Here is a 144,179-nt window from a genome sequence, read left to right on the forward strand (position 1 = left end):
CAAAATAGACCCTCATAAGAGGGATTACTAGGAAGAGGAGGAGGAGACGGAGACACTGTAGGACAGTAAATTTTGTGGGTAAAGTCAGTTGACATCTGTTACCCATATTGTCTGCTACTGAAATGGGCCAGCCCACTGGAAAAACAAATGTTACAGATGGAGAGGTGGCTTGTGACACCACAGTGCACACTCAGTTGAGGTGACTGAGGAGAAAGATGTTAAAACCAGGTACCAAAAGGTGAAGGCTAGCTGTGCCTCTGTTTACCTTAGTGACACAGAGATAGATGTTATGGATACTGTGTCATGAACTGCTGTTTGATCATCTGCTGGGAGGCCTGGATGAAAAAAAAACAACATGGCCACAGGCACATGAACTCGGGGACTGATGAGAAGGATGTAAATAGTTATACAGAAGAGTAGCTTGGGATGCAGTCATCTTACAGTGATGACAGGTATCCTCTGATCTAAGTTGGAAGAGGTGGAATTCCTTCACTTTTGTCTGCTGTCACTGGTGTTAGGGAAGAATCCTTGAAGAAAAGGTCTTTTAGGTGTTGGAAAGTTCTCTCTCCCTAGCTGCTGACACTGGCTGTCCTCTTGAAGTTTCCCTGTGGTTCCCAGATTTGTATCACTTATGATGGGTCTGTACTAATGGGTGGCTACTGACAGAGTCCAGCATATGCTTTAAATGGAGGTCTGTCTTGTGCCAATAGTCCTCTAACAGGAATTTGAATATCCTTGGGACATCAGTTTGCCCTTTCTTGGGTGGAATAACCTGGATTTACAAACCTGAGTAGGAAAGCACTTTCAACTACAGGGCAAGCTTAAATCTGTATTGTTAGAATATGTGTCTCACCTAACACTGTGGATGAGAGGGTTCAGAACTGGCATTCATATTTCACACTGGTGAAAGCTGCTGTTAATGCTGTTAATTGTGGGATTCTCAGTCACTGTGAAGTGTTGAGAGAACAAGTCATCTTCATGTATCAAGGAAAGTTCCCCATCTTTCTCTCAGCATGTCACGTATTGGAAAAGGATGAATCATGGGAAAGGACCTTGTGAGAAATGAGTTCATAAACTGGAAGCAGAGCTGCACTTGGACACACAAAAATGGTGGCTCAAAAAGAGCCTGTGATCTTTCTTTTAGTCATTGCTGTGTAGGTGGGAACAAGGAGGGGAAAAAGACCATCTCTAAGTGGCTCAGTCTTCCACTGTGAAGAGAAATGAGCAGATGAACATTTGAAGGTGCTCATGTGTGACTGTGAACAAGAGGGTATAAGAATCCCTCTCTTGTCAAGTGTAACTTTGTATACTTGAAACCCCTGTGGTATTTGCAGCTTATTAAAGGTAGGTGAGCACACAGAAAGTTAAGCCTATGATTGTGAAAGCAAATACAAACTTAGGAATTAGAAGACCAGAGCAGGTCAGCAGGTCAGCAGCTCCTGAAGAATCACAGTTGACTGCGTTGATGCATTCCCAGTACTTGAAAAGGATTTCAGGTTCCTCAGCACAGGTTATTAGAAACCTAATGCCTTTTAAAAACAAACTTAGTGGGAACCATACAGAATTGCTCTGTAGTAGGGTTGAAATATGGAAATCTTTCCACTGTTTGCATTTCAGACAGCCACATCAGGAGATTGTGCAACTTTTGGACCACCTTTCCCATTAACAGGGAAAAGGCAAAATATTTATTGTAATTTAATTTGATAAAATAAATGAAAAAAAAATAGATTGGATGTTTCCATAAGATTAGACTAAAATCTAGGTATTTCAGTGTTGCTGATCCTCATGTTGATCTTCTAGGGCTCTAACCTGTAGTGGAAGAGGACAGAAAATTAGTATGAATGGAAAGAAGAAAAAATGGGAAGAAATCCCAGCTCCACCTTTGTACAGATGTTGAACCAAACCCAGTAATTATGTCCAGATTCTTTGCAAGTGTTGTGTGAGCACTGTGATTGCTACAGACTGGCTTCACATTTGGCCTTTTGCTGTTGGAAGGGAATAACAACATGAGACGGAATTCTTACATGGGCTTCAGGTAGATTAGGAGTTTGTTTTTGTTGCACAAATTGAACAGTATAAAAATCATAACCACACATTCAGGATAGACAGCCTGCTTAGGAATACTGAAGACTTTCACGTGCAGCTTCCTGTGCAGTATTTAATTCCGAGTATGTTAAGAGAATATTTTTGAAATGTTTTAAATATTAATGTGAAATAACTAAGAAAATATAATGAGATAGGACTAAATTTGGTCAGGTGATGCTTGATCAGTGATTTTTACTTGTTGGTCTCTGCAAGAAGGTGTGGCAAATTTGTGATCAAGTTTAATATTGCAGGGAAGTTTCTAGGTCTCAGTAGAGAGAATCGCTGAATCTGGTGACAGTCACCTGGGAAAGGTGATGGAAACTTAGAAAGTTCTCATGGTGTCTCTGCAGTGACTTGGCTGTTTCTGTTCTGAATGGCTGAACAAGACTATTTAACCAGTTACAGGATTTAACCTAGAAGTGTCAGTGTTCCATGTTTTGTGAGACTAAACCAACCAATCCAGAGTTCCTTGACAAGTCTAAGATGGATATTGTTTTGAGTCCAGGAGACTTTGAGGGGAGGAATGTTCAAAGAGGCATTAGGTACAGTTTGGGTAGAATGGCATAGCTGCAGCCAGCTTCAGTAGGAATTTTCAATCAATTCACAAAAGGACACGGTCAGAAGAGAAGGGAGGTTTGGCTGTGGTGACAGCAGCTATTATTAGCTGGATTAGACATGTGGGAGGAGAATACTGGGTAGTTAACTTCTCTCCCTTTGCCCTTGTCATGGAAGATGACCCTGATCAGAATTTCTCTTGGGACTGGGGGTGTTTCACTTAAATGTGAACTGACTGGGTGAGTATTTCTCTTCTGTTACAACACAAAGTGGGATAAGTTTGTCTGAATTGTCTTCATGATGAGCTCCAGGTAGTAAATCCCTGAGGTGGAAGGCATTAAACTGGTTGTTTTTCTAGACTGTAACTGTGTGTTACTCTGGGGTTAAAATTCCACACTGGAAAAGGTGAGGAGATATTTAAACAGGAAAATAAGCTGTAGTTGATGTATACTGGGCAGTCCTAGAGCAGATGCAACAGAGTCACATGTTTGTGAAGTTTTTGAGAACTGACTGATGTGGTCTAGAGGAGAGGAAATGACATACAGCTGGAATTTCTTTGCTGATGGGTTAGATTACATGGCAGGCTTACAGATGCTTAAGTTGAAAGAAAAATATGATGTCAATGTTACACATATGAAGCAAACAGGGACTTTGAGCAAAGGAGAGACATCCATAGGGTTTCTGTTTATAAATTGTCACCATCAATTGTATTGTAGAGTGCCTGAGTTCATGGGGGTGAGGTGAACACCAGCCTAATATTAAACATGTTGGCTGGTGCTTAGTGAGACATGCCCAATATTTCTTGTTGTCAGGGAAGACTTAACCATTCTAAGACACTTTTAGAAAGCATCCAAAGGAGAGTTACAAGGATGGTGAAGGACCTTGAGGGGAAGGCTTGTGAGGAGTGGCTAAAGTCACTTGGTCAATTCAGCCTAGAGCAGACTGAGGGGAGACCTCCTTGCAGTCTTCAACATCTTCAGGAGGGGAAGAGGAGGGGCCGGTACTGATCTCTCTGCTGACCAGTGACAAGACCCAAGGCAATGGCCTGAAGCTGTGTTAGGGAAGAGTTAGGAGGGATATCAGGAAAGGGTTCTTCACCCAGAGGATGGTTGGGCAGTGGAACAGGCTCCCTATGGTAGTAGTCAGATCACCAAGCCTGAAAGAGTTTAGGAAGTGTTTGAACAACTCTCAGGCACACCGTGTGACTCTTGGGATATTTTGTGCAGGGCCAGGAGCTGGACGTGATCCTTGCGAATCTCTTCCAATTCAGGATATTCTGTGATTCTTCATACAGACTGATTCTGTAAGGCTACAGAAACGTGCTGTGTGTGCAGAGGGTGGTGTGTATTTGAACTTGTCACATTGAGGCTGCCCTGTCTGTAAGACTCCTATCCCTTATTAGACTTGCTGTCAGTGTCAACAGGTCACCAGTAAGACTTGGTTTTAGAAAGTGAAAAGTGTTGAAGAGAGGCTGATTTATTAAGGCTTAACTGTCGTAAATCCAGCTGCCAGGAGGCTCAAGGACTTGTTTAATGTGGAGAGAGTAAGTGAAGGATTTGGGACAGGATTGAGGAGGCTCTGCTGTGAGTGCCTCTGCCGAGCTGAGCAGTCGTTATAACCTGCAGTTCCCTTGTAGTGAGTACTTTGGTTAATCTCATCCAGTGTTTCCCTTCTCTTGTCACAGTTACCAAGTCATTGTGATAGGTGCATCATTTGCATGAGCTTTGTTCAGGATGCTGCTGATGAAGTGAAGAGTAGGTAAAACAACTGCACTTTTAATTTACAGCTGGTGTCACTGCCTCCCGTACTCACGCTAACTGCAAGGCTTTCGTGGGAGCATAATCCGTAACCGTGGCTTAGGACTTGTAGGAACTGCCTGAACTGCTGCTGCCATCCCTCCCTGGGGGTATCCTTCTGGGCGGCACTCATAAACGTCACTGGATAACACAGGTGGAATACCATGTTAAGGATCTAAGGTACCTTTAAGTAAAATAATGTGTGGAGGTAGGAATGAATTCTGGAAGAAAGGTTGTAAAACACCTTGAATCCGGACTAGTGCTTTCAACTCAAAGATTAAAGGAATGGGTAAAATATGGGAGAAGGGCACATGTTTTGGAGGCTGGTCTACAACTGTGTCTGAGGACTGCAGGAGTGGGAACAGAGTAACAGCTGGTTTTGCTGCTATGCCACTAGTTCTGTCTAGCTCAGCTCTGCGATTATAGGCATGAAAGGTTTCTTTGGGTCAATGTAAAGTAAATTTGGGGAGTTTCAACATCCCATCCAGGGCATATAAAGCCTCAGAGGAGTTGCTGTTAGCTATTACTCTGGTCAGACTCAGAGAATCCTGAAGTTCTTTCTTTGGTAAGGGTGGTCCTTACTGTGAATGAAGTTTCTGGCATGTTCGGATGTAGCTTGCCTTGTTATTTCTTTTATAGGTTTCCAGAGGACTCCTTCTCCCAGACTTCTAAGTGTAAATTTGATTAAATGTCAAGTGGAACTTCACCTGGAGCACAAGGGAAATAGCAATAATAGCTATTGACTTGGCTCTTTTCTTTTACTGTACTGCTGTCATCAGTTAAACAACTGAAAAGCCCACTGAACCCACACAGGCTCATTTCTGACAGCATTCATGTGCTTCTGTGCTTGCATCTTTGCTGCTGCAGGGATTTTCCCATTCGTCTGTTTAGTATCAGGACAATACATCATTTTGTTGTTCATGAGGTCGTACCACCAGATGCTACTACAGATTCAAAAATGTAATGAAGTATTTTCATGAGGGGTGGTGGGAAAGAGTTCCTATTATTTTAATTCATTTTTAAAAGCAACATCTTTCTGAGTTGCTGTTCTTCCTTTCCTTGCTTCTCAGACCATGTTATTCTGATGTAAAATGTGTTTGGCATCAGAATCTTAAATTGCTCATTAGTTGTGCTTTTGAAAACACCCATTTGTGTATTTCTGAAAAGGACAATAAAGCTTGCTACTGCAACAGCCTGCACTGGAAACAATGCTTGAGGCTCCCAATAGGAAGATGATCCCCAAGGTTGATGCTATGAGGTGCATGTGAGAAATAAGACAACAAAGGATATTTGCTTTCACAGGCAAGAGAAGAGTTTCAGTTTCTGTTAATATTTCAATATTATGGGAAACTTCTTCAAGGCCACCAGTGTCTTTCCCTCCAATTAGCATGGCAAAAATCTCTATCTCCAGTTCAATCTGCAAGCCCGCTGCCACCTAGGAGACACAGAGAATGACTCACAGGTAAGGTGCAAATTTCATACATGGTCCCCTCCAGCAGTCCTTGGAGCTGGTGGTTGATGCCGCAAGCCTGTCAGTGTTAGAGGCATTTGTTGGACAGCATCCTTAATACTATGTTTTAACTTCTGGCTAGCCCTGAAGTGGTCAAGCAGTTGGACTAGAGGGCCATTGCATGTCCCTTCCAAATGAAATAAAATATTCTGTTCTAAAAAGAACATAAAGGTAGGAGGAGGTGCAAAAGGGGCAGATGTGAGGAGAAAATAAGAGAATGGAAATTATTCTGGCTGTCTAGATGGATTTCTGCAGGGCCTTTGACACAGTCCCCTACACCATCCTTCTCTCTCAACTGGGGCCTTTAAAGATTTCTTCTGACACACACTATACTATGATTTTTAAGTACTGAGTTGTGGCTAAGGCTCTGTACCAGCACTATTTATTCAGAGATAACATGCAGGTGAAAAGAGAGGCTGAACAAAGGCAGAAAGCATAAAAGCTTCCTACTTAATGGGATAATTTAATGTGCTTTGCTAGCTAAAAACTTTTGGGTGGAAAACAGAAGGAGGAGAAGAAAGGATTGAGGCAATAGTTTACTTAAATTTCAGATCCTGAAGGTATCAGGGCAGGAAGTTAAGTCTAGGCATAAGACAGAGCATATAGAACAATCACCCTAAGCAGAAGGGAAAACTCAGAGGCAGTGGTAGAGTAATCCTGTTTGCTTTGAAAAAGCTCTCTGACTCACTGCTTGACCTGCTGCATTCCACTGAACTTTAGTTTATCCCTCTGCATTCTGGCACAAACTGAGACTTGAGTCCACGAGGTGCTTAGCCAAAGGTGGAAGACAGCATCACTTCAAATAACTTTAAACAAAACTGTATACCCTGGCAGCTCTATTCCCAGACAGCTGCTGTCCCAGAAAGGTGCCCTAGCTAGCCTGAGTGCCAGCTGAATCTAGAAAAAAACCCCAAAAGCTCTCCTGTGTAACCTACAGGTCCTGGTGTGTACATCACTCTCAGTCCTGTGTGTGGAGGTGGCTGCTTCACCCGAAACCTGTCAGAAAGAGAAGAGAATCAGTTTGCCAGAAACTGTTTCAGGCAGGAGAAATCACATCTAGCAGGCTGCCTGCTCTTCCTCTGCTTTTTTAAATGACAGCAGAACTTCTTAGTTCATCCTTTGCATTATAACATCCAAGTTGGATTACAGCAGTATTCCTGGGCTTCTCGCCAAGGCTCAGGTTTCTAACAGAAAAAACTCCAAAGGAGCAGGTGAATGGGCCAAAGTAAGCCTTCAAAGAGCTTGTTAACACAACAGAATGTTAAACAGCAGCATTTTAAACCTGCATGTTCAAAGGAAGCTGAAGTACAAACAGCTTCTTGGCAGACACCTGTGTATTACAGACCCAAAAGTCCATAACAATCTTTATTTAATGTCCTTTGATGTAATTCTATTGCAGAAGGCATGATACTGGTATGGATTTTGAGCAAATAATCTCTAATTAAATGGTACCAACTAAAGCAGAAGTTTTGCTTCCTCGTTTCTTACTGATTGTTTCACATCTGAGATAAAGTCCTTTTGTGAATGCAACTTCATACTGTTCAGATTTTTAAAGATCATTAGACCAGATACGACTTTTACATTACTCTGGAACTGATCCTGTAGATGTCATTCCCCCTGAAGAACAGTTTACCAGCACGGCCTTGCACCAGAAGCTGTTAAAAGCAAGACAGTAGAAGAAGCATTCCTAGGATATGGCTCCATCTTATGGAAAGCTCTGGCAGACTGGCTGTCAGAATTCCTGCACTTTCTCTGGAGTGGTGGCTCCAGAGAAACTGTACTTAATTTTTGTCAGGATCTATTTGGAGATAAAAACCAGGGTACTAAGAATTCAGACTAACCTTGAGAAGTTCACACCAACATTCTTCATGATTACAGTGGTGGCATAGGTACAGCCTTCCTTTAGCACTCCAAATGTCACACTGGGTGGGATGAGATGGAAGCTGTTAAGATCCTGTCTTGTTGCGGGAGAAGATGTGCTGAGCTTTCCTGAGGCAGGATCTTCTATCTTTGCAGGCAAAATATGAGACAAAAATAAAGTTGGTGGCCATTAAGTCAGGTAGAGAATTACTTAACATATATTTGACATCTGTCCACTCACCCCAAAGAATTACAAAATAGACATCCTAATTTGAGTAAAACCTGAAACAGCACTGTCCAAAAAATTACAGTGGTTTGATTTTTCAGATGTATTAAGCCATTGAGGTTTCTCAGGGAAAATGGGGAAAGCTCTGCTCTTTAGAAACACAGCTTTCATATAGGTGCCTGATGCAGAATGAGTTTTTCCTAGCAGTTGAAAGGAAAGGTACTTCTAGAATTGTCAGTAAACATAAATAAAGTGTAACAGCCATGATACAGTAAACAGATTCAAAACACCTTCCAGTATTGCTCCAGCGTGAAGATTTTATGGAAAAGAGATGACTCAGAGGATATGGATATTGACAAGAAAGATTTACCTTTTTATTTGGTATGGTGTTTGGTATTTTTCCCTGAAGGTATAATGGTAATATTACTTTTTCTTTTCTTGACTGTCCTGTAACATCCACCATGAGACTTGGAACTTTATGCTGAAAGGGTGTCTCTTCTGTTCTTGCTGCGGTGTTTAGGTCTGAAAGGGAAAAATTTCCAAAAGCATGAAAAAGTGGCAGGTGGATTAAAATTTGTATTGCAAATGTTGTGTCAAAAGTTTTTAAAAGATACCAAGCTGCTCCAACTACATTCTGGAAGGCCCTGTTGTGCTGTTGTACCTGTTATGCTGCTGGAATCATCATCTTGTTTGGAAGGATCCTGCAGCGGAAGGTCAGATGAAAGTGATGAATCACTTGTAGTATTAAATTCAGCTGCTAAAGGAAAAATAATGGTATACTGAGTCATGTGTTTTTCATGACCACCATCATTTTCATAAACATGTGAAACAAAATCAGTCTTTGGCACTTTAATTTAGACAATCTTGGAAAGCTGTCTATGTAACCATGAGAGGCTGGGAAAATTCTGCATGTGGCATTTTGCTCTACTGGGCTACAGGGATCTCAAAAATGCCTGTTTTTCATTTCTTGTTCTCTGGCTGACTGAACTATAAGCCATAAAGCACTAAAAGACAGTCCAGCACAGGTCTTATGGTCATTGAAAATGAGGATGTATGGGAATTAGTGGGGGTCTGATAAAGCCTCACAGAGGACTGTTTTCCTGATATAAATCTTTGCTGTGTATTACTTTTAATCTTGCTGTATGATCTCAGTAACTTGTCAGGGCTGCTTTTTAAACAGAACTGAAGTATTCCTCTCAGTTCTGAAAAGCTCAAGCCTAAGATAATGATTCCCTCTTTCACTGCTTCCCATCATGGAGTCACTGCTTTCCTTCTATATCCTCCAGTGTATCCTTAGCCTGCATGTTTCCTATTCCATATTGCTTTTGCATCAATTTCAATTCTTTTACCACTGAGTTTCAGAAATCAATCTCCCATATTTTTCCTGCAGTCATAGTAGTTATTTTCTAAACTTAGCCTCCTTGGTTCTTGCTCATCTACCCCTAACTGTAATTTATTTCAAGATTTTCTTGAGCATTTTTCATCTATCCACTCCTCATTCATAGCCTAATTCTTCAGCTTAGCATCCAAAGCTGATGGTTCTTCCACATTCAGTGGTGTCTGCAAGGGCTTCTTCCTCCTGAAGAAGTTACAAACCCAATGCCAGACAGAAGATTACCTCCACTGGCTTCTCTTAACATCCACAGAGGGGAAGTCACGCTTTCTTCTTTTTGAAGTGGAGGAAGTTCCTTAGACATTGCTTCCAAGTCAGGAAACTAGAGAAAAGGAAGAGGTCTTAGGTTTCCCAACTAAACACCTAGGAAAACCAGCCAGCAGACTCCCCTTGCAAAAAAAATAAAGGAAAAAAAAAAAAAAAAGAGGAATGCAAAGGAAACAAATAAGCAGAACCAAAGTAGTGACTATAAAAGAGATACAAATAGTTATATCTGATTGCAATCTACATTCCTGACTAGGCTTTATGCACTTACAGCATTTACCAGGTGAGATTACAGTAGGAAAGTCCCCAAGATCACCTCTAAATAAGGAATGTTTGTTTTACTTATTCTCTTTCTAATAAGCAAGGAGAGGGGTTTGAGGGATAAGTAAAAAACTGAGGTTGAGCTTTGCTCTGAATCAGGCTCTCTCCAGAGTTTATGTAAGGAATTTTATAGAGTTTGCACTCAGTGAATATATACCATCTTCAAGATAGGATTTCCTTTACAAGGGCATATAATTCCCAGTATTAATTCTGCCACAGCTGTCCTTTATAACGGTTTGTTGAGATAGAGGCTGAGATATGAACCCAAAATTGTCTTTGGGAGTATGGGAGATACTAGCTGGCCTAACAAAACTTAAACCAATTTTCAGTTGCATTACCTTTTCTTGGAAAAAGTCCTTGCTGAATTCAGATTCAAAATATGGACCAAATATTCTGTTTTTTATTGCCATAAATGTAGTCTTCTGTTCATCCAATTCTTTCCTAGAGATGTTTTTCACATTGTTGGTAATGAAAAGAAAGAAAAAAACCATTATAACTGAGTTCACCCTGTTTTTCAGTATTATGCATCAAGAAATGGATTTGGTGAAGGCAAGTGGCATTTTTTTCCCTGGTTCATCACATGAAGTAATATTCTTGTAATTGGCAATTTTCTTAGAGGTGGATTAAGAATTGATTGGTCTGATCAGAATGCATGTGGACAATGAATTGCCTGCTATGAAGAGTTCCTCCTCACAATACACTCCATTTCTCTAAACCTCATGAAACATGTCTGAGACTGCCACTGGTGTCTTTCCAACCTTCCAACAAATACTTCAAGCTAAGAATTAGTATTCCAGATGCATTGCTAAAATTTTGAACACTAAACTCATCTACTTTCCCTATTTTACCATAGAAAGACTTTATGGCTCTGTGGATACAGAAGAAGCTGTTCAAACTTCTGAAGGTAAGGTTGACGAGAGTAAAGATCAGTCATGTTTTCAGCTTGATTTAGCCCAGTTTTACACTACTAGAGTTTCACTGATTTGCAGGGTCTAATATCAGCTATGAAATGATCACTCCTAATCATACTGAGAGTTTTAACACTGCTTTCAGAGCCAGAATTGCACATTATGTTCTTGGGTGCTGGCTGCTCAGATTTATATATTTGAAGTACTTTTTAAAATAGGATCCAAAACACTGTGAAATGCTATATTAAAATGTATCTGTGAAACTCTAAAAGGCTTTTTTCTCCCATGGAAGTCAGAATGTAATTAAGAAGCAATATGGAAAGCCTCACAGGAGTGCTGTGTCCACTTTTGAGGGGTCTGGTACACAAAAGGACCACAAAGATGATTAAGGGTTTGGAAGACCTTTCATGTGAGGAGAGGTTGAGAGAGCTGAGACAGTTTTGCCTAGAGAAGCTTTGAAGCACCACCATGTGAGATGTGTCTGGGATTCTATTTGAAAAAGCTTTTATTTGTGCAATACCGGAATCTTAACCTAAAGCATCAGCATTTTCCACACTAGTGGCAGAGCCAGAAATGCAATACAGGGCTTCTGACTTCAGCCTTGTTTTGCAGAGTGTAAGTTAACAGTAATACTGTTAGGTTTTGCAGGAAAAAAACAGAAAGAGACTCAAACCATTTATTCACAATTTCTGTTGAGCAGAAAATACCCATTATTTGCAGGCAAGCCATTGGACTATCACCCAAGACCTGGTGAAATCAATAACATTCTTTACAAAAGAAGATTAAGCTGGCTCATAAAATAACTTGATCCTACTAATATTATTACCTGTTCTGTTCTAGTTTGCTTTGCCACTTGGACGTTACTCCTTCTGGACTGAATCACCCAGAAAAAAAGAAAGAGAATAGTGGGAATGAGAAAACTAGGAGTCTTCTATAAATACTAAAATATTTACAAGATAACCCTGGAAAGAAAATGCTTTTTATTAGAGTATGTTAACACCTCAGGTGACTCCAGACTCAAACTTGTACAGTTTGCACAAAATTGTTTGCTCATATCTGCATTTTTATTAGATCATTCAATCCAAGAAACATCCAAAATCCTTTCCCAACAAGCTTTGAAATATCTTTCAGATAAGGAAAAAGAGGCATCGAGGGACAAAATAATCACAGGACAAGACAGTAAAACACTGCCACATGTATCTAGGGATCTAGGTCTCGGTCCTTAGTTGTAGAGGAGAAAAATTCCACTGCAGATAGCCCTGTGAGGCCCCCTTGGTATTCTCTCTGAGATAAGAAGAACTACTTAACTAGAAATGACTCATGTTAGGAAAAGTTAGGCTTCCTCTTATCTTTTTAGAATATTATTGGTTACATTTGATTCTTTATAATTGGTTGTCCCAAATAAAGAAAGATAATGTAGTTGGTCAAAATGTGTTAACCCCGTATCCTATTGGTTTAATTTTGATTCCCCCCCAAACCCTATAAAAGTAAATGTCGTGCCCTATGTAGATGGAGATTGCTGCCGGACCCCTTCACAGAGAAATAAAGCCTGTGGAAAAAGTCTGAGCTGCTCTCCTGGTCTTTTTATGTCGGCTGAAGAAAGGCCATGTAAGCAAAGAAACTAAATAAACAAAGCAAAGAAACAAAATAAAAACTACAGCAAAGCTGACTGCCTGAAAGGCCAGGGCTTACATGCTTTGTAACTGACCCCTGCCCAAGAAAAGCAGGGCAGGGGGAAGAAAAGTTACACTTAGTGACAGTCAGTAAAGCACAGTGCCTTCCCTCTGTGCTCGGCTTCACCCTTTGTGTTATTAACATTTGCACCAGTCCTCGCTGCTCTGTCCTACCTCTGCTGCTGCTTCTCTTTTTGTGCAGTGCTTGTCTTCTCTGTGTGACCCCGGGCAGGAGGAGCCACTGCCTGCTCATACAGCTCACTCACACGGGCTGCAAGGTGAAGGGTGTTACTGAATGGGCATGCTCTGCTAAGCAGTGCTAGGAGTGATGAAGAAAAAACATCAAAGGATATATTTGCAATGCTTTTTTCTGCCACTTATGGAAACTTAACAGAGTCATTGTTACTGTGAGGGAAAGGGCAGAGAGAACTTAATTCCAAAATCAAGATCAGAACATAAACAGGTAAGAAATGGAATTCAATATTGAATGGACAAAAAATGGATCAAGTGCACACTCCCACCCTGTATTTCCTGATGTATCTTTACATTCTTTCAAGATACAAATACCTGTGAGTAGGAAAAGTTGCTGATATTCAGCCACTTTCTAACTGGGGTGCTCTGAGTTCTCTATCTACAGCTGAAGAAAATAACGTGGGTTTTCAGGGACCCTTATTACATTTAATTTGCTTAAGCTTGCTTGTGCCTAATTGAGGCTGTGAAGCAGCCATAACCAACATTCTCATGGAAGGAACTACTAGTTCAATATGTATAATGGAGAATTGCCAGTCTTTCCACATTTAATATTGTGACCAGCTCTGGAGCTTTACTAAAGAGTTGCACTGTCCTCTGACATATTTTATAAAGTGTGTTGTTTACTTTATACCTTGAAGCTAAATCATGGGTCCAAGGAAATTTCCCTGGCTGAAAACAATTTTCTGTGGCAAAATTAAGGAGATGTGAGTATTTGAGAGATATGATCCTATTAGACTAGGACAATATTTTTTAGTGTTCTGGGAACTACATAAGTTCAAACTTCAAAATGTGGGGTTGTTTTCTTTTGGGTCAGCTTTTATTGCCATAAAATGTGATTTTAGTTTTCAGCATTTTCTATTTTTACCTATTTCAAAGAGCTATTCCTTCTCACAATCTTCTTCATTAGCAATGTTACATTAAAATTGCATCTTCATTTAAAAGGAAACTGTTCAGCAAGCATTTGTTGCAGAAGTTTCAGTTTACTTTGCACTGTATGAGGTTGACATGTAGAAATACTCTTGACAAGATAGGCAGAAAAGTAATACTTTAAAGATGAGCATCACTATGGGATAGAATGTAAAGAATTTTTCTATGGAAAAAGCTTATGGGTTTTTACAAAGAAACAGACATCCTGATTTTAATTTGTACATACTGAAAACATTAATCAATGTTAACATCTTGTGAAAACTTTAACAGAAATTCATGATACATTGCTCTTTTTCCTTAGGTAAGTGAATGTAACCCCAACACACGATGGTGTGAGATTAGATTTTGAAGTGTAATAAACAACCATGATTTACTTAGCTGCTTTGAAAAACTTGTCTGAAAAATTGTTACTTGCATAAAAGTAGCCAAGTATTGTCACAGTTCTTATACCTACTCATTGCATGTGGAAATGTGAGTCAAAATGTCAAATACACATGCATAAAACCAGGAATTATTTTTCAGAGGTGCTGGATCATTGATGCTAACAAGTTCTAATCACCTGTGAAAGTCACACAGAAGATGTACATAGCACATAGGTGAATTCACCTTTATAGTCCCTCTTTAAAAATATTACAATGCTTTTAAACTTATTATGATACTTTAAATTTTAAAAATACAGGTATTCATTTTTTATTACCTCTATCACTGAGCTCTTCAGTTGACTTCTTCCAGTCAGGGAAAGACTGCAATGAAGAAGGAATAACTGTGGCTGTATGAGAAATAAAATTCACAACAACAGCATCTTGTTCAAAGGATTTATATTGTAGACAAGTGCTGTCTTGTTACTCCCATTCTTGTAGTCACATTGTCAGGTATTTCAGTGTGTTAGAAAACATAAGCTGGGAAAAAAACGAAGTACAATTTCCCTGTTCTAAAGAGGTATTTGTTTCCTTCTTGATGACCCACTACACAGATAGCTTTGTATTTTATACGGTCACTTTTTATTAGCTCAACCAAGCTAATTCCTAATCAAACCCAAATCCTTCTGCAAATAAACCTGAACAAGATATACTTATATTGTATTAAACTTATATTCCCAACAAGTCAAATGGGAAATGTATTCAGGAATTTGCAGGCTCTGTTACTGAGATCTCATGTGGCTTACAGTAAAGTGAATGAGGGTTAAGAGGCTCTAAAGTGTTTCCTTTATTCTCATGCTGTCTCTGAAGCAGTTAATTGGAAACCAGAGTTCCTGTGACCAGGCAGTCTGGGTTGTAACAAAGCTATTGGAGACTTGGGAGCAATGTGACACTGATTCCTGGATCACAGCAGGTGCACAATATGAAATCTGTAATTCGAAATGTGCTGACTGTAGCCAGGACGATCAACAATAATTAGTCACTAGACAAGTTCACTGGATCTCAGCAGCATGTGAGATTCAGCACCTGAGTCTCATCAAAGTAAATAAATGTCTACCTAGAGGATAGATGCAGATGGAGTTACTAACAGATAAATTTCTTTGTCCCTCTTTCCAGAAAAAGCTGTGATCCTCTTCCCCCATTTACCCACCTTTCCCATTACCTATTCCTCTCCTTTTTCTTTTTGCGTTCTAATGATCCATGAAAATTTGCAGATTATATAAAAAAAAAAGCTGCTCAGCAGTAATAACAATATTTCTCCAGGCTGTTTTTGTATTATCCCAAAAGCAGGGTTTAAATTCTTACTATGAAGGTGGCTGTGGTTGAAATAAAAGTCTCTCATGTGCAATAACAACAGACTGGAAACCTTTTCATCCTGATGCTGGGGGATATTAAAAAAAGTGAATTACTGGAAAGTAATTTTGGTCTATGTGTTTGGGAACATATCATTCAGTAGAGCCAAACTCTTGAACTGTTTTGAGCATTGCTTCCCCAAATGGCAGCAGTTCCCAGCTGAATTCAGACCAGCTGAAGGCTGAGCGTGGCTCTGCTTTACCATTAATCTACACCAGAATTGGCACTGTGCTACTCTGACATTTGCTGGTTTATTAATGGATAATGTGTTTCAAGGCTCACACTTCCAATGCAATACAAGGATTTTGTTGAAAGAAGTAGTTAAAATTTTGATTTTTCTCACTGTAATCAGTTCAAAGAGACTTGCAGCATTCTCCTTTTCCTCTTCTGTTCTTGGTTCTTTCACATTCATCTCTTCCAGCTCATTTTCCTGCTTTAAGATGTTGTCTATATATTCCTGGTAGAACAATGAAAAAGAACAAGAAAGATGCAGATGTAGGCTTAAAATAGATATTCATATTGACATAATAATACCAGCTGCTACAGAAAAGAACAGTTTTCTTTTCCCACATTTCTTTTAATCAGTTGGATGAAAAAAAGGGTTTTAAACACACCACTGCCAGAAAGCTACCTGCAGTACAGAATTTACTAACACATGTGTTTGCAGAAAAAAATCTGTTTCCAGTGCTAGTTCTTTTTCACCTGTTTATATCTCTTTAATCTTATAGGAGATGGAGAAAGGAAGAATAATATTCTCTTTAGATCATTATTTTGCTCTGACAAAGAGAAGGTGTGGCTAAAGATTTAAGATACTTCATTCTGGAAAAAAATTAATTAACTAAATATGGATTTATGAGCAATGAGGGTATTTTCACTGCACAATTTTGCAATTATTGCAACTGTTTTTTCAGTGCTAATAACTGCAGCTCCTCCTTCCCAATATAATAAACAGCATTCATCTTTCTCTAAAAATCAACAATAGATCTGGGTGAGGGGGAGACTTCCCTTACCATTCTGGTGTAGAACTTTTACAGTGTTGCCTTTGAAAGAACAGTATGCAAATTAAATAATAATTTTTATATATTTATTGACTGAACAACTGTTAACATTTCATACTGATAGACTTGCATATCCCAAACATGTCTGGGCTGGACAGCTGCCAGTGTTTTTCTACTGCAAGCATGTTTTCTTTGAAATGTAATGTAGGGAAAAAATATTTAACTGGCTACAGTATGCTACTACTTTCACAAATTTCACATGCTGTTAACTTTTGAATTCAGTCTGCAATGCCATTATCAAAATAGGTTAAATGAATAAATTAGAGGACACATATATTTTGTTATTCTCTAATGCTTATGTAAAAATGGAGTTTCGACTCTAAAATCTCTTCTGAGAGCATCTTCACAATGTGAATTAAATAAATGAATGTTTTACACCAACATTGACAAGGGCAAAGCTGCCCAGTTTTGGACTCCATCTCAAAACACTGGCACAAGGAGGTCTAGGTTGCTCCCTGCTATGAACCAGTCACTAATGAGGGATGGTCACAAACTTTGTCAGAAGGCTACAGAGCTATTTCCCAGACATGGATAGAGTAACAAAACTCAGACTGGAACCTGGAAATATTCTACACTGATTTATGAAAACAAATACATGACCACGACCAGAGTGTGTTTCAGTGACCAAGTAAACTCTAGAATTATGATAAGCTAGAAATTCTTGTTCAGCTTTACAGATTTAAATTCTTAAGACTTTTTGAAGGAAAACAAATCCTAAGCAAAATAAAAGCCAAGTAACAGGTATCAATATTGACAGCAAAGAAATGTTGTGTTAGAGCACTGTCTGTGATGTATACTGGACTGGATCTCATGCATTTGCTCAGAAAACTCAGGTTTCTCTAAGAGGTAAGTGAAGCAATTGAATTTTTTCAGAAAAACACTAACAGCACCTGTCTATGTATGAAATAATTATTCTTCAAACATAGTAGATTTCTTTTTCTCAGGTATGTACTACACATTTATCAAACCCAATTTGTCTACTTGTCTGTTTTCTATTGCTTACTGGAACGATAAATAAATGTGGTTGAACTACCTTGAGGGAAAGCTGCAGTTTGTCTCTTAGTTCTTCACAGAGTGGCTTATACTGGTATAGCTGGCGGATTTTCAGTTTTTTGGGACATTTTCGCACAGGGCCTGGCATGGACAAATGTGCTGATCCAATGCTGAGACCCTTCCAAACACATCTTCCAGCTGGGGCACCCGTGATCTCCCCCTGGATAGAGAAGAGCAAATAAAAAGAGCAAGAGGCTACTTACATTAATGAAAACTGCAGCTATTGGCAATGTGTCTCAGATGAAAAGCATGTGCTCCCCTTATAGAATCACAGACCTAGACAATAAAGCCAGTAGATCCCTGGGAACAATTTGTCTATCCTAAAAAATCCGGTAAGATGAACTCCCCTTAAAACTGCTATATCCCTTCACTAAGTTTAAAAGAATGGGACCATACATTCCCTGACACAGCCTACATTTTGCCCTGTCTGCTTAATAAACTGAATTTAACATTCACATTGTTTAGAGCTTCATTTCCCCACAGAGACAAACATCTATAGCTTTAACATGAAAGGACTGTTTTGAAACAATTATACCTTAGGAGGATAAGATTCTTCCTGAGTCACTGACTGAAGATATGGAGGAACAATACTCTCTGGTTCTTTCTTCATTACCCAGGGGGATGCTTCAGCCATAGGGTGGAGGATAGTAATACTTAAAATACCTGGTTTAAAGATACATTTTGCTAAGAATTAGTTCAAATTAAAAAGAAAAAATGGACAAATGTCTCAGAACTACAGAAAAAAACCCATTTATATATCTAAAAAAAAATCTAATTACTAACAGATAAAACTCCATGGCTACAGATAATAGCAGATCACTGAGTTGGTTATAGAATAGCTGTATAAATTCAGATTACTCAGCCCATTTTTAACAATGAACTGCTTATGCTACTTGTTTTGATTCTTGGTTAATAGTTCAGTTGTATAGTGTGGGGAGTAGGCCAAACAAGGAAGAGCTTTGACATTGACCCATGTGTCCTGAATACTGATTTCAGAAGTAGTACAACATATGCAGAACGTGCATAATTCTTCACTGTATTTTATACTTCATAACCTGATCACTGGATGGATTCCATTAGAGATGATTTATTTGTATTGTCGGCATAAATTTTAATGTTTTTCATAATATTTTTTTCCAGCCCAACCCAAAACTTAATTACTCTACTATGATCTACCCCACAGGTGACCTTCAAAATGGATATCACCACAGAGGTACTTTGTGACAATGATACAAAATTATGAAGTCTTATTGTCAAGGCAAATAAAGCCAGTATTGTGAAGGGTGGAGCGGGGAGTGTGGAAAATCATATATGCTACTATTACAAATGATTGCTGGTTATAAGTAAGTTTTCTTGAGTGGGATTTTGAGTGGGTATGTATGCTCTCCATCTTTCCGATCTTTTCACCTTCTGCATTTTTCCGGCTCCCTCCATTCCCTTAATTTTTTCTTTTTTCCATGGCAAAATTATTTCCTTTTGTTTCTACAGTGGAGAACCAGTCATTTTTGTGAATACCAGTACATTTAAAAATGTGCAACACCTTGTAGGGGTAGTAAGTGGGGAAGCTGTTTTGTCATATGTTTTTTGACATAACTCTGTGAGAAATATGTCTTAATACTGTATGGCTTGAAGCAAACTTCCCTTATCATCCCTTCACATCCAGGGGAACAATACTTTCCTCTCTTTTAAAGATAATTTTTGTTAGCATCTACCTGTTGAACCACAGTGTCTCTTATAGAAACACAGCATCTCCAACTAGCTTTACAATGACAGCCAACAATTCCAGGACATAACTTCTTGCATTGCTACTGCAAGGTGGTTGGTACCATGTAGTATGGGCAATTCCAGTCATGTTTTTTCAGCATTTTAATGTGTATCCTTTCAAACAGACAGCCTAAGGGTCAACATCAGGGCATCACTGTCCTCATTGCTATATCAGTAATGAAGACGGTGGTACATTCAATTTTTTTATGATAAACACAAAGAATATATTTATTTGGTAATCACTTTTATTTGTATGACTGAGAGTGGATAAAGATATGCCACTGGTTTGTTCACTTATCCCTTAATAGTGTCCTGCAGTTAATTCTCTGCTTCCCAGAGTTTTCCCCCAAACTCCTTCCTTTAACTCCTAGAAGTGTGGAACCTTATTTACAAGGGTAAAAACATTTCCTGCCCAAATAAGAGTTTTGAAACTTTGCAATTTTTCTATTAGTATAGAAAGAATGTCTGTCAGAAAAGAAAAGTTTTCTACCTGGTTGTTCTTGTAGAGGATCCTGCAAGACTACAGTGGCAGGATCACTGCAGGCCTCAGCCACATACTTGCAGACATCCTTTTTCCGCAGGAGCTCCGTTCCAGAACCATCTGCAGAGATGATGAAAAACCTGCACAGCCAAACACACACATGGGGCTGTATCAAGAAAGCAGAACTCCAACGTGATGGTATCAAATGTGCAAATAGAGTACCGAACAAAGGGAGCAAAAATTTATGAACCCGGCACAAATACTGTGTAGTGAAGAAAAGAAAGCATTAACCTATGAATGCAATGCAGTTTACCTGGGGGCATGCTCATCGGAAGTGATAGGTTTGTTAAGCTCATCTGCTGCTGAACTTGTGTCCCCCTTGTCATCACAGCCAATGCTGGGAATGCACACATCTGTGCTGCCATCAGCCAGGACCTACAGCAGAAATTAGATGAAACTACTTGAATTAAAAGATTCTTTTAAAACAGTGATTTGCTGGTGAACTTTAACATGACCTAGCCCAATGAAAGAGACAGAAAAAACCATTTCATGCTGAGCAACTGGAAACTCACAGGAAAAATAAATAAAGAGGAAAACTGAAAAGACAGTAAAACCCCCAAAACATTTCTAGAAAGACATGTTGTATCGTAAGTACTAATATCACATGCTGATATTTAATAAATGCCCAAGGACTGTTACACAAAAATAATCACTCACTGGTCAAGCCAGGTAACTGTATAGTCAAGACAGACACTGATGTGTACCTTCTGAGTGAACTTTTACAGTATTCTCCTTCTTGAAAATACTATGTGTTTATTAAGTAAGTTGATATTAATACATTCGAACAAGATAACTAACAATGACCTAAAAATGAATAATACTTTTCAAGATAAAGTTTAAATAAAGGCGATTCAGGACAGTCCATGAACTGCATCTGACACACACAGTTTTTAATTTTCACTTACAGAGCTGATTTTTTGCTTTAGTACAAATCATGCTAATTAAGGGAACTTTACAGGTGAGCTAAACTCTATGTCATGTGTTCTGCTTCAGTCTCTCTATAAAGGGACAAATATATTAAAAAAAAGGATATCCATCACTTAGTCAAGAAGATAGAGACCTGATTCTGGCTACTATAAATATTACAAGGTTACAATTTGGTTTTGAGAAAAGTTTGTAAGATAAAATTAGAATGCAGAATCTTGTTTTCTTCCATATATTTTACCTTGAAAGTATTTCCTTGAGGATCCATCATCTTACAAATAGTGCTGGAAGTGTGTTTCATAATGTATCTCCCTGCTTTTTTCTCTTCCTCCTTGCTGATGAAATCATAAACTTCATGGCTATAAACTGCTGAGCAATCTTCATCAAAGAAAAGAAAGCCTCCCTTGCTGGATAAAACCTATGACAGCAAAAAGGGAAGAGATTCAATCCTCAAAGGTGAAAACTTTAATTTAAAGGTACCATGAAAAGGAAGAACAGATACAAATTAAGAGGACAGCTTTCAGACATTCAGTACTGAATCATCCAGTTTAGAGGAGTCAAAGTGAGAGAAAGAAGAAAGATGAGGTCCAAGAGGTAGGCTGATCTGAGTCTCTGTAATATTTAACTTCAGAAAATTTAAGACTGATTTAAATATACTGTACATTTGTGAGTAAGTATCTAAACATTGGCAGAGTATGAAAGAGATGGAATAATAGGATTAATGAAGACTATAGAGGAGGGAGGTAATCAAAGTGAGAGCTGCTAATGGCAGGGAAATTGGAACACAAAAATTAAAGGTCACTGTCACAAACTAAAAATAATTCCCACCTGATATGTTCCTTGTGGCTTTGCTAGAATAGAAGTCCCATCTCCAAAGATAGTACAACAGGTACCATCCTCACAATTTGTTATAACAGTAGCAAACTCTGGATTCTCTACTCGTGTACCTTTGAGCTTCTTTGTGGTGGTTTCTGAGGGTTCATCTAAGAATTAGTACAGAACAATGAGACAGGAGCACATGAATAATGGAAATGTTTTAGGATTCAATTTGCTTTTTTTCTCATAGTGCTGGATCTTTATCTCCTTACTACAAGATCTTCAGAAACATCATAACATCCTTTTTCACATGTTTTTATGTTATTTAAACAATACAGAACCTTTGAAGTTCTGGACTGTGAATTCAACATAGGAAAACCCAACAGCAAAAAATATCTGTAACCATCTGTAGCTGGCTGGGAAAGTACACTCTAATGTATCAAATATGGTCCTAAAACCATAATGATCTGGATATTTGTAATATACAAGTTGGATCACTTAAATTCTTTGTGGCTGTAATGCAAGCTCTAAAATGTGAAGAAATTCCTATTCAGCAACACAAACATTGGAAAACAAATGAAACTGGTATGTTAAACTGGTTACTGCCTTTCCATTGAAGAGACAGATCTGTTCAAGGATCTCTTGACTTTTAAAATCCCACAGGAGATGTTCCTGAACATTTTCTGCTCACTCAATAATGGTCTTTTCCTACACTGTGTTTGAACAGTCCAGACACACACAGAGTAAATGTCCCCTTTATTTTAATTAAGGAGGACAGGACTTGTCTTGCAAATGAAGCAGTCATACACAATACAACACCAGCCAGAAGAACGACCTGTAGCCCCACTTATTTCAGGAAAATATTAGTTTCACTTTTATTGGCAGGACATTTTCCACAGCCATATTCAGATATTCAGTATCTCCAAGGTTGGTGAATCCATGGCTTCACTGAGGAATATAAGGATGCCTTGGTCTTTACATACCTCTTCAGTTAAAACTCAAAGCATCTTTCTTGTTATTAGGGCAGGTGGAGAGAGGGCAAAGAACACACTAAAATTCTGGCACTGTGGTATCATGATGAAGGAGGACCATATAGGTATGAAAGAAGGAAATCTAATTACTTGAAACAGTGCCTTTTTTGCACTGAATATACTGCTGAATGAAAGCAAACAAACCAAGCCTAGACTACACTAGTGGATCTGTTATCTAGGATTCTGATATAAGCCACCTTTAGCATATATTTTGACAACTTTCTGCTTCACAAGATATGTCAACTGCAAGAAAAGTAAGTGCTCCACTTTTGATGTTACCTGTTTTCACACTACCCTCTGGTACAGAAAGGTTTTCACATTTTCCATAAAAAGTTGTGATCCTGGTACCATCAGCATGCTCTACTACTCTGTTACCACCCGGCTTCTCAACAATTATAACTTCATCTTCTCGTACAGTCATAATCTGAAAGAATGAAGGACTACTCTTTTATGTTGGCACTGTGATACTTGTGACAGCAGCAACAACAATATAAGGCATCAGGACTGAAGCTCTCAGGAAGCTTGACTACCATATCTTCATCTACTTCAGAGACAGAGGAAGCATATTTTCTTCAAAATCTAAAGTTACTTCATCTCTAACAGTGCAATAACACAACCTGTAGGATGCTTTCAAAGAACAAATCCTACAACATATGTGATGGCAGCCCTGTCTCTTAGTTTACAGATAGTGCTATAGTAACACAAAAGCAGTAATACCGTTCCGTCAGGTGGGTTTGTGGCCTGATACATTAAGAGTGGCTTCAGATCCATTCTTGTTGCACCCTCTGTGCCCACTTGAATGCCTAATGGAGTGGTTGTTATCCAAGTTCCTGCCTTAGGTTGCGTAGAACTGGCCTCTTCAAACTCCTCATCCTTGGGTGAGTATAATGGAATGTTCTTGTCACTGCCTTTTCCTGCAGAAATAAAAATTTCTGTATCAGACTTGATATTCTTTAAGACAAAAGACAAAACTAGTAAAGCACAGAGTTTGTCAGCATTTTTCTTTTGACAGAATAGCAAAATGAACTATTTAACAGGCTAGAAGAAAATTACAGCTCCTTCTACTCAAAGACATGCTCCTGAACTAGTCTTATCTAATGTGCTTCCTTACAGAAAAAGTAAATAGCATGCTAATGCCATCAGTCATATGGTGCATTAGAAGAAAAGGATGAAGATTTCATAATGAAAGGAAGTTGGAGAGATCTTATTAAGAATGTTATAAAGAACTCTTGTCTCCCATATTCAGGAAAAATAACTTAGACTAAGTGTATGCAAAACACGAGAGCATAGTCCAGAGAGTAGGCTGAAAGATTTAGAGCAAATATCTAGCAAAAAAGCACCCCAAAACCAAAAAAGAGCTTAAACTCATCACTAGAAATTTGTCAAGAATAAATAGAGGAGAAGAAAGGTGGGGAAGGTGAAAAAGTGATCATAAATAAAGCACAAGGAATAAAGGACATACACTGGTCACAGATACTGAGAATTCATATTAGAAAATGGTTTGTAAGAGTTGTTCTCAAACATCTTTGCAGTTATCTGAAGGAATATCCTAAGTAAAAGGACTGGGCTTGACTCAAAAAGTCTCTTTTTGAGACACCTTTCTGTTTGGCAGCAATTTTTATTCACCTATTTCCAATAAACTGTATGTCAATATGACAGGTCAGAATTATTCTGTGTACTAAGTAATACTGACAGTGATCTTGGACTACACTCTGAGGTATGAAGCAAATATTACATGGTTAATTTTCAGTAAAAACAAAAATACAATAAGAATGGCTATATTACCACCAACCACAAGTCCATACAACCAATTGATAATGACCAATAGTAGGAGCCTTGGAATACACAGAGTAAGAAAGAAAAATGCATCCTATATGAGAGAAGCATTTCTTAATACAAAGACTACAAGACAAAAGTAAGGATTTAACACTTCTGTAGCTACAAGATTTCTTTTAAAAGACTTCATGTTCACTCTGATACCAATGAAGCTCTTACGCAACTTTTTACTTATTAGAATCCTACCACATTAGAAGAATAAGAAATTTGGCATAGGAGAGAAATTATTTGCTGTGAAGGTAACATAGCAGTGTGCAGCAGCTGAGTACAGATAAAATTGCATTTTCACATTGTCAGAATTTTCAGACTAAAGAAATACGCTCTTTATTAAGTATCATCAGCCCTACTAACTTTGTATCTGTCCAAAACACAAGAAATGTTACCTTTCTTAGTGCTGGTCTCAGGTAAAAGCTCTGATTCTGATAAGTGTTGTATTTTATCTGGAATTGTAGTTGGTGGTAGGACAGGACCAGAATCAGGGCTCCTACTCACTGTGCCGTCAGCAAACAGAATCTACAGAAATCAAGGATATACTAGAGGTTAAAATAAATTCAAACACCACCAGAAAGTCTTAAAATAATGTGTCACAAATGTGATAGTCATTAGAACATTGTAGGTCATAGAGAGGAAAAAAGTAAAATCTCTCAGAATGAATACAAGAAATAAAGAAGCTATCTTAAAGAGAATTAATAGAACAGACTACTTCAGTTGGAAGGGATCTACAATGACGACCTGGTCTATCTGCCTCACCACTTTAGGGCTGACCAAGTTAAAGCATCTTGTCAATGGCATTGACCAAATGCCTCTTAAACGTTGACAACCTTGGCACATCAGGCACCTTTCTAGCAAGCCTGCTGCCGTGTTTTGACCACCGTATTGGTCAAGAAATGCTTCCCAATGTCCTGTCTGAACCACCCTTAGTGCCCCTTTGAGCCATTCCCACATGTCCTGTCAGTGGATTCCAGAGAGAAGGGATCAGCACCTCCCTTTGCACTTCCCCTTTCAGGGAACCACAGAGAGCAAGGAGGTTGACCCTCAGTTTTAGGGCTGACCAAAGCAGACAAGCACAGAGCCTTCAAACCCCTCCTCTCAGGATGCACCTGCCAGCCCTTCCACTGGCCTTGTTGTTCTCTGGACTCACTGCATGACCTTCCCACCCCTCTGAAGTGGTGGTGCCCAGAAGTGCTGCCAGCGCTCCGGGTGAGGCTGCCCCAGTGCTGAGCACAGTGGATGGTCCCCCCTGTGCCCGGCTGTGCTGCCGTGTTTGATGCCCCCAGGACACGGTTTGTGCCCTCTGGGCTGCCCGGGCACACCCTGCTGACTCTCACTGAGCTGCTGCCCACCAGCACCCCCAGGGCCCTCCCTGCAGGGACCTCCTCAGACATTCCTCTCCCAGTTTGTACTTGTGCCTGGCATTACTCTGTCCCACATGTGGGATCCAACAGTTGGGTTTGTTAAATTTCATCCCATTAGTCATTGCCAGAATGAGTGCTATTTGCTGCACTTCATGGATATAATTAATGGGGACTCTTCTAATAATAAAATGGCGTTATAAAAATAAATAATAAAGATTATTCTTTGACTAAATGGCCATAGGTTAATGATATTTTTTTTTTTGGTAGCAGTGATAATGCATCTGTATTGGCATTTTGATCTGTACTGAGATATTCCACATATCTAGGACTGCTGTGAATTTTTTTGCCACTATGATAGTTAACCAAAAGAAGGCTTGGTTATTTATCAAATTATAGCTGGTTTCTGAGATCCATTGCATTCAGCTCTTGATATACATGCTCTCTGTGTGTCAGATAAACTCTAGAATTGCTTCAACCATCCCTAAATTAATTTATAAATACAGTAAAATATAGAAAAGAAATGGTAAACATACAGAAACAACTCTTGATATTGTTACTCTAAGGAAATAAATATGTCTTCTTTTTTGAATGCTTATTATATCCAATAAATTTCTAATAAATCATAGACATTAAGTTAATATTAAGAAGGATGCACTCATAATCTGTTTAAACAAAAAACTACTGTAAAACCATTTTAGGCACATAAGATCTACATTTTTCTATCAGGAAACAGTATGTTGTGAATATGTAGACATACAGCAGTTCATTTCCCTGCATATTTCTGAAATGGATATATTTCTCAGGAATCCTGAATAAATGTTTTAACATCTAGTGTGATGAATAAATGTAAAGAACTTACACTAGGCATTGTGGTCTACTTAGACAGGAAAAATAAATTCAGCAAATAAGGAATTATTTAGACAGATTCTAAGTCAAATTAGATGACTCCTCTTTTTATCTCTTTGCCAACTACATATAGAGTCTTAATTAAAAAAAAAAAGTTGCTTGTAGATTGATTACAATATTTGCAAAGATAGCCTATACAACCTAAATTATACCAAAAGTCTAGACAACCTAAATATGTGCAAACAAAGCAGATACTTAGGAATATAAATATTTTTTCTCCTGAAAATTTAGGATATGTGAAGGTGTCTGCAGGACTGAAGAACAGATCTTTTCTGGATCCCATATAAGTGTTTCAACTGAAAAAAAAATTAATGCTTTCATATTGCCAAAAATACTCAAAGCTGAACTAATCCACACTTCAGAAGCTTACGTTTAGGAATGTAGTTCTCCAAACCATATTCAGCTATTTCCTAATCACAGAGCTGCCTAAAATCTTCTCATGCCTGAAATTTTCATACTTAAATCTCCCTAAGTTCTGACTCTGAACAATGCCAAGAGTCCTGACATGGCTGCATAATTCAATATTAGTTAACTACTTCATCTACAAACTGGACACTTACTGATCTCAGTAGGCAAAAGCAAGTTTAAGAATAATCACCTTCCATTACAATGAACTGCACTAAATTGTACTGCTTGCAGTGAATTCTACTAAATATACCTGTGTAGATCCATCCATTAGGTACTTTATGACAGTTCCATGACTAGTGATGACTCTTGACACCTCTTGTTCAGTGTGCCTTGCTGGAGGTGAATAAAGATGAGAGTTCTTTACCTTTTGAGGATAGCTCTGTCTAACCAGAATTTTTAGAGTAGGCTTCTCAGCCTGTTCACTTTTGGTGTCTTCGTGCCTTATTTCACCTTCTGTAACCTGACGCTCCTCCTCTCTGCTTTTCATAACCTCTTCCTCCTCTCCACTTTGCATAACCTCTTCCTTCTCTCCTTCATCTGTTTTGGCCTCACTTTCCTCTACCATTTCTTTCTCTGCTTCTGTGGCAGTGGCTTCACCTTTCAAATCTGAAAGCAAACTTTGTATTACTTAATACTGCATAGCACACATTCAAACAGTGCTACACACCCAGTGTCATGGTGTCGACAGAAGATATGCAACTTCAGCAGAGTAAGACTAACCCTCCTTGGCTGAATCTATAATCCACAGAGTAAAAGACACACTGATTTTAGAGCAAAGTTCAAAATAGTCACCTACTAAGAAACTGCATCCTCTTGTGAAGGTGTCTATCTTTCCAAATGAAAACAAGGGAAATTTGAAGATGGGTTTGTTATGGATGCCAAACTTTTGGAGGACAAACATCAGGTGAGAGGAATTCCCTAACTGACCATAAAGGTGAAAAAAAAGCCCCAGCTGAGTCTCACCAAGCTTGAATTTGTATAGAAACCCAAGTATTATATTCTGTCTGCTTGAGCAAGTAAGTTTCTTAGATTAAATGCCGGCAGTGTTTTGAGTATAATAAAAGGGGTATAATTATGGTAATTTTATTGAGAGACTCCATGTAAGTGTCTACAATTGCTCTGTTCACCTTAACTACTCATCATTTCAACTTATGCTTCTTGCCAAAGTATGTATGTTTGAGAACACTCTGCATACTCTTTACTTCATACCAGATTATCAAAGTGCATTTACTGGGCTGTACAGATTTGTTGTACATCAGCATTAAATGACATCTGTACATGGTTGTTTTTAAAACTAACTAGATGACAACAAAATTCACATGTGTCTGCTTCAAAACCTAATAGCATGACTAAAAAAACCCAAGATTTATTACAGTTTACAACAGGCAAAGATGAACCTAACACTGATTTTCAAAAACACTAGAAAAAATAATTATGGCAGAATATTTGTCAGGCACAGAAGCTTTAAAATATCCATATACCACATTAGTCTTCTAGAGGAAATCCAATGATAAGGGCAGAAAGGCTTATTGTGAGTGTTTTCACTATGTACTGGATAACACAAACCAAAGGACTTCTGTGAAATAATTCATGTTTGAGACTGATTGCATCTATTAGAAAAGCAACAAAAAAACCTGATTGTAAAACATCCAGTAGCAGAGACTCCATCACAGCCTTGGTTAATTTTGTTAATAATTCTTCCTATTTACCAGTGTAACATTCTTACCAAAAGAGTATAACTTAAATCTAGTAAAAAGTCCTAGTTTTCAGTTTCAAGCCTCAGAAGATTGTAATACCTTTGTATACTGTGTTTACAAGCTATCACTAAAATTCTGTTTCCTTGTACTTCCAAGCTGGCACCAGTCATTCCTTTGACCTTTTCTTTGGTAATTAAATCGAGTTCTCTGGTGAGAAGAGCTCACTAAAAGATACATCTAATCTATCAGAATGCTTTAATAATTCTTGTAATTCTTCCCCAAAACTTTCAAATTATTAATGTTTTGTCTTGGGGACTTCAGTACATATGCTTTCAAAGGAAGTGTACATACAAGTAACGAACTGTCTGCCTGTTATCACTCGAGATTCCTCAATATATATGTATTTATTTAATGAGTTTGCCTGTTTTTCTTTAGTGTTCCAATCTTCATGCATATTCAAATTATTATCCATCATGACTCCCAAGGGCTTTTAAGGGTTGCTACTTCCTTGCCCTCAATCTTTTATGTTCAACAACTTCTGTATCTAGATTTTATATTTGTTTGAATAAAACCATGTTATTCATATTGCAAATACTATTAAATAGACATTATGACAGACTTAGCACTCTGAAATATTAGAGTTACATATAAACCTATCAATGGAGCAAAGATTTTCTTCTGTAGTCTTAGCTTCTCTTAAATTCCTTACTTTTCAGTGTCTCAGAAAACTGACCTTGAAACCTTTCACTAAGGAAAGTTAATACAAGTCCATTGGGACAGGAGACATTCAAACTTGGAAAAGCAGGAGCATCTGACATCTCTTGTGTTTGGGGAACTGGTTCTTCCGTTTCCATCTACAGAAGAAAGAATTAATTAAATTTTATTCCACATTTTAAAATAATAAAGAAAAAATTAGAATACAGATTCAGTCTGTACAGATTCCATTTTAACAATACTTTTTTTTTAAGTGCTCTTTACCACTCATATTTAACATTTTCAGAGTTTATGGATTCAGAAGTGGAAAAATTCATTATTTTCTTAGATTATGCTATCTTCTTTATTCACCTTGAAGAATCATCCCTTCAAAAACCTATGTAGCTATGCCAGTAGTCGTAAGATGAAAAATGTTTTGAGTTGCAGACATAGGTAACAGAGAGGATTTGTCCTGGTATTATCCCATATTCTTGCTTTTTAGGAATAGGAATATAGGGTGAAAATGGCAGATATTTAATCACTTGTTTTTCAGCGTAAAAGATGCTGTACCATTAATTTATATCATATTACTGGTAATTAAGGCTACTCTCAATACCCTAAGATTGTAGTCACAGCATCATGAGGTAGACGTCACAGAATAGGGCAGAAGTAACATTCAGTTGTCATCTATTTCTCCATGTCTAATGGTAAAAAAATAATCAAGTATAGCTATACCGTTAGCAAAGACATCTAATGTAACGTGTTCTAAAAATTTCCAGGGCTGGAGGTTTCTTGGTAAACTAATCTAGGGTTTTACCTTGATTAACCTTATTGACATTTTCCCATTGATTGACTTGAATTACTACTGCAGAAAATTAGTTTACTTCTAAATACTTCTGATGATGATACAAGCTCACATAAGAGATGACGGGGCTTTTTTTAGGTTTTACAGCAGGTTATTCTGTCTCTCAACTCAAGATCAAACAAACCCAAATCAACTATTTTAAATCTTTCCCACTTTAAGTGGGAAAGTTTAAGTTTTCTAGACCTGTAATCTTTCTTCATGTTTTCCTTAAAACTTTCAGTGTGGCCCATATTTTTCTTGCAGTGCAGTATCCATAAGTGGACACAATACTCCAAGTGAGACTCTACCAGCCCTAAAAGAAAAATAACTTCACATATTTAGTAGGCTATACTCCTCTGTATTCACATCTCAGTGGTCTTTGCCCTCCTCACAGGAAGATGGCATTGTTGACTTACACATAACTTGTGATCCATGACACCTCTCAGATCTTTCCCTATAGAACTGTCACCGACACAATTGTTATCCATTCTGTATATATATACTGGTTACTTATATGTAACTGTAGAACTTATTCTTACTGAATTACATTCTATTTTACCGACCATGTCCACGTGAATTTGTCAAGCCGGATTTGGATTCTAATGCTGTTCTCTGAAATACTTGCAGCCTAACACAGACAGGTGTTGTATGAACTAACATGGATGCTCTCTATCCAAAGTAATTCCAAACCAGAGTTAAAAGCCTCTTGGTTCAGAAGTCATCCTGACTGATTTTTCATTACAGAGATATTTTTCTTTAGGGTTCGTTTGTGCCACACAGTTGTTGTATGTTATGCTGAGTGGTGTTCATCAACTTCCTACACCACTTTCCATGCTGAAATTAGGTAAGGAGCCTTTTTTTTGTGGATATGTACAGAATCTGTTTTGCAACAGCCACAGTGTTACTTCAACCACGAGATACTAAAAGCTACTTTAGAACAGAAATTCAGAATGTGCTTTCCAAAGATTCATTCTTTCTTTCCAAAGATCTGTACTATGATAGAAGTACTTCAGTTAAAGGCAAAAGTAACTTCCTCAGATTGCTGGTCCCTGGCTTGCTATCAGCTGGAAAGACCAAATTACAGAGAAGATTCTGCAAAACTGTCTTCACTGATTTGCTGGTTGGTTAGATTTTTGAATACGGGTTTCAGGAAGCACAAAAAAATTCTACTTAGATACACTAAAAATTTAGCAGTTCTTGTAACTGAAATATTAATAATCATAGAATGGTTCAGGTTGGAAGGGACCTTAAAGATTTTCCAACCCCCTTCCAAGGACAGGGACAGTTTCCACTAGACCAGGGTGCACAAAGCCCCATCCAACCTGGCCTTGAACACTGCTAAGGATGGGGCATCCACAGCTTCTCTGGGCATCTGTTCCAGTGCCTCAACCACCTTCACAGTAAAGAATTTCTCCCCAGTATTTATTCTTAATCTTCCAGTTTAAAGCCATTTCCCCTTGTCCTGTCACTACATGCTCTGGTCCCCCTCCAGCTCTCTTGTAGCCTCACTTAGGTACTGGAAGGCGCACTCTAAAGTCTTCTTGGAGCATTTACTTCTCCAGGGTGGGTGAACAACTCCAACTGTTCCAGTTTGTCTTTGCAGGAGAGGTGCTCCAGCCCCCTGATCACCTGCAGTGTAAGAGCTGTAATTGTAAAGCCAAAATTGACAAAACATGCGGGCCATGGCAGATTCGCTGCTTTAGATCACAGAGTCATAAAGACTAAGTTCATTAACAGCTGCCAATACATACACCTGAGAACAACTGAAAGAGTAAAACATAACCTTAAGAGCACCACAAATTGTTAGAAATTTGTAAAGGCACAGCTCAAATCCCTCTGAAAAGAATGTATGTTTCTGTCACAGAAGTCCATGCATTTGAATTTTTGTTTGTTTCTTTGGATTGGATATTGTCTCTTCTCTGACCTTTTCTTCTTGTTGCTGTACCAGGTCATCAGGTGATGAAGGGGCTAATTTGCCACGGTTTCCTTTCCCAGAAGCTTTTCCCAATTTTTTTGTGTCTGACTTATCTTTTTTCCCCAGAGCTGGTGTAATAGGAGCAACTGTTCTTGGAACTACGGTTGGAAGATGAACAGAAGGGATGTTCAGAATTCTTGCTAAGACAAGACGTGTTTCATCATCTAAAGAAGGGAAAAGCAGTATTTTCAATGTAATTAAGTTTCATAAATGTAGATGGCTACAGTTTATTTTTTAAAAGATTTCGTACACTAAATTTTACCTTAGAAATAATAACCTCAGTGGGGGAGTTTGTTATTTCAGATAGAGGGACTAAATATATAAGAGGTTTTAGAAAATATTTGCACAGACTGACAAGTTATTAGCCAAAAAACATCTTGAAACTATTGCTTACTACAAGTTGCCCCATGGTCATCACACAAAAAACAAACAAACAAAAAACCAAATCCCAAAGCGATTTTAAAATTCTCTTTTACCTCCAGAATACTTAGAAGTGGAGACATTCTGAATCTAGTATCTAGTAAATGATCACTGTGTCATGCTTTAACATGGGCTGATCCAGCACAGACTAACTCTAGAAATTTTATATCACACAGGTCTATTTTGCTCTAATTCTTCAGAAAGGTTCTAATCAGCTAGACTTGACAAGGGTCTTGCAATTTTTCAATCCAAGCACTAGGACAGCCTGCTAGGCATGTCAACAGGAAGTAGACATGTTGCCTTTCAAAACAATTTCTTGAAAACAAAAGAAATACAAACCTATATTTTCTGTAACTGTTTCAACAAACTGACACTTCACTTTCATAGAAATTTCACCTATGCCTTCATTTCGGTTGCCTCCAAAAATGAGAACATGGTGTCTGAGGGTAACAATGAAAAAGAGTGGATTGTCAAGACTGAGATAAAGAGCCTTTAGAAATCTTGAAAGGTATGTAAAATTCCAGAGGACTGTCTGTTAAGGAAGGTTTTCCTCCTATACACACATTAACATGTCTAGGACTTGGAATTGTACTCTCATAATTTTGTCAAGACATAAAGAGCAAGTGCTGAGGTTCACAAGTATCCAGAATCAAAAGCCCTGCAGGTGCTCAAGCAGTCCCAGATTCATGAAGAGACAAGGAAAATATTTCTAACATAAATGTAAGGTGATTGGAAGTTAACCTTTGATAATGCTGGAGTAAACAAAGAATAATTCCAAACTTGAGGAAATATTAACATTTCCTCCCAAAATAAAGATGTATAAAGCTGAAAAACAACTTGAGGCTTTTTGTCACCTTAGCTTCCCTAAAAGGAGGATGAAATAGATAAAGTTGAAAAACAGTGAGAAAAATGAGAATTAGAGAGTCTCCAGAAAACTATTTCAATACTGCAGTATGGGAGTTGGCTTGGCCGACATCCCCGGCCAGACCAGTATTCTTGATGAAGAATTGTCCCTCGGCCTCAGGCCTTGGAGGGCATTTGTTTAAGCTCACAATAGTCCCCAGGAAAAAAGGTGGTCAAAAGTTTTGAACTGTTTGTAGTGATGCTTTATAACCCTCATTTCCCATTGGTTGCTCCTATTCCCATTTCTCCTCCCAGTTCTGGAAAGTTCTGACATCTTTGTACCCCCATTGGTTCATGTTTGCTGTGTTGTTCCACCCCATCCTACCCTATTAGCTCCTGCCCTACACTGCTCCTCCTTTGCACCACTTTTCCCTTTACCCATTGGATTCTGACCCTGGACCTACCTCTCACCATCCCCTATATTTTATATATCCCCATATCCCCTGGATTTTCCCTCACCCTGTCTTTGACCTTTGACTCCTATAGTGTATGCAGGAGTTTTAGGCCTCACCCTGCATTTTCTTTTATAGTTATTAAAGTATTTAGTTCCAGAGTTGTGCTGTGGACCCGTTCCTCTTTTGCCACCTTTGCCCTGATATCAGGGAACCTTTAGAGGTTGGTCGGGGAGACTACCCTCGAGTCTTGCACCTCAAATAAAACCCTGACACTGGAGGGAAAAGGGTAATTTGCACCCAATTTAACTGATCAGTGGAGAGAAGCTGCAGATTTCATGATATACCACTCTGCATTAGGGATGGATGGCGTATGAGAATCATCTAAGAAAGTATTTCTGGTCAGAATTATTCTGAGCACATACGATACAAAGATCCATGGGAATTTGGCATAAGCAAATGATCACAGAAAAACTACAAGCAATCAAAGAATGCCAGTTAGCAGTGCTCTAAAAATCAACATAGCAATGATTATTTTAATGTAGAATAGGATGATTATGGTGAATGTGAAAAAGACTAAACATCACATCTGACATATAGGTGTTCAATCAAGTATGTCTCTCTTTTATGCCAAAATCTAAGTTTTGGCAGGCCACTATTGTGAATGCTCTCTTGGCCAAAGTCTAAACAGTCTTTTTTTTTTTAGTAATTAATTTGTAAAATATATTTGAACAATTAAACTGAGTGTAGAGCTGAATGGCTTACCACAGTTCACACAAAGATGCATTCAATTAAATGTTTTCATATTTTAAGAGCTGAAAAATGCTGGAATTATTTTCTGATCCGAGAATGATTTCACTTTTATCTGTAAGATAGTTTCAGCGGCCTTTCAAATGTAATGGAAACAAAAAGCTCTTGGTAAAAGCAGATGCTGTTTACACTGTGGTTTTCTGAAGCAATTGCTTCCAGTTGGTGAATGTGTTTATTGAAGGGCTGAGAGAAATCCCTCATTATGTCTGCACAACTGTAACCTAAAGTCCAACTCCTAAAGTAAAATGAAAATTCCATAATCGCCTATATAAGTTTACAAAAATATTATTTCTTGGAAAACCAAGAAGACTCCTCAGCAAATCACATTTTTTTGGGGCTCAAATTAATTGGCTGATTTTGGTGGGCTACTTAATAACAACACTTGCACTGCTCTGTTTTCACAGTAAGCAGAAAAGCTTGGAGACCTCCCTCCATTTTGAAAATTGAATCAGAATATTCTTGACAATTTAGTCTTATTTTGAGCCTTGCTGAAAATTCCCTACCATGTAGTAACAGCTGCTAAGAAAGGCAGAATTGCATGCAACAAATTATTGGGTTAAGGAGTGTATGAAGGGGAAAAAAAAGGAAAAAATTCCCCCTATGGCTCTCAAATATCCTCTTCTATTTGCTTACTTTACCTGCTGCCTCCCCTGTAGGTCCATAATAGCTCAGGGACAGCTGGATTCCATTTTCCAAGGTGGCTGAAAAAGATCCAAACTTGCTCACAGCTTTCTTGTGATTTTTCAATTCTCCTTAAAAAAAAAAAAAGAGAAAGAAAGAAAGAAAGAAAGAAAGAAAGAAGGAAAGAAGGAAAAGAAAGAAAGAAAAGAAATAATTAATTTTAAACATAGCAACACATACCAGAACCAACTGACCTGTAAACCAATGGCTGGTGTGAAAACTGGGACCTCAGTGAGGATGACTAACATAAATAGACTAAATAGGGCAGGGAAAACCAACATTCCATTCATAGGGTATTATATAACAGTCAGTTTTCTGCAATACACTGTGGTTTTTTAGCCAGAAATAGTATTCTAATTAGCTAGGTATATAAAACCAGGTTTAATAGCAACAACTACTGCAAAATCTCATGGAATTTAAGCAGCAAAAGAACACAGTTCTGTAGTTAAGGATTCTTGTTTCCTGGCTGACAAGAATGATAAACTGCCCATTTCTACTGCATGTAGCTTATGCACTAATAAACATCACTGTCCCTCACATGTTGTCACAGGGACAGGAACTGAACTTCAGTTATCCCTGAGGGCCCCTTCCAGCTCAGGATATGCTATGATTCTATGTGTGTACTTTGAAGAGAAAGTAAAAGAAAGGACAAAAAGTTGAGAAATTAGATCCAAAGATACATCTGGGATTTGTAAAAGTGGATCAGGAGTCAAAAGAGGCACAGATCAAGGTGTCATGTGATGAGTATGTCATGGTGAAAACCACATGAACTAGGCAAGATACACCTCCTAGACACTGGGTCCTACCTTGCCTCTACTTCAGCTGCTACTACCTTAAATAAACATTCTGTTCATAAGAGAAAAATTTGGGATTTCCCATATGGGAAACAGCTTTTTAAAATGGTGAGGAGTAGCTGAGAAGACTACAAAAGAAGGTTAAGGTAGGCTGAGCTGTCTCCCAGACGTAACATGGGACACATTCTAAGACCTTGTCTTCTCCTATTTCTTGTCTGTCATTGCAGCTTATTGCTGAATAGCACCTGTAGGATGCTGTTCTGGAAATTTGACTGCTTTACACATTTACCATTGTACCATCCAGCCAGTGTCAAGTATCAGAGTCGATTGATTCTTGTCTTCCTTACTGTCTTTCTTTCTGCTCCTGTTTACATGGGAGGAAAGCCTCCCACTTGTGTCCAGTGAATACATGTCTCAGATACTCACACACTGGTGATTGCCAGTACTGTCTGGCAGACCCCAGAATGATGCAGGTCAGCTGTCAGAAGGGCAGACAAGAAAAATCTTGTCTGTAAAAGGGTTAGAAATTTTGTACTAAAACAACCTACAATTACATTGCTGGTAAGCCAAGTGGAGAAGCAAGAGCAGGATGCTTTCTAACACTGATGAAGTAGAAAAGAGCTAATATGTTGAAGCTATTCTTTTCCAGTACTCTTCAGTTTGGTGAAAGCAATTCCATAAGGCTTCTGGCAAACATATACAAAAATTATTACAAACTGGCTTCCTTCTCAGAAACACTCACCTGGGTTCAGAAAGGATTTGTATCCAATGCTTTGTGAGTACTAACAGTATGTCAACCAACAACAGAAGCTGCTGGATTGCAGAAAAATCTGCTTTCAAAGGTCTTGAGGAGGCAGTAATGCTATTGTCATCTGACCCACAAAAGGAGGTCCACATCAAAAGGGGAAATCTTCCCTTTCAAGAGTAGATATTTACTTTGGACATAATGGACAGGATTCAGTTTTCATCTTCTTAGGCTTTCTCATGCCACTTTAAGATCCCAATGAGTCCTCCACTAAAGAAGAAAACTATTTGCTTAAAGAATGTTGATTTCCTTGCTTTGGAAAAGAGACTGGTTTGCACATGTTGATCTGCACTGTGCTTCTACATCTTGCTAAGACCACTCTATACAGTCCTTAAGTTAGCCAACTGGATTTTTAATTCGTTTTACGGAATGTTGACTTTTCTTACTCTCTGCTGTTAGTTACAAAATATTTTCTGTTAGTTGTTAAGTTTTGCATTCAGTTATTAAAAATGTCAAACTATTAATTCATTATATCAGTGACATCAATCCACTGACCTGATCTAATTTGCTGCCCTTCATTAATTTCTTGCTCTTCAGCTTCTTTGAAGTTTTCCTTGGGGTCTGTGACATGAATGAAGAAATTGTGGTTGTCTTTCATTACTTTCACCTTTATAAAAGTTTCTGTAAAGCAACAGAATACTATTATTGCTTCCACCAGGCTTCAGAACTTATTTGCACCCAAATAAATAGTGCACCTGCAACTTTAAAGCACTCAAAAAGAATTTTTCATAATTGGACCGAATCATGTAGTAGAAAACAAAGGCAACAAAATTAAGATTATCTGAGTTTAGACTAAATATTTAAAAACTCCCTGATAATTAAATCTGAGAGTCTACAGAAGAATCTGTTGCTTAGATAGATTGCATTTGACTGGAAAAATAATTTGAACATTCTGGAAATATCATGCATCAATTTCCATTGACCAAATAAATATGAACTGTTTTTTCTTCATTTCTAGTTTTCTGGTACTTCATTTATCTATCAACTGTTATCATATTACAGGTAACTATAAAGATTAGTAGTGATAGAGCCTAATATGGAATTTCTTTAACTGAATTTTTACTGCTGAGACATGAAAAAGCATTTATGGATTCAGAAATTATTCTATCAGCACGGAGTCAAAGCAAAGCATAAAGAAATAGATAATCACTTTTTACAAATTCTGTCTTCTCTACTTGAATCTGTCCTCCATCGGATGGGAAAAGATATTGATTGGTTCCTGATACTTGAATGATATCCTCCCCTGTATTGTAGCCATGAAACTGGAAAAAACAAGTTAAAATTATCTGTAAATAAGAAAGGCAGAACCTATTAAAGAGATAAAAGAAGGAGAGATAATCAGGATCACACTGTACTGCTCAACACCTTTTGCTTAGCTGTTTAAGTAATATAAAACCTTGTGCAAATATCTAGCATGCTATTGTCATATCCAAATAATTTCCCAGTTATTAACCAAAGTAACTTATTACATATGAAAACCATCATGGAAATGGAAGAGTAGCAAGTAGACTGGTGGATTAATATACAGTGTGAGAGAAAGGAAAGTTCTGATCAAGTACAAAGAGACAAAGTACAGTACCATGGGATCACATAAAGGACAGGTAAAGATTCAGCTTTCTACTCTCTAGGTTTTGGAATTCAGATACTGTAAATCTAATTTGATTGCTATGCCTGCCAGAGTGCCACAAGATGGCAAAAATTACGTGACTGTATTCAAATAAGTTCAGACTGAAATGTCATCTATTTATGAGTTTGAAGTCTGTACTTAAGCAAATTTGGAATTAATTATATTGATGTATGCAAGTTTTGGATATAAGACTCTGCAAATATAAGGTGGTGTAAACTGCTGAAAATCTGTTTAACAAAACCAGTGAAGAGCTCCCTCTGTTACTGCAACAGGCAGAAAAAGGGGAGCTGCTGTCTCCATTGAACTGTCTAGACATGAGCTCCTGGGATTGACATGAAGCACAATTACAGTTTAGATTTGATGCATACTGATCTCCAAGAGTGAGCTGAGCTCTACATTTCCCGTTGTGCATATGCCAAAGGAGTTACTTTCTGAAATACAGGAAAAATACATATTTTAGATTAGGGCACTTCAAGAACATGGATTTTGAAAGAGAAAATGTAAGAAACAGTGATTTCCAGTGTGGACAGTCAACACTGCAACTAGGTCTAGTAGCTCCTTACTGTGGAAGATGGGACAAGTTTTTATGTTCCCCTTTTCAATCCTCTCCCACAAAAACCTCAACATGATAAATTTATGTTTGTGTTTATGTCATATTGCACTAAAAAAAATAAATAAATAATCTGGTGTAGGATGGTCTTGAACATCAAAAACTGCTTTTAAAAACTTTTAGGAAAGGATCTGCTGCTAAAACAATGGAGGTAAAAATCAGTTAGGCTTAATTTGCCCTGAACTCAAATATCACAGTAGTTAATAGCTCTGGTGTAATTTTGACTCTATATATAGTTAGTACTTTTCTAATGTGATATAATAATACAACTCCTTACCTTATAAACTTTCTCAGAACATGGTTCTGAGATGCTATGGTCCTCCTCAAGTACAGGGGCTTTTGCTAACTCTTTTTGAGATTTCTCTTCATCAGGTTTCCTGTTTGATTCTCTACATTCTTTATAATTTCTATCCTGTTCTTTCTTTTTACTTTGCAATTTTTCTTCCTTTTCTTGTTTTTCTTCCTTTTCTGTTTTTTGTTCCTCTCGTAATCGGTCCTGCTCCATCTTCCAAGCCTACATTCAACATCAGGAATTAAACAGACTGTGTTTATCTTTGTACTACGAGATATTTCATATGTGCATTCTGAAAGGAGCAGAAGCAAACAAAACCAAAGGAATCAAAGTTCTAAGCTAAGCCCCATTTCCAAACATGTCAAAAGTCTTACAATATTATGCATCAAATTTTGGATAGAATTACTGATTCATTCAATCTACAACAGCAGCCATTGCTGACCACAGGAGATGAATCAGGTGATTATTCATATCTTACACAATCAGTCACAGGAGAATGATTTTGTTGAATACTCTTCCACAATGTTCACCACTGAACCACAATGCATCACTGGTATTAGTTTATTCCCCAAATGCAACTGTGAGATTAAATGATTTTATTTTTTATAGAGAGTGCAATGAGGTGTCAATGCCAAAATTACCAGCTTGCATCAGGAAGACATTTGAGATTTTCTGGAGTATTTAGGGTTTTGTAGCACCTTATAGTCTAAACATATGAAAGCAGAAGCAATTCTGAGGAAGAAATGGCAAACACTGAGAGTTAGGTGTTAGCCTTAACTGAGCTGTGACAATTAACCTCATTTCCTGTCTACATTCCATATCAGGACTTGAATTGCACAGCACAACACACTGTGAGGAAGATGAGACACAATATGTCTGTGAGGAGTAAAAAAAAAAGCAGGGCAATACAATATCAATAAAACTAGATTTGTGCAGACTAATGGATAGTACCAATGCTAAGACCCAAACAACTGTGTGCTTAATCCCTACCTCAGCCAGAAATTTACTGTGTAAACCTGGGCAAGTCAATTAATCTGTAGTGAATGGTCATGGACTAAATCTATAAAATGAGATTCTCTGACATAAGGGAATTCTGAGGTACCATATTTACATTCCATAACTTCAAAGAGCTGTAGACAGTAAAAGTATAGTTGGGTATGCAAGTACTTCCATGAATCTGGATCTTATCTTTTCATACCTTTAAAATCAGAAAACTTCAGTAAATAGTAGGATATTATCCATAACTTTCACTTCCTAATATTGCAACTATAAATTACTTTGGAATGCCTAACTCCAAAGAGTCTTCCCTTAAGAAAACAATGTAGCATGACTCACAATCAATAAGGAATAAATTACAGAAAATAACATACACATGAAATAACAAAGAGCAGAAAAACTAAGAGGACTCAGTCAAGCCTATATAAAGAACAAAGGCTTACCTTCCTAAGAAAGAAGTGCTATTTAGTAAATTTCAGAAACATATATATTTTTATGCCTCACCTTTAGAGAATCTTCTCTGATAATGAGACTTTCTTCATTTTTGGATTGGGACTCTGTTACATTCTCAGGTCCGGACATGCTGCCTTTGAAAAGTGAAAGGGAGAATAAGTAAGGTTATAAATATAGGAAAATAGAATAATTTTTTAAAATGGGGAAAAGAAAAAAAAAGATGTGCAAGTAAATAAAAATGTACGTTTCAAAATAGGGGAAGCATAACAGTACAATAAAGCAAACCCTAAAAATATTTAGAAATAAACCAGATAGTCTGTTTAGGTTAGAAGAAACTTGATTCTCATAACTGGGGACCAAATACACTAAATATATAGCTAAATAATATATATCAACATAAATAATATATATCTAAATAATATATCAACGACATGTGTAAAGACTGGCTCTCTGCTTCTTGCTATTGAAGGCTTTGCTCCGGCAGTAAGTTTGTTTTTAACTGAGCCAGAACAAGCTCAATACTAGAGTCATAGACATTTCAACCTTTCAGGACAAAAAACCACAAATAAATGCTATCTGAACCTTTAAACCTTCACTAAAGAAACACTCACCATATCCCTCATTTACTATTATGGCGTTATAGCACCTAAGACTTAAGAAAAGAGTATCTTCTGTAAGTGTAGTTTTACACTATGCTTGGATACCCCATATTTACCTTATAGAAAATATAATTTAAAATACATTATCAGAAACTTCTAGTTAAATTACTTTGTATGATAAAGTAGAAATTGCAACGTCAATGAAATTGAAAACAACTAAGGACAGCGTTGCCCATCTGCGTGTTCCAGCGAGAGGCGATTATGTCCTTTCAGCAAGTAAACTACTCTATGAATCATAACTGTCATGAAGCACCATATGGGCAAGAGTCAATCTAGCTCCTGTGACAGCTAGATATGTACAAATTATGATTTAGCAGTCATAGAGGTACTTTTAGTTTCCCAGCTATAATCAGAGGTGTTAACTGGGTAGAGAAGTAATGTTTCTATTTTGGTAAATGCTAACTGCCTGTCCTGAGAGGTTTCAAAGTGCATTCTCAACAAAGATAAGAAAGCAAAGGTTAAACAAATCATTGTTAATGCCATTTAAACACACAAGCAGACAATTTTGACAGTTCTTTTTTGTCAATAGGGGTTTTCAGATTCTGCTGCCTGCTGAACAGTTATTACATGACCTGCTTACAATTTTCACTACCCAAAATGTTGCCCATAATTCAAGTTTGCTCTGCAGTCTTGTCAATTCAAGTTTCCAGTTTTAGTTTCTAGCCTGCTGCTTCTGAATTCCAGCTTTTATCCTGCCCTTTAAAAAGGAATTTTCATGAACTGTGCTACCAGATTTAACTACACCTCACCTCTTCATATGTTCAGTCATCTGAGCAGATTCATATTTCTATGTAATCCTTAGTCTCATTAGATAAGCACAGGTATTAAAAATGTAAGTTGTTACTAAAGGTGTCAATTTTCAGAACAGAGAAAGATGCAGAATATATAAATATATACATTTAATTAATTCCAAAACATATTTATGCCTACATAGATGTCAAAACAGGGTCTTCCTATGAAAAAAACATGCAACTCTGCTCTGAACGAATTTGTTTCTCAGCACTTAGAGTGAAAATTAATTTCTTGGAATACAACAAAAATATACCCACTTTTGGCTTTCTTAGTAAAGCCGTATTTTTTGACAGCACTGGCAGATAGTCCAAGAGGGCCTACTGTGGCTTTTTCCAATTCAAAAGATTCTATTTCCTTACCCATCTTCTCTTTTTGGTATTTAGCTTCCTCCTCTTTCACCCAGTCTTCAATTGAGTTGGCCACCAGCTCAAGATAGTTCCTGAAAAGCAGAATATCCCTCTATTTAACACAATATGGTTTTGCTTTAGTTTGAAAGACAGGTGTTTGTTAAGGAAAGCAGAAGTCTTTTTTTGAATTGAAAAATATGATTATTTTTTTTTTTTACAGATTATTATGATTTTGAAATTAAGGGAGCTCTCAGGCAAAGATATGGGGGTAGGAATAACAGTTTTTTACTAGTATATCTAACAGTACAAACTAGAACAACAGCAGCTATGAAATTACCCACAAACAGAACAGTAACTCAGTCCCAGTGTTTTTTGGCTGCAGGCACCTTTTCCCTGAGCTGCAGTTCCCGGTGCTGGGGGCGGGCGGGTCCCGCAGAGCCGCAGGAGGGCTGGGGGTGATGGCAGCGCTGTCCCAGGGGGACAGAGAGAGATGGAGAGAGAGCTCTCCGCTCACGGTGTGGGTCCTGGTGCTCAGCAGAGTGCTGGATGGTGGTAGTTCACAGCGAGAAGGCAGCAGGGCAGGGTCCGACAGCAGTGAGGATGGCTCCCAATACTGGGATGGCAGGGATGGGGCTGAGGGGCGGTGATTGTTTTTTTTGTTTGAATTTTGCAGGTGAAATGGGCCAAGCCAGAGCCTTCTGTTTTCTTTTTTGGCTGTCTAAATTTCGCGGGGTTTCCTTCTTTTTTCCTCTTCTCCTTGACACCAGGGCCTAGTCAACAGGTATCTTAGCATGACAATGGGGAAAATTCCAAAGAAGGAAAAGGGAGAGGACCAACCCCCAACAGGTTTTCACTAATATGATTTCAGATCAAACAAGATCACTTGGCTTCTGAGTTTCTTATACAAGTATTATTCTATAATCTTTGAGATAAGACTTGTATTTGACAGGGTCTCTCTCAGTTTTTACAGGAACTGGTACTTTTACCTGGTTGATATTTGCTTAGTACGATATACTTAGAATTTTGCTTATCCTTTCTGCAAAGAAATATAAGAAAGTTGTCTGCCAAAGAACACCTGGTCCTAAAGAAAAATCCAGGAAATCAGAAAACTTCAAGGCATTCAGTTCCAAAAGGTTCAGACTCATCCTCATCCTCACTGTTTTACTACTGAATAACTTATTTTCTTAGTTGCTCTTGATGTTGATTTTTAGAATGTGCTTCATTTGTTTGTTCAGAAACTGAAGTATTATTGTATGTAATACAAGTTCTTTATTGGTGTGACAAGAAAGGTGTTTGGAAATTGTCATCCAAATCCAGATGAGAGAATCAGTGCACCTTAACCTGCCATGAATTAAGAATATTCACAAGTAACAATTAAGTTGAAGTGAGAACTGAATAACAAACTGATTCAGAGTTTGCTGCTGGCATCTGCAGTTGCATTGTCTTATCCTCCAAAGGTGTCTGAAATGACTGCTAAAGTAGCTTACTGTAAATAACTGCTTTGAAGAAAGGACGATGCCTGGGACATCAACTGCCACTCAACCCCACATTCGGAGTTTTATCACAGTTCTTGAAAGTAAAATTCTTCATGTGTGTAAAATTGAAAGGAGCTTTTGAAGAAGGCACAGATTCAGTTGCTGAGTCTTCATGATATTTTGTATTTACAAGTTCAATATGATCCAATTGTATTCAAAAACTCCATGGAGTAGAGGCTTTTGGGTATGAACATGTAGGCAATACAATCAATTCTTAACCTCATGTTAGTTTTAAAGTTCTTATTGCATCTGTATGTCCAAGAGAATTAATATGTAGGTTGTATACACAGGCTGGAATACACAGTTCGGGTACATCTTCAAGATACACAAGTCTCTTCCAGCTTCTGCAATGCAGGTGGAGTCTGCTTTGGGAAACTTTCATGGAGAAACTGTTGATCATACATATACTCAGTAGGAAGAAGGCTATTCTGTTCATTCTTCTGTTCTTCTTTTCTGAAGAAAAGTGTACAACCTATAAAAACCTATGGTGTTGAAAACAGAAGGCAAAACTAGTCTGGAACATAGAGTTGCCAGTACTGGAATAACTTGAAGATGAATATATGTTATAAATAAAAAAAAGACTATTTGTGTGGAAAATATTTTAGGCCAATGAAATAGTCATTCAAAGTCTAAAATACACATTCTATTAATATGTTTTCTGATGTCACAACTGCCAATGTCTGACTCAGAAGCATTTCTCAGAAAGGATTATTCTTTTTCCAGTAACTTGTGTAATGTGTATAGTATGAAACTATAAACACATGTCATTAAGATTAACTTCAAGCAAAATAATGGTTTTGATAACGCCTGAATTCATTTGGCTTCCTGATAGAGTGGCCACTTATTCTAACCAGAATTAAAATGTTTTATATACACGCTTCTCATTGCAGGTACATGTGTCCATGCCTTTGGATTCCCTTACTCAGTGTCATCCATTAGATTCACATGCAGCCTCCTGCTGCCTATCCTTTAAACAGTATAATTTCTGATTTTTTTGGATGCTCTACATGAACTACAGGATCTGATATCCATAAAAAAGAAGGAAGGTAACTAGGATCTCCAGGAGCAAAAGCTGCTGCAATGTCAGAAACTTAACTTCCTCTTTGCATGAGAATTTGCTGTAACAGGATTCACTTTAATCAAAATGAAATTATTCTGTGATTCCATAACCAACTGATTAGCAGATAACATATTTATATTCCAGACAGCAGCAATGAAATAATCCTACAGAGATTGTCTGTAATCTATAAAATGCCACAATAAAGAAGTAATAGATGAACACAGATAGAGAACTCTTATCAGAGAGATTGTCAAGCACTACTTCTATTGTGCATTTGTAACTCTTCTGTGATGAAAGTGTGACTCTTTAAGCTATACCAAAAATTAAAATGATAGCACTTTTAATGAAACAAAAATCAATAAATTGTTACCAAACTCATCAGGAGTCAGTTATTTCATACAAATATGAAAACAAGCAATACTACTTTTAATTAATAAGTAGAGTTTGTGACAATTTCTGGTAACTCAGCATGATCTGGAAGCTAACTACAGGCAATAGCTTGAAGCACTCCAGGTATTTAATGAGTGTCTTCCACAGAAGTGTTATGTTTCTTGGAAACATGCACTAGCAAATATTTATGACACTTTGTCTGGAAATCTGAAACGATCTTTAGCAATAAGGCTGGGTAAGGTCTGAATATGTGCTGATTATTTTGCAGAGTACAGGCAGGTATCAATGCCACATAAACAGTACCAAAATAGGGCCTATAGGTCTTAAAAAACTCTAGCATATATAGCAGTGGTGTTGAATATGTCTAGGAAACAAGAGCAAAGACAAACGATCTTGTTTGTGTTCATGCCATTTTCTGTAGGAACTCCTTCCTGCTTTGAAACATGACCCTGTGAAATGTCACAGGACAAAGAAGGCATGTTCCAGGCAGAAGTTATCTTTAATGTCTAAGTCTTGTTTCCAGGAGATGTGGAAGAGTAAGAAGTAGAAAGCACATAGTTATTTCATCCTCAACCAAAATATAATGTAGATAAAATGCATAATTTCTCCTTTGGATGCAAAATCAGTAGCTTTTCTTTCACAGGCATCAAGAGCCTTTCCTGTCTCTCAGTTGGTCTTGTTCTATTTCAAGGAGTGCCCTTTCAAGGTGACCAGCCAATCTGTGGTTTTACAACCCCAGAGATGAACAGTAGTTGTTTTAGGGAAAAATGCTTCCTGAGGAAGTCTGGTACCTCTCTCTGCTTCTACAGCACCAACATGCTGTTGGGATGAGGCACTACTCAGCATATGCAAACACCAGGTGACATGTTGGATGTTCTGGGGTGTGTGGCCTGCTCTCTGGAGTGTATAGGTCTCCTGTGGGTCTCATGTCATACATGTCAACTCTGCCCAGAAAACTCAAATGCACCAGGCAGCTGAGGTGGCACCAACTGTTTACAGTTAGGAAACTTGAATTAGGCATTTGAAATCCAGTGTCACAAAGAAGTGTAAGAATGGCTGGCAGAGTAAAGAACTCTGGGTGCCAACAGACTGCTGTGTAACAACCCCTGAGACCACTGACCCTGTGCTTGGGTCTGTCTGAATGCAAGACCCAGCTGTAATTGAACATACCATCTTTCACTTATCTTTCGGGGAAGATTTTAGTTGCTATATAAATGCAAAGCTGCTGACCAGACATTTAGTGGATCTGCACAACAAAACGCAAAACAGCCAGCATTTTCTATAAGGAACTTTGAATTTCTGCTGGCAAATACCTTATGGCTGTGGCCCTAGTCACTGCTAATCACAGCAGCCTGTTTTCATGGCAAATTAAGTCCAAATGCCTGGAAAGCTGAGATGGACCTACAGAGAGTTCCTTGACTGAGAGCACAGATACAAAATACAATACAAAATACAGCTTCAGGAAGGCACATTTTCCCTATTTAGTATTGAAACCTGTTCAAATATATATAGGTGTCAACAAAAGTTTATAAAAATTCCAATAATCTGATAAATGAGGCACTGCACTTAGAAAAGGATACCTGCAGACAAATGTTGGGGAGGTATTTTTATACTGGATAATTTGTTAAAAATTTTATTTGATAAATCTTATTAATCCACAGAGCACCAGAGTGACATAGTTGAAGATACCTCACCTGTCTCTCCATGGCATTTTAACACTTTTACATATCAGTACATGGAGAGTTATTCTATTTTCAGTCAATTATTTGGGATAGTAGTTGAATGTACATCATCATTTATATCACTGCTTCAGTGCAAAAATGTGTTCCAAAATAAATATTTCCACTAACAAAAGAGCTGATAGTGGCCATATCAACCAATTGCACATCTCTAACTGGTAAACAGATATTAATAAGTAATTAAGAAGAATGTGTTATTCTGTGAAAAAAAATTATAATATTAACAAAGGGATTTAAATTTTTTTTTAAAAAAATTCCTACTAAATCACTTATTTATATATAGTTGAAAAACCTGTTAAGTATATACTTAAACAGAATTATTTGTTTAACATTCTTCACCTGAAATGTCCCAGCGCAATTTTCCTGATGTGGCATTCCTAATACGATTTTGTATGGAAGTGTACATTACTTATAGTTTTATATTTGATGATAAGGAACTACAACTCTGTATTGTTCTCACTCAGGAAAGTTCAACAGAATTCCTTTGATATAGCGCTGTTTTTGACCTGCATGACTTTCTCATAAATGTGTCACATAGCTATATCTTAATATCAGAGCTTTGTCCTATGCACACCCATGGAGGCTTTAATTGAAAATGACTGTGAATGAGACAGGGAAGATAAAGCCCATTACCTGAATCCAACATTAGAGTGCAGAGCAATATTCCAAGTCTCTCGGCACAGACGATGTTGATTCATAGGATTGTGAAAAACAAGTAGTAAAGAGTTATCTTGCGTATGATAAAAGGAATCAATACATCTATATTCTTGGGATGCTGTATGAAGAACCTGAAAAGGAAAGAAATATAGGTACATTTTCCCTGCGGATAGTAGAATATGTGTAGAGGCTATACAGCAGAGCTTTGAGCACCAGGTGCTCCAGAATGCTCTCCTACAAGATGTACTCAAAGCATTTGGATTCCAGTGAATTGTTCAGGGAGGTGAAAATGCAATTACTATTCATATTCATATTAAAACTGCATTGCTATTCATATTGAAAAGAAACACCAGTTATGCTCCCCCTTCTGACTGACCATGAATGAAAAGCTTCAGCTACATAAAACCCAAATAAATTAAAAAGAAAACTGATTTACTTTTTAAATCTCAGTTGAGTTTACTTGGTATTCAATTTGCTATACCAGAACCTGTGCATCTCTGAGATTATTCCATTCCTAAACTATTCCATTCCGCTCTGTATTGCCCAGTCATTTTGAATATTTATATTGTACACAGGTTGAAACTTATTTTATAGTCATAGGGAGAAGATAGCCTTCTTATAAACTATTATTTTTCCAAACTATGCAACTGAAGGTTCTAGAAGGATCTGTTCTATGATGTTCCCAGTAATAGAGGTGAGGCTGGTTAAGTTGGTAGATCCCAGGGTCCACCTTTCTACCCATTTTAAAGATGTGCAAAAGGTTTCTTTTTATTCAGTCATCTGGGACTTCACCTGACTGCCATGACCCTTCTTTCAAAAGGTTATTTTTGGCTGCAATAAAATGCTATTTTTTATTACTTTTATTTTCCATCAGTATCTTTTTACTAGACTCACTAATTATTGATAGTTGAAGTAGTATTAGCTATTTATGTTGCATATGAAGAGAGTCCTCATGCATTGAAATGCATGACCAGACTTTAAAATTGTTGCACTAAAGTGGTGCTGCAAAAGTCCAGGCAGCACTTCCTTCACCTAAGTATAGCAAGTTTCAGGATCAAATAAGAATTACAGCCTATGAAGCTCAAGGCAGCACAGGAACTAAAAATCCACTCCTCCCAAGGGGATGCCTCTCAATCCAAGCCAACTACACTTGAACATATCTCTCAGATTTGTTACCCTGTCTTTCTGCAAGATAAGTTTTAGTGTTTAGCTTGCAAGACTTCTATAAATGAAGCTTTTAGCCCTTAAAGGGTGAAGTACTGTAACAACCAAATTTTCTATTCTATTTGCCCACAAAACATGGACTTCATAGACATTTGCAAATTATGCTTTCACATCCACATCCCTGAGCCCCAAAACTGCCACAGAGGATCACCTGTAAAGGCAAGGTGTTTTGTATCTACCACACTTTCAGCTAAGAGACTTGCTGCCAAATAGGACAGCTACAGTTTGGCCAAACCAGGAAATAAAAAAGCATTACAACCTAAATTTCACACGATGAACTGAAAAGCAGCTAAAGCACAATGAGTTTTGGTAAAAATGAAAGATAAAACTGAATTAATTATTGAGCAGAAAAACACCCTGAACTCCACTACTACTTTATATAGCGTTCTGAGGGAGGACTGTAAATATGAGATTGTCAGTTCACAGATACCTGACAAAGAACATGTGGTTGAAAATGCTCTTCCAAACTCCAGTCTGTCAAGCAACGCCTGTGTGTCTTTTTTATTTCTTCTAAACTTGGTCCTAAGCCATAATTTTCCAGACTCACCTCAAAATACAACAAACCAAAGTAATGAATATCAACATTTCAGTGTCAGTATTAAATTGACTGTAATCTTGTTGGATTAATAGGCAGCACCCCATGTTGCATCACAGTTAACTGCATAATGATTCATATGTGCAGACCCATATGGCACTGTTTAATAAAAAATACAATTACTCCCAAGCAGGTTTGGTTTTGGACTTTTTATGACAAAGTAATCTAAATACTTTTATTATTATCTTACACGCTTTTGCGTTCTGTAAGCAATTATAAGTATTCAAACATGTCCTATGGGGTAATTTTAAAATTGCTATGTTTATTATGGGATGCATGGCAGAAAGGTGATTCTGAAGATGCCAAACTACACAGTATACTAGTGTGACACAGTTTGACAATTTCTTTTAAACTTTCACGTGTGTATTTGACCCCTAGTATTCAGCAAAACCAGCACAGAATTATCATTAACAGCTTCATCAAAACCCATCACCTTGGAATTCAAAGGAAGTGATTTCACAGTGCTTAAAAGTTGTGTTAGTATTGGTCAAACATCACAAAATTAACATTTGCAATCAGCATTACAAAGGAATCCCCAGTAACACAGCCTGGCATTGAGCAGTATCTTCTGCTGCCTCACGTAAAGCCTAGTTGACTCCATTTCTCACACTTGCCATATCAGAATAAAGAAGATCCAATTCTATGTTCAAAAGGGGACCAACCACACCATCTCCTTCATCTTCGTCACTTGTTTCTGTATACCCTGGAAATTGAAAGCAGAATTTAAAGAATTGTTCCAGAAATTTCAGCCCTACTAAGGTTGGAGTAATGCAATTTCCTTAGTCTCCCTGATGATACTGACAGCAAGTTGAAGCTTCCTTTTTTCACATTTGTCCTATAAACACATGATCAGCTCTGCTATGCTTCTTTACTAAGAGAGCACTTTAAAATCTAGTGACAAGAAGTGCCAGATAATTAAATAAAATTAAAAGAAAAAAAAAGAAGACTTTAAAAAACTCACTTAAATCATCCTTTCTATCTGACCCTTGCTGGCCCACTAAAAATACTCTCAGAAGTGTCCTCCAGATTAATAAACAAAGAACCATTTTTCTTCATACTTTAAAAAGCAGTCCTTTGCACAGACTACATCAAAATAAAAGGCAAGACCAGCTGCATTTTCACACATTTTTGACAAATGCAAATTTTAAAGTTTGAATTAATTTGGTTTATACAGATCCATAAACTACTGACAGAATATTACCTCTTCTGAGGATCTGATCAGTCATTCCATTGTTGCAATGAGCACCTGATATGAACAGCATCACATGAAGAGTTAAACTTCTGTATTTTCTTAATTAAAAAAAAATTAATTTCCTTTAACAGAATTCTTTATTCCCTAAGTTAGGGCAGAGGTCAGTAATATTTGATCAAAATTCACATGTACAGGAAGATAAATCTTTCTGGTGGAAAATATACCACAAACTATTTGTTTGTAAGTGTCTTATAACCAGCTCAGCTTCCAGACATAGATCTTTAGGCTCTACTTCTCTTGGAACTTACTCTGTTTACTGACTGCCTTTAGAAGATTGAAGAAACCTGAAAACAAATGTTTTATCTTCCTGGTATTTACTTTTGTGCTGCAGAAGTGCTGAAATGTTGTTACGCTTGTAATATCATGATGTAATACAAAAGCAAAATAAGCTAACACCCAAAAATGCTCCCTAGATTCAGAAGAAAAACAGATAAGCAGGACTCATTTTTGTCTGTTCCAGCCTACCAAGGAAAGAATCCCATCTAAGCTGCTTGCTTAGACATCTCTATTAGGAAAGCATGGACAACACCACAAAGTACTGCATCCAGCTCTGGGGTCCACAGGGAACACATGGATCTTTTGAAGTGGGTCTAGAGTACAGCCAGTGAAGGTAACTACAGGGATGGAGAACCTCTCCTGTGAAGACAGGCTCATAGAGTTCAGCCTGGAGAAGGCTCTGGGTAGTCACAGTCTGAGTAATCCTGTAGTCATAGGATAAGGAGTAATGGTTTTAAAGGAAAGGAGGATAGATTCAGATTAGGTATAAGGAAGAATTTTTTATCATAAGGCTGGTGAAACACCGGAACATGTTTCCAAGAAGGATGGTGGATGAATCACCCCTGAAAGCACTGGAGGTCAGATTGGACTCTGAGAAACTTGACCTAGTTGAAAATGTCTCTGCTTATTGCAGGGATGTCAGAACAGATGACCTTTAGAGGTCCCTGACAATGATTCTATGATTCTGTGATCATGAACCTAAACCAACCTAATTTCTACTTTTCGTCCCTCCTGAAAAAATAATCACTTGTTTTTAATGTTGCTTTTTGGCCAACACATCTCCTTTAACAAGGCAAACAACTTTTCATTATGTTAGAATCTGCAGGAGAAAATGTAGAACTCAAGATTATTTCTGCAGCACCTACAATTGTTAATGCTGTAGTACAAAACAGCTTTTGCCTTTATTCTAATATTCCTACAGATGTACAGGCTATGTAATACTTGAAAATTTGTTGACTTGTAGAAGGAAGAAAAAAACCACATCCCTGCAACAGCGAATTATATGGTAAGACAAACAGTGGATTCAATTTCTTCAGGAGTAACGTAAACAGAAAGCTTTTTACCAGAGCCTCCTAGAGATTTCCCATTAAGCTTCTTTTCCATAAGGAAGAGTTGTCTCAGTTGTCTTGCAAACATGTCTGGATTACCCCAAGGGATATAAGACACTTCAGAATCACCTCCAACCCTAGATCCAGAGCTCTCCAGGAAACCAGAGTCACTCAGACCGGTCAGCTTCAGACTTTCAAAAGTAAACACTCTGAAGGCTCTTTCTACTTCAGCCCAACTCAGAAGTTCTAAAAAAGAATTACAATCATTAACTGAAAATGTCCTTACAGCTCAGCAGAAAATAAATACAAAACTACTTAAGTGTATTGCTCTTGGCAACTCTGCAAAATCCAACAGCAATTTCCTTAATGGTACTGTATCAACTTATGTGGGCTACATTTTACACTGCATTCAAAGTTGAATGCTTCCAAATTGCAAAATGATATGCCTAAGTATTAATCCATCTTAAATGAAGTGGTTCCTAGATTTGAATACCTTCTGGCTCATTAACTTCATAGAAATTATGTTGATTTTAAAATACAGAGTAGACTTTATCAGGCCAATTAGCAACTAGTTATTTTCAGTTCAAAAAATGTTTCCATTATCTGTAACTTCTCAAAAATTATCAATTTTTTTTCCTCTTCAGACAGAATTTTACACATAATTTAAACAGAAGTATGCAAGGTGCAAAGGCAATAATAAATCCTATTTATGCTTGTACATATCCATGTCCATATAACAATGACAATCATGCAAAGGACTGAAGTTTAAGACGGGTAGTGCAATGCCCAAATCACATAAAGAATATCTTCAGTTTGAAGTGCTTTCTCTTTAGGGTGGTTAAGCACCTAATCACATTTTATTTCTTGAGAATGTTGGCTCTCTCATCTTCTGTTCAAATTAATCATTGCCTTTGATAAAAGCAAAGGCTTTGCTAGCTAAGTTACCAGTTAGGAGAGTTTGGCAGTACAGTATGGCCCAGTAAGGATCATCAAATTCAACACCCATCAGCTGGAACACTATAGCAATAGTGAATACTTTAATAGCTTACTGTCCAAAATTAACATACCAACAACTAGAAACAACACAGCAAAGTGTAAATTAATCCAACATAGGGAATTCAGGATGATAGAGCTGGGAAAATACTTTCAAATTCTGTGCCTTATATGATGACATGAATGTAACCAAAGGGATTTGGATATTTATACTTCTTAATAACCTAGAGCAGATTTTTGATACTACCTATGGGTATTTGCGTAGTCCTTGGGATTGTTTCCCAGTGTATGTCATGGTGGCAAGCACACTCCAAGAAAAGGTAACTGTAGAAGTGATTATGGTTGAAGAAGTGAATGTATTCTTGGTTTGATAAAGGGACTGTTATAAAGTAGTTTCATTATCAATACCAAGAGCTTACATGGAACACATTCTGAAAGCTGTATACTGTTCCATAAAAAATTGCAATATACATGTGCTTTACCTCCAAAAGTGAGTTGATAAATAAACACAGTTTATATCAGTGTCTCTCAAGATACATTCTACATTCTAGGATCAGAACTGCAATTGTTACAGCTGCTTTTTTTCCCTCAGAATTAATAAGTGTATGTTTGCAAACATAAACAAATAAAGTAGTTCTAAGATACTTCCAGCTCTTAGTTATGCAATATTTAACACTCATACAGTCGTTCCCATTAACCACAAAATTGAAGTCTGAAGTTAGGGTTAACTTGTATAGTAGGCTGTAATTTTATATAAACAAAAATGTGAAAATGGGAAATTCTGAAAAGGTTTTTTTGGCAGCTTAAAAATCTTGCCCCAAAATTCCTGCTTTTTGAGAGGATCATCAACCAGAAATAAAAAGAATGGAAATTATGTCAATGAATATAATCTTACCAGTAGTACAATAATGCATGAGCTCATGAGCTCTGGCTAAGCGTTTAGTGTTGTTTTCAGCTGAAGGAGGGGTGAAATGGATAAATTCTGCAAGAGGCAGTTTATCCATCATTTCACGCTCAATCTTTTCTGGATTGAGGTTCTCCTGGACCTGGAACAGAAATCAAAGCACCAGAGTTAAAGTAAACTTTCACACTATTGACTTTCCAAAAACTACGTTTGAATAAAGAAGTCTTTCTACAGCAGAAGACATTAGCATGTGCTTAAGTCAGCTGGATATAAACTTAAATTTGAACATGTGCCCACAGTGTGGTTTTGAATCACAGTGTCAGATATTGTAGGCAGAAAAATATTAGACACAAAAGAGAATGACTGACAGTATAATAACAGATATTTGTTAGGAGTTGTCTGTGCTAGCTAGACTTAAAAATACAGAAATATGTACTGATCTATTCAGACTGGCAGCAGGAACCTTCCATGTATCTTTCAGCTGGTCTGTGCTACTTTTTATAGTAATGAAATCCATAAATTTATTGATCAGTCTGTGATGAGAGGCACCTCTCTCTATATCCAAGGATTTATTTTTTCAGATGTAGTGGTATCTTTCAGTTTCACTCTTTTAGTATTACACACTTACAGTACCTTTTTCTTCAACTGCATATTCCAAATGCTTGCCCTCTACTCTATCCTCAAACTTTCCTCAAACATTGTGCTATATCCTGAATTTTCTCTTCAGCAGGTATATAAAATACATCAAGTGTATGTCTGCTAAGAGCATCTCTTATATTGGTTACTCAGTCCTTCCTTCTGCTTGAATACATCCAAAGTCAAACTTGAGTTGTTTCTGAATAGTTTTAATCAACGGTTGCCAAAGTATTCCCCAGATAATTTGTAATCCGTGAAGCCAGGCAAACACACCTTAGCTGTGAAATCTAGAACTGTGTTATCACTTGTATTATCCTCAGTGAATTTTTGAAGTTTAATGGTAAAACTATACATTGTCACTGGAAAAATTCAAGACATTCACAGTGGTTTTTTTGATTCAAAAAGTCTGGGAACTGTTGCTTTGCAATAATTCCAAACCATGCAGTCTCTGAACCTTTCTGCTTTTGTTAGAATTTGGCAGTATCTTGGTTATACACTATGCTCCAAATATTTAGCCAACCTGAATACATTTCTTGTGTTCACTAATAAGTGCTATGTATTTTCTTCTATTTCTCAACATTTTAGTATTCAGTCTAGTCTCCATGCCAAAGCACAGTAAACAAGTTAGCAACTCATTTTCCACAGTATCATCAGTGTTTAACAGAAAATCAACAGTTCTGTAATATCTCTCATCTATGCCAAAGGCTAAATATTCTCATTAATAATGCAAACAGATCACTGAAACCAGTATGTTTGTATTTCATGTTTGTGAGGTGTCCTCAGTCAGTAACTCATTGCTTCTTAAGTAAACTAAACATATGTTGGTGTGTCCACCTCAGCAGAAAAAAAGGTCTAGGATATGCTGTCCTGTTTTGTAAAAACACAATTCCTCCCCTTCTAGTGCAATGAGCATTCATTGCCTGTGAACTTTGGAAATATTTATATATAAATAAGTTGCACTGTACCTTCAACAGGTGCAACCGCTGAGCCACGGCATCATGGTAGTTAAATAAGAGAGGGTACTGGGGGGTGACAGTCTCTTGTTCACTGTATTTAGGAGAAAAGTACTCATACAGATTCTGTTTAAAAAGGAAAGGAAGAGGTATTAAACCCCAGTAATGAGATTTGCCATTTTAGGAAATGAACGGAAGACAACACAAACCTTTTTTTCACTCATAGGAAGTGAAAGAGAAGGAAGGACAGAGATTATATGATCTGCAATGGCACGATGCAGTCCATCTGCCTGAGTCTCTGGTGCTACCAGACTTGGTGGTGTAAGGTATTCTTCACTTGCAATAACCTGGCAAATATACTATGAGTTAGCTTCCATCACATTATGACTGCTGCTTAACTTTACTAGTACTACCAAGCAAATCCTCCTATAAGCTAAGCAAACACCCATAAATTCTGCCAGGGAAGAAAAGCCTAATTTTTTCTACAAGTAGCAAAATACAGTTTTCCAAGTTAGTTTCTGCACAAAACAAAGATTATGGAAAACAGAATTACATGCTTTTCCTATCAGTTGCATTTGAAAGGATGAGACAAAAAATATTTCTAACTTGAAATGTTAAGAATTGTTAAGGAACACAAGTAATTAAAAACTGATTGTCTATTAAGTGTTGGACTTTGAGTATTCAATAGACCCGAGTCTATTTTCAGATTAAGTTCCAGAAAGCAAAAACCCCAAAATTATGCTGAAATTTTACTCCTAAAAGAAGGCGGATTTCCAAATTATATTGTGTGTCTTTTCTAAATCATAGATTGTGCCTGAACTCAACAGAAGTCAGATTTGTCTAGCACCAGCATTCATGCTCTTATGTTAGGCTTCACCTAAGACCTTTGAAGTGAGTAAATCAGCAAGTTCTGTATAAATAACATTGATGTAGGACATGAAAACTTGTTATTGACTTAGATAAGAAATTGCCCCTTTCTCCTCATGTGATTATAATTGTAGTCTTCAAAATTAATTACGGAATAATACTATATATATATGTATATGTGTGTGTATATATATATATATATATATACACATACAGGGTAATTGCACAATATGAAAGAAAACAAAAGTTTGGAATTTTGACTCCTATTGAACCTCCTTGCTCAGTACCTCGATGTACAGTCTCATACTTTAGGTTAAACAGATGGATCTTTGGCAATTATATTACATCTAGGCCAAAACTGAAAAGAGAATATTCCCACCTGTTCCAACATGCAGCTCAGCATTAAGGGTATAGAAAAGAACTCCTCAGGAATTTGACTCAGCAAGTCATTGTAATACCTCATGTCCACAGAAGGAAACAGAATATAAGTTTCTTCAGATGCTAAATTAAGAGATAAAACATTAAGATATGTTTGTTCAGAAATGTCAATTTATATTCCAAGTCAGTTCCGCAAGTTTGCAGATAATACAAAGCTGGCAGCAGCTGTTGACTCTCCCAAAGGCAGGGAGGCCCTGCAGAGAGACCTTGACTAATTAGAGGGCTGGGCAATTATCAACCTAATGAAGCTAAAAAAGCAGAAGTGTTGGATTCTGTGCCTGGGATTAGCTAAACCTGGATATACAGACAGACTGGGGAATAAGATGCTGGAGAGCAGCACCACAGAAAGGGACCTAGGGGTCCTGTTTGATGGAAATTTGAACCTGAGTCAGCAGTGCCCTGGCAGCCAGGAGGGCCAACTGTGCCCTGGGGGCACCAGGCACAGCACCACCAGCAGGGCAAGGGAGGGGATTGTTCCACACTGCTCTGCAATGGTGTAGCCTCACCTCGAGTCAGGGGAGGTTTAGGTTGGGTATTAGAGAAATTTTCACTCAAAAGGTGTTTGGGCACTGGAACAGGCACCCCAGGAAAGTGGTCACAGCACCAAGCCTGACAGTTCAAGAAGCATTTAGAAAGTGGTTTCAGGCACATGGTATGATATCCCATGTAGGGCTAAGTCTGACTCAGTGATCCTTGTGGGTCCCTTCTTACTGAGAATATTCTGTGATTCTGTGAACTTTCAGACAGTATTTATAAAAAGAGTCTAACAAAGTTAGAGATTGAACAAAATTACTGAGATCTTTAAAATCTATGACTAGAAACAGATAGAAAACGTGATTTTCTAAAGAACTTGGTTATCACCACTAAGACACTTCCACAATGTGTTCACCAGGACACATCTTCAGCTAATTGCACAAACCATTTTGAGGATTTGTGCTGTCAGATGAATGAATGGTTTGAGAGAGTGAACAACTGCAGATGGATGCTTTAATCCTTTAAACATACCCTCTGACAAAACTACTGTTGGCAGAATTTCTTCTGGTTTCCCTTTTTTCTTTGTAGGTGTTATCTGTGATGCTGGTGCTGGATGTTCCTACGTGAACAAAAGTTAATATGAAAAAAATCAGAAACCATAAAACAAATGAGTATTGCACAAATAGGTGGGGGAACTTAATTTCATTTAGCTTTGGTTACTCACCCTAGACTACATGATAAACTTTTGAATGGAACAAGATTGTAAGAATGTAGTGCATGTTCTAATAAGCTACTTTCTTCTGCCCACTTAAGCTTTTGCCTACTATGAATAAAATAAGGAAACAGATCTTGCATAGAACTAATAATATTTTTTTTACAGTTCACAGACCTGCAACCTTGTATTGTAACTCTGTGCAGGCATATTGATTTTCCAGACACAAGAATGTATCATCAGACTCTATGAAATTTCTACACCTGTGATACTTTATGCCTGTAGGATCCTTCCAATTTCCTTTTTCTGTTTCCCCAGTGCTCAGCTATTTTTTTCCCATTTTTGGGGTGTTTTAAATGCTAAAGAAAAATACAGATTTCATTCACTGAAAATTATTCACAGAGTGATGGTCCAAGGTGAAATTTTGAGTCAAAATTAAAGACATGCAATTCTAACCTATAATTAGTTATTCTCAATAAGAAGAGAAGGGTCCTTGCCTCAACTGCAGAAGATTGTGTTGATTTGCTCTCTGGTAACATTGGCACATTAATAAACTTGGTGTTTTCCAAGTAGTTGCAATGCTGTCTTCTCCAGTCCAGGCAGTCATACATCAAACCAGCAATGTGTTCAAACAGCACAGTACCAAATGCAAGCTGTGACAGAAAAACAGATACAAAGGATGAAGTGTGTGTATAAGAGTGTCATATAATTTAGCGACAGGAGTCATTAGCTCTTTAACCAGCAGATCTACATCTGTTTATAAATTTTCCAAGAGACTGTTTCCTTCACCAATTCAATATGTTTTATAGAGTTATTCTAAAATCTCCTTCATTTTATTTGCCTTAACACTGACACAACAAAGTATATTGCCTAAGTGCTTTAGTTGTTATAAAGTCTAACTTGTCTTAACAGTAACTGTTCAAGGTCTGCTCTTTTGCAGATGGAACCTTTGGGGTTTTTCTGGATGGGAAGGAATGGAAGAGGAAATCTAATGTATTTTGTAATGTGTGTACATCTTTACTTGTGATCAACCTGCAGCGTATTTGCAAGGTCAGTTATTTCCCTGCTCTAGAAGGATAAAAAAATAAAACCCCCCACCAGGTAATTAGTATCATCTCACATTATTTTCTTTCTTTCTGTTGCCCTTTGAAAACAAATAAAGCCTCAAAAATGGCATTCTGAAATCTACAGTTGTGAGTGAAGGAATGTCAGCATACTGCCCAAATATCCAATGGGAGAACCCTGTATCTGCAAAAATCTGACAAGGAAAGAGTCACGGTTCTTGAGGTCATGTACTGTGATTTTCACCAAAGCTTGGGAGGAATAAAAAGAATAATAGCAACTGCTATTTTAAATATTATTTTTTTTTGTATAAATACCAAAACCCTGTTGGAGACCACATGAAACATTTGAGTTTCAGCCACTTTAATGGATGTATTCTTCCCCTGTACATCCTGGACTTAGTTGAAAGGATGGAATTATAGACAATTTCTGTAAAAAGCCCTTTTCTGAATGATACTTTCATTTTTGTGAAAATAGGACAAGTCTCTTATACCAAGAAGTTTGCCTCTAAGAGGTGGCTAATGATATTGAATGTCTGAATTTTAAGTTTCCTAAAATAAAGCACAGTGAAGAAGTATAACTGACATTAGGCACTAAGATAAATAACAAACCTTAAGAAGTATTAAGCATCTGCCTTCCTCGACTCAGTGTCTCTTCATGACACTGGGAAACAGACAATCCCAAATCACTGATAAGTTATGAAATACCTGTTTCCATTTTCATAACATTTAAATCTAGAAAAGCCACTTGGGAAAGACATTCTATTTTCGGAAACAGAATGTTCACTAATATTCTTGAACCTTTGTTTTGCCAATTCAATATTCATCTGAAGAATGGGTTAGTATAAGACCTTTGCATCCATACACTTCTTAAAATTGTCATCAGAGCCCACAAAATTTTTATATAAAATATTGGAGTGTTTTCAATGCACAGTCTTTTAAAAAAACCAAGATTTTTTATAAAGTCATAAGTAACAAAACACACACTACTCAATGGGATCCAAGCAAAGTTTAATATAATTCCAATTTTGTAATTCAATTTGCCTGGTCTCTCCTCAGGACATAGATGCTCATCAAAAGTTTTTCAAGTCTAACCATTAGTGACTCTTCAACAAAGAAAATGTTTTTGAAAGTATTTTCCTTTCTAAAGATCTCAAATCTGAGAGCAGAGACTACTTGCAGTATGTAGTACTTTGTAATTTTTATATTAATGTCTAACATTTTGTCTCAAGAATTTTCCTCCTGTCTATCTTGCACTTCAGAGATGCAGCAAGCTTGGACTCAAAGAGATTCTCCAGCAAGTCCACAAGAACAGACTTACTCTATCCACCTGTGATTTCAGTACTTATATGCTCCCCACCTGTTTCTTAAAAAAGTTACAAAATTTCTTACTTCTGTAGGGCTCATGAAATTATAACTCCAATCTGCTGAAATTTGTTTCACTGACGGATGGTTTTCCCTTTATTTCAGCTATGATATAGGTGCTTGCAGGAAATTAAAAACATAGAAACAGTCCCCTGTAAGATGTAGGGATTATAGGGAAAATAGAAAGTGCTTTCCCAAAAGAGGCTTGGCATTGTAAGATTATATAAAGAGTATAATGGTAAGTAATCTTATAAGTAGCAAGCCTGCATGATTCCACAATTAAGATATTTTCAGTGAATGCCTTGGAAACCACTGTGAGTTCTTTGTATACGGAATCTCCTGTACTAAAAATAAGGGTTAGAAGAATGTAGTTTAACCCTAGAATGTCCTTTAATCCTAATAATACAGACTACAAATACAGTAGGTCAAATAAGGCATATTGTCCCATTTTGCTCTAGCAGTTTGTATTTTTTACTGCTGACGCTGCATATTGAAAAATACTGGACTCTTTTACCTCACTATACACATATCTAGAATGTAAGACGGAAAAAAATTCTAATGATTCACTTTTTCCTTCAGTGCCTGGTAATAGTCCTAACTCAGCAGGCCTATTACTCACTTATAATGAATAATAAATTAGAGCCATGTTTTGGACAAAAAAAAACCAGCACTGAGTATGATAAAGCAACGTCATATATCAAAACGTATTCTTGCATTCAGGTAATTTTTTCTCATGTGACTATTCTGAGATGCAGTAAGTAGGCCTGATGTTATGAGGACAAAAACATAACTTCTTTGTTATTTCATGCACACATATGACTCTTGAATGAAATGCAAAATGGGTCTATAAAGACGCTGAATAAATTTAAAACCTCAAACAATTTTACAACCCTTCTGCTGTGGCCTACAGTATTAAGAAACTCCAAATCAGGCATTTTTATTCAAAGGACTCCTTGTAAACAAATGCTGAATAAAGTTGTTGGATATGTAGGAAATATTTTTTGCTTAAGATTACAAATATATTAACTACTGTGGTTCTGTTTCAGAGAAGACTTGAGATTAAATTCCTAAAGTGTTCTTAAAAGTTACAAACCCTAAAGCATGCCATGCACTGTAAAAAAAGAATGTACTGACCAGCATTTCACCGTCTGACCAGTCAGGGGGAAAGTCACTTTCCTTAACTAGGTAATGAAGCCTGGCAACATCAAAGAGACTTGATCCATGCTTTCCACTGTTCAGAATGGGCTCCAGGAATTTCCAAAACGTTTCCAGATCTTTGTTAGCTTCATCTTCCTTTCTTTTCTCTGCTTCTACATCTAAAATATATAAGTATTTGACAAATCATGATACGTGTCCCTTTAACATAAAGCAAAAATCATGTATCAATCTTCTCTAAGTATTGTTAAAATATTTCCATCCTCAGAGCCTCAGCAAATATCTGACACCAAACTTGAGGATTAAAAAAATATCCCCACTTAATATCTTGCAATCATCTTCTATTCCAATTACAGTCACTGATCCTGAAAGGGACCTGTGGGGGTCATCTGGTAAAACTCCTCTGCTCAAGGACAGTCACCAAGAGCAAACTGCCCAGGACCATGACCAGGTGGCTTTTGAGTACCTCCAAGAATGAAGAACCCATGACCTCTCTGGGCAATCTGTGACAGCGTTCAGCTACCCTCACAGAAAACAAGTGTTTCTATGTCTTCAGTTTTGACATGTTTCAGTTTTGTCATTGCCTCTTGTCCTGTCACTGAACACCATTGAAAAGAGCCTGGCTTCCTTTTCTTTGCACATTCCTATCAGGCATTTATACACATTGATGAGTTCCCTCCAGGATCTTTCTTCTCCAGGGTAAACTTTCCCAGCTCTTTCAGCCTCTCCTCATATGAACATACTTGTGGTCATTTGATGGACTCTCCCTGGTAGCTCCTTATCTCTCCTGTACTGAGGAGTCCAGAACTGGACACAGAACTCCAAGTGTGGCCTTACCAGTGCTGAGTACAAAAGAAGGTTCAAATTCCTTGGCCTGATGCAGCCTTGGATAAAAGGCACAGTGCTGTCTCACGTTCAGCTTAGTGCCACCACCCCTAAGTCCTTCCGTGCACAGCTGCTCTCCAGCCAGTCAGCCCCCACCATGAACTGGTGCAGGACTTTGACCTTGCTGAATTTTATGAGGTCCCTGCCAGATAATTTCTCTATCCTGTTGAGGTCCCTCTGAAAAACAGCACAATTCTGTGGTGTTTCAGCCATTCCTCCCAGTGTATCATAAGAGTAGTTGCTGAGGGAACTATCCTGATTACTAACAAAGATGGTCAGATGGACTCACACCACCGATCCCCTCTGATACCCTCTAGGCCAGGACATGCAGCTGCTTTTCAATCTAACTCAGTGTTTGTTTATCCAGCTTCTTTATGAGAAGATACTGCCAAACATCTTACTGAGTCAGGGCAGATAATATCCACTGCTCCCTCCTCCCCTACCAAGACAGTCATTTTGTCATAGAAGGTTATCAGGTTGGTTAAGAATGACTTCCATTTGGCAAATCCATGCCAAATGATCAACTCCTTGTCTGTCATGTACCTGGAAATATTTCCAGGATTAGCTGTTTTATCATCTTCCCAGAGACTGAGAAAAGTCTGAGTGGCCTTTAGATTCCTGAGTCATTCCTGCTATTTCTGAAGATTTCCTCCAGTCTTCAGGCACGTTTTCCAGTTGCCATGTTTTTTTTTCAAAATGAATTGACAGTGGCCTTGCAGGGACATCACAGCCAGCCCCTTAGTATGAGTGAGTGAATCCCATCAGGTTCCATGGACTTATGTGTTTCCAATTTGTTTAAGTAATCCTTAACCCGATCCTTTTCCACCAGGATACTTTCTCCAGACTTTCACCCTATCACTGGGGCCTGAAAATTCCAAAGGCCGTTCATGATCACAATCACTTTTTCTTCTTTTAAGGTCCTTTAGCCAGTCCTTATAGAAAGGCTGTTTGCCAGATTGAATTTCTTGTACTGTAGAGTCCATAATTCAATTCTCATGACAGCCAACTAGCAGTGAATGACCACCTCCCTTAATGTGCTGGCCATGTCACTACAGCTCAGGATAGCCAGCCATCACTGTTGACACATATTTAGCTTTCTGCTTACCAGAATCCCAGTTCAAGAAAGGTGTTACAGCTTGGGGACAGCTGACTACAATTACAGTGCATTATTCTGTGGCATATTCTCCTGTGGCCGGGGCCACAGTCCCAAAGCAGCCAACTGTCCACTCTCCTTGAAATTACCAAATGAGCCAAGTTTTCTTAGAAGTTCACTTCCTAACAATTCACAGAAGTAGGCATTTGATAAAATGTTGTTCTTTGGTGGCTACTGTGGCTGCAAACTCTGCCTGCTTAGTCAGTCCCTCTTTCTACTGTCCAGTTTTTGCACTGGCAAACCCATTTTGTTTGGTGGCCAAACAATGGCAATATTACTTTTTCACTGGCAAACACAGCTGCTCACAAGTAGCATGCCTAATAAAAACAAGCATGGAGAGGGAGAACACCACAGCCAGAATAGTCATTCCCTGGATGTAAAATTATCTCCTTTCTACACATTTTTTTTAATGACCAGATTACCTTCAGATGAAATTGAAGATTGTCCTTTAAGTTTAGTTGCTTCTAAGTATATCTGCAATGGCTTGTAATTTTCAGAAGAAATTCGAATTACACTTGAAATGTTAATCCCAAGGTCAGTCAAGACAGGCAACAACTGAAGATTGGAGAAACCCAGAATGATAAAGTAATGATGAGCACCATCATCTGGTTCATCATCTGTTCAAAACACAACAAAACGAGACTGGAGTAAGAACATTCATCAGCTAAACAAAATACATTTTTTACTTGATTATATGGGGTAATGCAAATGAAGGTCAGAGAAACAGTTCTTTTATAATCTCATTGGAAAAATTACATATAAATTAAAAAATTATGTGCAAAAGACTCAGGTCTTCTGCACCAAACCTAGAACCTAGAACACAGCAGGAAGAACAGTAATTCTTAATAAAGTTAGAAGTAATAATTGTTTGGAGAAGGACCAGGAGAAAAACTGCAGGAGCTGATTATAATCAGAATATTGTAGCAGCATTTTTGTAATTGCTCCTCTCAATGGAGTTTAGTGTCAGGACATACCCACATGCTCTAACAGTAGTTTAAACTATCCTATTTCATCCTGCATAAAGCTGGACATGGAGCATACACAGAGTGAGTTACTGTGTCTTACATGAAAGATTACCCAAGTCATAAAAATTTTAAAGGATTAGCTACAGGTAGACTCACTGCTGACTCCTTCCTACTCAGCAGCTCATGTTCACTAGATGTACTTCTTGGCAAAATCCTCATCAGCTGGTAACACCAGCTCACACTAGTCCTTTCAGCTGGCAAAGGCATATCCAAATTCATATTAAAGTGCAGATGAGAAGTTTCATTGAGTGTCTGTCCTATTTGGGCTTATCTGTTATGTAGAAATATGCATACCAATATTTCAGTACCAAAGTAAAAGGTTAAGCATGATATAAGTAGAAATGAACTCTCTAGAAGTCCTAGAGTTGTGTAGCTTCTTTTTATGCATTATGGAGAAAAACAGGTAGTAAGACAGGTATCAGGTGATTTAATTCATCCAGTACAGTTATTTATCCTAAGTTGACTATAAATGCCTGCTGAAGGTCCTGTATCTTTCCATCAATGCTGAAACACAGAGAGCTAGTGCAGACAAACCTGCACTAAAAGAAAAATCACAGCTTTTTACTCTATTTAACATTAAGATCCTTTCTTATGCTTACTGACACATCACATGTCCAAGTGCTTTGCTGACTCCTCAGCTCATGGGACTCATTTATCCAAGGAAGGAAAAAAGGTAACCTGGCACTGACATCTGCCTGCACTCAGATATATGGACAGGGCTGTGCAAATGCTGCTACCACCTGGAGCAGCAGACTCTCTGTTGCTTGTAATATTAGCTAAACATAGAGTAACACAGAAATTTAGAGAGAGACTGACTGACAGCCACCACAGTCCAGCACATACATTGCATAAAGCAAAAATCAAAAGCAGAAGAAAAGCAGTCTTGCATAATCACTTACACAAATCCACAAATTCCAATGCATACAAGCTGAAGACTGCCTGCCATTTGAAAAATTATAATTATGATTATGCTAATAATCATGACAAATGCATAACAATGTCAGTTCTAATTGTCAGTGGCTAGCCCATAAGCAAAAGAAGAAAGACATCAATTCAAGTAATCTCAAGATTACTCAAAAGCAGAAATATTGAATTTCAGAAAGGTGATAATGTATTAGGGATGAATGATAAAATTACTGCTAGCTACCAGAAACAGATATAGACTGAATTTAAGGCATGGTCTTTTATTTATTTATTTAGTTAGTTAGTTTTCTTTATAGAGGTGTATTAAAACAAATATAAAGAGGGCAAGCTTAGATTGAATGTTAGGAAAAATTTCTTCACTGACAGGGTAGACAACTCAGTCAGCTCTGTTTCAAATTATAGTATAAGGAGAAAGCCACCATTGGATACTGACACATTTAGTTATTCTGAAATATTTCTCTAGGATAAGTTTTCTGTAAGGATTTGTTTAGCTATTTTCTTGTAGTCTTATATATCCCCAAACATTTTGATGCTGACATACCACATATAACTTAGCTGTATTTTATTTCTTGGACTGCACAATCCATCCTAACACTGAGCAGAACACAGTGCCCTCTTCAAATGCAAAGTGGCAAAGCTTTGATATTGCCAAATAGATCGTGACTTCTCAACATGGAATAAAACAAAGTACTCCAAAACCTGATCAGGAATATATAATCATATTTTACATACCAATGTGCTTGTCTTTCACTTCCACTTCTCCCCGTTGTTTCAATTTGGTGTCCTTTTTAACGGGGGGTGGTGCCACTGACTTTTTTCCTTTACTATCTTTTCCAGATGTCTTTTCAGGAAGCTTCACTTTTTCTTTTTCTTTCTCTTTTTCTTTTTGCTGCTGTTCTGCCTGACAAGATCAATAAATGAAGTTCTCATTAAAGCCTTTGTGCAGAACAAAGGTCAGACTGTTGTAAAAGTTTAGGTGTTCAAGTTTTTTATTTTCACAATTTTCCCTCTCAGCTGCTATTATATTCATGTGGTGGAGCTGTCTTGAACACCCTGATTTTTCCTACTCAAATACATCATTCAGTTATTTATATGTTCTTAGTCATAATGCTAAGACTTCACATTAAAAAGGAACTGCAAGAAGCAGGTAGGCATTATGCCTACTAAACTAACAAAATGCATATGGGTAGAAAGATGAGTAAAAAATCCATGTGCTTTAGTAACTTCCACTACAGCACTGGTATCAGCAAGAAACCTTCCTTGGACTGAGAGGAAATATGGCAAAAATTCAATATCTGTTAATATCTTTAACATCTCTGTTAACAATCTTGACTATGGCGTGAAATGGTACCAGCACCATTTTTCTTTGATGTAAATATCTGTAAAATGTAAACTAGAACCAAGAGCTGTGTGTTAATTTCACACAGGATATTACCCAGCCATTCTCATTATCTTCGAACAAAAACACCTACATAAAGCTCTTCCCAGTAACTTAAGAGTAAAGGACAAAAAAAAAAAGATTCTATAAGTGTCCCAAAGCCTCAGACTATAAATCCAAACAATCAAGAGTCAGTCTAAAATTAAAACAATTGAAAAAATATTAAGGTAAAGTAGGTTCTGTACAGCAAGAAAGTCTTCACCTTATTTTTACCCAGCAGAAATACTACATTCAAACTATGCAAAAATTACATTTCAGGACTATAAACATCAATAAAATAAAATAAAAATATTAACTTAACTTATGGTTACAATCCTGCTGATGTCACTTTAAAGGCTTCCTTAATTACGAAAGCCCTTCATGCAAATGAGGGCATTTAACTCTACAGTTGCTTTCCCTAGATCCAGCTGAAATGCACTTTCTAGCTGTGGAAGTTGTATTCAGCTCAAATTCAAAATCAAAACAGAAATCTTCTGCTGCTTTTCCCTTCCTTTTTGAATTTCCTTTTTGTAAAATTTAGAAACATCTTCGACAGATTCTTGAAACTACACTGTGTAATGAAGAATTTGGAGGCTTTCATTATTTTCTTTTAAGTTGGTTCCATCTTTGAAATTAGAAATTAGAAATTTTGATAGTACTTCTTTGAATTCTAAGATGATGAATATACCAAACATATGATACAATCATCATGCCACAAAGTTCGCAATCAACTTCATCTATTACATCTGCACCATTTTAAGTCATTCTTAAACATACAGAGAAATTTCTGGACTTGCCAAGATTCTAATGAAGAACACTGCTTGACCTTAACACTTTAGAATGTAAAAGCCTCTCCTTTCTTGGACTCTTTCCTTTCCCTTTCAATGACATATTTCTCCTTCCCTACAAGGTTCAGCTTTTTGTGGAGTTTCTAACAATCCATTAACTTCTGTAAATTTGTTATTTTAAGCTTTACATTACAAATTTTACTACCTCAAACAGTTTTCTAATTCAGAGACACTTCTTCACTTCTGCATAATATTTTAAGTACATACACCTGTCAATTTATGACAAGCTCCTGTTCCTAATGAAATACAGAAATTTCCAAATGCCTTATTTTTGGTTATTTACATGTTGTACTAGTTCTGCTGATCCATTATACTAACTGGTATCTATTAAAAAACCCAAGGACAGATATGTTTGTTTTCTGAGAACTGATTTGTGGGTAAAATCCTGTTTTCAACACCCAGATTGTTGGCAACAGAACTTGTATTGTACAAGCTAGTTGAAAAGAACTAAAATTTTTATGGCAGCCAGTTTAGAGACAGAACTCTAAATCAGAAGTCAGTTTCTGCCCACTCTGTACTGCAGAGCATCCTCATACCCAAGAGCCTTCCAATTCCTGACTCCGTCCTTCAACTACTCCTCTTGTATGTGCCTGCTACACATTAACACAGATACAATTCAAAGGAGATGACAACTTTTGCAGACAATTTGGCTAAAACAGAAAAGTAACCTAAGTGCCAGAGACTCTTCAACCTTCAACATCAACTATCCTCAAATTAACCAGGGAAATAAAATTAAAGTTACAAGACTAATTTTGCTAAATCAAAGCTCTAAGGACTCCATTTTAATATTGAAGTGCCATTAAACTTCAAATTTTTGTTTGACAGTTTACCTAAAAGAATTGACTGATATCTAAGAGAAAAGCCATTTTTTCCTCAATTCACTAGTAACAATCAATTCTATAGCTTCAGCCTCTCAATTTCTTTTCAGATTGAAAACACTTTTTCCCCCCTCATATTCTTCATATATTTCTGTGGTCTAAATTATAATTTCCTGATAAATTGACCTGTGTGGCAACAGGACACAATTTTAATGGAATCACCTAGCATTTATTCTCATGATTATGTGCTACACTTCATCCACCAACTACTCCCACAAATAAAATTGCTGATAAAGAAATTTACAGACTTTTCACCTATACAAAATCAATTTAACTATTTTCTGCTTGCATTTTTTACATGCACAGACTGCTTAGGTCTCCATGTCATCACACCCTATAGTTTTTTTATCAATTACCAGGATAAACTTACTGCAGCAACTTACTTTCTGACAATTAATTGACTTTCTGCAGTTTCATGAACGTTTGTTGGAAAAGGACTATAGCAAAAACAACTGTTCAGTAAGTTTTTGAAATGTATCACTGGCAACTCCAAAAGATGTTAGAAATAAATTAGAGGTCTGATCTGTGATTCTGTGCAAGCTTGGTGAAATTCCTCCCAGAACAGACCAGCAATCTGTCCAAGACAATCTTGGATCTAGTAGTGATGACCTTGGAGACAAATGGAAGCAAGTTTTGGGAACACTGGAAAATGTGGTACCTGGTTCTGAGAAGTGAACTTCAAAATATGTACTGTTTTGAGATAGTTGAGAGGAGAGGAACATGCCTAATCAAAAATGAACAATGGTGACACATATTTGGGTTTGTTTAGTTAAATATGTAATAGATTTCTGTAGAATGGAATGTAATGTTGCCCTCATACATAGGGAGAACTGAAACAGGTTTAAATGAGAGCAGGGTTGGTAGGATCAGAATCCTTTTTCAATTGCGTGCATTGCAGAGATAGTTCAGAAACAATACTGTCTGCCATGGAAAAGCAAAGACACAGTTCTGGAAAGTTTTAAGAAAAGGTTTAAGAAACATCTGCCAGGAATAGTTTATGTAAATATTATCCTGCTTTAGTGCTGGAGGATGGAAGAGATAACTTCTCCAAATTTCCTCCAGAGAGGAGATTCATAGCAAGAGCTCCGTCACAGTCTGCTCTGTGTCTATCCTTGATACCTCCAAAGTAACAACCTCTCCAACCTTTACTTCAACAGGGATACACTCAGCAGAAGCCTGTTCCTAGCTCTGTTTTGTATTGGTCCTAAGACTCAACTAAGCAGTTACTAGCTCTCACTTGAGCAGACTTCTTCCACAGAGGTTTTATTTTCATTTTTTCTCCATGTTCTCATGGCATTTGAGTAATTGAGAACTTCATTCACAAAGTCCAATTTAAGTTGATTAGATAAAAAATACTTCTAATCATGTTTCTCTTTAATTACAGTTCTAGAAAGCCAAACATGAGAAGAAAGCTGAATTTATGGAAGCAACACCAAAATAGAAGTGTCTTCAAAAATGCAATGCTCCTAGGGCATACTATAGTACCTTCTTTTCCTCTTCTCTTCTCTCAAGGTCCTTCTGCTTGAGACAAAGCAATTGAAATTTCAACAGCTTTCCAGTTAGTGTTACAGGAATTTCTTCACCCTGGTCCAGAAAGGCTTTGGCTAATTCCATCACCTGCAAAGGAAAAAAAAAGAAATCACAACAAAACCACTACTTGCATAGTTTTAATACTGGACTTGACTCATATTTATTTGCAGACTGAAATGAGGAAGTGCTATCTCACATTGTACCACGTGTGGGTCAAAATGGCCGCATTTCCAGAATAAACAACATATCAGTAAGACACACCATTATTCTTTGGTTCCAAAGACCTCAAACAAAGTTATATCAACTGCAGTATGAGATAAAACAACAATGGAAAAAACCTTCCCTGATTTATGAGAAAGTCAACAGACACAGAGTTCTCACAGGAAAATGTAATTTTCTTTAGATATTAAACAAAGAAACAACATTAAGCAACTACCTATTATAAAGTAATAAATTAATAAGCATGTAACAGATAGCAAATCAAGGAAAATAGCTTGCAATACTGTTTACAAAGTGACCGGTGTCTGAGGGACTAGCCCCTAAATGAAAGATAAAACGTTCTTGGGAATTTGAGAGGGTCTGTCTTGGTGAATACACACCCCCTTCCTGTGTAATTCTGATTTTGTTGGTATGCAGCCTAATTGGGGTGAAATAAGGCTATTGAGTTTTCTTAGGGTGATGACAGCAGCAGGAACATACAGCTGCATTGTCCAGATGTGTGGCATTGACAGGCTGTTTTATGACTATGTTTTTTACAGCTTGTTTCCACTAAATTTCATACAACTCACTAACATCTGGGCCGTTTTCCTTGGAGCCTCATAACCACTTTATTTACTGTGAAAAAAATAAAATAACATAAAAATACCATTAAAAAGTTGTTATATGTTTCTTTTCACTTGTGTTGTCTATGTAATAAAGTTCACCTATGTAGGAAGCACTGTTGAGGAACAATATAACCATAATATTTTCTTACTTTTGTTTTTAAGCAACCATCAGCTTTATTTATAACCATGGGCTGAATTAGGTGTTGCTCAAATGTTCTGACATGTTTCTCTTTTCTCCTCATGGAGCAATTACAGTTGGGCACATATGGTGTCAATTTTGTTTGCTAACACTGAGACAATGAAGGTGCACAGTCTATCTCACTGAACTGTGTCTTGTCTAATGCAAACACCACCATTAGCTTTGAGCTTCCATAGATGTTTGCTGAGTTTAGAAATTTTCACTTCTCACCTAAATGTAGCCACTAAAATGCTTCTCTGAATAAAGCAAAGCCAGATCAGAATCCAGACTGTTATATGCCAAAATATTGTTTTATGCAAATGAAAGCAAGTCACAGAAAAAGAAATGTCTTAAAATTCAGATTTTTTCCAAGTTGCATAACAGGGACACAAACCAAAACATATGCATTTAAAAACCCTTCCAAAACAATCCTGGTCCTTCAGCACAAATAAATCCAATGATCTTAACATACACAAAGGAAGATACATCATGATTAAGATGAGTTTTGCTTTGCATGTTTTGTACTCAAAGTAAGACTGGTCACTAGCTCAACAACCCAATCATAGAAGGCTTCTGGAAAGACCCACTGACATCAGAGCCACAGCAGAAAATCAAGGGCATATTAAGAACAAGACTTAAAAATTACTGCAGACTAGGGTAGGAAACTAGGAACTAATAGTTATTCCAACAAAAAATAGTCACAAAGAGATAGGCACACAAATCTGTGCTCTGAAAGGAAGAAACTTCAGTAGAAATGTCATAGTAATTTCCCTCAGAGAGAAAAATTCTCATAATTTTTTTTTTTTGCATAATTAATGTTAACAGCCTATTGAAAGCGATGCTTCTCACTGGCCTAATTTAGATGAGTTGCACATTTCTCGAAACACGATAGAGAGGAAATGGAAGGATTCTGGAAGGATTCCTGTAACGTGTATATATAGTAACCCAGCTCAATGGCAGTTGTTGATTTATTGTTCACAGAAGAAGAAAAAAGTGCTTAGATTCTTAAAACACCATTCTTCTTGAGAATTTTAAAGCATTTTGCCAGTCTAAAGTACTCCATAATAATTATTCCTATTTTGTAGACAGAGAATACAGGAATGAAGAGACTTGATGAAGTAGAGTGGGTAGGAAGGACGAATATTTTTGTGAGCCATGAGAAGTATAACCAAAACTATTTAACAGGAATACATTCCATGACTGTGGAAGGAGGTCACACAAATAAAACAAAGACAGAATGAGTGCACTCCATTTGGCAATACAAAGAAAGCAAATATCTTTCATGCAGAAATGTAAAATATGCTTTATACAGGAAGAAATTAAAACCAATCCTAAAGACAGAACACAGATCAATCCATGCACAATAGATAAAAAAAATTAAATTTATTACACATCCATATTTACTTCATCTGTAGTCCTGTGAATTATGCAGGCACCTGGCCTAAACAGTTAAAAATTTACAGAGCTTCAAGTGGAAAAAAACAAACCAACAAAAACCTCAAGACAAAAAAATGGGTAGGAATACAGGAGGAAGTTTTTCAGATAATATCAAGCGAATTTGTTACAGATTGGCTATACTTCATCCCACCAGTGATGATCTTTGTCTTATGAAAGAAACCATGGAAACTTGGATGGACAAACTTAGGTAGGGCCTCTTTTCCTTTAAAGCAAGAGGAAACTTAGCATTCCTCACACAGCAGGGGTCACACTGGTGAAGTGCAGAAAGGTTTTGGTGAGGCAGTATTTGATCTCATATGGTGGGAGTATGAACCATGCAGAAATTTAGCTGTGTGGTGCAAAGGGCATGTATTTTGAGTCATTCAAACACTGCATGAGTGCTTGTAAGTGACCCTACACTACTGGGAGATGTCAGCACCACTGAGATAGGAGATAGGTCTTAAAAGTTAGGGAAACATTTAAAGCCAGAGTCTTTGTGCTATCTTTCTTTGAAATGCCTTTTACAAGATACAGAACCATTGTGGCTGCCAAATCATAATCAGAAAACCTTTCAAAAAGATCAATTAGATTATAAACTTTCACAGCTTTATTACTACCTGGCAGCAGTAACATTGCTTGCTATGAACAGTGGTCAGCCCCCTTCACAGCGTAGGTCTCCCATACCCAGTGAGCTTTCTAAAGCCCTGTCTTCCCTCCTGTTCTTGAAAATGTAAGAAATCCAAACCATCCATGCCTCAGACTCATATAACACTTCCTAAAAGAAACATGATAGTTCCTAGAAGAACCAAATAAGCAAAATCCCTTAGTTGCTGACACACTTCAAGTTAATTTGAAGCAGGACAGTCATCAGTCAAGAGGCTCTATGGATTATGTAACTAAGTTGGTAATTACTATTCAGATGTATTTTCCTGAGCAAAGTAATAAAAGCAGAGGAAAAAAAGTGATCTTGATTTATTACAATCTGCTGTCAATCTTACGAGTCCTTCACAAGCAACTTTTAAGACAGACTAGGGGACAAAAGCTGCATGTGTTATACTGATAATTGTTTTTTCTAAAGATTTCTTTACACATACAATTAAATATTTCTGGCTCTGCCAATGTCATTTCATTGACTAAAGCACACAACTAGCAATAATTTTGAAAGAATCCTTCCTGGATCTGAGATAGCTGAAATAACTTTTTTTTTCAGATGACACCTCCACTATGTTGAAAGAATTCAGTTTCTCATATTAGACTGTTCACCTAACTTCAACTCTCAGAACCTCTTCCCACCTATGATGTCAAAAGACCACCTGCTTAATCATAATCTTTCACTAGTGACTTAATGTCTCACAGTTCAAAGAGAGCTTACGGACTCACATAAATCAATTAAATCAATTGCATATCTGAGCAGAGCTCCATATAATGCTCAAGTATTCACAAGGTAGACTGTAAAACCCAAGACAAGCCAAATGAGTCATCCTTGTTAATCAGTGAATATGTGTTCCAGAGAATGAAAATAATTAGAGTGGATATGATGCCTCCTTGTACCCCATGGAGTCCTTTTCAACTAAACCTACTAAAACAAAGCAATACTGGGAAAATATGAATGCTGTTCGTGTGCTTAATATCTTCCTTTCAATTGTGAGAACACTTCTCAAAGCAGAAGCAAATGGCTGCTTGTGCTCTAGAAAAATAACCTGTCACTCATATGATTGAGTCTGTTTATTGCCAAAACACAACACAGCTTGATCTGGTTAGCAGAAACCTATTAGAATTATCCACTGTAACAAAGTCTGTTCTCTAAACCTCTCTACAGAAAATCTGCAACCTGAGGAGATATTTGAACTGATATAATCTCAGCAATGCTCTGTGACAATTTTCTAACACAGATGTACAGTGTTATGTCAAGTACTTAAATAATGTTTTAGGAAAAACAGAAATGGTGAATAACCGAATTTCAGTAAAAATGAGAAAATATATTACATTAAAATAAGGAGAGCTTTAACAGAGAGCTCATACAGAAGCTCTCACCATCTGGGATGTGCATCTCCTATGGCTCCTTGATCATTAGCTGCTGTGCAAACCAAACTGCTTTAAGGGATACAAACATCCAGTGTTTGGAAAGATCAGGCACTAGTACTGCTATCTCAGGAAGGAGTTCAGTGCACAAGGAAGGTTTTCTCACATGACCTTTCATATATCTGTTTAACATTGATTGGGGGGCAATAGTTTAAACAGCATTTAAGTGATTTCAGAAGAATCTCTACATAACCCAGACCCTTTTAGAAAAAGAGGACAGGCCAGTTTGTTGTGATTTGTGCTCAGATGAAGGGATATATTGCTATGATCAAATACTGAAATGTTTACATTTCAGTGGGATGAATCTGCCCAGCAAATCTTTCCATTATGGCACAGAATATTTTAAGCTGCTGAGAACTAAATTGACTCCAGCACTTTCAGCCAACTGAATCCACACAATGAACACCACACAGCTAAAAGATTTAGTCACGCTTCTCTAACATGGCATCTGGCTAGGAAGAGAACCCAATCAAAGGTAGAACAAAAAGAAAGAAACAAAATTGCCTCATCAAACCTTATGCTGGCAGAACCCATCCAGCTACATCTTGACAGAGTAGACTTGGCACCACAAAACACTGGGCAGGATCTTTCCATCTTGGCTGGTCCAGCTTTGCAATGGAACTTAGAAATATATATTTTTTTTTTAATTTGGTGACAAAGATTCTGGGATTAGTTGCTGTACTTGAGAAAAATGTCATAGACTTTATTGTCCTTAATGAACCTATAACAGTCTCCCAAAAACTCTGAAGACAAAAAACCAGAAGATAGAATTGCCTTTGGCTGTTTCAGTCCTTCTAACAAGTCCCTCTAACACTTCAAGGATGACATTATCACAGACATAATTGCTGTTTCCTCTAGTTACACAGACATCTCAACAAAACCTGCACAGAAAAAGCAGAAATTTGATACCAATTTGCATGTATGCAGGAACTCCTGTAATCTCTGAAGCAAACACAAAGTCGCAGCCAGTGCTCAAAAGCAGATTTTAAATAGGCAGAAGAATTTCAAAATGTTATCAATTATCTTTCCTAGAAACTAAATTGACAAAAATTTGAGTATTATGAATGGCCTCAGCTCAAATAATTACAACTGACAGCAATAAAATAATAATGCATGTTTTCAAAATCCTAGCTTTAGGACTATGAAGAGTCACTATTCTGAAATTAAACTAGCAGATGTGCATGTCAATTGCTTCATGTGAAAAATAGAACCTGACCTTTCGGATTTTAGGAAATGAAATTAGAAAACACAGATTATTTTCCTGCTCAAGTTCAAGACTTTTCCCCTAAGTTTTAACATTTAGAAATGCTGGTACTTCTTAACATGACACATTGTTCCTGGAAGGGATGCTGAACTGGAGACACTTCAACTGACTGCGAACAGCTACAACTTATAGCACAGCCTGGTTCATAGCAAAAATGGTTTCCTCTCACGGAATAATTAAATCCAAATGGAAGGCATACAGTTTGATAACTTAAAGGACTACACAAGCCACTTGATCATTCAGTGGCATCAGATACTCTGACAATGGCAAAGAATGATGCAAGATATGCAAAACCTAAATTAACAAATTCTTTCCCTAACACTCTTCTAAGTAGATTGACCTAAATACTGAGAACCAGCAGGCAGAGTAGTTAAACCCTCCTAAGAAGACAAGACACTAAATAACTCAGGTAAATACACCACCTCATTTAGTAGACCATTTATAAAGCATCCTTATATTCTGTACTATAAACCGGTAGGAACTTGGTAACAGATAGAAAAGAGCTGAAAACAGATGAGTAGATAATGCCCATAGGATTTAAAGCAGGATTTAAAGTCCCTTAACCTTTCCTGAAGCCAGTACCTCCCTAAAAGGCATATTCATTTAGCAACAATTCCCAAGTGCACACATTAAACTTCAGTGTATCCACACAGTGTAAGGGCCAAATCCTTCTGCAATAAAATTCTTTTCACTTACATCCACACAATACCACTTGACAAAGGCTGACTGGAGAACTGCTTCATTTTATTATGACATTTAAGAATGCAGTATAAAATTTATTTTGTACTGGAATGAAAAATAAAATTCAGTCTTTCTATCCTAAATGTTCAGTATGGCTGCCAAAGCTGTTTCTAGTGCCAAATCATCTTATAAATACAATGACACTAGATAAATTTTGGCTCCTGAGTGGTTACATTTTACACCAACTTCTAAAATTAATTTTGTTCCATTGGAATGAAAACAAAATCTTTCTAACTTGTATTAAGAATAAAATTCTATTTACATGCGTATATAGAGTGAGATGGTTTGGTTTTGATAGGGCTATCTTTACTTTGGAGAAAGCCTAATCTTGACCATAACTTTGCTATTGGTGTTGTGTCAAAATCTATATACTTACAGAAAAATAGGAAAGCTTTGATTACATGTTTCCACAAGAAATAGATAGGCTTTCTTAAAACCACTCCTGACTAACATTATGTTTGAAACCATTTCCTTGAGTGCCCATATCCTGGCTACTACCGAGTTTGCTCTTCTCCCAGTGCCAGACAACTCTTCTGAGCTTCTGCTTGGGTGAAAATATTCCTTCCCACAAGTGTTACATCTCTGACATTAAAAGTCCCCTTTCACATCCAGCTAAACCAATTTTTTTTTGCTTTTCAACCCAAGGACTTTACTATAATGAACACAAAAAAATGCATACTCCATGTCCCTAGTGCTACGCTCCTTTTTAATATATATTTTTTTAAAATATTGTTAGACACAATGATGAGAGTCTAAAAAAGGGACATAGACAATAGAATGATATACGGTAATAGAAAGGTATAAGGTATTTAAGAGAGGATATGAAAGATATCTGGAAAGAGAACATTTATTCTTAACTTTTTTAAAAATTAAATTTATGCCATTGGGGGTAGGAGGTAGTTTTGAATAATTATACACATGCATACACATTTAAACCCACATATTTAAACCATATTTAACCACATATCTATTACTTAACTATAATTACATGTAATAAAATAATATACATTATGCAATCTGCAAATACATACAACATATATAACATTTAGTAGTATAGTAGGAGTACCTATCCCAGGAAACACACACTCAGATCCGATCTAAAGTGGATCTTCTCTCTACATCATAATGTGATCAGTGCTTCAAATAGTCTTACCAGCAGCAACCCTTACTTCATAAGTCTACACTCTATAAATATTTCTAGCAAAGCATAATTTCACAGGAATGCTTGAAAACTGCTTTACATCCTCTGCTTCCTGGCTAAATTTATTTCATTTTTTTTTGCCCTGGACTTGTTAATTGTTATGTTTTACTATCCTACAGAAGCTCTTAATATTTTGGTTATATATTTTGTGTTTCAAGTGACAGAAGAGGAATCTGTTTCATGTACACCCAGAAAACTTCTGTATCTGCTACAGTTGATTGCCTATTCAGACAACAAATACTGTGAACATTATGCAATTTCTCAAGGATAATGGCATCACAATCTTAGGGGGAAAAAACAACAACTATAACAGCAAACCCAAAGAAAAAACCCAGAACATGTATGAATGATAATTTTTAAAAAATAAGATTCTTTTTCTAACCAATTATCTTTAAGTCCTTTAAATGAGCTTTACAAAACATGAGCTAATTAAGGTTTAAATGCAAGCACTCAACTGAACTGGATTTTAATGGCAAAACTATGCATATTATGCTTGGCAATAGAAGGCTCAAGTTTGGGGATCTATTTGGTTTACTGAAACTGTACAACTAGTTGATGTCTCAGTATGCCTGGTGATAAGGGGTTGGCTGTTATGTATCTTGGCAGTAAGCCTGGAGCTTCTCTTGCTTTTATCCATCTGGAGGTTTGAGGTTCCTGAGCTGACACTGCTTCCCTGTTAGCAAGGAGGTAAAATAAAGTGAGGTTTTGTATGAAAACAATCTGAGATGCAGATCTGAAACAGGAGAATCAAACAGGGCCTGTGTTCACTGGGATGACAAACAGTGGAATGATTTGTAATTAAAATTTTGTATTACCTGCTGTTCACATATTTACAGTTCCAGCATGTGATTTGAAATCTAATGTTTGCTTGTTCATCACATGTGAGCATCAGAGATAATTTGCATAAACCAGGTGGGTTTACAAGATCCTGGATAGTGTAATTTAGAAGTCCTCACTATTTCAGGTTTAATGAAGAAAGGAAAAAAAATAAGAGACAACAGATGTGAGCAGAGATAAGAATGAGTTTATTTTTAAATGTATCAGAAAAAAATCATTAGCATGGCATTGGTCTGGTATTAAATTGAAACAATAGAAGAGTGAATATAGATGCAGGAAATGTAGGGCTAATCAGTGATTATTCTGCTTTATATTAAAAAAAAACCCCATAGATAATATGGTTGTCTCATTTCATTAAAAGCAATTATTTACAACTGCATCAATGGAAAGTTGCAAAAAGGCAGCTTTTAAAGGCAGGAATACCAAAAATCAGTAGACCTGGGCAATATAATCAAAGTATTAAAAGCCGGTAGATGAGGAACTCTTTGGACTCCAAGTATTGTCTTTAACCAACTCTTGGAGAACAATGGCAGTTTTACAGCAAATAAAATAAAATATCATACCAACACTTAAAAAATGGAAATTAGAATAATGTATATAATGGTAATGTAATGCTAATCACTGCAGAACAACAAATAAGATATTTCCTTAATGTCCTAAAAGAGGATTCAAAAGGCAATAAATAAAAGGAAGGTAAAATAATTACCAATTCTATTTTGTGCTCTTAAAGGAAAAAAGAAATAAGGAGGCCTTTTCACAAACAGAATAGCTTTCTATCTCAAGGCTGCAATTCTATTTGAAACAGAAAATACGATACTGTGAAAATCAGAATTCCCTAAGCTCTGTGGTCTTGGATAGGAAGGAAAGAAAAAGGGGAGAAAAAATCATTGTGTTGGCATCATTTAAACCTACACAGGGTGTAGGTTTAAAAAAAAATAAAAGAAAAAAAATATTTGCTGGAAACTTTCAACTGCACCAAACACTTCCAGTACATCTGAGGTCCAAAGCCTAGGTAATCCATCTACCTTCTATTTACCTTTTCCTTTCTAATATGAATGCCTTCTCCAATCACCTCCTCCTCCTACCTCCTGCAAGTAATAGGATATATATATACATACAAAAATGTACATATACATATATAAATAATAATTATACACATTCTGCTATGCTCAGGATCTTTTCTAAGTTGTATTGACCCATAATTGTCTTCATGGAATCAGAAATCTAGGGAGGAATACCGGAATGCACTGCACACTGCTCATGCTGCCTCCCATCCTGAAAATGCAGGAGATGCCAGTAGAGTTAGGTGTCAACCTGGTGATCAACAGCTGAGAAAAACTTACTAATAACTGATTTATGCTGCTCCAGTCTCATGGAATTCCAGGATGAGAATGGGACACAATTTGGATTTGGCATCTGATCTGATAATATTTTTGAGTTTGGCAACTATAGCAGGAACTTTGCTAGGAGAAACAATAATTATTGTCCGGTAGTGGAATAAAGATTAATATTTTTAATTACACCTTTTTGGCTACACAGGATGACTTGTCCCATAGATGAGTCAGAGCAGCATGGAAAGATGCTTCTGTTACAAGATTTTAGTTCTGCTGTCTTCTCAAGCACAAGGACACGAAAGCAACATTCTGGAATCCACAACCAAACAAAACTGCTCTTATCTCTGCCAGTTGTGCTTTTTCATCTTTCCATGAACTTTTTTCCCAAGTATCACAGCTTATCTGACAGAACAACAAAACTCTTTCACATCTCTCTCGCTCCAATCACTCTCTCATGGCCATGACCCTTATTCAAGGGCTCATTTCCAGCAACACTAACCATCTTCTTCCAGTCATTTCATGTGAAGGGGCCACATGAGGCTCAATCTGCTTTAATCACCATGGTGCTACCTCACAGCTTCAGTTTGTTTCCTTATTAGTGTAGGACATGATTCCTTCTCAGGATTTCCCAGGTAACATAAAGTCAACTACCCCAGTAAGTCCAACAAAACTGTAAAAAAACCCTTACAAGGAAAAAAAAAAATCCTTTAATCCACACAACCCCTGAACTCAACCTTACCAGAAAGGGGAAGTAGGGGAAATTAAAAAAAAAAAAAAACCAAAACAAAAACCAAACAAACACCCCCCCAAACCAAAAACAAAACAAAACAAAACAAAACAATAAAAAATCCAGAAACCCAAACAAACAAAAAACAAAAAAAAAAACCCAAAACAAACAAAAAACAAAAAACAAACCAAAGAAAAAACCCCCCAAAAAACAAAACAAAACAAAAAAAAACAAACCAAAAAACCCAAACCAAAACAAAACAAAACCAGACTCATGAACAATTCTAGTGTGGAAAATTTAGGCTTGAATAGATTTTCAAAATTCAAAATTTGGAAACTAGAACACTTGCAAGTACTTGAAGTTGTCTGTCTCAAACGCTGTTAAGGCCACAAAAGGATTTTGCCATGAGATTAGCACAGAAGGGAACGACAGGATGGTGCTAAATCCAGGCTTGGTGGAGGCGACGTCTGGCTTGCACATCCTGGGTAACATATCTGGACAAAAATTCCCACTGTGGCAAACTGTAAAGAAGCAACTGCTCATAGGCATATCACCAGTCAAACAAAGATCACCCCAATGTTTGGGAGAGATGGCATCTGTGGCCACCAATGACCACCAAAGCTCCACTTAAATATTCCTATGGATACCTGAAACGTGAACCGTAGACAACATAAGATAAAGGTGGTGCTATTGTCCAAGTGTTATCTCATACCTAGGGGGAGGTTAACAAAGCCTAGGGAAAAGAATGTATCACTGATAATGGACACAAACAGAGAATCTATGAGCCACAAGGAAAGCCAACTCAGCAACTGTGCTGAAATCAGCTCCAACTGGATAAAAGGTAATTCTGGCATGGGAAGGTTGTGAACACTGATCCCAGAAACCCACTGACTCAAAAGAAGAGAAAGGCCGAGCATGCAGACTAACCAGCATTAGAGGTGAGGTAATAATTTAAGCAATAGCATAAGAGAACTGTGTAGCCAACAAGCATTAATTTTTGTTTGCTAAAGTGTAGAGGTAATGAAAAGTACCCCACCACCAAAATGCCCAGAGTGCAGGACAAGCAGGATGTTGCTGGATCCATGGCTGGTGTTATTTTCTACTTGAACTTTCTCCCCCCTCTCTCTTCTATTTCTAATTCATTGTTAAATAAGATCTGTACCATTAACTTCAGCATATGGTCCTGTTTTCACCTTAATTTGGGCAGAGGCATTTCTCAATAATCAGATCTTAACAACACCATCATACATAGTAGTAGCAAAATATCTTAATTACACACAATGTTATTAACCTTAACAGGAGACCCAAAAAACAGGTGTGTAAACAATAAAATATACACACCTTGCTGATAAAATACACATATTATTAGTTGTAGGTCTTGTTAGAAAAATTGTACATGATAAATTACGAAATCTGTTGACATATTACAGGAAGCATAACATTTTCCCTTTTTTAATTAAAAAATTAACTCCTCACCATCTTTATGAGAGAATCAGCCTATCATCATCCAATTAAGGGCTGGAATTAGAACTAAATTACCAAGCAAGACTCCTACCCCCATCAAGTCATGTAAGAGTCAGAAAATTCTCCTGGATCTGGAAATCTTTTAGCTACATATTTATAAACCCTGCCCTGAGCCTCTTCACTTTATACAATAAGAGTGATACGAGATACAAAACAATAAAATGATAGGAACCCTGAAGGAGAATAATTTAGAGCAGAGAGCAGGAATTATTTTAATGTGATATATAATTAGCTTGCAATGTATCATGAGCCATTTGTTAAAGGCCCTTGACTTCTAGGCACTGCTGACTGCTGCATTGAAATTTATTAAAACCCCTGCATTTCAGTGGATGCAAAGTGTAAGACCAATGGCATGGGTAAGAATATTACTACTAATACCAATAATAACCACATTACTAGGCATGTCATTATCTCCAAATTCACACACGTCTATATGTCATATGTTCAAAGACCCTTAAATGTCAGGAATCTCACAGTACCTCTAAAAATGAGTATGGAAAACTTGTGGAAATGGCAACGTGTTGAATCCTGCCACAGAGGACTGTACGTGGCAATGATAGAAATGCTCCTCTCAGAAGAACTTTTCACAACCCTGTGTTCTGTGCCAACTTTGTGTTTGTTTATCTTTACTAGTGGAAGCAGTGGAAGCTGTGACTGCTCAGACTGCACATGGAATGTATGTGCATGTTCAGGAACAAACTCTGCCCAGAGAGGTGGAATCTTAATGCTGTGGCAACATGATCAATCTTTTAATTTGCTACAGCCTGAACGGAAACTGAGTCCAAGCAAAAGGTCAGAACAGGCATTTTATATTCTGTGTTAAAGGAGAGGAGGAAAAAAATGTCTTTGAGGAGTAAAGTAAGTAGCTAATGAGACACAGCACTGACAGCTGGAATTTAATAAGTGTCCACTTCACAAGGTAAATTGCTCTTAGTAATTAAATACAGGTATCATACAAAGCTTCTGCTTAGAGCTAGACTTAAATACCCTTCTGTCAAGTAGGTCTGAAGAAGTTTTACATACCAGGTAATATAACGGTGAGTTTGCCTGGGAGGCTAGTCCTAAATGAAGAGGGTTAATTGCATAAAATTCACAATCCTTTCAGTGGTAATTCCAAAGGGACTTGTTCAGATAGTAGCCTGGCATTACAGAAAAACAGACCTCAGCTAAAAAGTACTGTTATAAAGTCCAACAAAACCTGAGACACATAAAAAGTTTATTAGTCATTCCAGAAATAAAATGAAAACACAGTCTTCTTAGAGGGATCCAAAATTCTTTATGCTCCAGGTTTGTAAGGACGGTAAAACTCTACCTGAGAAAATTTTACACAATCTTCTAATTAATCACAGGATATTAACGCCTCTCACAAGCTGTAAGTAAAACATTAACAGGGTAGGAGGAAGTACTCTTTGTACTAAGCGTGACTGCAAACCCTGCTGACATAGCCCACTAGATGAATCAATTTACATCAAACTGAGATTATAATGGTACTAGCACACAGAATAGTGTTTTGTATAGGGGACTGCATACCCATAAATGAAGGTTTAAGTTTTTAAATTATTGGGAGCATCTGAGACAGAACAATCTGACAGGTTTTCTGTTATTTGAGACATCACCATCAAAATATGACTGTGTAACATATCCATCAATAATGAAACTCACATCTCTGAACACATGTTTTGATCATTACTTAATCAGCAAGAATATATAACAAAACCACATGGCTCTACACACTTCGGTGTAAAAGAGCACTGACACTGCAATACATGTTTTAACCTACCTCATAATACATAGGTGCATCCTTAGCCTTTTTTCCCTTCTGACCCCCAGATTCTGCGATCTGCAAGTAAATAAAGCATTCTACTATGAGAAGATTTTATGTTTACTCGAAGTACTTTACTCATTATTCCCTTTTGCAAACACTACAATTGCACTCCAAAACTGTGAGGAATCATCTTATGGCAACCCTGTACCTTAGGAAGGGAGGTTTTTTGATCAGCACCTTGAAGAAAAGTCTGTAACAAAACTTCTTTTACAGCAAGCAGAGCAACTTATACCATACTAAGTCCTATGAAGAAGACTGGATGATAAGGGAGCTGGGGCTGTTTAGTCTGGAGAAATCCATTTCTTAGGGGAGATCTTATCCCTCTCTACAACACCCTGAAAGGAGGTTATAGAAAGGTGGCGATCAACCTCATCTCCCAGGCCACAGGTGACAGGACAGGAGGGAATGGCCCCAGGCTGTGCAAGGACAGGTTGATGCTGGGCATCAGGAAGAATTTTTTCACGGAAAGGGTTGTCAATCCCTGGAAGTGTTCAAGAAATGACTGGATGTGGCACTTAGAGCTGTGGTTTAGTTGATAAGGTGGTGTTCAAAGGTTCGACTCAATGATCTTAAAGGTCTTTCCCAACCTTAATGATTCTATGAATTAGTGTAATTTTTGAAACTTCCACAGAGTAGTTTATCATTACTAGAGACCAAAGAAGGCAGAATCTAAAAGTGACATCTACCGTTTAGTTCATTACTAAAAGTTACTTTCTTGGAATACCTGTCTGTAAATGTCTTCACGCGTTACCACACTGAAGAGCTTTCGCAGTGGCACCTGCACAGCAAGAGCCAAGGCCTGGGTGTGGATTTCATCCTCAATCTTGGTCCCAATAATGAAAGTGATGAAAGGCTTCCAGGCATCCTACATTCCAAAATAAAATATTTAAGGTATTGAAACTCATGCCAACAAAAGTTCTTCTCTGAAGTTTCGAAGAGTAATCTTGTAGAAATGGCTTTATATCACATTAAGACATATTAAACATCACTATATTAATCACACGGAAATTGCAGGCAACCCGAAAAAGCCGCTACTGCTTTCTTCCAATTCTTTCCACCATCAGGTGGCAGCATTATGCCATGGAAAACATAAAAGCCTACAAACAGCCTTACTTTTTCACAGGCAAATGATACATTTGCATCTCACAAAGATGTACTAACTTTTAAATGGCATTTGCAGATTTGACAGTTCAGGCAGCAAATAAGAAGTGAATTTTGAGTATATATATTATTTGGCTTATTCAATGTAGAAAAAGATCAACAATTTTTTGTTAATTTTCAGCTCCCTCATTCTGTGAATTAGACAATTCCAAGACACTATTTTCTGTACATCATAGCATTATTTTCATGATGTTTTATGAAGGTATATTTATGCATAGCATGGCTCTTGCATGGTTTCACTAAATAGTCCGAATCAAGTAAAATTACTTACCAATGGCAAGTTGTACACTACAATATTGCTAAATTAAGAACACTATCAGTTTTCAAGTATTTGCAGTAGCATACACATTATTGTAATGTAAAAAATTGTTTTCAGCACTAAAAAAATGCAGAACAAGAGAAGACTGGAACACTTTATTTAGTGATGTTCATCCACAAAAGCTTAAAATTTATGCAGTTTAAACAACTTTTACCGGTTACTCTCTTTCACATTCCTACTGGAATCCCTTCCACAGAGTGAGTCACTATCTCCAGCACATCTACATCTCACTCTAGAGTATTCCTTATCAGCACTATTGGTGTCTGATCTAGGAGCATTTGTAATGGCTGTGATGTACAGGAATCACCAAAAATAGATTTTTTCAATGCATATCTGCATGTGTATACTGCAAGGTTACCAGTGCAGCTGCATAAAGGTAAACATGGTAAGGGATTTAGTCAGAACAAGGCAGTCCCAAGATAGTCACATTAATCAGGACTAGGCTAAGCAGAGTCACAGTCCAGTGTGCATCATTTTAAGAGATTTAAGACAGGGTGGTGACTTTAGGATATTGAATATTTTCATATATTTTTATTATGTATAAATCCTTGTGGAATAGGAACAAAACCTGGGCTGAGTTATGGTAAAGTGAGTAGAAGCACCATTCTAAGATAAAGACTCAGATGGTAAGAGAAGCATCTTCTTCCAGTTTTACAGTACCCTTCTTCATTTGTTCCTTTTCTTAGCTGGTAAAAAGCCTACCTAAATGTCTGTAATTTGAGAAACTGATGGCTTGGGATAGGAGAAAGCCACAGCTGACTTAAGTTTCAAAACAGTGCATGCTTGCATGGTGGGAAACAGTTTGTAAAACACTTAAGATAACAAAGGATAACGTCACATGAGTATGCCCCATTTTTCTAACCACAGAATATTCAGAAAAACAAAAAGATGCAAAGATCACCTGGGTCATTAAGTGAAACTGCAACTAGCTACAGATCAGACAACTAATCCAAAAGGGTGCCTACAGCTCCCCACATCATGAACTTTCTTGATGGCTTATTGCAGCACAAAATAAACCTCAAATTTTTAAAATTATGAAGTGCTAGAGAGATCAAGCATATCACGGATGCTCTAGGAGTGTGCAAACATGGTGGAATTTATGAGTGTCCAGCTGCACTGGGGCAGCAGCCACTGATCATTGTGGAAGTGGCAGCAGTAGTGGGGACTGCACCAAGTACACTGAATTTAATTTTGCTCTTTTAAGTCCTGCCTACAGCTGCAAGATAGCTACTGGTGCACAGCACTGTGAAAGAGATCTAGGTATTCCAATATTGTCAACATGTACAGGAGTTTCAGCTAATCTGGATTAAAGCTATCACTGTATACCTGCCAAGAGTTGGATAGTGAAACTTCAGCAGTCTTTGAACAGGAAGTATTTAGATGCCCATGCTCAAGTGGAAGCGCATAATTTTCTAGGCTCTCAGAACTGAGATTTAAATGCTCTCATGTGGCAGTATCCTGGTGTTCCCAGTGCTGACCAGCAGACACAGAATCTTTAGAATAACTGTCTACCTGTGGCATGAACTAATAGAGCAACTGTTATCACTACACTGCCCTCTTCAGTGAGGACCACCAAGAGAGGGAAACAAAGTCCAGTAAGTCCTAGAGAGATGCTGACAGCTCAAGAGCAGCAAGAATCAGGAATGTCAGGTTCTACTCAGGATTCTACAGTAAGCATGGTCCAGCAGCAATACACAGCTTACTCCCACAACTTCCTGCAGTTCTTCAGATACATTAAAAAATATCTATCAGAGTGTTCTAAAACCCTGCCTTATGCCTTCTTTAACTCCTCCTTAAAACATGCTGATAGCTTACTGCCCACAAATTAAACCTGCTTATCACTGATTAATATCACAGTAACGATGTCTGTGGAACCTGTCTTCCTTACCATTCTCTCTCTTGAATTTTCCACCCCTTGGTCACAACGGTTCCTAGTTAATGTCTCTTTCCATTTCCACTCTTTGTTCCTCATCTGAGTTACACCACTTGTCTTAATGTTTCCCCCACCTGTGACTTGCTCCCCAGCTCTTGTCCTCTGTCTCCTTGTTCATCTAGCCTCCAGTTTCATTATCTGATCCCAATTCAGCCCTTCTCCATCCTCAGATTCCTTCTCCAAATTCTTATCCTCTAGCCCATATAATAATTCCCAGGCATTTCAGAGTTATGGTTTAGCAATGAGACCCTCCTTCACAAAAGTACTATAAGCATTTCTAAAAGAGAATTTTCCACTGTGGTGCCCACCTTCTCAGCAGACTGTGACAAAGCAGTGAAGCAAAGCATCAGGGTAGGTCCTGCTTGTGCAAAATGAGTACTTTAAAAAAAAAAAAAGGCCTTACACAAACAAAATTATCCAACTCCAGATTTGTGTTATCCAAAAAGAAATTAAAATTATAATCAGGGGGCCACATCTTCTCCCCACTGAAAATGCTCTGCTTCAAAGAAACAAGGTGATAAAGCTGCAACAGCTATGAGAATATTTATACTACAGGCAAACTATTGGCTAATACATTAAAATAAAATACATGGGGTGAGCCTCTACAATATAACTGAACTAGTATTGAAAATTATAACCTTACTTAATTTTACAGAAGTATATGCAGCTTGATACAAGGTCTTCTGCACAAAAGTTTAATTATTTTTATAGAGGGCTTATACCTCCCTAGTACTAAATGAAGAAGTGGAACTGCTTTTCTAAAAAAAAGTGCAATGCCTGGGAATAGGAGCTGGAAGTAACTAGCAAATATCTGAAGTCACTACACACATCTTCACAGCAAATAACGATCTAGACTTCCCAGAGTCATTAACAGCATGTCATCTACTTCTAGAGTAACTGGTTTTGAAGCCCTTAAAGATCACTTTTCAGAAAAGCTGCACACTGAGAACATGAATTGAAGTCAATAGTCAATATGCAGCATAAATACACAGTTTTAGGTGTTTAATTGATTAGACTATTTTCTGAGTTTAAGATTCTATTTTTTTTTAAATACTGTCTTTATATTATCGATCCTGTAAGAGTATCCTTAATGTTCAAGGCACTGAAAGGACAGAGAAGAAACAGATTCTGCTTCTACAGCTCATCACCTAAAATCACAACATAAAAATGTGAAGGAAAAATACTAAAATGTATACTAAAATGTATATATATAAAATGCATAAAATTATTTTCTCCTTCAATATACAACTGCTTCTCTACTTAGTTTTATTCTTTCAAATGTTACTGTAGAATCAAGGCTTGAGAAAGGATCTGAAAGAGGATAGATTAGTGACCCTAACGCTACCTCAAATGACATTCCCAGCTTAATGAACAGGATAGAAAAAGCCATAAAAGTAACTACAGGAAAATCATGGAAACAATCTAGGGAGGTTGCAATTGAGAATCTAACATGTGCACTACAAACTGCACAAAGAAGACCAAAATGCAGGGAGTAGATATCCCACAGAATCAACAACCCTGCTTCAAATGTGAATTAAAAAAAAAAAAAGAAAGAAACTGGAAATGTGGCATTGGCAACTGATACTGTTTAAACAATCTGAAACAAACTCCAACTAAGGGCAGGCCAGATTGCTTTCACTGGAAAACATCCAATGACTACCATTGATACAAATGACACTGTCCTGGTTTTAAAACTTCTGGCCATGTCAAGAACTGAAATGCACCGAAGCCTCTCGGTGATATAAATAACCATCTGTGCGGGAAACTTCTATGTCCCTTGTGTCCCTCAGCTGGAGAGGCTCCAATTCTGCAAGATCAACCTAATTCTGGAAGCTCCATGCAAGTAGCAAATGGTTGTCCAAACACATCTTCTCATGATTTTGCTCTCAAGGTTCATTGTGTTCCTCTGTAATGTGATTTTTTCCAACTGTTAAAAACCAGTACACATAGCCTGTATATCTTCATCATATATGTATATCTTCATCACAGCAGTACTGGAATAGCATTAGGTATGTTAAGAAAATACCTAACTTTAATTCACACTGAAGAAAATAGCAGATATAGCACACATTTCTTTTCTTCCTTTTTATACCTATCTTGTTTTCTCTGCTTCATTTCCTAGACACAAAAGGGCAGCTATTCTAGGGAAGACAGTTGAACAAGTAAGGTATATTTATTATTTTTTCAGTACCAGTTTCTAGATCTCTTTGGCCAAGAAAAGCATCAAACAGCCATCTTACCCTCCTCCCATTTCTAGACCATCGGAGTATCAGTCATTTTATTTTTGTGGTACTTAATGCTATGGGGTTTGCTGCTTTTTGTTTTGTTGCTTTTTGGGTTGGTTGTTTGGGTTTTTTTGTGGGCTGTGTGTTTGTTTTGTTAGATTGTTTGTTTTTTTCCCTTAGGACAACAACCAGTACATTCATTTCCTTACAGCAGAATTTCAAATTTACCTATAAGGGCTGAGAAGAAACATTTGAAAACTCAAAACAGCTGAGCATCAAACCTACTAGTAATTTATGAAAAATTAGAGTAGTAACAACTCTAGCAACTTTCAACAATGAGGGAGCTTGTAAACCAGTAAATACAACTGGAATTACTCGGAAAGGATGGTTATCAGGAGTTTTGTAGCCTTAAGGAAGGATGTCACTGCTTGGAAATCTGCAAGCTCACCTTCATTACTGTCTGATTGACACACATTTACTAATGTCTTTTGTTCTTAAGAGCCTGAGCTTTTGCTGTACAACATGGGCAGGTGAGAGAATATAGAAGCTCAACAGAATGTTCATTTTTCTCTGAAGAGGAAGTAGTATGAATAGCAATCAAAAGTGGAGCCACCCTATTCAGAACAGTTTTAGAGGTTTTGCAAGATTTAAGTTCAATTTTAAGGCCCTAAAATGCCAATGAAATGAGAGAAATCATACAGATGGAAAGTCAACACAGAACATGGCTTCCAGCTGCTATGCTAAGTTATACCAGTTAATAAGAACAAATAATAAATGACAGTTATTTCAGTTAAGGGCTGTATTTGCCCAGAATTCACCTTTCACTTAGCAAATATCTCTATTTCACTTAGCCCTTTAGCTACTTAGACATGCAAAGTTTAAAACTACTTAAGAATCTTAATTTATATTTTGCAATTTAATTATGTAGTGAGCCCAATCAAAACAGATTATAAATATCAGAAGGCAAATACAATTTGCAACTCCATGTTCTTCTGCATATCACATTACAAACAAGAAAGATATACATAAACTATAATGTGAGGCTCTGGAAAATCCATATTTCCACTGTATGTATTTTTAAGTTGTGTGCTGCCAGTTTTCACAGTGCATTTAGTAAAATCAATTATTTGGTAAGTAAATACCATTTAAATCACATCTTAGTTAGTATACCCATTCATAAAAATCTTAACAGCACTGGTATAATGCTTTTCATAGATTGAACTAATAAAATAGTGCAAGTCATAAACACATTAAAATGTGAAATTTCACCACTGGGTCTGTCTGGTAGAATTTAAAACTAGTTCTAGTAAATTCCATTTGCCTCCAGTAAAGGGAAGGAATATTTTTCAAATTGATACAAATAAAAGATTTAAGAATTCTTTACATATGAATTATGAGGAGAGACATTTATTTACTTGATAGGAGTTCCTGTTATCTCTCAAGTAGTTTCAGATTTATGTGGTATTTTATACACAATACTGAGGACGAGTAAGAAAGAAATTTTGTGCACAATGTCTGGTGAGATCTAAAATTCAAGCTGTTCAACACTCTCTTTTACAGACTGCTTTCAGTTCCTGAACTTTATATATTCAAGTTTAAACTTTGTATGTTATATGATGACTGGAGTAGGGTGGGTAGGGGGAGAGAAAATGTGGTTAGACTATTTGCAAAATGAGATTTGATTTTTAAAAATCATGTTTATCCCTAATAAAAACCCCAATGTGATTAAGTAGCTAAGATATTCAATGCCCTCTGTGTTCAAGAGGAAGGAATTAAATTTGGCAGCAGAGCTGTACTTGTGTCAAAGATTTGCTTTTACAGAGCATGTTTATTTACATTATGTACACCCACATTTGGCCACACTTGATGAATCTTGATTCACACATGCTCAGAAGAGATTTGCTGGCATTTGACAGTTTTGCACTGAGTGTGCTCTTGCCCATGACTGTATGAGCTGAATAAGAACATTCCTGCAGTAGGAAATTTCAGTGGCTGCCCAGCATCTCAGAAGCCTGAGTTCAAGGGGACAGTTTTTCCCAAGTTCCCAAGGCTCTGTCTGTGAACAGCATGGCAGAGAAAGTGAAATTAGCTTCACTGGAACAGAAAGCAGTTAGATGATACCAGAATTACAGAAACAAGGAACCTCAAGTCAGCCCCCACGGGTATAGGCATTACAATAATCTTTAATTAGGTGATCACATACTTTTTCCCTACAGAATTCTTGCCCCATTCAGTGAACATTCAACATTTTTTCCATCTGCCTCAATGAGTGGTTCAGAATAATACCGACTGCGACATTTCCTAAATTTTGAGCATTTGATTTCCTACCTTTAAAAATATTTCAATATAATGGTTTGTGTTTAAGAAATGTAATAAATTATGTGTAGAGGCAGCAGAGCATACAAAGTACTTTGTTCAGTGAATTCACTGCACAATATCCACAACCACAATAAACACCACCATAAAAAAACCCATAATCACTAATTGGCATCTTGCTAGTAAGCACTGGAGGAAGACCAGGAACAGAGAAGGCGATGGAGATTGAACCTTCACCCCACTCTTATGCTTCAGGGAGGTTTCCCAAGAGTAAGGAGAAGATTCACAAATAAGAAAGGGCTCAAGCACCTTAGAATTCTACTGAAAATCTGTGTTCTAGGGGAAAAAAGGAAACAGCAGTCTAAGCTATTAACAAGTGGTCTTGTTTGGCTGAACTTGTATTATATGGTTACTACCAAATAAAAGTAAATATTTAAGAGACTTTTGGACATCTGTGGCTTTTTGGGAAAAGCAATTAGCCAGTTTAAAAGCCTCCTCCTGAATTAGAAGTTCCTCATATTTAACTAGTGGTGCTGGCATATTAAAAGAAAAAAACACAAACCCACATCAGCGAAAGCAAAAAACTGGTTTTTGGTTTTTTTTTTTTTTGTTTGTTTGTTTTGGTTTTTTTGTGTTTGTTTAATTTTTTGTTTGTTTTTGTTTTGATTTTTTTTTTTTAAATAGGGCTCGTCAGGAATCCAGAAAACAAGGAAGCCACAGGAAGCAATTTGTCTCACTTGCAGAAGCCGTGCTAGATAAATACATATGAGATAAATATTATTGTTTGCTAAACTACCACCCTATTTTGAAACCAAATTCGGTCTTGCAAGTCAAGATATATGAGAATTACATTGCTTACACAAAACCTGGAAACCTAAATATACCTTTAGATCATCAGACTCTGTGAAAGAAAAAAAAAACAATAAAAAGGAAAAAAAGTGCCGTTTAGCTGCACACACTCAGGAAGGAAAATTATAGCCTCACATTTTCAACGCTACAGTTAATGCTGCGTCAGCACCTCCATCAAACCCCGTTGTTCAGCAGTTTATAAAATAAAGTTCACTCCGAGCCGAAACTTGGCACCCAGAGCCCAGAAAGGAAAGCGTCGAGGTGGGGAGGAGCAGAGAAACCCGCAGGGCCACGCTCGGCGGCGGGGGAACAAAGGGGCAGGGGGGGCTCCGCCGCACCTCGGGACCACTCACGGCCCTCCCCGGGCCGCCCCGGAGCCCCCCGGAGCCCCCGGCAGCCGCGACCCCCGGGGCGGGGAGCCGCCCGAGCCGCCTCCAGCCCGTTCCCCCCCGCCCCCGGCTCTGCCCTTCGGCTGCCTTCACCTCCTCGAGGCGGGCGGACACCAGCGCGGGCTCCCAGCTCGGCAGGCCGGGCACCAGCGACTCCCGGTCGGACTTGGACCGCTTGGGGCCCATGGCGGTGCGGCGGCGGCCTCGCCCGCCCCACGCGTCGTCCCGGAGACCGCGCCCGCGGGCGGAGCGTGCCCGCCGGGAGAGCGCTGGGCCCGGCCGGGCCGGCCGTCGGCAGCACCGCTCCTGCGGGGAAAGGCTGGGGCAGCTGGGCCTGCTCAGCCTCGGGAAGGGACATCGTCAGTGTCTATGAATATCTAAAGGGGGAGTCGGAGCACGGAGCCAGGTTCTGCTCGATGATGCCAAGCCACAGGACAAGAGGCAGCGGGCAAAAACTGACGAACGGAAGTTGCACCAGAACGTGAGTGCGAAGTTTGCTGTGCAGGTGACCGCACGCTGAAACAGGTTGCCCGGAGGGATTGTGGAGTTTCACTCACTAGAGATAGGCAAGAACCGATTGGATGCGACTCTGTGCCATGTGGTTCTAGGAACTCTGCTTAAGCAGGGAGGTTGGAGCAGATGATCCACTGTGGTTCCTTCCAACCTGATAGATTCTTGGGGCTTTTGGGGTACTTTCATCATAATTTTTGAGACAGTGAGCCACCCTCATCATGGATGCCCAAAGGAGAAGCCTCACCGAGGCTACATGTGGAGTGTTGGAGTGGCACACGCTCACACGGACGCCAAGTGACACATCTCATCCCCAGGGCACCAAGTGACACATCTCATCCCCAGGGCCACATGACAGGACCTGTGGCAGTTCTCAGCATGCCCTGATGAAGGTGAAGGAGCGAGCTGCGGGCCCGGCGCTGGAGCGTGACCCGAGTGGCAAGGCAGGGGGTGCGCAGGTGTGGGCAGCCAGGCCCGCTCCCAGGCCCAAGTGGCTCTCCAAACACCACCATATGTTACTGGGACCAGAAAGGGAGAGGGAGGCACTGTTGGGAGAAAACAGGAAAGCTGCCAAGATAAAGAATTCATTACAGAGGAGTCAGGTCGTGATTTCACACTGGAGTCGAGTGAAATATTCTGTGTGATTTAACATTTGGTGAAAATACCCCAAACCACATGCTGCCCTTCCCCCATCCCCTTATACAGACCAGGGTTGCTTCGAGTCTCCAGATCTGAATTTTATTTTTGTCAGAGCTTAAAACCCTGCTCTGCAGTGTGCTACTGCCTTAGTCAGGTTTTCTTTCTGGGGTGATGCTCACCTAGTGTGTGTGCTGTATAAAACACCTTTTCTTACATAGCTTTAGTAATGAAGTAGGAATTTAGCTTCATAGGGGATGTCACAGGCAAGTCTCTCATCATTTTAGTTTGCAGAAAGGTATCTTCCCAGCATTTGTAAATAGTTATGTAGTTGGTGACATGGGAAAGCTGCACAATAGATTTGCCCAACATCCATTAACATTTGCCCCCAGCCCATCTCTTGGCTGGTGTCCATTTTTCTCTTTTTTTTTTTTTTTTGTTCATAAAAAAACAAAATCAAGGCTTCACTTGTTCAAAGAAACAGCTGCAAGATGTTCCCACCATATCCTTGTTTTTCACTGAAGTCTTGGATATAGTCTGTGCCTGCTGATGTACACTGACAGTATGGAAAGGAGAAATGGGGCAGGATCACCAGCTGATGCAGGAGAAAAATTGAGAGGTTTGGGGTTGAATACACAGATTGTCACATTGCATATTGCAGCTGGTCTAAAAGCTGCAGCCTGAAACTCAACCAGCCTGTAAGTAGGCAGGTATCTAGGTGAGTGATGATAGGATGGATTTGAACAAATACAGAGAATCCCAGCCAATCTGCTGAACCCTAAGTACATATGTATCATTGGCCAAGGAAATGAGTGACTGGGACCATAACCATTCACATGTGTATGCCCAGGAATTTCAGATCATCTTTTTAAGGTGAATGGAGAACAATAAATAGGCTTTTTATCACATGGATTACAGAGAGTTGTGTCATCTGTCTCTGACTCAGCTCCATTCAACATTATACAAATAATATTGCTAAATATCTTAACTATGAACTACCCTTCAGATTTTTCATAGCTCGGTTTTCAGAAATAAATTTTGGGAGGAGCGAAAGGAGGGGGCTGTGCACCCAGATCTTGATGCTGTGGTTGGAATGTGCATCACCATGACTTTGGTGGGAGATGATAACTGTTTAATTGTGCCCATACCTGGATTTGTATGCTCAGATGTTAGCCAACCAACAGCTCTGAGAACACAAACGGGAGCTGTGAGAACCATGAACTGGCCTGATTGTATCTACTGTGGGTTTGCTTGATGCATAAGTACTATTTGAAGGAAATGGTTTCGTTCTGCTGCTTACCACCTTAGTAAATGCATCTTGATAACTTGTTTATTGTTGGCTGCTGTAGCACATAGCAAGTCCAGCTAAAGTAGGACAGCTGTTCACTAGAAGTTTATATCAGTTCATTTAAAATTGCCTCTACCACTTTCACAAAGGAGAAGAAGAAATTGCATTTATGTTCTATTACAAAGGGTTGTAGTGTATAGTCCTAAAATGGGGTATCCATCAGTGAAGATATCTCCTGTTTGGCTGCTTGTCCCTGTCCATTCTGTTGTGCTGCCAGAGATGCTTTTAGACCAAGCTGTGAAACAGATCACTGAAAATCCCTTGGTTAAATCCTGAAACAGACAGAAAAATCAATTATGCTGGGAAACTACACCCTTTGTTTTCTCCAAATGGTCTGGACTGCACACCACCCAGCTGCATGTTTTGCAGCTGAGCCATCTGAAAAACTTCTGCTTCCTTCTGATAACTAAAATATGAAGCTGCTGCAATCTCAAAACTTGTATTAGGAAACCTGCATGTAGTTCAGCTGTAGTGATAAACCTCTGGTTAGAAGAATAGGCAAATTTCAGATTCAGAGAGACAGTATGCATTTTGGGTACCTTCACAGAAAACAGGAAAGTGCAGGTGTAAGCTTGACATTTCCAAGTAGTGAAATTTGGTCTAGTACAATAGTTAACGGGATAAAGTAATCTGTGATGACTTTGTGTGTGACACGAATATTTCTGGTAAGATTTTCAGGTAGAGTGGTAACCTAAAAATGCCAAGATCAGCCTTTAATTTTTTGGCTTATTAAAAAACACCGCTTGTGAATACATGTGTGGAGTAACCCAAGACATGAATTTACAGTACACTTGCAATTCTGAATAATACTCTGTGTAAATAAAGCATAGCTTAGCTTTCCCTGGGAGACAGGTTAACAAGCCTGTGTTTTATGAGTTTGTACAGCAGGGTAAGAAAGCATGCATGGTTAATACTGGAGTACTAGTACTGTAGTGTACTGTGGAGTAGCTAGGCACAATAACATGTCTGCATGCCCACACTTTTAATAGTAGGATAAAAGAAGTGCTCAAAAATGAGGCATACTCTTTACCTCCTTCATGAAGAGAATTAACATTGGTTGCCTTTTCTTTTAGGGCAACTTAAAGAACATTTGCACTTACTTTTTCTTCAGTAAAGTGTGGGGAGTGGAAAGGCATTACTAGTTGTACATGCCATATTTTCTCTACTTGATATTTTCTGAAAGACAGTGGGTGACTAAAGAACCAGTAAAAGTTTTGATTCTTATTGATTAAAGCCTGATTAGGGCTGAGAGGGGAATTGATTTTAATCCTGCTTGCTTTGTTTTAAAAATGTGCTTATTTTAAATGCTTGAAAATTTTATGGAAAAAAAATATCTTTTCAGTAAGAGCCATCACCTTCTCAGCTTTAGTTGGGAAGTAAGCAAAGCCTTTGTTTGAGTCCTTAAGAACACACTTAATTGCTTTATACTGCTTTCGTAAGATTGAAATGTTTCTGAAACAGAGGCTTCCTGAATTGTGGCTTTGGAAAGCTGTTTCTGTTTTAGAAAACTGGCTAGAAAAGTTGTCTAGAACAGCTAACATGGCCCTCAGCTCTGCTAAGGAAACAGCCTTTCATCCTCCTTATATTTCTAAAAGAAGAAAGGTATTAAGAAAAAGAAAAAAGCACACTTCCTCCCCCTGAACCTCCCCCCCCCCCCCCCCCCCGAGAACACTGTTCAGTCCTTTTTCTCCTCAGAAAGGAAGAAGGGGAGGAACATAAAACTCATTTTGCTTTCCTTTCCAGTTTCATAGCACTGCAACATCTGGGCTGGGAGCAGCTTTTGCTTGAAGTTTGAAAGCCCCCAGGACACAAGCATCTCACAAGTTACACAGATTTGACAGCTACAGCGTGTGTTACCACAGCCTCCCTGAACCCTCACATACCAAGCTGGGTGTAGGAGGTCTTTGCCTACAGTTGCTGCTCTGGCCACCAAATGATTCTTTATAATTTATTTCTCAGTCTCTAAATTTGTTTATGTAATTTGGATAAAGCTTCCTACAGAGGCTGAATTGGCCTTGTGGATGTGGACTAAGTATCTGTTTTGGCTTTAGGATCTAGAAAGCTTATTTCTATATCAGTGAATTTTAAGTGCATATGCCCTGAAAGGGATACAGGTTAAGCCAAGTGTAAATATATTAACACAATCCGCTTCTGAGTATGAGATAGTGCTCTTATTTCTCTAGTGCCAAAGGTCAGTAACTTCTTCATTAGACTGAGTTCTACTCATGACGCAATAAAACAAACTCTTCTCAGACTGTAATTGGCCTTCCTGATATGATAAGGGTTGCTAGATGCTTGCTGAATTGTGACAACTTGCAGGGATGGTTAGAGGGAAAGGCAACAGCTGGATTGTAAAGACAATGCAATCCAGACAAGTCCATCCACCACATGGCAGGGCCTGCCCTCCAGTGCTGGGTCACCCAGGGCTAACCTGTTTGAGCGGGTCCATCTAATAGCATGGCCAAAAGCAAAGCAAGTTGTAGATACTGCCTTCGCCTTCCAGCTCTTGCATGTAGTGGGTGCCTAGCTAGTCAGTGTTTTTTTCTCTTCACTCAAATGTTTCCAGTCAAGCTGAGTTATAATTGTTTGTAGTCTCTGTTGTTTATCACAAGTATAACATACAGAACAGATCAAACTTTCTTTATAGAAATATATTTACATTTTAGAGTCTCAACTTTGTTTTACCAGGAAAAAACCTCAGAACCTGCAAGACCCTGTATTTAATTTTGGAAAAGATGCTCTCCTATGTGCATACACGTGCAGGAGGAATGTTTTTTCCCCTGTGTAGCAAATGGCATAAGGATTCCTGGCAAAGCTCAAAATGAAATCCATTATTATCTGTCAGTAAAATTACTTCCAAATTCCAGCTGGATGCTATGCAACAGTCTCTTTAAAGAAAGACCTCCTGCATTTGGTTCTACTGTGTAGTTCTACTGTCTCTAGGTAACTGAATTATGAAAGTAGTTCAGTGCTATCAGCCAGAGGGCGGAAAAAAAAAAATCCAGTTTCAGGTATCTCAGGTTTTATTCCTGGCCCTTTCCAAAACAGATCACAAATTTTTATATCTCTCCCTAAAGCAAGAAATCCAAAGAAAGCATTCTCCTAGTCTTCCAGAAAGCCAAACTCCCCTGCTCCACTTCATTCTGCTGCATTTTCAAATCCTGCATCATTGCATGCTTTCTTCTGGCACAAAAGGAGGTTATAAAGTCTTTCATGGAGATCTGCTTCTGTAGCAGTCCTTACTCCTACCACCATCCAGAAAGGGTGACGTGCACAGTAGTGCTGAGCACTAACTGCTAATGTTTCTCAATAGCCAAACACAGCAAAGTCTAAATAAGTAGGATTTGAAATATTATGCCATTACTGGCACAAAAAAAAAGAAAAAGTTTCTAACCCATTAAAAACAAACATTAACACCATGGAGGGTAAACAGACTTGAGCTATATGCCGGAGTTTGCAATGAAAATATTCATGAAAAGAGGTGGAAAGACATGGTGTGTTTATTTTTTTAAAAAATGAGAGATTATTTTTAAAAGTAAGTGTAAGCTGTACTAGAATTGGAGTAACTAAATGGCTAGGGCCATACTTCTTTGGCCTTGGTAGTCTCATTCAGTGAACTTTTAGCTGGATAGTTTTTGACAGGGTTTTCTTAAGGTGTTGTCTAATGGCAGAATAACTAAAATGCCACTGTTGCTTTGACTTTATTTTCCCCTCATTTCTTCCTAAACCACTTCCCTGAGACACACCCCAACAGATCTGGTTCAGTGAGCATGTTTTGAAGTACATGGAGTAATGATTATTTCCTGCTCTATTCTGGCTGTCACTCATAGTAGTGCCTGAAATCTGCTTTATGGAACAGCCATGATTAACTTCCCAATCCTAAGACTATATCACAAAACGCTGTCATGCCTTACAGTGTCACTCACTAAATCCTTTACTCTTTCATAAACCTGAAGTGCTGCTACTGTCTCCTTACTATGGACTAGAAAAGCATCCTGTGCTTCTCTCTTCCCCATCTGCATCATTCTTACTTCACATGCTTTCCTTATCCTGCATCTCTAGAACTCAAACTGGACCTCACACTGTGGCACCATAAAGAATCAAATCCAGCATTGCTCAGCAGGAGCTCATCTTTCACCAGCACTTCTCTCCTGCCAGTCCTTGCTTCTAGACACAGCTGGTCTGTGTGATCTGAGCTACACCTGCCAAGAACCCCATCCTGTGAACTCCAAGCACAGTGCTCCAATTAACATATTTGTGCAGGTGTGGTCTTCTTCCTCATCAGCTGTGCTGGAATGCCTGCTTTCTTGTTCTTTATTGGGCACCCCATTACCACCATTTCCCAGGCAATTACATGAAATAAAAGAATATGGAAAGCCTGGCTTCTGTGATAGCTGATGACTTCAAAGCCTAAATTTTGTAAGCCCTCCTATATAAAGTCCACATAATTCCAGAATTTACTTACTCCTAAGGGCATCAAGATCTAGATGCCCTGCACCTGGATAGTGACCCCTGCAACTGCTGTAGCCCCTGTGACTAGGAGAAGGATGAGCCAGGTGATGGAGATGAGCAGGCTATTGGCAGACTCTGCCTGCCAGGCCCTCATCTTGCACCCTCCTACCAAGACAGTGAGACTTGGAAAGTATTATGAAATATGGCTTACCTATGTGGAATTATCTGTAAAGGAGTAGCATTCTTCAGCTTCTCTGGAAGGACACTATGCAGTTATGTGAAATAACCACAAAATAAGATAGTTTTCTGTCCCATCAAAGTCTATGTGTATCTCCTTTGTGCAAGATTTTAGCAATTCTTAACAATATGGGAATTTGAAATAATTTGTGGTGTCTTTTTTTTCTGCAAATGACAACAAAACCAAGGCTCTGTCAGAGTGATTTTAATTCTCAGAAAATATTTAAAGATCAAATTAAATAATTTTAGGAAAGAGAAACAATATTTTTATCCCTATCAGATGCTAATACTTGCTTTTATGTAAAAGCTCCACTTATTACTGACAGAGATTGTATAATAAATAAAAGTTACAAAGAAGATTTGGTAATGCTTTATCATCAACACTGGATAACTTCTGCTATAACCAGCCATTCATATGGATTCAGTAAGCTTTAAGCAAATAAAATGTGGCAAGTTTTTATGTTATATCATTACTGAGATTGAGTTCAAAACCATTTCTAATTAGCAGTTTTCTTAGTTAACAAACTGTGTTAGCACTAATTCCCATCAGTCAAATTCCTTAACTCACATTAAGAGCAGTCAAAATGAAAAAGCAGGCCTTTTTCCATCTCTCTCCATCTCATTACTTCAGACAAAGCAAAACATTTACTGTGGCAGGGCTGCAAGATGTGGAGGGCCAGTAATGGAAAAGGTACAGTGCATAACTAAAATCTGGCCATGCTCCAGATGCATTGACTTACTTGTGCAAGTGCTCTCAGATCATGCATCCTTAATACTTACTTTGTATCTAGTGATTTTTAAGAGAGGTAGTAGTCAGCTTTTGAAAATAATGTGGAGGGATTTGATATAAACAGCTGAGCTCAGCATAGGGTGTAGTTGGCCCTATGTACCATCTATGGCGTCTAAACTCTAATTCTCAACTGAACACTTAGGCTTGGGGTGTGTAAATGTTGTAAAGTCATTGTGGCAGTCATTGGTATGTCAAATTAGGACTGTGAGCAAAATGAAACAAAGCAGATTTCTTAGTTTTCTTTAAAATATAAGTTGCATGCCAACAGAAAGCCATTTTTGGTGAAAACATATTTTTTCACTTGCCTTGAATTATCTTTGCTTTTCTTCATCGTTCTGCAAAATCCTCTGATGACTAAACAATAATAATTTAAAGAAAACACTGACAAATTAGTTATTTTTACTGCAAACTCTCCCCAGTAAACCTTGAGTGCCATTACTACCAGTCTGGATCAATGAACTGCAACATGTCTGGTTTCCATTTAGACAAATAGCTAACACTTGTAAGATTTTAATCAAACTTCTAAATTTTTTTCTATTTTGTAACAGCAAATATTGTCTTCCAGGACAGAAGGCTAATTAAGTGAAATTGAAAGTCTTTTAGTATAATGTTTAGACAACACTAGAAAGACAGAGCTGTTCCCCCAAAAAGTGTGAGAGTTTGGATGGAATAAAAGACTACTCTGAAAATAAATCACTCCTAGAGTGGTTTTCACTTCAGAGGTGATGGAATTATATTTTGGAGATGATAACAGCTTTTGCACAAAAGGCTCAATCAGCACTTTATGTTCCTTTTTAGAGCTCAGTACTTGAGATTCCAAGCTGGAGCAAATATACCTTTGTTGGTTGTTTTGGGGCAGTAAGTTAGCTGTGGGAAAAGCTGATCAGTTCTGAAGTAAGGAAATTGTTGCTAAAGCTCAACACTTACCTCATTCAGACCTTGCCATCAGAGTTCAAGTAATTCTGGATGCTTTTAACAAGAGGCTGAAGCCCAGATCTGTAGGCACTGAGCTCCCCAGGCATCTTGAGTGACCTGAGCTTTTGTACCTGCCTTGCTCATCTTCACTCACACACCCTGAATCACCAGAGGTATCCTTGCCTGTGATCAGCGTGCTGTCTGATAGGGAAAAAACAGGGCAGACTGAGGCGGATTACCCTTCTTTTCTGCCCAGAATGAGTGGATTAGCAACATGCAGTAGGTACGATTGGTAGCACTTCTCAACCAGTGGTTCAAATAGGTTTTAAGGAAATGTTAGTCAGTTGATTCACTACATGTACTAGGATCCTGTTCAAATCAGAGACTTTGAGATCTTTCCTGCCAAGCACAGTGGAGTGCCCTGTAGAAAATGCTGCCCTTTTTTTGCTTTTCAAACATGGCAAAATGATGAAGGCTTCACAGTGTCATAAACCAATTTTTTTCCCAAGTGATATTTCATAAACTAACTAGGAACAGAGTGATCTTGTGAAAGAATGAGTACATTCCTGATCCTGGTTTTATCAACAGAAGTAATGTGAAGGCATGGAGAACACAAAGGAGTGACAGAGCTCAGAACCCTGGGAGCCACTGCATCACTGCTCCAACACATGGACAAAGCAGTCTGAACAGCTTGAGGTGTGGTGAAGGGTGAGAATGCACTAAAGGCAGGCATTTGAGGCTGGAAGAAGCTAGTTCCAATTCTCTTAATGCAAACACACTACAAATGGGGCATGGCAATATTACCATTTGAGACTATGCTATGGGTTCAATGTCTTTTTAAACTGAGATATCTTGACCTGTCTTAACCTATACATTTGTCCATCCTCCCATGTTGGTATCTAGACCTCCATTTATGTATTTGGAATTTAAAGAATTGTTGAAAGGAAGAGACATTATGCATACACTTTCATCCATTTGTTTTCCTCAAAGTCAGTGGGGAAATAGAATATTTTAATCTCATTTTGAAAGGCTCCTGACCTAGACGGGAAGCCCTGGAACTCACTTGACTTCTAAAAAGAACAGCTTATCAGCCTGATAAAGATCAAAATGGGATTATTTTGCCCAGCTGCTTTCTGTATGTATGGGAATCCGATGTGGTGTTTTTGGAGTGTTTTTTTCTAAGTACATAGGACACTTGTGTACAGTAGGAAGTCTAGAAAATAAATTTAAGAAAGAACAAGGCAAAGCAAAGCTAGTTGTAATGTTAAATATCTGTATTTTCAGTGTGGTTCAGTATGCATTTGTAAAGCTGGAGCTGCAAAACTCAGGTGAGATTCTTGATAGCAATGGAAGAGCAAGACTGTTCTCTAAGCTAACAAATGCTCCGTGCTTTGTATCTATGAAAAGAAAAGTTCAACCATAGGAAATGAAACATCAGCAGGGATTCCATCCATCAGGAGCAGGTGTATGTGTTACAGAGTTAACCTCTGCACTTGACCTGGAGCAGAAACAATGGGATGTGTGTACATGCTGAATCATGTATAAAATTATACATATATTATATATAGAAACTATAGTATTTCCTATCTTACCATTTGGTTGTTTCAAACTTACACTCATGACATTGAGCTCTGGAAAATACTCCAAATTATGAAAATTGGAGTCTGACAAATCTGGTGGAAGGTAGACCTGTTACCCAAAATAGAACTTGGGGTGAAGACCTTGCTTACTGGCTAGGTGGCAGTCGAGTTTATTTATGTTTTGATGTACACTGTGTATCACACCACTTTGAAATTCAGCTTACTGTACTAGTGGAAAAGTTTCTAAAAGCACAGATCTACCCATCCCTATGCTGATGCTGCTGTGTTCTATTACATCAAGCAAAAAGTGATTTTCATAAGGACAGTTTACTATTTGTCTCCATACTTCCTTCATATTTGTGGAATGCAAAACCAAACACTTGACCCTCTTCAAGAACAAACTTCTAATTAACACTGTACAAATCAGCCAAATGCCTACTGCTCCAGGGCAGTGAAAGCTGTTTTCTCTCAACTTCTTGGTAGACTCCTAGTTTATATGTTTCCAGTGGTCCATCTGCTTGGTTTGTACAATAGGGGGTTTGGGCAGGATATGGGCTTTGGTTTGCTAGTGTGGAGATGTGGGCTTATGATAATTAATCCTCTTCATGGTGGGGATAGGAGTAGCTGTGCAAGCACCAGGACTTTTGTGTCCACTCATGGAACATCAGTCGAGATGGTGGTTTAACTCCTCCAGCAGAAGGAGGATCCTGTTGGTGTGGAAGTCACTGTGTCTCCACAGAGTCTCCACAGGCAGGGTGGCTGCAACTGGGGAGATCTGAAGTTTAGACAACACAGCATGTAGGGCATCCATCTGGCAGCCAACCCCTGTGATTCCCAAGAATGCTAAGAAAACCAGTGGTTTGCAGACCACATAAAGTACACTATGGCAGGATCCCTGGAGACCGACCTTCTACAAGCCCTATGATGCAGTACCAGTCATCAGCCCACCAGTTGCTGACAGGGCAGGGGAAACACAGACAAGCCTAGCCCGAATATCTTTCATAGACTCAGGCAACATGCTGATGCCACCATTGAGTCACAGACCACCAGGATGATTTAGGTCTGGTCCCCTGAATGGGTCTGGTCCCCTGAATAGTTGTTGGTGCAGCTTGATGACATTATGTAACCCCTGTCTCTTTCAGGGAAGGAAACTGCCCTGCAAGGGAGCTTTTCACAGTGTCCTTGGTGTCACTCTGTAACTGGCTGGGACAAAATTCCTGGGGCCTCAGGGAATGGACACACTGAGATTCAGGTTTGGATCTGAAAAACCTGAGGCCCAGAGGAGCTGTTTTACATCTTCCACCTCCTCTTCTTTGACCCATTGTTCACAGCATCCTGTGGAGCCCTCTGCTGCAGCTGAAGCTGGTGCCCCTCTGTAGCAGCAACTGCCTTCAGCCCCGCTGCTCTGCCTTTGCTTTACCACCTGTTGGTGGACACACTCTCCCAGCAGCCTCAAGCCCGAGGAGATTAGACGAGTTCATATCTGAAATAACAGGGGAGTGCAAAATTTAAAAATGGCTTGTTCTGCTTAGTGGTGCTCCCCCTTGGACCCCTGTCTCCCCTAAGCAGCTGCCCCCTCGCACTCCCCAAAGCCCCTTGGAGCAGCTGCTGTCCGTCTGACTGCCTTGGCCTCCTCGTCAGCTGTTTGATGTCACCCATCAATCTTCCATCTTTCCTGCAAATCTCTGATGATCAAGTTTCACGTATCCAGGACTCTGGCCGTAAAGCCCCTTTCACTGGTATAATTAGTAATTAGAGGAATAATGTTAGCAAACTCCTCTTGGCATAAACAGACACTCAATCCCCATCTGTCAGGTCAGGAAATTCACATTAGGGTGAAGGCCCAATACAGATTTTTCTATGTGAGGTGAATGACCGCACACGCTCCTCACTACTTAATTAAGCTGGCCACGTGACATCAAGTGGGAGCTATTTATAAGTGACCACTTCAATTATAAACAATTTTCAGTGTTTTGAAAGTCATCGTGTCTTTCCTGCTATGAATCCCCATGGGCTTTGAAAGGAATGGTCTCTCTCAGCAATGCTCATAATGCTCAGTAAGGAGCTAGGGGGTCATTAATGGCTAGTGTTCAAGTCCATGTTTTTTTTTTTTTTGGAGCTGCACTGCTCAGATGACACAATTCAGTGAAGTTATCCTGTCATTCAAGTGTGACAGGTAAGGCAAACTGAGGACCAGATCTCTTCAATGTAGATAACAAACTCCTGACATTCTGGGTAAAACTCCAAACAGACTGGTTCAGACTGGAAGCAAGGCAGCATGTAGTTGGCATGGAACAGGAAAAATTTAATGTTTTATTATCCTGTAATAGACATTATAACTCAAAGATAAGATAATTTAAGAAAACCCTATGCCTTGCGTTATGCAGGACACTGGAGCAGATGACCACAATGGCCTCTTCTGGCCTTATCATCTGTATTGTTTTGCTCCTCATAAGAACTACTTTTTTTTCCTTCTGCCAAGGGGAAGGTTCGTATGTGACTGAGGATCAAGCTTCTGGTCCTTCCATAATTATATGATGGAAAGCCAAAAGTTGTACAGCTGGGCAAAGGCTCAGCAGCGGTTAAGAAACCCTTTTCTGGGTTTTTTTGTTTCATTTATAGGTGTTGGTGCAACCAAAACAAAGATGAACAAGCCAAGTCTGTGGCTGTGTTCTATGCCTGTAGTTGAGCAGACGGTAAATACAAAACCACAGCACCACAACCAAGGCAATTCTTGTGTGCCCAAAGGTTTGTGTTGTTCTTTAACCCAGTCCTGCCTAGTCTCTCCAAAAGGAAAGCAATCTCTTTGCAGGTTTCGGAGTTAAATAAGATATAACAGCACATGCTTGTTTCAGGAATGGGCAGAGAAACTAGAGTCACACTCTATAAGATAAGAGCCATTATTAAATGGAAATGGGAAAATATGATCCGATTTTTTAAGCAGTATTGAACTTCAAATTACCAAGGCCACTTCTTAGCTTAAGGGAACCTACCTCTAGGAGCTTGAGAGGGACAGAGTGAACCACAGCTACTGGAGTAGAAAGGAGGACTTTCTAAAGGAGAGGACCTCTGAAAGTTATGTTTCCTGTCATAGTAATTTTCTTTGCAGGATGTGTAACTGAAAAAGGATTCAGACAATTATTTTTTGATGGAACCATTTCCAAGTGTTTTGAACACTGTGTCTCAGCATGCTAAAAATCAAGCTGGAGATTGAGTTCACTGTTAGATACAAAATAGAAATTAATACAGCATGACAGACTAAACTGTCTGAAAAATAGGGTTAAATTAATACAGTAGCATAACCTCATACTTTTGACCTGATGCATACCTCACAATGTGTCAGGATTGTTAGGGATTTATATCTTCAAAGAGCAGAGCAGTTGTTGGTTCCTGTGAAGTTGTTTATTGTGAAGGCACATTAGTCTCAAAAGGCAAGGAGTCCAAGGCCATGAAGTCTGTGTTGAAGCTTTCTGACATAAAGTCCTGATTAAAGCAGAAGCAGCTCCCAGTGCAAAAGGTAGAAGCTGCGGCCTGGTACAGAGTCTTGAGAGGCAGATGCTCCCTGGCCTTTCTTATTCTGTTCTTTTCTTCTTGTTCTTCCTCTTCTTCTTCTTTCATGTGATGGTAGTGATGGTGATGATGGTGGAGGAAGAGAGAGCGAGAGAGCTCTCACTCCAATACACAGATTCTTATTTACAAATTACCAATGAGCTAAAAGCACCAACCTGAAGCATTTCTTCTAAACCTATTAGAATTGTGGTTCTATAATATGAAAGTTTACGTATAATTTGCACATATAAACTATCTGTTCTATCTGAAGAGTGTAAGCAATATTCTTACTATATTTTTATTATGTCTAGAACTATGTTTTTGAGCTCTCACTGCAGCTACTTTTTGAAACTTGTATTCTACACCAGATTCTAAGGCTTTTGCTCTTTAAGGCACTTAAAAAGTATTTTTACTTACTTAAAACTAAGATTTATACTTCCAATTCATATCTGTGCAACATCATAACATTTCTACTTACTTGAAACTGAAGCTTACACCTCTATTTCATATCCGTGTGGCTCAATATATTTTAATTTCTCTAAAAGCTTTAATTCAAACCCTGTGTTTCGATATCTCTCTCTGGGGAACTCAGAAAGGCCTCTGTTTTTCACACTCCAATAACAATGCTGTCCATATTTTAAACAACTTAAAAGTCTTTGACCTTAAGTTCAATAGTATTGTCTTAAAATATTTTTCTGAATTATGTTCCTAGGCATCAAAGAGGAAAGGTGAGCTTGAGGAAAAATAAACATGTTATGTAGGATCACATTGACATCCTTAACAACTGATAACTTAAGGTCACTTTCAGAAGCCCCTGTTGCTTGGGCTAACTGAGACAACTGGTAACAGCAGAGGTTTGCTATTTGATGGTGAAGGAGCATGAAAAAGAGATTAGGTCATACAATTTGTACTACCCCATACTATTGGATTTTGGAAAGAATATGTGGCAGGACCTCTCCTGGTCCTGTGGTGAGATGCAGATTCTGTTCCCATGGGGACTGTGATCACAGTGGATCCCCTCTGCCAGCTCCAAACAAGCTGTGATCCTTGTGTCCCATCTCTGTTCCCTGAACCCTGCTGCAGTTCTTCCTTTTTCCTGTTCATAGATATGTGTTGTAGTTCAATCCTTTCTCCCCCATGCCTGCCCCAGTTCCTTGACTCAGCTTGTCTCTGACCCCCTTCTTTGATTTGTGTCACTAGCACTGACCAGTTCACTGATCAGTGTTTCTTTACCACACTGAGCTTACAGTAATTTCTCCCTACACGTGTTTGTCACTATCTTTGTTGCTCTGTCCTACTTCAGCTTCTCAGAATCTTCAATCACTCTTGACGTTCACCCTATTCTCTATCTTCTGTATGCTCTGGTCCCTCTCCAGCCTTGGGCTCTATGTAGACCAACTCTTTTACCTTGCACACAACTCTTACTAGAATTATCTCTCTCCTGCCACACCAGTTTATCTGACAGGTTTCCAAATAGCTTGTGACTCCACCCTTCTCTCCAAGCTGAGTCTTTCTTTTTCAGATGCCTCCTCCTCTATTCTGAATGTGGCCTTTCCTTTTACTCAGATTCCAGTCCTGAGCATTCTGGTCAATGTTCTGCTCAGTATCAATTGGTTTTGATTCCTTCCCTCTTCCCTCTGCCCTCCACATCTGCTTCCATTCAGTAGGTCTTCTCCACCATTTTTTTCTGATTGCCAGTAGCACATCATCACAATCCTGACGAGAGTCTGTCCTGCCGCTATTAACTATAGGAGCAATAACTATAAGAAGCAACCTACTTGACTTCTTATGCATGCGGGGAATGCATTAAATCCTCAGTGACTTCACATGCACAGTTCTGACCTGCGCATATCAAAATGTGACCTTTGAACTTGGCCAAGCTTTGATAGTTTTCACAATGAGAAAATGAGGAACAGTCCTGACTCAAAAGCCATTCTTTCTGATAGGACTACATTTTCCTTTGAACGTTAATACTACTACAACTTCAAAAAAAAAAAAAAGAAGACTATGATCAATATGAGAAAAAAGTCCATAAATTAATTTTTCTTTATTTTTTTTCCCAGTTGTTTTTTCCAAAGAAGTGGCTTACCATGAAGATGACCATGACCTGGACAGGCTAGGAACAGAGAGGGAGAGGAGAAGGAAAAGTGAGTGGAGACCTGAAAAGGAAAAATCTATACAAAGGTGACAGTGTCTTCATTTCTTTAGCAGCATGTGGTTATTATGGTCCTCTTTTCACTCCTGTGCCTGTCTTGCCTTCTCCTACTTCATTCAATCCTTTTGCTAATTCCCTGTCCCCAACATTTTTATTCTTCAGTTCTATACCTATTTCATCTTATGCTCTATCTCCTTATGCTCATTTTGCACCTCATTTTGTTTTCTTTCTTACTCTGCTTCTTACTTATCTCCTATATCTCTTCTCTTGGCTCCTCTCTCATGTCATAACTTTCTTCCCCCCTTCAGTCTACTTCATGGAATAATTCTGACTATGCAAAAAAAAAAAAAAAAAGAAAAAGCCAAGAACAATAGCTATAAGGCCAGATGTCTGGACATCAGCATTCATTTGTGCTCTTTCTTTTGGTCATACACAAAATGTGCCCAGCTGTTGCACTAAGCCCTTTAAATGATCCAGAAATCTCTGCTTTACCTGCCCTGAATATATTTATTCATAGAACTCCACCTGGAATTGCTCGTCTTTTCTCAGGTCCTCTTAAACTATGTTATAATTCTGGGTCTGATTGAAAAAGGATTTTATAAAGAATATTTTGAGAAAAAAAATAGCAATTCTTGTCAGCTGGAAATCTGTTCAACTGACACTATGTTTTCCACTATGAAAGCAGTGTGTGTTTCTGTTTCATTGTTCTTTGTCCTCTGTCCTTCCATTGCTTCATGTCCATTCCTCCACACATCAGTGCTGTGCTGAAAATTGGCTAGAGAATGTGTCTGGTTTGACTATGTTTGAAAGCCCCAGGCTGCTTAGTGATAACACCTATCCAGCCGGTTAGAAAGGGTACAGATCTAATGGGGTTTGTGAAGGGAGGCAGAGGCAGCTCTCTCCATTCAGCATGACACTGAGGGTTAATAGAAGGAAAATATTGATGTTTTATTGAATTACTCCTATAGGTCAGATCGTATAACATGCCCAAGATCTAAACAATGATCCTGTTCTGGAGGAATGTGTGGTTCAGACTGATGAGATAAACCGTTTGTTGGAATATCTCTCTGAGTTCACTAAATTGCTTCCCTTATTTAATTACGAATTAATTGAAAACACTCCTTGCCCACTGGAACAATACTTAAATTCTGATTTGTTGATAGTATCCTAATCCTGCTTCATATTCCTGTAGACTCTCCCACAATGATGTCATCAGTTTTGCATGTTTTTAGATTTTTTCAAAGTCTTTTATTCAGGACTCATTAACATAAATAAAAGAAAAAGCTGCAGCCCTGTGGCACACAAAGTCTCATTAGTCCTAGCCAGGGTGATGCTGACATAAATAACGAAGTGGCACACTTGCATCTGATGTAAATTTGGTAGCAGAGGCACTGTCAGAGCTCAGAATGGAAAGATGTAGCTCTGTTAGCAGAACAAGGAGATGAGTATTCAGACAGGAAGCAAATTAAATCTTCCTTGCAAATGAAATCTTGCAGGAAGAGGCTAAGTTACAGAATTAGTTGATTTTAAAGCATCTAGTGGGTCACATGCCCTCTGCCTCTTGCATTTCTAGTCTTCAACCAGTATAATACTACTCACCTTACTGCACTTTTCAGTGCTTAGCATGATCTTTTCTTTCTCTTGATATTTAAAGGAAGGGAGAATTTGCCTTGAAGCAGACAGCTTCACGGTGTGCTAGAAAAACTTGTCTATCAAAGAGAAAAATCAGAGTTAGCTTTCAGTCTACAGGAAGCAGGTTGCTAATTTTTCAGCTGGGTCATTGACCTCTCTGCCTTTCTGTTTGTGAAATGTTTTGTAAGAACAGTAGAAATCTGAATATAGCATTGATAAGGTACTTAGCAATATCAAATTCTTACAAACATCTGTCAGCCAGCATCACAAAGTATTTTTACTCAGATAGCCCAACACTATAAATTCAAACCACTGTCCACTTTTCTTCACACAGATAAAAGCTCATTATTTGCCTTCTATTTTATAGCTGATCCTTTTCCTGAAACACTGATCATATAAACAATTTATACAGTGTACCAAAAAGGCTGACAGATCTGGGGAATTTTGGACACCACAAGGAAGAAAAGATTGATACGATACAATACGATACGGTATCATATACCATACCATACCATACCATACCATACCATACCATACCATACCATACCATACCATAATCATATCATATCATTGATATGATATTATAATGTGATATGATATGGAGATTATCAGCCATCCCTAGCTTCAGTGAGGACAGGATCTTGGGAAGAGGGGATGTTTTATGCATATTGGTTCTGGCTATTTTGGGTCAAAAAGAGAAAGCTGAAGCCTAATAGGCATGAGGTACAAATCCCAGGGCTGTGGAGACATATTATCTCAGGAAGATGCTCCTTTAGATGGCAAGTAATACTTCCCACTCCCATCTTTATGGAATTTACTTCAAATATCAGCCCCTCCCTGGTACATAACAGTGATCTGCTTATGAAATAATGAAAGCATGAATTGTAATGGCACAGTGGCTAAGTCCCCACAAAAGTCACACCCTAATGCAGGTGGAAAGGCTGAGAGTTAGTATCATCATATGAATGCCAAACAGCTACAGAAGACATTTATTTAGCTCACAGATGGGCATAGTTCAGAGGCTTCTCTGAATTATGCCCGTCTGTGTTTTAGATCCGGAAGGATGAGACTGCATATGCTGAGTTTTCCAAATATCTGGGTCTCTTATCATAGAGGAACCAGAAGGTATTGCCTGAAGCTCTGCATTTGGTTGGGCTATTTAGCAAGGGTCCTATGAAAATAAGATGGTAAATAGGTGCTGTATAAGCAAGCAGTTTCACTTTTAATCAGATAGAGCTTATTTCAAGCTGGCACTACCCATCCTACATATAGCTTGGTGTTCTGGTTGTGGCTCCAGGACCCATGAGGACATCTGAATCATCACGAGCAAAAAAGGTACAGGGTTTCTGCTAATTCCAGTCTTCCAGTGGGGTGGGGAGACCACCTTCCTCTCTGATGGGGGTGGGGGATATGGATATGTACAGTCCCTCAATTACCTCTTTTATAAAATTCCCACTATGCAATGTCCCCATCCATTCTCAACATCGTATTATCAGTCAGAGAGATTTTAATAGTAACTTTTCCTGAGGAATACTGATCAGTGCAAATATACTCAGTTCAGTTCTCCAAAACAACTCTCAAATAAAAATCACAATGTACCCAAGAAACGGGGATCATGAATCTGGAATTGTAAAAAATGCCTAGGCATTTTTGGGTAATTTTTGGTTAACAGAAGTATGAATGTATTGATGAATATAGTGAACAAAGGGCTGTATCAATGAATATAGATAATGGACCCAAAATTTTCAGGTTATGCAGTTTTGTGTGTTTGCAGTGTCCCTGGAGTTTTCGAGATAAGGAAAACTTAGCATAGGTTCCAGTGAGTACAGGGACAAATGACTGAGGACTTTTAAAGATCATCTGAACATGCAAAGACAAGATACCTGTATCCCCATCTATGTTTCTCTAAAAGCAAATTTGCAACTTGTCTAACTTCACTTTTTCTAAGGCTAAAACTAAGGCTAAAGTCCCTGTCTTACTATTTTGACATAGTTGAAGTCACTTTAACAAAAATCAGGAAGATTAGTTTCTCTTTAATTACAATGAGAAGTGGAGATGGAAGAGAGCAAGAGACCCAAAAGTCATGGACTACTTGGGGCAGAGAGGAAAATGTTCACAAACTGCTGACAAGATTAATATGCAGTTGATGGGAAACGCTTTCACACCAGGGTGCCAACAAATAAACACAATTCAAAAATATCGTCCCTGCTGCACTGGATGAGGGTGATTTCCCAGCAAGAGAGAGGGAGGGAGAGAGGGAGGGAGAGAGGGAGGGGGAGACATTTAGAGAAGGCAGGAGACCTGTTTGCTCTGTGAAGCTTCATGCCCAGAATTCCTCTGTTGGAATCTGATAGTGGGGGACTAGCTGGGCCAAAGCGTTACTGCTTTCTGCATTAGAAAAAAAGCAGGGAAAGAAGGCTTGGGCAGGGGAGGTTGAGGACTGTGTGTGAAAACCTGAAGATCAAGTCTGTGCACAGCTGCTGCAGGGCTGGGAGCTTCCACCTGCTGTGAGGGCTGAGCTGACTTCACAAATGCTGCAGGATTTGCAGAACCTGAAGATGAGTGAAAGGGTAGAGTCCTCTTCTTGCTTGGCACATAGTGTGAGGCTGTGCCTGGGTTAAGTAACACAAACACGTCTTGCTGGTGTGGGCTGTCTCAAAAAAAAAAAAAAAAGCCACTTGGAGGTAGATAAGGTGGAAGACCATGTGGGGAGGCACCTCCACAGGCTGAAAAATGTGCTGTGAGACTTAACAGTTTACATTCACTTTACAAAAAAACCCCAAGAAAACAAAACACACACAAAAAAATCACTAAAAACAAACAAACAAACAAACAAACAAACCACCTGATTATTTTCCCTTTCCCTTTGACCTTTTCTGTCTTTGTTCCCTGCTTCCCCTGCCTTCTCTCTTATGTGCTGTGGTATTCTACTACTGAGGGAAATGCTGCCATTTCACTGCCAATCACCTGTTTAAAAATGCAATTTAGATAATATTTCAGTTAAGCTGGGTTGAAATTGCTGGGCTTGAAAATTGAACAGCACTGGATTATGTGTCTATATATATCAGTGGAGGAGATTTAATGAAATTGTTCACTAATGAAATCTTAGCTTTAAGCCTTCACATCCCTTCAGAGAAATGTGACATTAAGAGCCCTCTGCCTCTTAGACAGCCAATAACCTTTACTGAGATTTTAGTCAGTAAAATTTTACAGTAGATTTACAGTAATATGCAGTAGATTTTACTGTAAACAAAATAATATAAAACATTGCTGAAGTCAATGTGAATACCACCAGTTACTTTAAAAAGTAACTTTAAAAAGGAGTTTTTAACCCCTGTGTTAATCTCCTCATGAAAGCACAGACATCTCAGTCCTGTCTTGTAACTTTTCACTCTTGCACTCCTAAAACCTCCATTCCATGCTACTTATTTTCCACTCCTGGCGTTCCCCCGGGCAAATCTACTTCCCAGCCTGTTCCAGCCTTCAGCCATTCAATGTCTAGTGAAGGCTTTGCACCCAGAAAACTACACAATGGTTTAGTGATGTGCAAAATTGGGGACTATGAAAGGCAAGAAGCAGAATCCCTCTCCTTGCCTGTTTGAAAGGGAGTGTTTAAATCTAGGTTTCCAAAGGGAAAAGGTGGTGGAGGAACTCTATCACACCGCACCACCTGCACGTCTAAGTCACTATTGGATGAGGAGAGACGGATTTGCTTTTGGGGCTGATCCAATTGGTCTTGTAACCTTTTGGTTCCCACAGGATCATGACAGCTCTGTCTGTGTAGCAGCTAATGCCTTGCAGTTGACCTCCAGGGTCAAGGACATTGTACTCATCTGATGACAGTAATAGTTCTGTTGACAGATGCATTTCAGCAGCTGTACAGCCACTTGGTGGGACTTGAAGTTAACTCTTCCTGTGCCACCTGACATGGATGGCTCAATTGTAACTTGCATGAGACAGATTGTCTACAGCCCCTTTCCCTCCATGCAGTATAAACCTCTCCAAAATAAATTGCCTCATCACTTTAAGGAAGAAATATGTAGATTCTAAATACCAAGTTTCTCCTTCTCCTTCACTTAGTCTGTCCAGCTTTATGCCTCTTCCCTCTTCTCTCTATTTTCTTCCTCCCAAATCCCTGCTTGATTGTTGAAATGCTCATTTAGACCTTGTGATCTTCTTATGGTTCTAGTCCCTGCCACTGAGACCAAAGTCTTCCCCTAATGAAAAGACTCAGCTGCTGCACTGAGGATCCTGGATGACTGCTATTGATGAATCTCCTTCTTGCTCTGTCTCCAGTCTCTCTAATTTCTTTCTCCGAATTTTTTATCTGTCTACCTCTTTCTTCTTCATCAATGCCCAGTCCTTATTTTGAATGATACCATAGTCGCACTGATGATGTTTTGAATTTAGATTTCTTTTTGCTTTCATCCTCTTCAATGCTGGTCCAATACCCTTATGCACCCACTCAGATGCTCTTACAGCACATTTTCTGTGACACATTGCCTTCTTACAGGTCTTTAAGTTCCTTTCTCTTTATTTTGTTTCTTCCTCACTCCTCTCTCAGCCCTTTTAGAATCTTGTTAGGGTCTTCTTCCCTAACAACATCTCTAGCATCTGTGCTTCTACCTACTCTGCTTTGTTTACCTTTGACATATATTTTGCCTTGTTTTCCTGTTGACTCCTTTATTGCCCCAGATAATTGTGTTTTCAGCCCTATTCTCTGAGTTTTCCTTGGGACTTGTGTAGGTGACTTAGGAAAGGAAAGCTTATCCCAGCTTTCCTCACCTATGAAGCTGCAGCAGCAGTTGCTGTACCTGCAGTGAGTTAGCTGAGAAGCACCACAAACATTGCAGGACGCTGCATGGAGGCCACAGAAGAGGCCGAGCTCCGTCATCCCTCAGCTTTTTGGAAGACACCTGAGGTTTCATGACAGCTATACTTGGATTCAGACCTAATTACCCCATGTACAACTGGTTCTTGTATGTGGACAGCAAGATGAGAGGGTCTCCCAAAAGGGCTGCAGCCTTTGGATCTACAAGTCTAACAGTCCCAATCTGCAATCCTGTAAGATGGAAGCATGTCCTTTGTTTCAGGACTGGCCTATAAAAATCAGTGGTTATCTATTAAATTGTCTTTCTATTATCTTTCTATCTTCTCTTATCTTTCCTGCATCTGGAAAGTAACAGTCTGGTGCTTTCTGGCCTCTCTCACTCTTAGAACATTTTTCCCTTTCCCCTCCCTCTCCCATATTTTAAAGACTGAATGTTCTGACACAACTGAAAGCTCCTTCTCGGCTAATAAAAGTGGCTTTGGAATCCATTCCTATAAAGATGAACTACACACAACTGATGAAAGAAAAAGAAATGTAAAATGCATAAGAACTTTTAAGAACTTTTTAATGCATAAGAACTTTTTTTTAAGAACTTTTGCAATACATACAGAATTAGAAAGGTCAAAATGCTTTATTTTTGTTTGCCTATGCTTTTGACATCATGGTTCCATTTTAGATACACTTTTTCATTTTCACTTGTTTCTGCTACTGGACTGGTTTTCCTTATGCTTAATTTTCTACTGACTTTACTGAACTTCTTTGACTTTGGGAGTTTTTATGGAGAGAACTGGCACATCTTTGTCCAGATCCTAGCATATATAAAATGGTCACATGCCAAAAAATAGCTAACGCAGCCTCCTTTGGCACACAGTATTCTGCCTGTCCTAATCATAAGAACAATCTACAGCTTAATTTCCCAGTGAGACTGCAACATTGCTTAACACCCATTTTGATAGAGTATTTGTGAAGGGTTTGAACTACCAAAATTATATGGATCAGTAGAACACCCTCCTGCTGCCTCTCAACTTTATTTGATTAAGGAAAATTGATCTATCTCCCATGTTACTCTAGGCTAATATTGCATGTGGCTTTCTCCTGCCCAGGATTTAAAGAAATAGTGTGCACATCTCTCCATTGTCATCTCTTAGCCACAGTAATTTTGTCAAGTTTGGAAAAATAAATAGTCAAAATAAATGAGAAATTTTGAGAGGCTTCTATTCTTGTGTTTCACATCTATAGGATATATATGTATTTAGTGGACAGCAGTGAAGTGGTAGTTTCCTCCTTATGAATCTAAATGTGATATTATATAATTCTGCTAATAACAGTGATGCTTGTACTGCCCTCGTTATCATGACTGTAGTAAGTGATAAAAAACATTTATGCTCTTCCCTTCCTATGGGGAAATGTTAAGTTTGGCTTTCTAAATGAATGAACCACAAGAAGTATTATTACTTAAAAAAGCAACAAAAACAATAACCCCCCCCCCAAAAAAATACAAAAACCAAGCTTTTCCAAATGTATAGGCATTGCATTTCTAGAAGGGACAAGACTGAACATTCACTTGCTTTTCACCAGACAGAAAAATTCTGCACCCTGACCTTGGTCCTGGCCTGGCTTCTGCTTCCCATGGTAAGAAGCCTCCCTCTATCGACCAATAATCTCACTGTTCAGGAGGAGGGAGCTTTGGCTAGAAGCAGGAACAGGACCTAATCTGCCAGGTATTTGGGACCTCTTGCAATTGGTCTTCAAATCTGCCAGCAAAAAAAAAAAAAAAAAAAAAAAAGTATCAATTTTATCTGCATAGTCCAGCAGGACTAGGAAAATTAATTTTTTCTGTTGATACAGAATAAATTCTCTTTCTGTTGTTGTGTCTTTGTTCCTAATGATAGTGGAAAAAAGAAAAAACTTCTACATGTTTCTTACCTGAAGGGCCTTCAAACAAGAGCTGTGGAGAACTGAATCAAGAACTGGGTCTAGCATTCAGGGATGACAGCACCACCTTGGCTATATTAACATGGTTATCATTTGAAGCCACTGAGAAGAACTAGAAAAAATTTCCTGAACCTGTTCTTATATACTTGCTTGCGACAAGCACTCAGTATGCATTGTTATGTATAAAAATCCATTTCCCTGGCTCCAGTAATATTTTTTTTTAAAAAATCCATTAGAGTCAATACATATATGCTCTGGGGGTTTTTTTCTTTTTTTTTGTTTTTTTTTTGGGGGGGGTTTTCATTTTTTCTTTTATTTTTTTTTTTCAAATGAGATTATCATGGGAAAATATAAAATTGCAGAATTGTACTTACTAACAAGTCCCACTGTACTGGACAACAGAGAGCCATACTCAGGCAGGCAAGTAAGCAGGATCCTTTCTAAAATGTGCCTTTCCCTGAGTCATGGTGATGATGGAGCAGATCCTTACACAGTGTAGACCAACGTGGTGCCATTAACTGCAGTGGAAGGCTGGTGAGGTACCACTGGATGCCTAAGTTGTCTGGGAGAAACTGGCATAGTTCTGGGCTTTGTCATGTGTACTGACATGCTGATTTATTATTAAAATTTTGGGGTACACAGGAGAATTGGACAAGGCATGCTGTGCTGCTCTTCTGAGTTGCTTAGGAAGGCTGCAATTTGCACCCAGAGACTTTAACAGGGTTGCTCAGAAGGTGCAGCTGGGAAGCATGAATTAAGAAAATGTAGAGTGTGAGCAAGCTCAGGGAAAGAGGAGAGTTTGAACATATTTCTAGACTTGCAAGATTACAGCTGTGGGAATAATTTAAAAAGCACATTTTTTTTGGATAACTTATTTTTGAAACTCTGCAAAATTTGTCAAATCGTTTATTTGATGAGCATTATTTGACCAGCTGTACAGAGAGCCACACTGGAGTGCTGTAATGAGTACTTTGGAATGTGACCAGCGTTAATGTGCCTGTGATAGTTGGATAATTCTTTTACCCTGCTCATTTCTGTGGTTTGCCTGTAACTATGGCCCCACTTGATTGCTGTTATGATGTGAGCTTTGAATTCTCTCTCTCCTTTGGCCTTTTCCTTTTGGCAGTTCCTGCCGAGCTGAGCCCTGATTAGAACCACAGCAGGTCATTTGATCTTCAGATGGCTATAAAAGGTCTGTGCAAGTGACCATCTCGCTCTTGTCCCAAAAGAATGATCATACGTAGCGCACATTGCCGCACTCCTGGCAGGACTTCAGCAAAACTGGGGAGTTTTTCCTTCCAGAGCTAAATCATAACACAAGGTACAAGGAGCAATTCCATTAAATGTCCCTTTAAACTGTCAAATTTAGCAGGAGTAGATCAGACTTTAAAGGGATGAGGGAGAAGTACTGTTCCCCTGCTTGAAACTGCAGCTGGGTTTGTTACTGTCAGGTGTGTTACGAAGTCAGCATTTTCCTTGATGACTTTTTCTTTTGCCATTGTTGCAATCTGGCACTGGAGATCGGTACCTCATTCCAGGTTTTTAAAGGGAGCTATAACTCTCCTGAAGGATTTTATTCCTTGTCTCCTTCTAAATGGATTTTTTTTTTATTTTATAATTTCTCAAAAATTAGTGAGTTTGATAAAAGCCAGATATTTGGAATCAAGATGGAGAGTTCAAATAATAACAGTTCTACTGCAGAAAAAAAAGGAGATTTAAATACTCATGCTATTAAGTAAAGTTTATGCACCATTCTCTTTCATTCATGGGGTTTTTCAGAACACTGATGCGCTTTCTTGAGAAACCTGTGCTGTTCAGGTGCTGGTGGCATTTCCAAGTGAAACAGCATCTGGCTTATCTTCCCACCTTGGTGGGAAACACTCACAAGAGGGAGCTCCATATCTCAGTGTCTGTATGTACCTTGCTTTGTTCAAAGACACATTCTTTGGAGCACAGGCCTTTGAATGCTGGACACTATTGTTTCATTGGGAATCTCAGTCTCTAATGCAATTCACAAAAGACAGTGTTTAAAGAGGTCACTTAGGTCAGACTTTGAAACAGAGGGGGAATTTTTCCAGTGCTGTCCTTAGACACAGATGATATTAAATGCTGAAATTCATACTGCAGAAGATCTTCATATAACTAAAATGTTCTCTTTTTTTGCGAATTGTAAGTATTATTGAGGATGCCTGGTGCAGGAACAGCACTAATTTTGGTTTCATTGTTTGTATTCATTATTTCAATAATATTCAAATGGTGGAATTACAGTAGTCTGAAGTTTCAATACCTGCTCGAAGATCAGATCATTGACACTACTTTGGATTCCGTTTGTGGCTAAAGGTCCCAGTAGGAAAGAAACTTTATTCTGCTGTTCTGTCAAATTGTCCTATAAGATGTCTCAATACACTCTACATTACCTCTCACAGGTCTGATCTCAGGGTTGAAAATATTAATAGCAAATGGCTAAATGGCTTATGAGTTTGAAGTAGCCCATTTTAGGTTACCCCCCCCTGCCCAAAAAGTTATCCCTATAAACACTTTTGAAAAATTACAGTTCTTAAAAATATAATGGAAAGAAATTATAAATTATACAGCTTATTGTAGTATATTATCTCATTTTTTGTTTTGGTCATTTTGACTGATTAGCTGATATGTGAGTGCTCAAATCAAGGTATTTTTCTACTAAAATCACAGTAAAATATATTGAGAAGAGTTATCATCTAAGGAAAAGAAATGTGGTTCACAAGGTGTCCTGTAGAATAGTGATTCAGCACTGAAATAAACTCTAACTGTTCAGTTAATCTTATATGCAGATAATTAACATTATCATTAACAGTGCCACTTCAGCATATCATGATAGCTTATAAATATAAGAAGCATATTCTTATAGTCAGTGAATTAATTAAAAAAAATCAGGCATATTTTGTTTTCATATTGGAAGTATTTTAGCTCATACCAAACATTGGTGCAGAAATTAAAAGCTAAATACTGGAATCCCCCCACAAACTCAAACCTAAATTCCTTTTTTATTAGTGTTCAATCACACTTAAATGACACATAGTTATATCACAGAGTTCTGCCAGATGTCAGGGAACAAAAAGGCACACACTACCAGGTAAGGAGAGGGCTAAGAAATGTGTGTTGCAAAACCAAAAGCCAACCACAGAAATATTTTGGCAACAGCTTTCATGTGAGGGGATCATATGTGTCTCCTGGAATGCAAGTCCAGCAGTAGAGCAAGCATGAACTTCATGTGCTGAGATGGCCAAAGATACCACTTTCCCCTGTTATTTCTGCTGTGGTCCTTTTCTGGAGGCATCATCTGTTTCAGCAGAAGTGCAAGGATAGGAAGTACATCTGTGCTTAGATGCTGCACTTCACACATTGGCATTTCACTTGGCCCAAAAGCTTCAAAGCCACTTTGTAATGGGTGGTAGGAACAGGTATAATGTCTGTCCTCCAATTTCAGAAAAATTCAGCAGACTTCTCGGTTGGTTACTAGTGAACAGTTCCCATCAGAAGAAACTGTAACAGGATACAATTTATTTACATTGCATGACATTCTGAGAAATGTCATGCATATATTTTAACATTCATTTCTGTTTCCAAAACAAAACACAAATCATAGGATCATAGAATAATCACAGAATATCCTGAGTTGGAAGAGAACCACAAGGGTCATTGAGTCCAACTCCTGGTCCTGCACAGGACACCCCAAGGGTCACACCATGGTGCTTGAGAACATTGTCCAGAAGCTTCTTGAACTCTGTCAGGCTTGTTGCTGTGACCACACTACCTGGGGAGCTGTTCCAGTGCCCAGCTACCCACTGGGTAAGGAACTTTTCCTTATATCCAACCTAAACCTCCTCTGACACAGGTTCAAGCCATTGCCCTGGGTCCTGTCACTAGTTACCACAGAGAAGAGGCAGTGCCTGCCCCTCCTCTTCCCTTCTCGAGGAAGTTGTAGACCCCAGTGAGGTTTCCCCTCAGTCTCCTCTTCTCCAGGCTGAACAGACCAAGTGACCTCAGCTGCTCCTCACATGGTTTCCTCTCAAGGCCCCTCACCATCTTTGGACCTCCTTTCGATGTTCTCTTAAAAAAAATTAACAACCAAAATTCCTCCTTAAAAAAATGTGATTCGGAAATAGTGAATGTTTGTATATTTACTTAATATATTTCCCAAGCTAAACCCATGAAACTGATGACCTTGTTTTGAACTGATGTGGTTTGTCCTATGTAACATCAACCCATGATACACCTAATCTTCCCCACTAAAGCAAATGCTGTCTGGGGAGATTCTTGCCTGATGCCCTTCTGTCACACTTCTGAGTAAAGCTTAGTAGCTGGATTGCAGCCTGCACCTATGATCAATTTTTGGTTAGAAGGGAAGCACCATGACTAGAAGGGGAAGGTAACTCACATGGAACTTGACTGATAGAACACACACTTCAAAGAAGCAAACAGAACAGACAATTCAAAGGATTCAAAGCAATGGTCTGATGGAAAAAGACAATTCAAGAATGCACTGAACTGAGGTGTCCAAAGTTGTAGATAACAAAGTCTTGAAGGAACAATCATCCTTACATCATCTTCTACTAAAACAGAGTCTCTCAAACATCTCCCATTGCCTGTCTAGGAACATGTGAAGTAACAGAAATGTCACAATAGATTTCATTCAGTATATATATCACTGTCATTATTGAGCTTAAAACCTTGGAGTCCTTTGTGATGGGATGAAGATGTCTCTATGCTAAATGTCATACTAAGAACACAAAATAATCCCCTTACAAATAAAATTATGATGGAGACAAAGAGTAGAGGCAGAAGAAAGATCTCAACTGATACAAGTTTCATGTACTCTCCCCTTTATTAGCATCAGCCATACTACTCACTGCATGTGCAGCTCCTTGCACCTTGTTCAGATAGGACCTATAACTTCCCCCAAAAACTAAATGAAGATACCATCTTTTCTTACAAAGAAGGGATGTGGATCCAAGGAGGCATACCACAGACAGTACTAGAGATGGCTCAGACAATGCATGGGTGAAGGAAGTGATCCTGAACAGTAGAGACAGAAGTGGAAGAAGACAAATGCTGCTGGAAGACAAATAGTTGCTTCAAGGGGAGAAACTCTTTTACTGCAATTTTTTATTATTTTAAAACATAAAAAGAATATTCTGGTATATGTCTCTATTAGAGAAGATTTTATTAAAAAGCATGATGTGTATGTGGAGGAACAGATGGTAAAGAACATATTTATCCTAATTTCCTATATCCTGAGTAACATTTTGCACATCTTTGGAGTACACACCCAGAGCACAGTGGGAATCAGACATAATGGCTCACCAACCTTTATGGATGAAATGATAACCTGCTCCCCTCTATAGGTAACCAGAATTTCCTATGGGTTAAAGGCTTCTTCATGAAGTCTGTGACCTTGGTATAGTTCAGCCATATGATGATGAAGACAAGACACAGCCAAGGTATTCTCCACTAGGACAGCCTCCCAGCTGCCCACTAGTGGAAAGAAGTGTCACTTGAAACTGTGGAGGTGGCTGAAGAGGGAGTGTTCTGCAGGCTGGAATAATTTTTCTGTTAGTTTTTTCTTTGCTATCATCTTTTCTGAAATCCCCACAGCCCCTCCTTCCATGAAGTGACAAGGAGGCAGATAAGCACATGACTGAATGTTATTCCCCATTTTGCCACTGCGTATCTGCCCCTCACATGATGTGGAGTGGTGGCATTTTTGGCACATGGCCTCTGTGCATCTGATCATATGACAGGAAAGGAGAAAAGGGAGGGCAGCTCTCCCATAGGAGGCTGTGTAGCTGGCCCCACACTTCCCTATTTAAAACTTCACCTTGGTTATCTGATAGGGAATGGAGAGTAGAATTTTGTGAAGCAAGGTAGCAAGGAAGTCTCCTGGAGGAAATGAACGTCCCCTAGGAGAAAAAGTCAAGAGGCTGTTTAATTTATTCAGATTTTAAAAACCTATTGATCAATGCTCAAACCTCCAGTATAAACACAGAAACACAAACTGGACCCCAGTGAATGTTTTTCAATTTCTTTATTTCTTCTAAAACAGAGGCTCTTGGTTTTCTCAGAAGATGTATGAGAGAGATGGCAGTCCTATTATCAGGACTTGACAACAAAATCAATTCCAGTGGTACTTTTGTTCTCACTATGAACAGAAAATCTGTTTGATACAGGAGACCTTACTAAAACTATTTCCACTTCAGTTTACGTGAGGCATCAATTTACCAGTCTGACATCTAAAGAAAGGAACAGTCTTCACCTCACAAAGACACCAGATTTCTATTTCAATTACTTGTGTCACAGGATCTGATTTACTGTTGGACAGAGGCTTGATTGAGATCAGCACAGATCAGTTTAGCATCATTCGGGAGAACTCCCTCCCTTCCCCCACCCTTATGCAACCGTTCTGGACAAGTGTGACCTGCTTAGCATGACAGTGAGTCATCAGGTTGGCTCAAATTGGCTCCCCATACCTTTGAAATGGATGGTTAAGATCCAATTGCAGGCCAAGTGAGAACTTAACTAACTTCAGCAGTGCCAGTAGTTAAAGCTGAAATTAATTAATCAGTCAAGTATCCAAGGATTCTATCAGGGGTCATATACAAGTGATCATTGCTGTATCAGTTTTCCACCCAGACACATTTATTTGTGACTACCTGTCAGAAGGAAATAGCAGCAATATTTCCTAAGGCATCCTCTGCTAAGGTCTTGGTTATTCTGAAATAATGTGCCTTTCATTACAGATAAACCCTAAACGGAACTGTATGCCAGTTTGTTTTTGCAGTAGGCTGGGTATCAGGAGTACAGTACTAATGAGAAGGCATCATCATCTGATGTTCAGAATCAGGAGGTGGGAGGAAGGCTAAGGGGCATTTTGCTTTTCTCTCAGTCAACATGAAGGATGCAAAGAAAATCGTGTTCCAGAATTAACCTGTCTATGGAAGTAACAAATAATGCCTCTTTATTATGTATTAGTTGCATGTTTATTAGTCCCCACCCCACCTACCAGTCTATGTCACTGCTTCATAACATGGTGGGTGTCCCATGCAGCCCTCCATTCTCATCATGCTCACAAGATAATTCTGATTTCACTTGTTTAACTGTGTACACAAGAAATGTAAAAATACTGATTTTGTCCTTTTCACAGAAATGCCAGAATTTCTCATTTGAGGTCAATTTCCAATATGGGATTACAATTAATTTCATTATTTGCTTGAAAATAATAAAACACTACTCTCTTCCACCTATGTCTGATGAGAATAGAAATATGGAGGAAACATATGAAGATGAAAAACTAGCAGCATGAAATGATCCTGAGAGAACAGAGGGTTTTTATTCAGGCTCTCCTTTGAAAGTTTGGTCATGAGGTGAGAAAAAAAAATCATATTTTACTGGGCAAACTCCTCAAATTACTTTTCTATTGCTTAAAATTTCATGGTATCTGCAGTACCAGCTGGGAGACAAGGTATTTGTCATTTGAATAGTGATGTGCAAACACAATCAACTGTCATTTACCTTTTGCACATACTGGGAACACTGGTAAGAGACAGTTCTGGGACCAGCAAATATAGCTGTGAGCATCTGGATAAAGCCCAGCTTGACAATGACAGTCCTCAGAATTTAACTAAATCTAAACTTAAACTGCAATACAGTGAAGCTATTCCTCAAACTTTCTGTGAGGTGAAGGATTTAGACCTGCTTTTGAATCAGGGAACTGACTTTATGGGTCCAAGAACATCTGAAACGCACGAAAGAAAGATCATAACACTGAGATAGTTCCTGCAGCTGGATGATGAAACTTGTTTAAATTGCTCTGTGGTATAATGGGGAAGTTTTCTTTGGCCATCACTGATGCTTCAGGAGTTTCTTGAAGGGCTTCTTTATAGGAACATCTGGGTTGACTGCAGCAATTTCATCATCGGCTCTCTAGCAGTATTTGCAAAGCTGGTTGTGTCCAAGGTTCGAGGATGAGTCATGCAAGAGTGCTGAGCTTGTCCTGTGTCAGAGCCTCCCATGTGTGACTGATCCCCCTCTGCTAGCTCACACACCAGACTCTATTTCATGGCTTTTCCTCATCTTTCATGGTTTAGTCACATCACAATATTCCTTTACTTGCATGGCAAAAATAACATCTGCAGGAGCTTTCCAACGTCCTGTGATTGAAACTAAGATACAGCAGGGTTTCTGTGTGGGTCTAACATGCATGTGAGGATAACACAAAAGAGTGCCTTCTCACAGCTTTCCCAGCAGGTCATTTTGATTGACATATTTGTAGAGGCTTCAGGCTGGATTGTAGATTCAGCTGGTATGTCAAACCAGATGGGAGAATTCCACTGAATGCACAATGAAATGAGGAGTGCTGTTGTATGGCTTTCTCTGCTTCTAACAGATAGATGGGAAAATAAAATACCTCTTCATAATCTCCTTTTCATTCTGAGGGCCACCTCTATTCCTCTCATCACCTTCCCCTTTCCTCCTTCACCTGTGTTTTCCTTCTCATTTTGTATATCCCTTCAGCTTGTCCTGTCTTTGGGCTTTCCCACATAGCCATTCTTTTCTCTTTTGTTCCCTTCCTCAAGTGTTCTTTGTTGCTCTTATTTTTCTATAACCAGAGGTGTTCCCAGCAGAGAAAGAGCAGATAATGCCCAACAATTTGTGCAGCTCCAGGAGGGGCTAGAGAAATTTTCTATCCCAGTGTGGAATGAAAAACACCAGATCAGGGAAGGAATGAACCTTGTGGCATTAGAGGTTTGGCAGAATTTTCTTGCTATTTTGGGAGCTCATTGAACTAGATGGAGTCAATAAGTCTTTTTCTCTTGTAATTTTATTCCCCTCTTTTTTCTTTTATTTTGATGATTCAGTTAAGGAACCCAAAGACATTTTCCTAGCCCAAAGGAATCTTTTGTATATGTCAGGGACAAAAGAAATCCTCTATTTGCTGGGCTGGTACAAGTAGTTACCCTATATTATAGCTTTCAAAACAACAGAAGCTATCATCAAGGTTATGTCTGGACTTCTATTATAATCTCCCATTTCAGTGCGTGGTCTTAGCTCTGGAGGTAAAATGTTTTAGAAAGTTTGACCACAATCTCATTGTATGTTTCTTAGTTATGCTAGTGAAAAAGGTTTCCCATCACACGATGTGTTTAGATGCTTTTTAATCAAGGAATACTAAAAAAAACCAATTACAATCAAATGATGGCACTTTGAAACGTGAAGTTAATCCTATATCACACTAAAGCAATTCTCTGCAGCAAAAGTAATTATCATGTTTTAAAACAGCCTTCTACAAACTGAGTGCTCTTGTCCCCTGGCTGCTCATAATCATCTATATGAAAAAGGAAGCTGAAGAGAGCAGTAAAAGCATCATTTTCACAGAGCTGCACACATTGTCTGTACTCAGCACATTTTGCTTTCAAGCTCAGACTCCCCTAAATGTAGCATTGCAATCCCTCAAGCCACGCCTAGGAGTTTGACCTGTAGAAGTGAGGCCGTGCACCAATACAGGAGAACGCACTGCCTACCAGCCATTAAATGCAGCACAAGTGAAAGAAAAGTAAAGGTGTTCAAACAATCATCAAATAAACCTTAGGGCCAGAGTTGTTCAAAATAAGAGATTTCTTTGACTACAGACTAAACAGAAGGACCGTATTTACATTATTTTTGGCAGGGTGGGAAGTGTATGGTAGAGCTGACTGCAAGTCTTCTGGGAGAAAAGTAATGCACAGAGGTCTCATTTGCCTCTGGAGAGCCTCAATGTCAGCTGTTTTAGAGAAGATGGTTCCTTTGGGCTGCTGAAATGCACTTGCTGCAGGTTGTGGACTCTCCTCAACTGAGCACCCCTTGGGACTTCCCACAGTCATGTCCTGATTTACTTCCAGCTGTGGCTATTTCAAAAGCTACTCCCCTCAGCCACTATCAAGGCCTTTGTGGCATTCCATATTTCTTCTCAAAAAACTGACCAAGGCCCTCAGGGCTTCTTGCCATGGGGACAGCGTGAGTCTCTTGGTAATGCCAGAGGAAGGGCTTTGCTGGAGCAGGACCTGCACACTCATTGAGACACCTGAGAAGTGTGAAAACCTGAGCTTTCTGAAGCTCCGACTTCATGCAGATCCCCAGTTTTCATCCATAGAGTCTTTCATAAGTGCCCTCTTTGCTCTTTATAAATGTTAAACAAGACCGTATTTGTGAATGTCCAAGTAGTTGTAAGCATGAACAAGAGGCAGAAGTTCCCCTACAAGCCACCAATGCCCCCAGCTGCCCCTGGCCCCACACCTCTCATGACATCAAAAGTGCAGAGTGTGAGATTGGGCATGTGGTGACAACATCACAGCCATCATTATTTGTTTTGAAAATAGTTTAGTGACACACAGCCACCTTGTAGCTACCCACTGATGTGGCAACAACTGAATCTTTTTTTTTTCAGGCCAACAGAATTAGAGTGAGGCACCACTGACTCAAACTGTCTGCCTGCATACTTTTAGGGATTTGTCTCCAAAGCTAATGGCAGTCCCAAATGTTGTTTAATAGTTTCCACTTCCACTGCAGAGCAGTCTCAAACTCTGATAGGGTTTTGCAGAGTTCATAAGCTCCACAGGAGGGAGTCTTTACCTATATTTAAGTATCATACCTAGTTACTGAAGGTATTTGCCACCTACAGTGATGACTGGTAAAGGCTGATTTGAGCTTTTTCCACTAAAGGGTTGTGGATCAAATGGGTGCACCCTCTTTGGTCAACATGGCCCACGCCTTGGGATTTGAGTCTGGCAAACTTTTGAAAGTCCATGAAAAATATTTCACATGCACATTGCAGCATTGCTGATTGTTTTCCAGCAAAGTGTCAAGTCTGGTTTTCTTCTAGAAACTGTGAAGTGATTGCTTCCCCTTTCCCCTGCCATGACTATATGGAAGTAATTTAGCTTTGCCATGTGTTATGTAAAAGAGAATAAGTAGACCCAAGATTTGGTAAAAGAGTCCTGGAAATTTAAGGAAAAAAATCAAACAAACAAACAAAAGAAAGAAAGAAACAAACAAACCCCAAACCAAACCAAACCAAACCAAAAAAAACAACCAGGGAGATAAAAAGCAAAGCTCCTAAATAAAGAGTCCAGGATATTTTGAAGAAGACAACAGGATAGGAAAACACATAAACTCCTGAGGGTAGAAAGCATTTGCTGTTGGCAACATTTGATAGCATGGCACTGCCCTGAACTGGAAGGCTGAGTAGTGCCAACCACTTCAGGTGTTGCAAGTCTACATAGAGTGACAGATAGCTGTAGTGGAAGGACGGACAGCTTCTTCATCCACTGCACAAGTCAGAGTTTATCAAACAGAATCCATTCTGATTCATGAATGAGACAGAATTAAGAGCAGAGTTATGAAATATGAAGATAAAGCACGTAGACATACTGTGGAAAAAGGGGAGGCAAAAGGTGCAAGAGTTTAGCTAGAGAAGGCTACTGCGAACAAAGGACATGGAGTGCAGGAACGAGGAAGGACAACTGCAGCCTGCAGTGTAGCCTGGGAAGGGAATAAGTGGTAGCTTTGAAGGGGTCCTAAGGTACCCAACGCAGACTGAGAACCTCCAGTAGGTTTTGCTGGGTAATGGGTACAAAGAAAGCAAGGACTTTATGGGACATTCCTGTCTGCCACATTTGAGGTTCCTGGTTGAGAATGCTTTGATACTGCTGCCTTGATACTACTGATTTGAGAAAACCTACCTGTTTTAAGGGTAAAGTTCAAGTCCTGTCATTTTACCTGAGTTGTCTTTGCTTTTACTGAGACAATAGTAATGGAAAACTCATTTGCATGCGCATTCTTGCTGTGAATCAGAGGACAGGAGTAATTTTAGTGGTTCATAAACTTATTAATCAGTAAGTCCAAAGGAGGTTTTCCATTTCTTCAATATCTCTCCAATTTGTTTTCCAATAGGACAGAGTATAAAAACACTCTCTTCCTATTTTGTGTGCCATGAACAAGAGTTTTTCCATACAGGGAAATTATGGGGGCTTGACAGTACAAAACAGGTTTCTTAGAAGGTTTTTAAGATAAAGCTTGGAACAGAGTAAGACAAGAATCCCAGATGCACAGTCTGGTGGTCCTTGTGAGAATAGCTCCTATCTTATCTGCCTACTCTGACAGCCAAGATTTTTCTTCCTCAGCCATCCTATTTTATGCTCTGATAACTAAGCAGAACAGAAGTGGTATTTCTCTCCCTAAAAGGCCTCCTGTCCTTTCTGTTTCATATCTCCACCTGCAGCTACTCTACTGATAGGCGCTTCTCTTCTAGTAGAGTGCTTTCTATCAGATCAGGTTTTGCTGGATGCCCCTGAGAGCAGTGTAACCCCTGCCCTGTGCTGATGGATTGAATAAAGCCACTAATCATTAAGTGAAAGTCACACCAGACTTTGTATGGAGTGAAAGCAGGGGGCACAGTCTTCAGCCTCTAGGGCTTGGCAGATTTCACAACAAAACAGCTGGCTGTGAGACATGGGTGCTGATGGAATACATTAATTACTGTCGTCAAGGTTTTAGACACACTTGTGCATTGCTGGTAATACCAGCATGCAGGATTATCAGAGGAATCACTTGTGAAAAAGAAAAAAGTGGAGAAGGGAAAAAAGGAACTCGAAAAGAAAGTTGTCTGACCCAGGTTAACACTGCATTTGCATGGGCAAGACAGACTTGTCCACTCTGACCAGGGCATTCCATGGTTTCCACAACAAATGCATAGAATTTCTCTGAACATAATGATGCAAGTCAGCCCTACTATGACCTGTAATGTGTTTCACAAACTATACTGTGGCTGTTTGAGGGCCAGATTCTGGAGCATTTTAGCCAAGCTCAGTTGCAGTTTGTTCAGTAGTGATAGCAGGCTCTAGACTTCCTTCTGCAATGTGGTAGAATTTTGTATTTTCATCTCATTTCTACTGTGGTCTTGAAACAATCGAGGAAAGCATTTTTACTGTCAGTCTACACATAAGTAATTGGAGGCAAGGCTACATTTGCAAAGCAATTGAATCAGCCAGTGGAAGAAACAGGACAAAATATCACAGGTTGCTAAACAGGATGCCTTATCTCTGAGTTCATAGGTGAGTGATGAGTCTCCGTGTTTTCCAGCACAGAGAGAGGCACCTGGTCTGGCTGTAAGGAGCTCTTAACTTCGTAGTTCACGGCAGGGATGCCTCTGCTGCCCTGTGGACTTTTCATTACTAAGCTGAACTGCCTCTTTTTAAGCCCCACCTGCCTCTTCACGTGCAGTGGGGTAGAGAGGTCAGGCCACAAGACTCCAACTCATTAAGATAAAAAGTAATTGACCTTTTTTTGCTTGCATTAACTTTGCTGATCTTCAGCCTTGAAGTGTTTATTTTGCAAAAGATTCCATCACTGCTACTGCACCACGAGACAGAATAATGCCATTAATATTGTTTGTTTTGGCTGGAGGAAAAACACTCTGAACCTGTAACAAATATCCTCTTGTTAGCAATTGGAAACATATAATTAGGACATACTCTCCTGTTATTTTAATGAGATTTCAGTTCCATCCCCCCCCTTGCTGTTGCTCTCTTTCCCATTTTTAATGAGATACCAATTTCCTCCGTTCTCATTTGCAGATGCCTTTCCAATAAAACAGACAGCTTTGATTTTCATCTAAGTGTGCATTCTTAGCCTTAATTCATCCGTCTACAAAAGTTGCCCACCACACTCTCCATGTGCTAAACGGCTGTTAATCGCTGAAAAATTAACAAGGTGTTTAACACCAAAAAAAAAAAAAAAGAAGAAGAAAATAATCCTTTTCTTGTTTGGTGGAAAGACTTGTGTTTTTGTCACTTGCCAAAGCTTAACTAATTCTAGGCACGGAGGGCAACCAGGACATCTTTTTTTGTAAATCCACCCAATCTCTCTTCTGCTACACTGCTTCTACTCTGTACCTACTACTCTATCTTTCCCTAAACCTCTAAGCCAGTCTTCTTTCCTATAAGCTGTAAAGAAATCCTCCACTTTCCTTTTGTAAAGCTGACTATAGGCCTACTGGCCTATTTTAACTGCAGAAATGCTGTAAGCTTGAGGGCAGCCCAGGAGGCCTTGGAAAATTTGTAGGTGTTGAAGGCATGAAGAGAGAGACCTTTCTCAGTATAGCTGATTTCGTACAGCCAGTTCTTCTCCTGAGATTTGGGGAGATGCAGCCTTGGCAAGTTTGGTCAATAAACTATTTCTTTATGAAAATTTATTTTTATTTCACTTAAATAGTTCTTTAAGACCTGCAGAAATACTGAAACAGGACAGAGTAGACATCACCTTGCAGCAAAGCTTTGTTTTAATCAGCTCAGCTATCAGATGAGATTTTCTGTAGGTCTTACATATAATTTCTTTTGTCTGATATGAAATCATGAAATGCTAACTCATTAATTCTTACCTCTGTAGAACTGAGGTGGCTCCGTGTTTGGATTTTGTCTCATGTCCAAGGGAGATGGCAGGTGCTGCAGTCAGTACCTGGCAGTGTGCTGTACACAGCTCCTGATACTACCTGATGCTGGAAGTGTTGCACTACAGAAAATGGTCATGTTGACCCATACTGGAGTATTTTTCCTCACTTGCTCAGTCAGACATGGAAAAGTGGCTTGCACTCATTGTTTGATCTCAGTTTTAGTCAGGTATCATGCTACTGTAGTATCAGAAAACCTTTTGCTCCCTTTGCAAGTAATCTTTTGTACTAGACCTTTCTCAACTGGTATGTCTTGGTCAAACCAGAGTCACAGAATAGCTGTGCCAAAGGGCAGCAAGGCCATACAATAAAATCTAAAAAAATTCTCTGTAGGAGACGGAGGAGCTCCAAATGACCTCACTGCTCTCTGGTCTGAATTCTGTGATTTTGCATTGATGTTCTTCTGAACATCATGGTGTCCTTCACTCTCTGTTTATCTTAAAACAGAGGTTGAATCAGCCTAGGAGGCTAGCTACAAACAATCTCTATACTTTGACCAGCTCCCTTTGTGAACAGTGGATATATTATGCAAGCCCCTTACTTTGAGATTAGTGTCCTGTTGCTTTAGTTAAACACTGCATCCAATCTCTCACTTGTATCCATTCTCTCCTGTGGAAGATGGGGTTCTAATAGTTGGACGGGATGGATGGAGGAGGTGACTCTGTCAGTGCATGGCCGTTAATGCACAATGTGATCCAGGCCAGCACAGATTAAAGGTGGTACTTTGGGGAGTCAACTGTGGTGAGTGAATCCACACCTCTTTTGATTGGTGTAACCTAGTTCTTTACTAGAAGAAAATAATCTATACGAAAATAAGCATGAAGTGTGACTGCATTGACAGCTGAGGCAATAATTCAAAGGTAAAAATAAAGTGGAGCCTCAGTTTATGCTGGTACAGAAATGCATGTCCAACACGGCTGAATGTGTAAACCACAGTGGAAGATTATTATTATTTCTATTGTCAAAGCTTTTTTGGGTGCTTAGGATAAATTCCCTTCTGTTCTGCATGTGAAAAGGCTTTTGGGAAGAATCCTTAAAAAACAGGATTTTATTTACTCAAGAGTTGGTGTTAGTCTGAAAAGGCCTATGTAAGTTTCTATAAAAACAATTTAACTTAGTAACAATAGTGTTCTGGGGAAAAGGGTTGCCCTCTCCTCCTTTTTGAACTGGTGCATAAATGCATAAGACCGTTCCTTTCCAGCTCCCTCTCTTCATGAAAGTGAGCTCTGCATCTAATTGTTTTCGTTGGGACAGACAATTTGGATCTTCTGAATGAAAAGTGTCACAAAAGTAGAACAGAAAAATTGGTTACAATTACTCATTCACAATTTTGTTTTTCTTTTGGCCATTTTGATGGTGTAAGGGTTTAAGATTTGCTAATTGTAATATATTTACTTTTTGCTGTGAAATAGGATTAGGAGCAAAAGTAAAGCAGGCCTAAAACTTAAAAAAGGAATAAAGAAAAAAAAAACTTTATTAACAACACAAAGAATAATAATAATAAATTCAGAACAGATTTTCAGACCAGTTCCTCTTTACCCCTCTGTTACAGCTTAACAGCATACAGGGACACTTCAGTCAATTCCTTACTTGTCAATTCCTTACTTAAATATTATATTTCAGTTTACTTTAGGGAGAGGAGTTTCTTTTTGTTTAGCTATAAGGATCTTTTACCAAGAGAGGAAGTCGCCAGTTCTCTCTTTACTCCACTTTTTTGTGATTAACAGCCGCGGGTGATCTGCTGTCATGAATTTCCTCTCATCTTCACAGCCTTCTCAGAGCTGTGCTTGTGGGCCATGTCAAAGTCATGGGGTATTACTCTTAAGGATGAGCTACTCAAAGGAGAAAGTTCTCTTCAGCTCTCTTCTCTCTGTTCACACTTCATTCCCAGGAACAGAGATCCCCCTTTTTCCCTCGGGGCAAAGGATCTTCCAAACACTTTACACCTCACCACCCCCCCCATGTCTTTCTCCATGGTTTAAAGGAATTCTTTAGTGTAGTACAGTACAGCCCTATCCACCCCTATTACCTACAGAAAGATTTTTCAGCCAACCTTCATGGCATCCCCTCATTCTCCTTCCATCTAGAAACTTAGCTTTTGCTTCATTGGCTTTGGTGTATCCTTTCTGTTCTTCTCCCTCTCACCCAAGGAATGATGAAAGTCTGTAAGTCTTATCTGAGCATTGGGAAAAAAGTTAAAATCTCACACAGAAGTTTCAGGGGCTGTGCCAGGCCATGCCGGAGCTGTGTCAGGATCTCAGGGTGCCCAGGCCACGCTGGAGGGGCAGGACGAGAACTGCATAGTCCATGCAGAGGAGAAATGGGTGCCAAGGCTGTGTCTCCATGGCTTTCCCCTGGCGCTGCCCGCCCCCAGCTCCAGCCGCAGCCCGGGGGTTCTCCCTCTGCCCTGCCCAGCACACAAAGCCCTGGGGGCTCTCCCGAACCGGGCCCGGCTGCCTCCCCCCAGCCCGTGAGGGCGGCCGGGCGGGCTCGGCCACCCCAGGGCTGCTCCGAGCCGGGGCAGGGCAGGGCCACACACCGGGGAAAGGCGAGAATCCCAGCAATGGGCTCTGCTCCTCCTGACCACTGGGGCCCCTGGTTGGAAACGGGGCCCGGCAGCCTCCAGAGCCCAGCCCTGCCTGGCCCGGGCTGCATTGGAAAAGAGCCCGGGCCAGGTCGGCGTTACCTTGTGTAAAAGAGACCTTTCCCCAGCGTTTACTTGCTTCAAATGTGATTCACGGAGCGAACCGACTTTTCCAATTGGTTTCTCAGGCTGTCAACAACTAAACCAGCCTTCAACTGGTGCCATCGATCCACAGAGGAAGTTCTCATGGAGAAAAACTTCCTAGTGTGCTCTCCCCCCAGGGTAAAACCAGCACAGATGGAAAGACGGGAGGCGGGAAAGACTGCAGGCACAAAAACTGATCTCTTAAGGTGTGGGGAGAAGATCCCTGCCAGTCATGAGTGATGTTTGCTGGGTAGTTCTGAGTAATCTAGAGATGTCTGTTTCTCTGACGACTGGAATACCATGCAGCAGACAGTATAAAACTCACAGTTGGTATAAGCTAAATGAAAATTAACGTGTTACTCAAGCAGAGTTGAAAACAGAGAATTCTTTAATCGTAAAATTTTAGTAAGTGTTGGTGACTCAGCGTTCAGGTCACTAAAACTCAGAATTAAAATTGCAACCATAAGAATAATGATCTGTTGTAGCTCTTTACCCAGGGACATCATAAATTATTTGCCACTTGAAGTCTCTTAATGGGGACTCATTGTCTTTTTAAAAGTTATGCTTTGATTCTGCCAAAAATTAATGGCTGAGATGGAGCAATTGCTTGATATTTTTGTCTATATTACATAGAAAGCCAAACTAAATCATCACAGAGTTCTCTTCTAGACTCTATAAATCTATGTAAGCAATCCACATGTAATTCCAGCATCAAACACCAAAGAGGGTAAAGTATTATGGTTTGACTAATGAGATAAGAATGAAGAAGCCTAAACATAGGTGGTCTAAAAAGGGAAAAAATATCTTCAGTGACATTTATTAGCTGTGGAACTCCATCTACAAGAGATGGTGAAAGCCAGTTCTTGAGTCACTTAGAACAGTGATGCGTTTAAAAGTAGTACAGAATTTCTGAATACAGCAGGAGTATGCCTTCTTTAATAGTCTAACAGACTATTAAAACAATGGACTTTTCCACTTCTACTCCTATCATTGTTCCACAGTGTGGAAAATTTGGAGACTATTAATGAAGAGCTAGCTCATGGGAAAATTACTGCTGGTGCCTGAACATCCATGGACATGTTCATTATACGCCTGTAGTGAACCTTTGCCAGCAGCATAGAAGTTTGTCACCACTGGTTTGTTTTCTCTCCCCATTTCTTTCATCACAGTAGATCAGTGAATGCTGCTGATTACTTGACTACTGTGGAAAGACAGAGAAACTGATCTCTCAGTCTCTCAGCAGGTCAGTACCTGAGACTAGCAGGCATGTCCCTTGTAACTGAGGGCTTTACCACATCTAACCATTGCTTGATAGCTAGAAATTAACTGGCTGAATTGAGGCCATCTCTCAAGGCATTGTTAAAAGGGATTCAGATGGTAGACTTAAGTGACTTCTGCACTTTACAATGTATTTTACAGGAGATGATAATTTCTAGGTTTGAAACTCTGTAGGCATGGCTAGTACATTGATGTGGAGAGAGGGGAACAGCAGGGTTGGATAAGAGGGTAATTTGCAATGGTTGGCTAAAATTGTACCTTACATCTCGTATTTTGGAAGCTTTTTGGGCACACCAGAATCCCTAAAAGGAAGAGAAATATAATTTCTGCAAAGGTGGCTTCAAACCTACTTGTTTTCCTTGAGTGATCCTCAACTGGTTGTATTACTTTAAGTTGTTCTGTTCTAGTACTGGAAAGGCCCAGGCTTTTCATTAACACTTAATTAAGCCACAGTGGCCCTTCCTTCCCACCAGGGGCTTCCTTCATTTGCAGATTTAGTTAAAGAGGTTCTGTCAAGTTGGTTAGGCGTATAATGTGACTGATCTTTACAGCTGCATAGTCCAGCAGGAAATGCACAGAACGCACCCCTAGGGCTCTGTCTGTCTGTCTCAACTAAAGCCCATCCTTCAAAAAGCAGAGAACTATCATTTTTTTCAAGTAGCATTTTATAGCCCTGGATGTGAGTCAGGATGTGATGGATGCACACAGGCTGCACCCTTGTGCTCTGAGTGCAAACACAAGGCGGTATTTACACATGTATGACAGGCAGGCTGAGCCTATGCTTGCCTATCTTATAAAGTACAAAGGAATACTGAGACTTGAATGGGATAATCTGAAAAGCAATCCTGCAAATGTGTGCAAGAGACACAATAGAAACAATTTTATTACTGAGTGGGTTTTCAAGCATGTAGTGACATGCAAGCTTGGTTCAGGCTGGGGTGAGAGGGACAGAGGTTCAGGAGCTGTGTCACTGGAGTGTGTTATTCACTGAGCATGTTGGCCACAATCCTCTTCTGGCAGGAAGGGAGCACATCTCTCCCCTTCTGCTGCTGGTTAAGGCTGGCAGGAGAAGTGGCCACATGGCTATCTCTTTTGCAGAAGTTCATACTTGATATGCCTCTGTATGCCAAATTGCTTAAAAGTATTAAAAGAATAAAAATTCTAAGGAGTTACGTATACAAAAGTTAAGAAATCATGGGATTAAAGCTGCCTGCCCAAGGTTAGCTCAACCTTTTTTGGTAGTGTGTTACAATGTTAACTTCGTAAACTTAATTGTGAATTTGCTTGGTTTTTTTGCTTCATTCAGGGCACAGAAAAGGAGTGCTTAGGGACAGGATCAGGGTGAGGTTTTTAAGGAGGTACAGTTGCTTGGGCCTCCCTTCATACAGATGGTGGAAGGTGGTCAACAGATTTCATAGTCTTCCAGGTCAGGCAGTAGAATGTTGTTGAAAAGGGGAAAGTAGGTGTGGGGAGGCAAGGAAGCACTGCACTAGTATAACCAGAAGTTTACCTCAATATCTGGGCAAGGATGGACAGCTTTGTTGTTTTCTCAGTTTCTGATAAGTGGTTTGTGCTTCCGCCATGGTGCGTATAGAAGTTTCTCTCTTGTTCTGTGCATCACAACCAGCGCAATTTCTTTTTTCAATTAATAGCCAGTATTGTCCCTAAATCTAAGCAGCCTCTTACAATTTTAAATCATGAGCTGTTTTAAATCATGAGCAATTTAGAGTTTGTGATTCATCAGGGCACTCTCTGCCAACACTTACCATATGACAGAATGGAAGACTGACTGCTGGTGGTTCCCTGAGCACTCTGTGGAAAAGGGGACTTCCTGGGAAGTGGACACACAGTGCCTTTGGTAACAGCCAGGTAACGATGTCATTCTCCTGTGGTGGTGAAAATAATCACATCCACTGGAATCCACCACACAAGAAGTGCCATGCAGTCAACTATGTGAGTGGCAGTACTGGCTGCCAACAGCACATCCGCCTGCTACTGTGTCAAATCTCCATGCCATTTTTCAGGCTACCTTTTTGTCACCCCGATGACCTAAGTATTTTTCAAGGCCTGATAATTTCTTTAAGAAACTCATGCATCACAAAATTTCAAACTCAAGTTTGTTACAAATCCATGTGATGTCATCAGTTATCTTAACCCCAAGCAATCCGAGAACATAGCATGTTGTTTTCCTGGCAGTGTGTCAGCAGATTATCTCAGAATGATCAGAAAAAAAAAATAGTAACCCAACAGTGGACAATGTGCAGTTCTGGACATTCCTCTTTTAGTTTATAAATCAAATGACTTATCAGCCATCCTAGACCCATTTTTTTTCTTTTTTTCTTTTTTTTTTTTTTTTGCATATAGATAGCATGCACATATAGAAAAGCTTCTAAGAAGCTTAGCATTGCTCTGATGACTTGTATGAAGTAATGGCTGTAGGACATCTGTGCTATCATATGACAATGTGACAAGCTTTAAAGATTTTTTTCCCCACAATGAAAGAGCATACTTTGCACAGCTTATTTCATAAAAGGTTTGTGAATGCTATTTCAAGAGAGAGAAATAAACTTGCTGCAGGAAATATGGTGGATCACAGAAATTAAACAAACCCCTGCAGTCTCCCTTACTTTAGAGGTGTTGCAATAGATAGGGTATTGTCATAGAGGGTGACAGGTCACAGCTATTCCCATAGAATAGCTGTAGTTTGAGATACACTCCAGTAAGTGTTCTTCACTCAACTGTAAGAAATCCTGGCCCATGCACTTCCTGAAAGTGTAGGTGTTTCACAATCAATATTAGCATTTCACTGTAACTGGGAACATCTTGTATTCACAACTGGTTTCTGTGTGGGACTTTGTCTTAACTGACATGTACCAGAAACCTTCACGTAGATCAATACCAGTTAGAGCTGAGAGACGTAGCAGCATCTTGTGATTTTTGTCAGATGTGATATTATAAACTCAGGTCATGCAAAGAAGAACTAATCCTTAACATCAGGACTCCTGGGCTGACATAATGGGAGTTGGTTGAAGGCCATCCTTGCACTGGTAACTCATACTGGCGTGTGCCTTCTCCTCTCTCCAACCCCAAAGTGTCCTCCTCACCCTCACAGGTTGACCTGGCACAGATGTTTACAAAAACTGGCAAGGACACACCATTCTAAAACTGTTTTCTTGAGTGCCAATTGCATTAAAAAAATATTTCTTCTTTTCAGTATGAAAACCATATCCAAGTGATTCAGTGTTTTGGAAATAATGTAATTTCCTCTTTAGGGCCAACTGGCTTACCACATCATCAGCATGTTTGCTCTCTGTACAAATAGTATTTTGAGATGGAAGCATATCTAAGGAACTGTTATCTATTAGAAGCTGAATCCCTTTTTTTCCTGGCTTGTTTAACAGCCTACATTTAGGGGATATAAATTCCTCTCATCCTTATGTTCCTGTCACTGTTTGGAAAAAATATGTAGGAAATTATGAGTGACAGGTAAAAGTTAGCAAAGAACAGATCTCAAGGCCAGTGGCATCCTTGGCGCTGGCTATTGATTGCTTCATGAAGAGTCCTGCATGAATGCTGGGACAGCCTGATAGTTTTGGTTCATGGACATTAAAATGAAGTAATCAATGATGTAACCATTGGAGCACATTTCTCCCATGACTTCATCATCTTCATTGACTCCTGACTTCAACAAATTAGTACCATCTAATGATTCACTGAAAGTTCACTTGCAGACTGACATGACATCTGTATTTTCTCCCCAGGTTTATTAGAATTTATTATTTTTAAAAGAATTATTCTGCTTTGCCTTTCTGTGCACATGTACTTTCCTGGCTGATCTCAGTGGTGCTTTTTGAACTGAGACTGTAAGTCAGATGTGGTGAGTGTGTCTCAGTATATACATCTTCCAAATGATCGTTCTCTAACAATCAGGATGGTTCCTAAAGCATTTCTTTACTGAATTAGCCTAATTAATGTAAAATAAATTGGTCAGATTTGCCTATAAAGGTTTCTCTCAAATCTCCCAAATACAGAAACACATCACTTAAGGGGATGATTGCAGATTTTAAAAAGTGCAAAGAAGATATATATATATAGATATAGATATAGATATAGATATAGATATAGATACATAGATATATATTTGACGGGACAGACTGCCTTATACTAATATGAATGTTATAAATAAGGACCCTGTAGCCTGCCTGGAGAGAGCTGCTGTGAGTCTGTAAAAAGATTTTTTTATTCTTGAGGCAAAAAGAGATGCAGCATACTGCAGTGAAAAGTTTTTTCTTGGTTACTGTTTTATTTTCTCCTCTTTATTCTGGAAAATTTACTGGTTTTGAGTTTCTTTATGTCAGTACAAATATCATTTGCTGTAGCAGAGACTATGCAATGTGTAATCACATAAAACCTCACATTTGTGTCTGCCTAGTTCTTGAATTCGATTAGACACATGTGACTGTATTCAACCATTTCTATGTATGTTTCTTATTTGCAAAAAGGCTTATTCACATTTTTGACAAAATAATCTCCTGTATTTATTTCTAAGATGTACGTCCATGCATCTCTAAAGCAGAATCAGTCATTTTTAAATGGGAACAATTTTTCAAAAATCTATGAAATGCAATGTAAGAATGTCTAAGTTCAGTATATGTTTGTGTAGTCGTCATGTTATTATTGGCTCTGTTCACTTTTAGGCTTAGTTGTAACATCCTGTGTCTCTTTTTTGTAAGATTAATGACCAACATTTAATGTTAAATCAAGTTCAGATTAAGATGTTTTCTTCTAGTAAACATTTTAAGAAACATCACAGCCTGAATCCTCTGAGTGACTAAGGTTTGAAAATTTGCCCAGACACTCTGATCATTCAAGGGGACTACAGACAAGGAGCCAAGAAGAAAAACAGAAGCAGTTAAAATGATTTTGTTCTGAGGTGGTGATGAAACCTGTATGTAGGTTACTCCAAAGGTTACTTCTTAGGTGCTGTGTTTGATTTAGGTGTTGGTTCACAAAGTAATGTTGGAATATTGAAGAAGGTATGAAAAACAGAAAGAAAGACTTCTGGAAAACATGCCTTAAAATGAGAGATTAAAAGAGTTTACTTTTTTAGCCCATAAAAGGGAATATTAATGGATAAATAAATCGTCATCAGTAGAAGTCTACAAAAGGCAGAGATGTATGTCATTTTGAGACTCTTTAATCTAGATGATGGTGGTATAATAAAATGTGGCATCTGGAAACTGAGGTTAGAAAAATGCAAATTTAAATAAAATATACAGCTTCTCAACCTTTAATATAACTAATCAGCTTATCAATCAAGCTTTCAAAAAGCTAAATTTGTAATGGATTAGAGACTTCAAGTTAAGAATGAATACCTATTTTAAAGTTGCTTTCCAGGCCAGTCCCAGGCTGCTGAGCCATTCCTTCATTAAAGCTGTCTCCAGGTCATGGAAATAAGAATTTTTTGCCCATTTCAATAGAGGATATTACATAAGTAAGGAAACAAATCTTCGAGTCAGGATGTGATTTGCATTACATCAGATTCAGAGGTAACAGTTCTCCAGTGTTAATGTCTATGAAGTATCACAATAAGCAAATTGACAGGTGCATATTTAATTTTGCCCAAGTTTAAGTTTTCCCAGTTCCATTTACGTAATTGTTCAGGTGCAACCCTTTGCATAGGCCATATTTTGGAAGAAAGCACCAAACGTTTAGTGGAGCAGGAAACAAAGAATGTTTGCACTTTTGAACTATTCTTGCAAATTTTCATCACATCTAAAGCACTCACCTGATTCTGAGATATATGTGAGGAAAATAACTAATGTGGTTTTCAAAGCTACAGTGTAATTCTGTTTTGGCTGATCCACTAAACCATTTTTGATAGAAGTTTGTCATCATGGCAGTACATCACATCTAGGTGCCATGTGCTATGTGTGGGTCTGGTCCATTAGTGTTTAATCTCCAACCCTCCACCAAAGCCAGTGCAAATTGATTTTTGTATTTTGATAAGTGCTGATGAGCACTTAATCCTATAGGCCTGTTTCCTGCTGAGTCTCCTTGGCTAATGACATAGGGAAAGATATGAGGAAGCAAGAATGTTGGACTCAAAGGCTTGTTCATCCATTCATTTATTTTATATGCAACTACAAGAGATGTCCCCTGTGTGGTTTTGGTTCCTTCAATGGCCATGCCATTTGTTCAAGATGCTTTTGATTCACAAAAGCTGAAAAAGAAAGTATTCTCTATTTCCTCGTCCTGCTCTCATGGTCTTGTACTATTGTGTAGACAGCATCTGAGTCTCTTCACGGGCTTCTTAAAATACAGAAAACATCATTGTAACATATATTAAATGAAGTATGTAAAAAGAAAAGTAAAATCTTTTGCCCCTCCCCCCATTCTAGTTTATGTATAGCTCAGTCTACAATGTTTTTAAAGTAGTAGAGTGTCCAATGAAGATGTCTTGCCAGAGACATTTGAGGGTTTTTTTGCTTTATTTTAAACTTTAGGAATATCATGCATACAAGTTCTTGTTTTTCATGCTTGCTAAAATTCCTCACTGGAAATACCCAGAGACACTGATTTGAAATTCTTAATAGTGAACATATGTTGAATTGTTTTCTTTGAGCTGATAAAAAGAGCACTTCGACAAGGCGGTTGCCTTGTTGAAATCAAATAAAAAATAATGTTCTATAGCCTGAGTAGAAAGTACTTGTCCTTTCACTCTTTATGCCCAAGTATTTTAAGTGCTGCTTTTACTTGGCAGCTGTCTTATGTCAAGCCCAACAGCCACTTCATGGGACATGAAGGTCTACTGTCATCTCTTCCGCTGTGCCCTGCTGGCTGTAGGACAAATAATTGACCCGTTGCCCCTAGCTGGAAAGGCCCCTGAACAATGGG

At 38.5% G+C, this 144,179-nt stretch overlaps 1 protein-coding gene across 1 annotated transcript; it reads right to left on the reverse strand.

The window, feature by feature from the left end:
- Positions 1–4,453: 4,453 nt before the first annotated feature.
- Positions 4,454–94,371, reverse strand: SPAG17 (sperm associated antigen 17). Its single transcript, XM_062513144.1, has 47 exons — positions 94,279–94,371; positions 85,718–85,858; positions 84,949–85,008; positions 70,975–71,106; positions 67,079–67,247; positions 64,820–65,014; positions 62,339–62,520; positions 59,276–59,431; positions 58,598–58,685; positions 57,534–57,655; positions 56,497–56,634; positions 56,300–56,413; positions 54,690–54,840; positions 52,817–53,047; positions 50,839–50,927; positions 50,060–50,176; positions 48,382–48,536; positions 43,037–43,116; positions 41,278–41,360; positions 39,763–39,999; positions 38,399–38,510; positions 37,744–37,869; positions 35,607–35,720; positions 32,393–32,607; positions 29,665–29,785; positions 27,485–27,840; positions 24,949–25,078; positions 23,447–23,643; positions 23,009–23,153; positions 21,711–21,865; positions 21,124–21,300; positions 20,212–20,333; positions 19,908–20,038; positions 18,189–18,316; positions 17,634–17,813; positions 15,886–15,999; positions 14,468–14,513; positions 12,766–12,862; positions 11,745–11,792; positions 10,349–10,451; positions 9,651–9,747; positions 8,694–8,789; positions 8,403–8,554; positions 7,788–7,954; positions 6,882–6,942; positions 5,727–5,871; positions 4,454–4,590 (listed from the first exon to the last, which is right to left on the reverse strand). Exons 1-47 carry the CDS (start codon positions 94,369–94,371, stop codon positions 4,454–4,456), a joined length of 6,405 nt encoding a protein of 2,134 aa, XP_062369128.1.
- Between the last annotated feature and the right edge of the window lie 49,808 nt (positions 94,372–144,179).

This window comes from Cinclus cinclus, chromosome 2, assembly GCF_963662255.1.
Source record: "Cinclus cinclus chromosome 2, bCinCin1.1, whole genome shotgun sequence".
NCBI lineage: Eukaryota > Metazoa > Chordata > Aves > Passeriformes > Cinclidae > Cinclus > Cinclus cinclus.

Bases quoted from the DNA above. Each gene is read 5' to 3' on its own strand.
- SPAG17 (XM_062513144.1), bottom strand. From the start codon at position 94,371: ATGGGCCCCAAGCGGTCCAAGTCCGACCGGGAGTCGCTGGTGCCCGGC. The intron at 23,644-24,948 runs GTAACATTTCTT...TTATTTCTGCAG, and splicing joins TGAGACCAGCACTAAGAAAG to GAAAAGGCAGTGACAAGAAC. The intron at 20,039-20,211 runs GTAAACTGCATT...TTGGCTGTGCAG, and splicing joins TCCGATGAGCATGCCCCCAG to GTTTTTCATCATCTCTGCAG.